Source organism: Hesperophylax consimilis, chromosome 1 (genome assembly GCF_061612785.1).
Source record: "Hesperophylax consimilis isolate HC1 chromosome 1, BYU_Hcon_1.0, whole genome shotgun sequence".
Classification (NCBI taxonomy): domain Eukaryota; kingdom Metazoa; phylum Arthropoda; class Insecta; order Trichoptera; family Limnephilidae; genus Hesperophylax; species Hesperophylax consimilis.
Genome location: NC_142836.1, coordinates 24383296 through 24488237, shown reverse-complemented (window position 1 = coordinate 24488237; position 104942 = coordinate 24383296). Strand labels below are relative to the sequence as shown.

The 104942-nt window shown below is 34.0% G+C and overlaps 1 protein-coding gene across 1 annotated transcript; it reads right to left on the bottom strand.

Annotated features, from left to right (window-relative positions):
• Nucleotides 1-4564: 4564 nt before the first annotated feature.
• On the bottom strand, nt 4565-87989 carry LOC149426501 (putative G protein-coupled receptor CG31760). Its single transcript, XM_089639908.1, has 17 exons — nt 87678-87989; nt 45254-45365; nt 43360-43558; nt 26651-26807; nt 24044-24235; nt 22116-22263; nt 15449-15560; nt 13651-13801; nt 12318-12471; nt 11387-11496; nt 10291-10435; nt 9887-9956; nt 9432-9570; nt 9244-9349; nt 8187-8339; nt 7755-7895; nt 4565-7415 (listed from the first exon to the last, which is right to left on the bottom strand). The coding sequence occupies exons 2-17, from the start codon at nt 45347-45349 to the stop codon at nt 7368-7370; spliced, it is 2121 nt and encodes a 706-aa protein (XP_089496034.1). The 5' UTR covers nt 45350-45365; nt 87678-87989; the 3' UTR covers nt 4565-7367.
• Nucleotides 87990-104942: the final 16953 nt, after the last annotated feature.

The following is a 104942-nucleotide window of genomic DNA, read 5'->3' as shown; positions in this document are numbered from 1 at the left end:
CACTTAAATTAACTTGTAAAATATCACTTTACAACTAACATTGAATTACGGAATAACATAAAATATTTTTCACAGAAATTACTCCACAATTTCATTTTTTGAAAGATGATGTAGGAATGAATGATTGGACATTAGCCATTGGAAATTAACGGAGGTTTAAGGAATGAGCTACTGTGCCAATAATAGCAAAATATAATGGTATTATTAACCTTTAATCAACCACATTTATAAAATGAATGTAAATAATTAATTTGAGATAAACTAATCCTAATTTTAAAAACTACCACAGTTTTGATTTGAATCAGTCCAATTGGTTTTGGTTTTTGGATTTGGAGCAATTTTTGTTTGGATATGACACTTGGGGTAATGTTAGGTATTGGTCAGGTTATGTTCATGCTTTTTGTATGTACAGTAGGAAGCCGATTATCTGGGTACCGGTTGTCCAGTTCACCAGAACAGGAATCAGCTTTGACTATGACTTATTAGCTGCCGATTAATGCAACACAGATACTTTCTTTGTTTTTAAAAATCATTTTTGAATCCTGTTAGTGGACACCAGAAATTCTGTACAAGAAATTCATCACTGGAAATGGGCTTTCCACAGTATATAAACAGTAAAATGAATATTTGTTAGATTATAATACTATGCTATATAATATTAGCGTGTAAATAATTTTACAGGTTTCTTGAGAGGTTAGGTATGTACTTAAGTATACTTCTGGCAAAATATACCTACATATTATGAATATAAAATATTATTATGCACGTAAAATATGTAAAGCCTTTATTTAATACGTCGTGTGGAAACAACACAAGCACATACCACACATCCACGCGGCAATAAAACATTATTTTTATTTACAACATGTGTGGGACTGACAATGGAGGCCTTACTAACTGAAGGAAATCACATAACGTTCAGGTAGATTCAAGTGGTATGTACAACGATGGAATCAGCACAACATATGGAATAGGCATGTTTTATTTCTGATAAAGCAAAGCACAATGTCACACAACCTCTAGAAATTTTAAATAGTGAAATTAAATTCAGAAGAATGATATAAGCTGCCAAACAATCTAAATGTATCTTACTACAGTGAAAATATATTCTTTCAGTGAAGTAATGTATACTTACAGTGAAAATATTTTAAAAACTACCAACATTGTCTTCATTTTTTCACCGCACATTTTTACTGGCAACTATCTTTATGTATGATCGCAAGATTCAACCCGAACTAAATGCAATCTAGACAGCGTCTTTTTAGATAAACCTATCTTATTTTTTAAAATATTTTTAATGTGCGACATCTATTGACTTTTCTGCAAGTCTAGAATCTAAAACCTCAAATTGTAATATTTAATTATTGAAGACAATATTAGCGATTTCTAAACGAAAATCTGAAACAGAAAAATCAGAAAAGGATTACCCCGGAAAGACAAGAAAATATTTTTATTTAGAATCAAAAAATTAACACAATACCTCATCAAGAGTGCTTTACTCGGGATGAAAATAATATGTTGAATTCAATCTGCAGATAATAATATGTTGAATTCAATCTGCAGAAAATAAGCATTCACCAATTAAATAGCAATGTTTGGTTTTCAGTTTTATTTCGATCCAATAGATGGAATTTGCGAGACTGGTGGACATTATTGATGGCACAGGGATTTAAAATTTTCACCTTGCCAGGAGTTTAACCCACCCAGCCCGAAAAGGGGTGTACAAAATTCCCATAGTCCACCTTATAAACGATATGTCGATAATTAATCTTACAATTTCATTAATATTTTTTGTAATCTTTTAAGAAAATACTAATGAAATTTTTGCCATTTTTTGTTTTCCGTCATTCAAAGCGCGTACTACTGAAAAATATTGTTTTTGATGAATATCAGTACAAATCGCGTTGCCTGCTAGTGTATCATATGAGTTTCGATACCATTCTTCTTGCCTTCTCTTTATGTTCTTGGGTTGTGTTATTTGTTTCAGTCTAACATGCTTGGAAAGCCATGTTTAAAGCCCGTACCACAGATGCGAAGGAGTGAGACAGTTGTACTGTTATGCGCACTTTCCGCCAGTTATATGCTCCATTTGTTGCTCGGAATTCCATTCTCTTGATACAGGCATTCGGTCGGTTTCTACCTTTTTGAAGAGCAAACATGTTTAGTTTAGTTCTTATTTAAAACAAAAGTTGCGTAGAGGTAAGTTCATTTTAAAAAATGAAGTTTATTTTATTTATTGTTTTTATGTTTAACTCCCTTTAAAAGTTTTTATTTTTAATAATAAATTTATGTAAGGTGAGTTGGGGTAAGAGCACTGTATAAAATGAATAGATGAAGTTTAAAGTAATCCCATACGTCACAGCATTATCCCATCGCATTCAAATTTTTACACAAGGAATATTAACTATTCCTTAATCAAATTGTTTTATCGCAAGAAGTTAATCTGCTGTTTTTATTAGATTTTTAAGTATTCAAAAGAAAAAGGTCTTGATAGATCCACTTACCCCGGAGGCGGGGTAAGTGGATCAAACCTCAATATTTTGATTTTCGGCTAAACGAATAAAAATGTTTAATTGCCAATCCAATCAAACGCACTAAGCACACAATTTCGCCATTTAAAAATATTGAATATAGTGGAATATACATCATAAATCAAACATTATTTGGCAGATTGGGGTAAGTGCAACATTTTATGACTAGTGATGGGGCAACGAAAACAAACTTTTTTTTTATGTATTTGTATTATTTTTCACAATATTTACTAACAATGTTATTATAATAACATATATTTACTACTAATAACTGAACTTAATATGTTTTTATAGGAACTAATATTTTGATTACTAGATTTTTAAAAATTACACAATATATGGAAATAAAAACGCCTTTGCGGAACCTTTTGTTTCCGACATTAAAATGATAAAAAATAAAAAAATAACATTTCTTTTACAGGTAAGAGTTTATCTCATACAAAATCCCTTATTGAATATTAAAACCATTAAAGGACATTTTGAAAACGAATTCTCCTCTTCTCCCAGTTAAGGTATTTGGCAAAACAGATATAGTATCTGCGTTATAAATATCGGATACGTCATCAACTTTCGGGAATGAAAATACGTTACGATTTTCTCTGCTTAAATGTGAAACCCTTCGTACATATTTGACTGTCTTCTTATATTCATCATTTTTTATAATATTTCCTATGTAATGTTTGAGGCTCTTCTTCGCTATAAATTTAGTAAGTATCCAATCACCAACTTTTGTCTCAACGTTTAAATTTGGTTGTACATCCAGTTCTTGCAAAATGCCATTAATGTCAATAGACAGAACATCATCTAAAGGTACGTTATTTTGATTGTCTTCCACGTCTTCTTTTAATAGATTTTGGAAATAGTCGCATTCATCTTCAGAACTAGACTTCCAATCAGATTCGCTGACAGATGTTTCGGACGCCAGGCTAGGCGGTTTTTTGTGATTTTTTTTTATTCATTTTTTTATTATTCACTTTAGACTTCTTGCTTGAACAAATTTTCTTCTTCGAATCATTTAGTTTATTTTTTAAACGCTCTACGACATCATCATATGTTATAACCTCCGCACCAGTTGCAACTTTCGTCTTTTTTACTTTAGCAGGTTCGTTTTTTTGTATAGATCTCAGCATAAGCTCTTCAAATGATTGTTTGACCTTTACAGAACACAGAAAATCTGAATTAGCTGTTTTAATTATTCGGTCTTCTAAAATTATAATCTTCTTCAAAGGGTTAAGGGAGTGATTTTTGGTAGTATAAGTAGAAGACTCAGAATACTGAATTGGGTCATTTCTAACATGTGATACAAATTGTTCTATAAAAGGTTTGACTTCTTTAGATGTGGAAGGTATGGCATAAAATTTTTCAATATTTTCTATTGATGATAGTGGATTTTCAGGTAATGTTTTTGTTGGTTGCGCATTCCAATTGTGACTTGGTTTATCTATTTTTATGTTTTCCTCATCAATACACATTTCAAAATCAGTAGTAGTTATTATTTCTATGTCTGATACTGTGTTTCGTTTTTTTTAAAGTAGTATGCACATCACTAGTAACATTTGCGTCCATACAAAAATATCAGGGGGAAGTGAATCTACAGTTTAGTAGCACTTACCCCAGCATGATAATTTATGGGGGAAGTGAATCTAGTCTCATAAATCACAATTCTTTAAGATATTCATAATGCAAATATATACACATCAAACCTCAATTCAATTATAGAGTACTCACCAATTTGTAACCTCCTAGCACAAGTTTTTGTTAAGTTATAGATAAATGAAGGCAGCGCTCACAACTCGCACGCAGACTAAAACCAACTGCCAAAATTTGAAGCTCTCTAACAACTCTCTGTGTTTATGAAGCAGCTCCATTTATATGTCAGAATGAGGATTTAGCTAATTATATTACATTCTCATATATGGCAACACTTGAATATTGTATTCAAAGAAGGTAGAAGGCCTGGATGAACTTCCCCCAAAAATTCACTTACCCCAACTCACCTTAATTAATAAAATTAGAATTCAAAAAAAAGTTTTTTTATAAAACATAAATATTCTGTACGCATTTTTACGCTTTAAACGTATTTTATATTTTTTGAGCGTAAATATTTTTAACGATTTAACACAAGGGTAGGCAGAAAGGATAGATACTTAATCTTGGCATACACTCTTTGCTTCACATACATTCATACAGCGACTTCTGCTTATTCCGACTCTTGACCGGACTAAAGTATATGATTAACTTGATCGTGCCATGTCTTCTTCGCTCGCCACTACTTCTACCATTCATATCCTCGGCAACCGTTTTTCACAAATTTGTCAATGTGATTCAAAAAAATATTTGCAAAGGTGAAATCGGTGTGAAGAAATTATCATAATTATGTTAAAAATGCCTTTTTTGCAAATTTATTGAAATATTTGTCAGTTTTAATGAGAAATAAAGAACAGTTTTATTTAAAAATATAATCACCGTTTAGAGAATGTTGTTCGGGCGACCAACGGGCCTCGGTCACATTTTGCGTCAGACCAGATGGTTGGGAACACACTACTCGAAACGAACTATGTATGTATTACGATTTATACGAATATGAGCAGGGGGATTGGAAAACTTTTGATGGTTAGCATGGGGAAGGTTAAGAAAATTATCCGCTTTGATAAAAAGTTTTAACTGGAGACTTGATCTTTTTCGTACTGATTGAAGGAAAGATGTCAATGAAAGCCTTCCTTGTGACCTGTGCAGGAAAATAATTACAGGCTAATAAATTGCGTAAACACAATGGATCAAATAATCTCAAACATACACAATTTGAACCGTATTGCCACCAGCACAAAGAGTGTGAATTCTATTGTTTTGCAAGGGTATTCTTGAGAGTGCATCGCTTTAATATGGATAGTACTCGTATGATAATCTAAGGTCCGGTTGTTTCAAATAATTTTAACATTTATCAAATTTCAAAAATAATTTTCTAGTTCTGTGGAAGTTCTATTCAAGTTCAGCTATGTGAAACGATTATAATAACAGAACTTGAAAATTAATTTTGAAATACAATGAATTGTTTCAAATCTGTGATACAACTGACCCTAAGACTGGGCGGCTTGCTTAAGCAATTATTGTGTGTTGGAATTACGTAGTGCAGTGGTGATTCGCTTAGAATTTGATTATTAGGATTGGGAACAGCGGCCGTAAGAGTTCTTTGTTACTGATTATATAATGAGTTTTTACGTGGTAATATTGGTTCCATGATATTTCATCAAAATGAAAATTCAACACACCTTTAAAAAGTGATATAGAGTCATTAAAAGTGATGAACCAATAACTAGGTTTAATAGTTACTCATGTAACCTATTTAACCTAGTTTTTGTTTCACCACTTTTCATGAATTTATATCACTTTTTGGAGGTGTGCTGAATTGGCATTTTGATGACATACACGGTCTCCGATAATATCAAAAAGTTTTTATTAATTTTTATCGGTTTTGTTTTTTATAAAAAATTAATTAGTTATATCTTCTGGAATTTTTGATTAGAGTTTTTAAGATATTAATAAAATGAACCACAATGCGGCAGTAGTACAATTTCACCAGGCATGAGGGGACTAACCCAAGCGGACCGTAGTATAATGTTGGAATGGTTTAGGTTAAGAACATTTAGTGAGGGTTATAGACATTGTGTAATGAAAATTAAACTTTTCAGCAGGGCTCTAAGCCAAATGGCGCCGAAAATTTTGGCACCCCTTGTCAAAATCAGTAGATGCTAAGGTTGGTAATCACTGTAATCAATAATATTTGGGTGTTTTCGTGTGGGAAGGGACCGAACAATGGGCTTGACTTAAGGAAAGGACAGTCAGACGGCCAAGCTTTTCGATATGGTGGTTTCAGTTACCACGGGTGAAAACAGTAGTCTTAACCGGTCGGTGGCTGAGTTGACACCGCATTTGGGCACCACCCAGGCGTAGTGTGTTCAATTCTTCGGCTGGCTAAGTCCTCCATCACAACACAAGCAACATTTTCCGCTTACTGTGGTGGTAGTAAGAGATTTTCAAATATTGTCAGGTTATCGTTTCCCGGGAATGTTTGTTTTTCTTTAAAAAAAAATATGCACTATGCACACAGTGGAATACGGAGAATAGAGTAAGCTTTAAATTAAGAATATAATCTACGGGTTAAAAATTGCATACTAATAATGAAATATTTCTACCGATGAAAGGAGATGTTCTATGTTCCGTACTACCGAATACCCTAGAATAATAATAATACGCCCAACTCTAAAAACAATTGGCATTGTTAACCCAACGCTGACTGTTAGAGGCGCTAGTATAGCATGTTGACATTTCTTCCGGACAATGGTGGCAAAAATTAATTGAATTTATACAGTACTTGGTAGCAGTGTTTTGCTCTTTCTTATTTGTATTTTGATCAATTTGATTTTCGATTTCTATAATTTATTGACGTAAAATAAAGAAAATATTTCACGTAAAATCCAAATGTAACAAAAGAAAACAAGCATACAAAAAACACGCCGCTGCGGGGTGCTAGTTTAGCATACTGCCATTGGAATAATAATAAAAATTAAGTAATTTATATGTAGCGCCGTTTTTGTGCAAAATCAACTCGAGGAATTTACGGGAAATTTCAGAAGTTTGAGGTATTGTCTCTATTCTAGGGTATTTGGTACATCCATGCTCCTAGTAGGAAGGAGCGTAAACTAAGGTTGGTTGATTGTTTGGTTGGTAGGTTGGTTAGACGTAGACTGGGGGCCTGGTGTCGGGGGCAGGGGCGAGGGCGGGGGTACGTGCGGCAGGGCCCGGCCAACGCCAGCCACTGGCGCACCAAGCCACCAGTCAGCCGGGTTTTACTGCGTCTTTGTCCAAGTCCTCGCACACCTGCAACTGATAAACAAACATGCGGTCACATTACATTTTGCCACGTTTTTTATGTTTCATAAAGGTAATTTTAATCGTCGATTTCATATCATGCCATGTCTTCCTCGAGCGTCCCCCTGATTTCTACTAGTGAGGAGTTTTTAAAACAAGCATAGACCAATTGGATTTCCAACCAGGTGTCATGGGTTCGTTCCTCTGCTGGAAGTCCTTCATCTGCACAAGCAACATTTTTCGCTTTTGATGGTGGAAGTAAAAAGAATTCAAATATTTAAAGGCTATTTTTATAACTAGGGAATGTCTGTGTTCCTACTACCTATACAGTTCAGTTGAGGGAGTAAGTATTACCTGTTGTGAGGGTGCAGGGAGCACAGGAGGAGCGGGCATGGTGAAGTGCCCCCCAGGCCGTGGACGCAGGTGTCGGTTGTGCAGCTCCATCTGAACTATCTTCATGAACTCTATCTGCGCTGCCAACTTCTGAACTTCTTCCTGCAAATTTATTAACTCTATAAATGGAACTCTGTTATAAATATTTATGACGCTATCCACATTTGTAAGTTTTTAATATGTTTTGTGGGAAAAACATTATTTTGGAGCTATTTAAAGGCTCCATTATTTGAGAAGCCAAATGAATGTGGTACAAAAGAGCGAAACTTTACTTGATAAAATGAAAGGTTAGGTTAGGTAATTTTTTTTCATCAATTTTCTTTAATGTTCCGTTTTGTCATGGAACCAACGAATGTATATTTATTTATTTTATATTTATAGTCAAATTCGTACCTTCAGTTCATCATTTTCCTGCGCCAGATCATGTGGCGTGGGCGGCAGGTGAGGATGTATGGAGCCGATGCCGTTTAAGGAGAAGGAAGCGGAAACTCCTCGCGCCGCCTGACTGTCCCACTGATCTCCAAACCCCCGACACACGCGCACCACCTGGCAACATTATAAGGAAGCATAAAAGTGCACACACTGAAATTTTTTCACGGTAGGCGCTTTGGGATAAAAGTTTTTATGGCGACATTTTATGAAAGAACTTAATCTACCTGTCATTATTTGGAGTAAAAAATGTAAAAGTATTCTTGGTGTCCAGTGAATTTTTTAATATTGCCGAGTAACCGCCTAACCCCTCATATTAACCCTAGTTGTCCAATTACTACTGATTTTATGTTTTTGTAAAAAAAAGAGGAGACCAAAATTTCATTTACATGTTTTTACTCCAAATAATGTCAGGAATCACTGGTTAAAATAAGTCAAGTATGTTCTCTCCGGCTTCTCCCCCTTAACATCCTTTATGTTACTCTCTGGCTTTGCACTAGTTGCAACACCCTTTTTTCTTATAGAAAAATTCAGAACAAACATCTTCTCTTACTTTTATATTGAAATGGATATTTGAAAGCCCCATAGAACATGATGGAAATGACCTTACTAGCGTAACATAGGTGCGTTTACCTAAAAATTCCAGATAAAAAAGCTGCCTAACTTCATGAAGTCTACCTCACATTTCTAGTGTTTTTATGCTTAGTTCATTTCTGAGTTACATAAAATAATATTTACTGCATAAGCATAATTTAAATGGCACAACATTACACTGATCATTCAATCAATATTGTGAACTATTAGTGTTATTAACTCAATAGTTAAGAATCCCTTTTTTTAAAACTAAACAATATATGTGATGACCTTGGATTGTAGGAAGATTGAAACACACTGTGATCATTTATTATCTTAAGAAGTGACTTCTATAGGAACTATTTAAAACAAATATTAAAACTATGTACTAGTGAAGCCATCTATGCTTTACTGCTCAAACTATCAAAAAATCAAAGTGATATTTTACCTTGGGTCCAAAGACGAGGGCCACAGTGACCGAAGTTGAGAATTGTGTGCGTACAAAGCCCAAGAAATATTTCATGTCTGGACCCACTTGAGGAAATAACAATAAACTGTAAAAAAAATACATTTATGAATACTTAATAAGAAATTGATATCTAGTTTCTAAAAAATTCTGAACGGAATTATACTCACTGGAATGTGACCATTAACAAATTGACTGCTGCAATGTTGTAAATGGCGTATGAAATTAGTCTTGCTTCATTATACAAGGACTCTGCGTGACGAACTCCGTAGCAGACTCGTACGCCCCAAAGCAGAAAGGTAATCTCACCTGTCGTACAAAAAACAACAAAATATGAGAAATTAGAAAAATCGTTAAATAATATAATCAATTTCTCTAGAATAAAAAAACCATAATGAAATTAATGAATTACTCCATTTACCTTGGTAGTAAAAGGGTTTGGGTGATCGATATAATAGTTTCGGTTCATGTCCTGGTTAAGCACCCAACAAATAAAGTGATTGAAATTTTTATTATTACTGTGCATTAAAATATAATTTTATTAAAATGATTCAAGAGTCAAGAGTGACTGTAATTGTTAACTGTTATTGTTCATAATAAAACAATATTAAAGTCAATGTATTACCAAGTGCTAAACTGTGATCCCACCAGTTGTAGGTGCATTGTTTAAACTTTAAACCTTCACTGTCGGATATCTGAAAAGTAAAATATTAATATTTTAATAACCCAATGTTTATAAGTCTTATTGTATAGGTATTTATTGGTTTTCAGTTAGGCATACTTTACTAAATGTGTTTTATGCTGCATAAATATACCTACGTACTACATAGTACCTACTGAAAATAGTTGGCTAATAAGTATAGAGCCATTTTTGTTAAATATCACATCATAGGCGCTATGTAACAAAAGGTTTTTGTTGTTGTTGTTTGAATGCTGTTATGGAAATTTCATGATACTGCTGGGTACATTTCTAAAATTATCTAATAATATTCCAACTATTACTTTAGGCATTTAAAAAAACAGGCATACGTCTTCTGCGTGTGGGGGGTCGGAGAGAGTCCATGTGCCGAGGAAAACTAGCATCACTAGCAGAACTGGAAGAAGCCACCGCAGCAGTTGTCTTTCTGTTAATTTAACTGCATGAGCTGACTTCACCCGATATGTCAGGGATACTCTGTAAATATATATTGGAAGCATTACAAATCTGATTTTATTTTATTTTTTATATATTTTTTTTAATACCTTTATTTTTCCCAATTTTTACATTAAGTACATAAAATATTATAAAAATCAATAAGAAAAATGGGAACCCACTAAGGCGCAGCCTGTGCATGGGTAATATAGTTAAATTCATTATTTTATTGTACCTAGAAAGAAATCAACTGTTGGCATATACCTATAACAAAAACAAGATTAAAATTTGTCTAAGCGGTTTGTATAAAAAGTGTTTACAATAGTGTACAGTGAAGTTATAAGTGTTTAGTGTAATATTAAGCGAATAGTTTGTGAGAAGCATAAAGTGATACAAATAAAATAAAAAGTTTCAACTACTGTATTGAAAAGCCATAATTTTAACTCTTAAATATTGAGGAAGTTTAGTTGTCACTTGAAGATTTTTCGGTAAAAGATTGAAAGTAGGAGGTCCAATGAAACTGCAGTGTGTTTGCATTCGTTTGGTATTCGTTTGGGGAGTATAAAATACATTATTATTTCTAATGTTGATTCTGTTTTCATTTATTTCGAATTTATTTTTGTTTTTAAAGATATACATATTTCATTTTTTGCAAAATAAATAGTTTACGGAGACAGAATAGTTTAGATTCTTTTTATAAGTCATCTGTTGAAAATGTTCTTTTCCGATTGTACAAAACTTTGATTTTTTTATTTCTAATTTTATTTTTAATTTTGAGTTATTTGTAAAGGTTTTATATGTGCATGAAGCGCACCACCCCATCCTATTATTCCATTTTTAATCACTGAAAAGCCACAACTTACCATTGGTTTAAAAGCAATGCATGCCGATGTAATCAATTATATACTTTGCGGAGCTAAAAAGGAATTTGATTAAAAAAATTAATAGGAACACTTAAAATTAACAAAAAAATAAGTAATATAATGTATCTACCGCCACGTCTTCATGAGCAGAGCTGTGTATGTGATGCAGAAACCAAGATGTCGGCACCACTTGGTGGCGATACAGCTGTAGATGTCGAGCACCGGGAAAATAGCAGCCATCTGAAAATATTGATTATAATGAATACAACTTAGGACCAATTAATTCACTGAACAGTGTTGAATCATATAAAGGCGATGCATTAAGTCGTGTAATATTTTAAATTGAGCCGCTGTCAATAACAACCCTTACGTAGATGGCGATAAGGTTTAAATTCCCGCTTAACACCATCCGCCTGTTTTGATTTATGCAAGAAAAAACATGGCCAAAAAGTGCCTTTTATTTTATTTTGTGGATGTTCAGGCATAAATATTTAATTTCTTTTCGATCATTTAATAAATAATTTAATTTGCCACATTATACAATAAAATCATAACCGAAAATGGGTTCGTAAGTAGGAGATTTTGAACTTTAAAGCAGTTTTCATAGGCCTTTACATTATATTTTTCTGGGCTTATAAAAAGACTTATCTAAAAAATACTCGATTATTTCAAAGGCCAAGATGTATTCTACTCGCAGTATTCAATCAAAGCATCTGAAACATTTCTAGGCGACCAAATTTTCAAACCAAAAACACATGATTTTGCATTACTACCTACGTATGGCATCGCCTTGGCGTTAAATGTATGCCTTGCTAGTGGAGTTGCCACAATCTGCGTATTTTTGGAGCTGTTTAGATTGTGGACTCTATGTTCCGCAGGCGCCAAATGTTCACCTGGCGTATTTCAAATATGCAATTTTCACAACTCTGGAGATACGTGAATTGCAGAATCAAATTTATACGAGTTAAGATTGAGGGTGATATAATTAGAATGACTAATTTATTTTTTTGACAATTGCAAGATGTAGCAGCGTAATATTTTTTTGAATGATTTTTGCTAACCTCCAGGTACATGATGGCGCAGCCGAGGAGAGTGATGGCGAGGAAGATGGGGCTGGCGCTGCGAAATACCCGGGCTCTGCGGTGACGGTGGAGGAAGCCCGCCAGCAGGATGGTCCCCCCGGCGCACCAGCTTGATATGCCGAGCAGGACACCCCTGTTGGGAAGACGAACATCTTATCAATCTCACTGAAACCACATAAGAATCCAGACTGCTCCCAACCGACTGGAGCCAGTGAGACTATCGCATCCTCAATTGGGATATGTTGTGAGGTTGAAGGTAGTGGGGAGGGGAAAAAGATGGAGAAGAAGACGGTGGGGAAGTACCTGGCTATTCAGATCTAGTCACCAAACATGGCCAAAGCCATTTCAGAGAGTATCTTCCTCGCTGTTAATTATCACTTGAACTAATAGCATCACGAGGTTGAAAAAAGAGGTAGAGGGAAAGGGAAGGGAATGGGGAATGTTGTAAAGTGCAGTCACTAAAAATAGCTATAGCCATTTCCAGTAAACTTTCTATTCTGAATGGTGTGTTCTCTCACTGACAGTATACACCACTTGTAAATCGGTGATTTAAAAAAAATATTTGACACACATGGAATTCAAAGGGCTTAAATTTTATTAAATGGACAAAAATCAAGAGAAATATTGAACGTGTTTCATAAAATTCCAGAAAAACTCAGGAAGTTATCGAAGTATGCTTAGTTACAGAATAATTTTCGGAAATCAGTGAAATAACTACACTCAGCCCAGACGAGTTTTCCTTTGCGAGATAAACGTCAAAATGGGCGCGCTAAGAAAACGGTACCGAGTTGAATCATTGCGAAGGTTGTTGAGTTTCAAAAAATATTGCACATTGTAGATTTTTGTTCGCCATCACACACACTTATTGTTAATCAGCGGAACGGCCTACTTTGCTGTCCACAGCAAAGTGGACAACATAAATAGAAAGTACATTGATCTTTTCAACAACAACAAAAACCTATAAATTGCTAAGCCTGTCTTTAATAAACTGTTAAAGGAACCTGACGATACCAGTTATCGAAAAAATGTAAAATGTGTATCTTCAGTATTTATCTAGCAGGAAAACTGTCATTTGATGTTATTGTTATTTTTCGACCGAGGACAATGTGAAATCGACACAGAAAACTTAAAAAAAATCGCCCAGGCACTAGAAATGTCTCAATGGCCAACTGTATTCAGTGCCCAGACTAATCAGTTTCTTTCAACCTCATTCAAACAATCTCCTCTCTTTTCCTCGGCATTTCACAACATTCCCAATTTGGGATACCAAAGCACCACTGGCTTTGTGTATTTGAGACGATAAAGAAATTACCTGAAGGGCCAGTTGTAGGAGGCCCTGCAGGGCTGGGGCCCCTTGCAGGTGGCACAGCCCTCGGCGCAGGGCAGGCAGCGCAAGGCGTCCCACCCACCGCCCCCCGCACCCAAACTCCCGTTCACCTCGGAGGAGCGCTCCTGCCATGCCACTAAAACACAACCACAAAAATATATTATGTTACCGTAAATAAAGTAAGTATACCTTTTACCCCTATAGTAGAGACTTATGGATCGGTTATAAGTAGGTAGCCTGTGGCAATGATAGTGGAAAGTAGTAGTAAATTAATCACCGTCCTGAGTGAAGTAAAACTTGATTATGCCCGTGTTCAAAAAGGGTTACAATTGCCACCACCTAACTACAAGGATGCGCGCAGCTTCGAGGGGGCTACTTAAATGAAAAAAATAGAATAAAATCTAATATAGTCAACTAAAATGCTACAGGTAACTTAATACAGGGTTTTCCAATAAGAGGTGTTATTTTGATATTCAATCGTAAAAGATCAATGGTTCCGTTGCTTGTGTGGCACGTAGCGCCGTCTTGTTGAAAGTAAACGTTGTCCAGATCAATACCATCCAATTTCGGCCATCAAAAAATCATTAATCATCTCTCGATAGCGCAATCCATTCTCCGTAACTGTTGCTCCAGCCTCATTTTCGAAAAAGTAAGGTCAAATGACTCCGCCGGACCATAAACCGCACCAATCAGTCACACGTTGAAGATAGAGAGGCTTTTCAACAATAATTCTTGGGTTTTCCGAGCCCCAGATGCGACAATTTTGCTTGTTGACGAAGCCACCGAGGTGAAAATGGGCCTCATCACTCAAGATGATTTGCATTTGATTCACTCAAGTGAATTTGAATAATGTCAATGCGTTGTTGAAGCGTGTATCGTTCCATTTTTATTAATGGCGTAGTTTCTACTTGTCAAATGTCAAAAATAACAGCTTTAAAAGTAACATCTACCGAAATAGCGGGCTATTCAACATAACACCTCTTATTGGAAAACTCTGTACTTAACGTGCAAAAATGCATTGTCCACACGTGGACAGTGACTTAACATTAACCTTAGTAACGGCTTAGTTGACAATTATCACTATCTTTGCTACTGATTACTATAACATAGCCAATCAATTTGGGAGGTGGGTTTGGGTACCGCTGCCCCGGGAACCATTTATTGGATAACCAACACCTCTGCCATAGTTCACCCCTAGTAACTCGCTATCTCTGATGCCTTAGCAGGGGTGCCCTGGTTCATGGGGTGAGTTTTTTCTCTGCCTTGGCGGCGGATACGTTTGCCCACCTACTGCGTGGCGGGCCAAATCGGGAGAGACTGGTTGAGGGAGACCTTTTGACCTCTCCAGCCAAACTCTCTCGACTCATCGCCTTGCAGCGCAGCATGAGGGATAGGTTCATACGTCCGTCACTCCTGGACTCATTGACCCCCAGATTCCTCCCCACCCCTCATACATTTTTCCTTCTCCGAACTTCATCTCCTTCCTTTCTATAAAAATACCCTCCACATAGCATCCCCAAAGATGACATAAGCTCTGAGGGATTTTTTTTTACTCAGAGCCTCCTGTGTGGGGCTAATGTAAAAAAAGCATTTGGACTATTATTTTGCAATCCCAATTAATTTCACGAAGACTGAACAGTGTGAACTGAAAAAACAAACTGAAGAGTGTGAACGTTGATAATAACATTCAGCAGTGTTTTGACTGTCATTTATAGTATAAACAATTTTTACAGGTATTGTTGTGAAATATCAAGCACTGAGGTGATTTGAATATATTTATTACCTTCAACAAGTGAGCCGTTAAATCCCAGGGGGTGTGTCGGAGAGTAGAAGCCTTCCCTGCAGCGGCAGACGTACGCCCCGCGGGACCAACGCTTCCCGGAGCGGGGGGAGCACTGGAAAATAAACATCTTTAGCGGGTGTTTTACACTGTTCCTGTAAATGATGAAAAACGGTGCCGTAACGTATCTAAGGTCCCGCCGCTGAATGCTAAGTTGTAACATCTCTTTCGGTTGTAGGTTAATAGAAACAAAGGGAGATGTGGCGTGGAAGCTTGCCGACTGTCAGCGACCTAAGATCAAATGCACGGACTAGCAAAGCGGCATGCAGTGGAGCCAATAGGCTCTGCCACGGCGCGGGCGGTACCATGCGCCGCTCCAGGTCGCCGCGCAGAAAAGTTTTATTTATTTATTTTTATTATCAATATAAAGTTTTTTTTAGAGGTGTTTTTCGATATCTGTCTCACTAGGATATACCTGTGTCGAGACAGAGCGAGTCTTTTGGACTTTACTGTTCTGCGCGTTGGCCTGGAATGGCGCGTGGTACCGCCGCTCCAAAGTGTACGTGTGGCAGAGCCTAGTGGAAGTTATGCGTTTGGTGTGTAGGTAGAAAAAAGGCTAGATGCGATTTGCAATAGTAGTCTCTGATTGAGGTCGTACGTACGTCATCGACGATCGTCCTCATCCTTCTCACCCGTCTTGTACGAAAACAAAGACAGAAGATACTAGAAAGATGACGCCACGTACAATCTCACGTACGGGTCTAGTGTAGCGATACTTGTGCTCGCGGATTCATAACTAATAATGGTTAATTTCCTTTGTTTCTACTATCCATGCTTTCGTTCATGTGTTGTGTGTGAGATTTTTGTGAAATTTAACAAGCTAATTTATTTGTATATAAGTACGTAATTATTGGCTTCTTACGCCGTGTAAATCGCTGATAACTCATGACTCATAACGTGACACTTCAGGTGAAAATCGTAACAAAGTATTTAAAAAACACGCGTTATGTGCAGAAAAGTGCAGGGCATGTTTAATTTTACTTTTACTACTTATTTTCGCACAATATCTGGAAGATGGGACCGGAACACTGGCAGCGGTGGATTGCCACTACTGCCACTATTCCGGTAAACGTTGAATTTTTGTAATGTACCTCAATAATTGGGGTCTTTGCGAGGTTGAAAGGAATATATTTATGAAGATACGAAAGAATGCGCAAATTATTTCGATCTATGCATTTATTGTCCACAGTCAAACTGATAAATGCTGTCGATATGACTGGCTACATCAGATTTATAAAAACCACCCCATCCCCCTTTCCCACCCCATAAAGCAGAATGTAATACCTCTTGATGAAATTTTGCACACTTGATGTTCAAAATTAAATGAAAATTACTATCTACATCTGATAAAACTCTACAGTGAATTAATCCCCGGGAAACTCCGGGGACTGCAGTTCGTATGAAATTAAATTTATTGGAATCCTTTATAAACATTGGTAATGTCAAAAAACTGTAACCGTAAAAAATTTAACATGATGAAATAATAATTGGTTAGGCTAAGTTAGGATACGTTAAGAGTATTGTTTTTAAATAACTTTTCTTCACTTTCTTCAATGTTTTGCTTCATAAAACTAAAAAAAAACCTCCGAATTCGTGTGCAAACAGTATTTATATGGAAAATTTAAGTGCCAAAAAAGTTTATTTGATAAAACAGTAATAAAATAATACTATTCTAGCGGATTCTAAACATTTTTATCGAAAGTTTTAAAACAACCTAAGATTGTGTGTTTGTTCTCATTGAAATGTCCATCCCACCGATGCCTGATGAATGCTGCCATCGGCGTAAAAAAAGAATGCTGGATAAGATGACGTCCCCATCACAAAAAAAGGCCTCGGGAATGATTTCTCCAGTGGTTGAAGATGAGGAATCTGACGGAGCATCGGACTATTCCGACGTGTCTGAAAATGATAGTGAAATCCCAGTGTCCTCAGTACAGATACTGAACGACACTGAAGCAAGTCTAAGAGCACTCCAAGATGTCCTTGCTGAAAAGCAGTCAAGAGTCTCAAAGGATCAACAACTGCGGATAAGCGCATATGTATCCGCTGTATTCAGATCAGTTTCACAGCTGTTATTGGAACGAGAGGGCTTCAAAGCTGATCTGGCAACAGTCAATGCCAAATTAATAGTGGCAAAGGGAGAGATCGCGATTGAAAAAGCAGAAAACCAACACAGGTTAGAAAAAATATTGCAGTTGGAGTCAGATCTAGGACCAGTGATGCGTAGAGTAGCCGATGCCACGGAAGCAAGCCTATCGTTTGCCGATATTGTGAAAAATGGCCCACAGAAGATGATACCATCAATCAACCGCTCAGGACTTAACGTTGGGACCCCCAAACCTGCTGTATGCATCTTCCCAAAGCTGGATTCTACAAAAGATAGCGACGATACGAAACAGCTACTAAAAGATACATTACGACCATCAGAACTTGGAATCCGTGTGACGGGTATTAGGAGAATCAGAAACAAAGGCGTTGTAATCCATACTGCAACACAAGAAGATCAGGATAAAATACTGAAAACCCCATGTCTAGCAAACTCGGACACTCTAAGCCCTCGATTACCAACAAAACGGCTTCCAAGGGTGATTTTCTTCAACGTTCCTCGTGACCTAACGGACGAGTGCTTCCTAAAAAATGCCTTAGCAGGAGCCCAGGACAAAGCAGGCCTAGATTTCGCAGTAAAAAGTTGCAAGCTAAGTCACCTTGCTGGCGCTCGAACTGGATCAACTTGCCACCGGGTCTTCGAGGTTCCTGCCCACATTCGTCACGTGCTGGTGGAGCAGGGGAAAGTCTTTGTGGACTGGAATGTGTGTCGTGTTCGTGACTTCATTGGACTTACAGTGTGCTCCAAGTGCCAAATGATCGGACATTCCTTCAAGTTTTGCAAGGACCAGCAAAGATGTGGACACTGCGCAGGCGAAGGTCACGCCCGGATAAACTGCCCAAAAGCCGCCGCCGAGCCTGTCTGCGCCACCTGTACAAGATTTGGGAAGCCCGCTGCACATCCGACTGGAGACAAGGACTCCTGCCCGGCCTACAAGGCTGCCCTTGCCAAGGACTTTGCAACTATTGATTATGGCGTCTAATTACATTGAAGAAGATGACGAGGTAGATTACGAAAATACTCATAATTTCTGTGATTGGCTAAAGTTTCATAGCAACTACAATATGGAAAATATTAATATTGTTTCAGTTGAATGTTAGATCGATTTATAAATACTGGGATACTTTGAATGTCTACTTAAATACTTGTTGGAAGCATATTCATGTGTTAATGTTATGTGAAACGGCTATAACACCGAATCTTGTCTGTCTGTATAATATTCCTGGATTTAATTGTTACAACTATTGCCGAACTAAAAAATCTGGAGGAGGTATATTGCTATATGTTCGAAATGAATTCACATTTCAACAGAAAACAATAGAAACAAATCATTTTGAATGTGTGCTTGGCTCTATGACACTTCCAAACAAGAGTATTTTAAACATCATAGCAATATACCGCCCCCCCAACTCTAGCCAACCACAATTTCTTAATGAAATATCTGCCATTCTGCATACTATAAGCCCCAAAGAAAATGTTTTACTTATAGGAGATATTAATCTAGACTTGTTAAATTGTCAAAACCCTATTATTATGGCATATGAAAATATAATGTCGGATAATTATTTAATCAAATGTATTTGTGACGTAACTAGAGAAGCAGTTTTAGCAGGAAAAGTTACTCGTACTTGTTTAGACCACATATTTGTCCGATTTAACAGTGGATGTAAACAAAGCGATTCTCTTTCCTCATGTGTATGTAATAATATTACTATAGCGGATCACTTTTTAACTGCAGTTAATATTAAATATAGTGCAAGGAAAGAAGCCCCAGAACACGGGGAAAGAATTTCGTTTTTATCGCAAAACAAAATCGACAAAAACATTCATAATTTTAAGTGGCACTCCTTGCTTGAGGAACAAGATTGCAATATACTATATAGTAAAATTAAAAACAACTTTAAGAATTTGTATGAACAGAGTAAAATCGTTATGAATTATAAACCCAAAAAAAGACCTCTGTCAATAAAACCTTGGATAACTTCTAATATCTTAGAAAACATTAAAAAAAAAGATTCATTGTACAGAAGGTGGAAGAATTTTTCCTAGCAATCAATTCTTTGAATTGGAATATAAAACTTTCAGAAATAAGGTGACAAAAGAAATTATTAAATGTAAGTCTACCTTTTTTAACAATAAATTCAAAAATTATTTTGGAAATACAAAAAAAACTTGGGATGAAATAAATAAATTATTAGGACGCAAGTCCAAAAGTAGTTGTGACGAAATAATCTCGAAATATATGTTAAATACGAATAATGAAGAAACCGTAGCAGATAAGTTTGTTGAATATTTTACAAATAGTGTTAGCTCTATGATACATAAATGTGATTATTTAGCATCGACCGTCAGGCCAAATGAAGTGCAACATAGTATGTACCTACCCAGAGCTACCTGCCAAGAAATCAATATTATTGTTAGCAAATTAAACAATTCAAAGTCACCAGGGATTGACAACATTCGAATGTTTGACATTAAGACACATATTAATATTTTAGGGCCTGTTATAACACACTTTATCAATTTAATTTTATCGCAAGCAGTAATACCAGATGAACTAAAAAGTAGCATCATTAGGCCAATTTACAAAGGGGGCAAACATACAGATATTCAAAATTATAGGCCAATAAGCATATTGCCAGCCCTAGAAAAAATACTTGAAAAATACATTTCCATAAAACTTAATAAATATCTAGAATCTTTCTCTTTGTTGGATCCCAACCAATATGGATTTCAAAAGAAAAAAAGTACGGAAATGCTGCTTCAGGAATTTTCAAATCACATAAATTATGAATTAAATCTAAAAAAACAAGTTTTGGTTTTATTCATAGATAACTCTAAGGCATTTGATACCATTGATACAAATAAACTATTAGAAACACTGGAGGCAATAGGAATTAGAGGAAAGCTGCTAGTTTTATTAAAAAACTGATCAACAAATAAGAGTAAAAATTCTTAAAAAATTTAGCAAAAGAAAATATATCTCAACAGGTGTTGCACAGGGGTCAATTCTAGGGCCAACCCTTTATATTATTTATGTCTCAATTATGAGAAAATTGTTTTCATTTGTTAAACATTTTGTATATGCAGACGATACGGCGCTCGTAATATCGCACGAAGATCTGGTTGCTGCAATGAACCTTATGCAACATGATTTTATTGCCCTACTGAAATGGTCGCATGATGCAGGCCTCTTTATAAACGCCAAAAAAACTAAAATTATGCACATCAGATCTCCACACGCCAGATGTAATGTAATTCCTTCATTATATACACACACATTTGACTGCATACATAAAAATGTTGCACAGCCCTGTTCATGTGAAACCATTGATTTTGTCAAAAGTTATGTATATTTGGGTGTTACTATTGACTGCTACATGAAATGGGATGTACAAATTGCTAATGTTTGTAAACGTCTACGAGCTATTGTGGGTAGGATTTATAAAATAAAATATTTCGTGCCTATAAGTACTTTAAAGTTAATCTACTTATCTCTGGCTGAATCCACTATACGTTATGGAATTACTTCTTGGGGACATTCTTGTAAAACTAATGTAAGCTATATACAAACATTACAAAACTCCATTATAAAATTGTTAATCCATAAATATGACAATCAACACAGAAGTAACATTAAATTAATATACAAGTCTCTGAATATTTTACCTGTCAGAGGATTATTGTTTTATAATATTGTAAGTCAACATGTTATATTGTCTGATTCATTGTATAGGGAAAGAGTTTGCCATAAACATAACACAAGATTCACTCAAAATGAAGGACTGGTAGTTCCGAAATGTACTAATAAATATGGTGAAAGAACTTTAAACTATATAGTACCCAAAATGTTTAACTTATTACCAATGACAATTAAAAATAATAACATGTATACTGCTAATGTTAAATATAATCTAAGGAAATGGTTAATGGATAATAATGATCTATACTGATACCCCTGAAATGGAATTCATATTCTTAGAAAATGGAAAAACAATTATTTTGTAATACCTGACTACCTACCTCTATTTATGAAACTATTGATGTACTTGTTGATAATACTAATTTGTTCATACATTTATTTTTACTTGCTTATTTTATAAGGCTTTTATGTTTTATGTTGATAATACTAATTTGTTCATACATTTATTTTTACTTGCTTATTATATAAGGCTTTTATGCTGCTATTTAAACTTTTCTGCAATGTAACCAATTTATGTAATTATGTACCGTTCAAATTGTATCTTATGAATGTATAAATGTTGTCTCTATGTCCCTGCTGACAAACTACATAAGTAGTTTAGCGGGTTTAAATGTGAATAAATAAAAAAAAAATAAAAAAATCATGGAACCCAAGAAATGAACATGCATCATTTGAAAAAGAAACATTTTTGATTTTAACGAATATCATCCCCTATACATTGTCAAAGTGAGTTTGAAATACAATTTGTACTGCTTATTGTACTAGTACGTAGATACTTAAAAAAAGTAAATATATTTTACCTTAGTGGTGAAATTTGAGCATTTGTGAGTACCCCGGAAGACGTCCAGTGGCTCGGGAGTCACCGGCCCCGGGGCGGGCGGGGGTGCGTCACACTGGTTCAGCTCCAGCCCAGACACGTCCAAATCCAGGGACACCAAGGAGCTTGCGCTGCACCAAAACATTGCCGATACAGATAATCTATTTCTCCAGAATGTCCCTCCGCAGATTACCATATATATTTACTAAAAACACCGCTACTATTAATTAGTATTTTTTCTATCTCCTGAACTACCGAATTTTTTTTTTCCGATCACGGCATTGCATGCCGAACGACGCGACGCGTGAGTGTACGTTTGTGAAAGTATTATTTGTAAGACGCATGTTAAATATATTTATGTATGTTTATAGTATATTTGCAGCATCTTCCACAGTGGAAGATACTCTCAGTATCGCCCTGGTGTAAAACCACTCTTTCAATTCATTCGTAATTCGCGTTATTTTTAAGAGGATAATTAATAATTTGACCAGATTTTCATTAAATCAACAGTATTTCATATCAGTAAGTTTTCTTCGTGTATGCTATGAAGTTATAATGATGAATTGAATCAATTTTAAACCATATTCCACTTATTTTATTTTTTGACTGTTACGGTTTCAGCTTATTATAGCTATATCCAGTCTAAAGATAGCTATAAGTTTAAAATTGTTTCGAAATAACATTCCTTGACTGATAGCATTAATAGTTAGTACATAAAAGAGATGTTGTAAGTTGTAATTACTAATAATCGCGGTGTAAATATATATTATCGTAAGATCAGAATAGTAAAAAAACTTTCCTATTAACATATTCGTATTATCCGGGCTAAAGGCCGGCCTAACTATACCAACGCTAAACCAGCGCGTAAACAATATAATTTCGGTTGTGACCTGACATTCTAAAATGCAAAAATAAATAATCTTATATTTTCAGTACGTGAAAATCTCGCGAAAGTCAAAATTCTTGACAAATCAGTTCCAATCTCGAAAATGACACTTAAAATAAATTTCTGTTCAAAATATTACATCACAGGTAGGTAACTTATATCTTGTCTGAATTCTTCACACATTCAGTTCCATTTCTGAGAACGTCGAAATTAATACTTTGACAACTCAAATATAAAGCGAATTTGTGTGTCGTTCTTTTTTCATATACATATAAACTTTATATGTATTTACTGTGAAAAACAGGGAATCCAATAACACTTCACAAATTTTACAAATAATAGCATACACACATGAATTAATTCCATACATTAATTACACCAATTTAGACGCAGCTATAAAATGTCTATTTTAGAATAAAGGTGGTTTAAGAGAGTAGTCATTCCCCCAAAAGCATGATCATAGTAAGTAGTTAATTGAATCAGAGTTACGTATAACGCACAGAAAACCAAAATCAGTATTTTGGTAGTGAATTTATGCCGCCGTTATTAGAATAGGTACTTGGTGGTGTAATAAATGGTCATCATAGTTGCCTTCCAAGCAGTTGATCAGGGTTCGTTTATCGGCCGTACAATAATAATCGGTACAATATTTATGCTATATTTTTGTTTGTATCCGTGACGCGCTACACTGAGAAAAAATGAGCATTGCTGATTTATTAAAATCCGGTTAAAAACGGGATTGCAGGCCGTTTCATGTTAAACTTGAACGATGACAATACAATGACAAAATGCGAAAATATTAGAATTTTAAAGAACACGTATTCCAGACATCGAGATAAACACATTCGTGTTTTACTTAAAGTTTATTAGAAAACCTGTCAATTCATTCATCAAGGCCTGCAATCCCATTTTAAACCGGATTAAGAAAAATTCGAAGAGATTCTTAATATATTAGCAATATTTTATATCAGTAAGTTTTCTTCGTGTAATAATAATCTAATAAGTAAAATGTTTTATGTTCAGACCTATCTGCCGTGGGGCCGGGCAGCAGCACGGTGTAAGAGAGGAGCCAGCGGGCCGCCCTGCAGCTGTAGTAGGGGGCGCTCCACCGGCTCAACTCCGCCCCCCCGCCATCCACCGCCCCCTCCTCCAGCGCCCCCATCCCCGCCCTCTCATCGTCTGCCTGACTGCGGTTCACTCCCTGAATTGACTGCCACCTGTATTCAATAATTAATTACTCAATATAAAAGAATAACGATTTACCTACTTACATCGTAACGTATCTATTTTATAATATACCTACGCATTCATAGATGGCTTTAATGTATAAAATTAATGAAAATACACATTTTGCAAAGTTATTCTTTTACATATTAAAGCGACAAAAAACTCCAACAACGGCGGTTTGCGCGAGGCTCACTTTTTAATAATTAAGACGAATTCGTACGATAATACATAATTTTTAGATCGATACCCGCGAATGTTAATTTTTTATATTTAAGATTAATAAAAACAGCACCTCACCATTAAGGTTACATTACATTATTACTACGTAGTAATGCAAAATAATTTTTTTATTTGAAAATTTGGTCGCCTAGAAATGTTTCATATGCTTTAATTAAATAATGAGAGTAGAATACATCTTGGCCTTTGAAAGAATCGAGTATTTTTTAGACCAGAAAAAAATAATGTGTAAGGCCTATGAAAACTGATTTAAAGTTCAAAATCTCCTACTTACGAACCCATTTTCGGTAATGGTTTTATTGTATAATGTGGAAAATTAAGTTATTTATAAAATGTTTGGAAAAAAATATTTATGCCTGAACATCCACAAAATAAAATAAAAGGCACTTTTTGGCCATGTTTTTTTCATGCATAAATCAAAACAGGCGGATGGTGTTAGGCGGGAATTTAAACCTTATCGCCATTTATATAAGGGGTGTTATTGATAACGGCTCGATTTAAAATATTACACGACGTAGTGCATCGCCTTAAAATATTTTATGTAAAACGGTTTTAAAATTTTATAAAACGTTTTTCAATTATAAAATTAACGGTAAGCATCAATGTTATTTTTCTAAACAATGATGAACTAAATCTAAGATTTTAGTAATACGTTCATCAGAAATAATTAAAACAAACCATACGGAAAAATCAATTTTCCAGTTTGATAGTTATCCAGAATAAGTTCCAGCATAACATCTTGCTAAGTATATCATAATATATTATCATTTAGTATCAAGATTTAAAAACAAAATAAGACGATTAAAAAAAACCACAACGCTTTATTTTCTGTTGTAAAATTATACAAATAACAGCGGCAAATGGGCCGTTCACAGCTTTTATCGCGGGTATGCACCCAATGCGAAAGCTACACTTCACTGAACCCGATACAATTTCAGCCACATCCAATAATTATATATTATGGTAACTTTGTAAATCTAATATTAATATCGATCATACAAACACGTATAAAATTACACTATGCTTAAAATGGAACCGTACGGTTCTGAACCGAGAATCTGGCCCTACCCAACGGACTTTCCAGTGATTCCCGAGCTTATTTGGAACTTATGTATATGTGTAGTTTACTGTTTGCTGATTTGATATTTTCAATTAAAAACAAAAATATATATTTTATATCACACGTTACCGTGAGGTTTTATCTAGAAAAATATTTTTTGTTTGTTTTTAATTGAAAAAAATGTCACCGGACAGCAAAATGGCATCTACAGGGTTTTCCAATAAGAGGTGTTATTTTGATATTTAAAAAAACTTTTCCCGTAAAATATCAATGGTTTCGTTGCTTGTGTGGCTCGTAGCGCCGTTTTGTTGAAAGTGAACGTTGTCCAGATCAATACCATCCAATTTTGGCCATAAAAAATGATTAATCATCTCTCGATAGCGCAATCCATTCACCGTAACTGTTGCTCCAGCCTCATTTTCGAAAAAGTAAAGTCCAATGACTCCGCCGGACCATAAACCGCACCAAACAGTCACACGTTGAAGATAGAGAGGCTTTTCAACAATAACTCTTGCTTTTCCGAGCCCCAGATGCGACAATTTTGCTTGTTGACGAAGTCACCGAGGTGGAAATGGGCCTCATCACTCAAGATGATTTGCATTTGATTCACTCAAGTGAATTTTAATAATTTCAAAGCGCTGTTGAAGCGTGTATCGTTTCATTTTTATTAATGGCGTAGTTTCTACTTGTCAAATGTCAAAAAATGACAGCTTCAAAAGTAACATCTACCGAAATAGCGGGCTATTAAAAATAACACCTCTTATTGGAAAATACGCACGCGTATTTGCATGCAATCTTGTGTCAGAAATTCAAAGCAATTGGCGAAGAACTTGACGGGTGTTAGGATTTTAAACAAACGAACACTAACATTTTTTATTTAGACTGTCAATAAATTTCATGTGGCACTTGTGCCGTTAATTCTGAATAAATAAATAAAATAATCTGAAATACTTACAACACAATCAACCTAGTATAATTATTTTTTACTTTGGATATTATTTAACTGTAGTAATAAAGCTTGAGAAATATTTCCAGTAATGGGATTCGAGAGTAATTTTTCCATCCATCATTAAACAATCATATAAATAAGTGAGATAATAGAACTTGCCACGGAGATAGAAGGTCCAGTTCTGGCTCGGGCTCGGGCGCGAAGGCGGCGCGCAGCACGCTCGTGTCGGTCCCATGACCCTCCAGCACGAGCGCGCGGGCGCCCAGCGCGCCGGGGGTCGTGCGCGCCAGCCCGCGCGCCACTGCATCCAGAATATCTAAACAATGGAAAAATTTTATCAGTTTTGAGAATTTTCTACATTATTTTTTTGTAATATGCAAAACATAATACATAATTAATGAAGACAATATTAGCGATTTCTAAACGAAAATCTGAAACAGAAAAATCAGAAAAGGATACGGTCACATCTAGGACACGAACCCAGGAACCTTGTCTTTCCGGGACACCGCTCTACCACTGAGCTAATGGGACCCTATCCCCCTCGGTCACTTTTAACTGTATCATACTTTGAATAAGAACTACCAACATTGTCTTCATTTTTTCACCGCACATTTTTATTGGCAACTATCTTTATTAAATATCCTGGGTTCGAGTCCTAGATGTGATCGTATCCTTTTCTGATTTTTCTGTTTCAGATTTTCGTTTAGAAATCGCTAATATTGTCTTCAATAATTAAATATTACAATTTGAGGTTTTACTCAATAAAGTTATTCCGAAAAATAAACACAATTAATGCTTTATAAAGTTGGGTTCAAGTACATTTAAGTTGCCATTATGTTTGTCTGGGCGATATACATATTTTTCTTATTGATACATATAAAAAAAGAAAAGTTAATAATGTTACGAATAACCTGACAATATTTTAAAATCTCCTACTGCCACCACAGTAAGCGGAAAGTGTTGCTTGTGTTGTGATGGAGGACTTAGCCAGCCGAGGAATTGAACACACTAATATCTACTGGGTGGGACCCACACGCGATATCAACTCAGCCACCGACCGGTCAACTACAATAATTTTTGAATAAAATATGAATTTGTAATGTTAGCCTCACTGTGTGCTTTACCCGTGCTGGGGCCGCCATTTATTAATCCTGGCTAGACATAATTTTACCTGTTCTAGGAAATTAAATATGTATTGTGTGATAGGTCTTATTTTAAAAAAATCACGGCATATTATAATTCGAAGTTTTCTATTCAAATATTATATTATAGGTAGGTGCACCTACTGTATCGGTTGTTGAATGCTTCACACAATCAGTTCGAATTTTAAAAATGAAACATAATTTCAAAGCAAATCTGAGTTCTAGAGTTCATTGAACCAGAGTTACAGACAGACACAAAATCGAAATTGTCATTTTTGATTATTAAAAAAATATCATTGTTCAGTTGGTTTTCAAAAATAATCTACTGTGTAGACAACAGAAGTTTAAATAATATGCTGTGTAGACATCCGAAGTATAAATAATCTACTATGTAGACAACCGAAGTATAGATAATATGCTGTGTCGACAACCGAAGTATAAATAATCTACTATGTAGACAACCGAAGTATAAATAATCTACTATGTAGACAACCGAAGTATAAATAATATGCTGTGTAGACAACCAAAGTATAAATAATTTACTATGTAGATAACCGAAGTATGGATAATATGCTATGTCGACAACCGAAGTACATATAAATAATCTGCTGTGTAGACAACCGAAGTATACATTAACGCACATTTTTTATGCTTGTTACCGGAATATCTAAAATAGCGAAGCCTCCGTCTGGTACGTTTGTATATAAATGTGAGCATTTTTTTTATTTCTTTACTCGTAAATGTAAGCATTTTTCACATTAAGATAAAAACATATATTCATAAACTTACATAGTATGTCAAGGTATTTAATCTGCGTCCTATGGAATTGATTTTTAAGATGGCGACCAGTTTTGGTAAAGGGCATTGGGTGAGATTTTGTAAAATTAAATACTGTATTAATAATACTAATACCTACTTATACTAATTTTCATCTGTAACTCCGGTTCAATGAACTCTAGAACTTTTGCTTTGAATTTAGTTTCATTTTCAAAATAACCTACAGTTTAATATTTTTTAAGTGCTGTTTTCAAAAGTTGAACTGATTTTTCGAGAATTCAGACTATCCCCATCGATTTACATAAGATGTTTAGATGATATAGGAAGCAAAAAAATAGTTCCCCTTTTTACCTCTAATTAGTCAAATTTGATATACTGTGTCACTTTCAAAACTGTTTGAACACATTCAGACGAGCGAGATAAAAAGGGAAAAAAAACATTTAAATTGTCGTTTTCAAAATTACACAGCTCATAATAGTGTCCTGACTCCTAACTCTTCCATGAGCTAAGGTTTTGATGTATTGTGGTCTCCGTGAAGGCTTAAATTTCCAATACAAAACTGTGTTTACGAAATTCAAATGGGATGGAGAACTACGATGTCAGGATAGCGTAAGTGAGACAGAGCGCTGAGTTACTGGACTTAATGGAACATTTGTTTTCATTTAAATTTGTGTGGAAGGCACTTCTAGTGTTATTCTTTATTCTATGGCACAATACACGAAGGACGTTCTACATAAAATGCAGAATCTTTGGTTGGTATAATGGATCCATATCTGTTTGGAAAGCGTTTTTGGAATAAATACGAATCGAAATATAACGAATTAGGTAATTTTCTTCTTAGCCTCCCCACTGATCCTTATGGCCTGTAACTTGTAACGCGGACCATGACAAGAGTCAGCGGTACAAGTTACAAGGCCACTGTTCCTATGGCCTTGTAATCGACCGTTCCGTGAGACCCTCGGAAAAGCGTTTTGTTTTAGTGCCGATACAACGCGCAGTGAACACATTACACTATTTTCTGTTGGCGTTTGCAGTTTTATACCTTTTCTGTCCCTTCTGTTCAGATGTTGCTCAGGTGGATGGTAAATCAATACAAGTAAGGATAGCAAAACAGTTGTTCTGGTACTTTACCTAGGTGCGTGCTCAATTTGGAATGTGATGAGCTAAGCCAAGGGTCTCTTTCATGTACAGTAACAAAAACACGAAAAGATTCTTTAAGAACTAATCTCGTAGCCCTATAAATCTTAAAAAAAATGGTTGTTATTTTGTCCCATATTACTGCAAGCAGTTGTAATAGATAGATGTGATAAATACGTATAACTTATAAATAAGGTAGTATTTAACTTGCGGTCTGTTGTTTGATGACCGCTGGGTGGACTGATTGATCGAGAGTACCTACCTAGTTGATTTTTTAGCTTCATTGCTATTTTTTCAATGTGTTTTCGCGGAGCCGTTTTTATTTATTAAATTTAAAATAGAACCCTTTTATGTGGTCTAATATAAAAATACATTTTTACATTTTAATTTGCACTTTGACTATTCCTCAAAATTTATTAAATTTAAAATAAATAATTTTTCTTTAAATGTTCTTAATCGATATACATTATAATTTCTCTGGGAACTAAACTATTTATTTGGACGCTAAACTGTACTGTAAACAATTCGGTATTTTAGTTTTGTCTAATCTTTTTAGTCTTTTCTTTATATCTTGTAAGATGTGTGTGTGGATGTCTTAATTGTAATTATAGTGATTTGTTTTTGGGGTATTATGCCGTGTTGCGATGTCTCCTTCTTTAGCCAACGTTTCGGAGAGTATTGCAGTGTCCGAAACGTTGGCTAAAGAAGGAGTTAGCGCAACGCGGCATAATACCCCAAAAAACAAATCGCTATAATACTTTTGGCCGTGAAAATCTCAAATTATACCTTTATTGTAATGTTGTTTGTCTCTAAAGTAAGTTGGTGGTAATTTGATAAACTTCGTACAAACAAATTAAAAAAGTTGTTGATAATTCTTTGTTTACCACTCATTATAGCTAATTCCTCAAATATTTTCTTAATTGATTTATATTTATTACACTTTCAAATATTATTACCTACCTGATTTGCCGTGTAGATAATCCGGCTCTGCGTCGATGGTGACAATTGATAACCCTTTGTGTGAACCATGCCCTGGTTTAAAAAGCAATTTGTCGGACCCTTATCATAAACATACCCCGACAGTCACAGCAACGACATTATTGATAGTTAGAAGGACCAATGGTGTATAATTTAGCGATTATAATTTATACATCAGTAAATACAGGTACTTAATCTCTTTGTGTACTTATCAAATTTCGTCAATTGTTTACATGAACGGGTGAGGGTGTATTTTGTGTGCGTAATAGATTCTATAAATAGCCTTGTTTATCGATGTTTCTATATCGAGGTTTCATACGCTGTATATTATAAAGGATACGCGATTCAGGTGAGTTCGTTTTCAGGCGGCTCGAAGTACGGCTGAGTGCTTCCTGTCAAAGCGTTTTCGCCATAAGCTAATGAGGCGAACCACCCTTAAATCTTCATCCCTTTATATCAAGCATCTACATTCAAATTACATCAGCCATTATCTATAACACTGTCGCTGATACGGGAGATTTTCCCAAATTTACAGCCTAAACCAACTCAAAATACCTTCATGAATAATGTTTTAATCTCAACGCGTTTTTGTACACTGAAATAAGATAACGAAATGCGAGGTTTTATTTGAACAATTAGGAGTAACATAATACTAAACCGGTTTTATAAATTATTGTCTTATAGGTATTTAGTTTTACCTCTTCTTTTCAACCTATACAATGCAGAAATAGGATAATGAAATGCGAAGTTTTATTTGAACAATTAGGAGTAACACAATACTAAACCGGTTTCATAAATTATTGTCTTATATTTAGTTTTACCTCTTCTGTTCAACCTATACAATGCAGAAATAGGATAATGAAATGCGAGGTTTTATTTGAACAATTAGGAGTAACATGTACTTAACCGGTTTTATAAATTATTGTCTTATATTTACTTTTACCTCTTCTGTTTAACCTATACAATGCAGAGCGTATTAGCCAGAAGTGATTAAGTGACATTTTTTTCATAACCGAGTTACAATGTACATATTTTGTCATTCTTTATTCATTATTAAATAAGCTATTATGTCGAATAACACGTTGTTTATAGCAAATTGAGCATCTTTATAGTCACGAAGTTCACACCAATAATTGTATAATAGTATAACAAAATAATAACAATAACAAAATCACCAACATATTTTAATGGTTTTTGAAAGTGGGATAGTGTGCGGAAATGCCTCAAAATAACTAAAAACATTTTGGTGACTTTTAGAGACAAAAAATATTACTACTACTACATGTTGTATGCAAAAAGTCACTAAGTGCAGTTTTTATTATTTTATACTATTAATATAAATAAAACAAAAAGTCAGTAAGAGCCCGGTTGGTGTTATTATTCTAGCTCGGATATAATTGATTAAAGGTAGCCGAAATTTTAAACTCGATTATCTCAAAATCAACATTTTGTTAATTAATGACTTCTGACAGTAAGCTGACGATTTCGACATGTGTTCAGACCATACATAGTTACAATATTACGGGCAATCGATTGAACAAATATAGAACACTATGAGTGAAAAATAGAGACGGTAAACTTAAGCAAAGAAGGAATAAAAATAATCAGATTACAAAGAGATCATTTTCCAGAGACGAAGACGAATCAATGAATTCTCAAGGACACGGGTACCTAGTTATTATGTAGGAGTAGAACGGTTCCTCTTGACGTCGCTACCAAGCTGAAGAGGAATAAACAAGAATGGAAGACGGATGATCAGCAGAGTTTTCATTTGGTGAACTGACGAGGTTAGCCTCCAATGAATTATGTGAAAATTGTATCTGCAAAAATAGAATTTATTCCAACTTCCATCGCCCTCTGTTGAACCCGACCACTTTGTCACCGATTTAAAGAAATTTCCCTATCCAGGTAACATGCAGCCATCGGTCGTCAATCCATGGAATTCTATACATCAGAATATTACGGGACATTGGCTTTTAGAGTTCGGTACAGTAAGCAGGGCGATTATGTAACGTACTGTAAAATGTAAAGTTTTACCTTTGCAATTAAGGCAGAACAATTATATGGTAAGGCTGTTAAAAAGCATTAGGGAAAGTACAGAATGTCTATACATGATATGAACTCTAGGGTACATGAGAAACTTATTGTGTAACTACCATCTCCAACCCAATGTTAAAGTGTACTTACTACTCCCTGGTCCTCTTTGTAAAATAGTACATTCCATGTTATAGTTAGCTAAACGAACCTTTATCGTATATAACTCATACAGACTGACACTTTTCGTGACCTTTTTGCTGAACATATCTAACATGGAAGCTGGGAGTGAGGGAGTTGGAAATACGATGATAAATTTGAACCCAGATTAAGTCGTCCAGTTGAGAACTAACCCTTCCGTTTAAAACTAATTAAGTGCGGTGAAAAGCGGTCCTGAGACCTACACTTAACTCTGAACAAATGTTCCGTGGAGAGGTCACCAGGTGAAAAGGCCGCATAGAAGCAGCTTAAAAGTGTTAGCAAAGCGGTGGCGCAAATATTATTTTAATTAAATGAAAATAGGTTTCTCCGAAAAGGCAAATTTTCGAGATTTATTGAGTTTATGCAATTTATGCACGCTATGGAGAATTTTACAATTTTTTTTTTAAGAAAAATTTAAAGAAAATATATCATATCAGAGGAAATACTATGAACAGATATTATTTACTATAATCCAACATACTATAATATAAAGGTCCCAGAGGGGTCCAGAAAACGGAAGCATGAAAGTGGTAAAATCGAGAAATGGAAAATTGTAGGCGAATGAGAAATAAATAAAAGAGAGATGGACAAAATATTTTGAGGAAGTCTTCGAAAGCGACCCGAGTGACAGAGATTCCAGCTGGTAGTCAAATATGAATCATGACGGTGTGAATGTTACCAAAATCAGCATGGATGAGATATGTAAGGCTGTCAGTTTCGACGATAAAGCTGCTGAATACTTTGAAGGCGATAGCCGTATAGTTCTCATATGGTCGTGCAAACATTTTAACAAATGTTTAAATAAGGGTTACACGCCATTAGATTGGAGAAGGGCTGTGATCATGCCTCTATACAAAGGTAAAGGGTCACGTATGGAACGTGGGAATCATAGGGCTATTTAAGTTCAGTTAAGTTCAGTTGACAAGATGTATTGTAGTATTTGGATTGAAAGGGTAAGAATGGAGACAAAAGATTAAATATGGGATGTGCAACGTGCTTTTATGAGTGGAAGGGGGTGCATGGACCAGATCTTCTCATTGCGCATGCTCCCTGAGAAGTTTCTGGAAAAAAACCAGAAACTTTTCTGTGGCTTTGTAGATCTACAAAAAGCATACGTCCGAGTCGACAGGAAAAAGCTATGGAAGGTGTTGTCCAAGTATGGAGTGAATACGAATCTAAAACAGGCAAACGCATCTCTCTACTAGGGAAGGGTTGCTTGTATTACGGTGAACGGTGGTTTTACGGGGTGGTTTGATAGAACAAAAGATGTTAGTCAATTTATACATTGATGTATGCAAGAATTGAAAGAGGTGATTTTGAGTAATCTGAAAGTATGTTGCCTGTTGTATGATGATGATGCGGTGCTGATTGCTAACAATATGGAAGCATTGAAGAATTTTCGGGATTTGAGATTTTGAACAAACGAACATTTACATTTGTATTTATGTGTGGATTTAGAAGATGTCGAAGAGAGACTAGACTCCCCGGCGCGGACTTTTACAGAGTATTTTGATATCAGATGCAGACAGTAGTTTTTATTTTTATTTTGAACGTCAAGTGTGCAAAATTTCATCAAGAAGTATCAAAATCCTACTTAAAGGGGTAAAAAAAGGGTGTTGTTTTTTCGATATATCATGTAGAATTTCCTCCAGCTTTGAAGATCAAGTGGTCAAAATCAATCTCCAAATAAAACAGTAGTTTTGTTTTTAAAAAATGCACAAACCTACACCGGAACTCCTTTCTTTGTGTAATACTAGCGCAGATCCGTGAAAAATCAAGGGATATTATAAATATCGGATTTGCGAAGCTAAAAGTTTTAAAAATTGCCTCAGTGCCTTTCAAATGAAGAAATTTACCCATCGAATGTTAGTTAACTTGAAAAATTACGACATTTATCCACCCGCTAAACATTTAAACATAAGAAATACAGATTTAGAATTAAGAGTTATAAATAAATACAATAATTTTAATAAATACTTTATCACTTGCTGATGTGATTTATATTCCTACCTATCAATTCCCATTTTGAAAAATAAAACTTCACTGAACTTGAATACAATTTCAAAACACGCACCCATGAACCGAAAACCGAAATTAGTATGCTTAATTATTTATGAGTTAAATTACGGCTGTTAAAAATTGATAGTAAGAACCTATTGCGTAATAATTTTTTTTTAGTACTTATTTAAGTATTTAGATAGAAAAAAATATATAATAGCGTTCATAATATTATGTTAAATTTTATTTTTTATCTTCCAAAAGGCTATTTTATACTTAAGAGAGATAAGGATCTAAAGTCAGTTTTTATTTCAAGTTTAAAAATGGTTATTTTTGTTCCCAATACTTGATCTTCATTGTTGTTATTATTTAAATTTAAATTTGCGAATCTTTTGCGCGGTTTTTTTTCGATTACTGTATAATAATTACTAGCCATTTAATAAATTAAGATTCGAAATTTTAAAATTGGAAATTCATATGTCATACGGCATATATTCTGGTCTATTATAATGTGTAATTTCTATCACCTAAGAAATTCTAAAAATATAGAACTATAGGATTCATATGTCTTATACTGATTTATAAATGTGGAAATTCTAACCATACAATTGTAAATGTTCTTCAAAATGCCCTGAAAAGAATCTCAGACATGTGATATCCCGAAAGAAACCATTCATCTGTTCTGAATGCATTTACTAATGTTATCCAAATGACCCTGGTAATAAATTACATCTTTGCGATTCTTTCAAGGATAAAGAAACCCTCCTGTCACTTCGAATGCAATCAACAATGTTCTCAAAATTTGTTTTGACACCATCGCCATTCCATTGTAAGAATATCATGTAGTAAATAAACAATTTGGCTGTCCTGAAACGGGTATCCTTCCCAGTTGGACAGACAATGGTTCATTTTGTTTTGTATAGTTTGTAATTTATATATACATATAAAATAAATAAATAAATAAAAAAAATTAAGTTCTATTTCTGATTACCGTTTCTCCGCTTACGATAAAATAAATCACCATGTAATATGTTCAATAAAGTAATAGGTGGATTAATAAGGGATGGTGGGACAAGTTTAGTAGTAAACACGTGCCACGTCCCTGCGAGGTTCAAATTGCTTTTACCTAGTCTACGCGTTCATAACAACATTATGTAACTTCGTCAAAATCAATATCTTGATGCTAAAGCTTGGGTGCAAGTGCACACTGCACGTGCTGTAAGCACATTGCATGTTGCACATAAGACCGAGAAGTAGACTGTATTAGGATGGGCCGCAATGTACGGAGAATTCAAAAATCAACTTTATCCCTTGATACGACAACTCACGAGTGGTAAAAAGTCATAGTTTTCGAGATATTGGCACTTTTATGAATTCAGTGAAAATCAAAACGTGATACGACAACTGACGATGGACCGGAATTTAGTAAAACGTCATTAGTTTTCGAGATATTGACACTTTTATGAATTCAGTGAAAATCGACACGCAACTCTGAATATTTAATTATTGATCACAAAATTAACACGACAATTTATCTTTGAAAAATAAAATAATTTTACCCGATTCTTGAGTAATTTGTTTTTTATTGGCTAACTTCGACTCCTCATCCAGAAAAAACTTAACGCGCTAACTTGGCAAGTTATTAAAAAATGCTCATTTAGTACAGTTTTTAAACTAGACTAAAATTTCACTTCAGAAAAAAAGGTGTTACTATTTTACACAAAGAGCTCCAAAAATGCTGCAGAAACGTAGGGAAGAACCATGACAGATGGTTTTCATGGACAGATGAAAGCAAATAAAAATACGGCTTCATGAATGTGCACAATCTTCATTTTATTTATCCCTCGATGGCAAAAACTTTGAAAACTGATCGAAGGTGTTAATTTACATAAAATTCATAAAATTGCCACTATCTCGAAAACGAACGACTTTTTGGTCCGTTATGAGTTGGCCTATTAGCCCTACAAAGGATATCGTTGTATCGTTGACTTTTGGGATATCTTGTTTATAATATATTTTTTTAAATATGAGTTGAGTGTAGCCTCATTTTATATTAAAATACATATTCAGAAGATTTTAGCTAAGGATTTAGAGGTAACCGCAAATGAATTAAGGCGATGCACTAAGTCGTGTAATATTTTAAATCGAGCCGCTGTCAATAACAACCCTTACGTAGATGGCGATAAGGTTTAAATTCCCGCTTAACACCATCAGCCTGTTTTGATTTATGCAAGAAAAAACATGGCCAAAAAGTGCCTTTTATTTTATTTTGTGAATGTTCAGGCATAAATATTTAATTTATTTTCGATCATTTTATAAATAACTTAATTTTCCACATTATACAATAAAATCATAACCGAAAATGGGTTCGTAAGTAGGAGATTTTGAACTTTAAAGCAGTTTTCATATGCCTTTACATTATTTTTTTCTGGGCTTTAAAAAGACTTATATAAAAAATACTCGATTATTTCAAAGGCCAAGATGTATTCTACTCGCAGTATTTAATTAAAGCATCTGAAACATTTCTAGGCGACCAAATTTCCAAACCAAATACTACGTATGGCATTGCCTTAAATGCAAAGGTTAAAAAATAATACATAATATTTGGTATTTTTACGGAATATCAAAGATCACCATTTAGAAATAGTTTAATCCGTGTTGAGTGCCAAGATCTCAATAGCCAGATACTTTCCAAACGTTCCTACATTTTCCACTCCAGTCTCACGATCATATTGGCTTCGGATATAATATGTGATTCTAATAGCTTGAGTGGTATTCAGACAAAAGAAACTTACTTTTGATTCAATATTAAATTACGAAAAGTTAAATCGTTAAAAACATTTTAGTAATATAATATTCTTAATTCAGAATTTGGGTGAGTTAGTTACAATCTCTAATAGAGTTCAGTTTGAAATCTCTAATAGCCATTGGCGGTAGGCCAAGTCATACTTGAAAATTTATAATTACTAATGTATTTAACGTATGTGCTGATAGTGGAGGATGTTATAATATGAGCTAAAACTATAGTTTTGTTCGTAAATAATTGATTATTGAACCTGCATGGAGAAATATGTATTGTTAAAAAATTCCATGCCAATTTCCCGATAACATATTAGTGAATCGGAGCACGTGTTCTTTTCCTAATAAATATCTTGACGGAATGCGACACTTTCAATATCAGTCAATGTCAATATCAGTATTTGTATTAACACGTGTTCCGCCGCCCTCATAAAAACTCGATGTTATCTGATACTTTGTTAGGAACTCTATAAATTCATTCGTTAAATTGAAGAGATTTTTAATAAATTAACAATATTTTATGTTTTAAAATTAAACAATAACTTTGTAAACATCACTTAAGTAACCTCTAAGTGATGTTTACAAAGTTATCGTTTAATTTTAAATTATAATGTCACATCACAAAGTAACCGCTTCATATGAAGAAATATTTTATGTCATTATATTTTCTCCGTGTGGGGTCGTCCTGTCGTCAAACAAAACAAACATTATGACTTTGACATATTTGACCTATGTTACGCCCAAATGGATAAGGGTTTTCCAACTCCACCGGGACTTTGAAGTCCCCCTCCTTATAAAACATATCTTAAGTCTCGCGGAAACATTTTATGCGGGAATTTCCACCTGAAAACGCGTCTATAAATTGCCTAACCAGGTACGATGAAAACGTACGTACTAAACATAAGAAACCCAACCAGATCCTTCGTAAAGATTAATCTCCCCATATTGCATCCATGTTCCCTTGCAATAATCATTAAAAACAAACCTAAAATACATATTTTTCCAACAACTATTAATATAAATTCATTGCGAAAGAGAAAAGGGGGCCTTTTTGTCCCGGAGCTCTGTATGCCAATATATCAAAAGTTAAAAGATCTATGGTACAGAGCCAAAAGCAGAATGGAATATTATACAAATTCTGAAAAAAATGTAACGGTCCACCCTAACGGGCATGCAATGTGACTGGTACTTGAGGCTAAATTTGCATCTTCCTTATCCCCTTCGCGGCGCGAAGGTTCGCTAATTATTCCGTTACCAGTAAGTGGACCAACTTCCCTAATAATGAGTTTCCAACAAAATCTTCCACTACATCCAACATAACAAGTTGCAAATGATGCAATGTAGGGGCGTCGTTACTGTAGATATTGGGGTAACTAGAGAAATTCATGAACTTAGTTTTCATTTTGACGACTGACTTTTAATCTGAATAATGAAATAACATTTGGAGTTATTACAGTTGCAATAGTTACATAGTTGCAATCAAAACATTTAACGGGCGCATTTACATTACACCGTCAAAATTGAAATAAACTAGAGTATTAACTCGTGAACTCATTAAAAATATAAACTCTTCTCATGGAAGTTATCAAATTATTTATAGCGAAACTGGAAACACAACATCAACTCGTGAATACTGGAATCATAGCCACTTTATAAAGTATTTTCATTTTCATGAATGCTGAAGTCTCGAGAAAGTCAGTTGCTAATTGCTCGCCTAGATTTACGTCCGTCAAATTACTCCATAATAAACAGCCCACAGTTAGTTAACTATGTCAGGTTAGGTGCTCAGGAGGTCTAGCACGGAGATCGGTACCTACAGTCATTTGTCAAAACGATATTGACTGAATTCGTGATCTATGGTCAGTTGGCAATATTAGCGAGCACAGTCAACGACGCGAGACAAAAAAGCCGCTAAAACTGACGCGGCCCCCCCTAGCTGTCAATTAAACGGAATGGTGGGGTAAATGTTTAATTTCACAAATTAAATTATTATCTAATAAGCTCATTAATTAATATAATTAATAAATTGAAAGAATTCGTATACGCAGCGAGCTCGTTCGGGCAAATTACCCTACGGGCGTATTATGACCGTTCGGGCTTTGAAACAAAATTTGTTTACCTAACAAGTTTATTCGAAAGACCTTATTAACTCATTTATTTTCTTTTTAGTGTCAAAAAGTACATGCGGACTGCCAATGTATGTTAAAGTTTTGGGTAAAATTCGGTTTATGGGAGTCACTCGAATAACCGAAATTGAACTTGATTTAGACTAATTTAGGGCTAGGGAATCCGAATCTGTAGAATTAGGTGGGGGTCGGCACTATTAACTGAGTTATAGGGTTTTGAAATTTCGTACGCGATACATAGAAACCATGGTTTATTTATCAATTATGACATAAGAAAATCAAATTAGTGACGATTTATTAGTCTCACATTTCAGAAGTGCCAACCAAAAAATAAAAAGTGTTGCCATATTATAATAATATTTTTTTACAAAATAGGTTAGGTTTTTAGTTTGGGTTAGAGTAGGCAGAAGAACATGGGAAAAAGGTATTAGAATTAAATCACAAACCAGTCTATACAAACCTAGCGTGGCCCACAAACTATTTGAAAACTGGGATGTAACTCTAAAGGGGACGCGAGCAGGCGTTATTAAAGGGGCAATTTTTTGTAACAGTAAATAACATGGAAAAAAGGTATTAGAATTAAATATTATTATAATATGGCAACACTTTTTATTTTTTGGTTGGCACTTCTGCCAATATTAGCGAGATAATTCTTACAGATTCGGATTCCCCAGCCCTAAATTAGTCTAAATCAAGTTCAATTTCGGTTATTCGAGTGACTCCCATAAACCGAATTTTTTCCAAAGTTTTTATTTAAATTCTTCATTGTCAATTTATTGGAATTTTTTACTTTTACGTAGCCGCTTGACCATAAATAAACCACCCACTGTCTGACGTTAGTTTTTGCCAGCTACCAGTATTGCCAGTGTATCAATAGTTCGACGATGCTTGCAAAATCGCTACAAAATCGTCGGTAAATTCACTAATCGATCCGATATTGTAAAGTTATCAGAGATGTGCAAAATGGGTACCCAAAACCATTTGAAATACAAAATGGAAATGGGTCAAAACTTTTCCATTTGAAAATGCAAAATGGTTTTTAGAAAAGCATTTCAAATGCAAAATGCAAAATACCTATTTTAAAAATGCATTGAAAATGCGAAATGGTTTCTCAGGTCAAACAATCAAAATAATTATAGATTTTTTTAAACAATTTTGTCATTTAATAATGGACATCAATGTAGAACAAACATATTACATGATGGTAAATCCAAAAACACCACGACTACAGATTATGAAACCACAAAAAATTTGCGCTGGACTAATGTTGACAACGTAAAAACATAGAAACTGCTATCTAACATTTAATATTACAGCGTCATGGCCCCATGTTCAGTATTTGAATCAGTATTTTTTGTAATGGTATCACTCAATTGCCAGGGCTTCTACCAGGGAGCAACTTGACAAATGTAAATTATCTCTCATAGCGAGGTTGAGGACCGACTGATATTTGGGGCTTATGAAAAAAAGATGATTGGAGATAGTAGGAAGAATGTTGCAAAAAAGCATTTAAAATGGAAAATGCATTGAGAAAAGCATTTTGCATTTCCATTTGAAATGGATTTATTTGAAATAAAGCACATCTCTGAAAGTTATTGAGATATATTGGCAACACTAGAATAATTTGGGTAAAAATATTAATAAATCAGGAATTTTGAATGAAAATACTAACCCAGTGGTTCTTAACCTGGGTTCGATCGAACCCCAGGGGTTCGGTGAGTCAGTCTCGGGGGTTCGGTGGAGATCAAGACCCCCGACTTATATGATTCGTGGTGACATGCCCCGCTTGTCCATCATTGGCTAAAGGTGATCGCGCAGCGGTAGAGCTTGCGATTACCGGTCAAGATAGCCGCCCGAAAATGACCATAGTCATTATATACGGACCATAGACATTTACTCCTAATTTTTCAAATTAGGAGGGGTTCGGTGAATGTGCATATGTAACTGGTGGGGTTCGGTACCCCCAAAAAGGTTAAGAACCACTGTACTAACCTAAATATGCATTGGCAGTCCGTATTTACTTCTTGGCATTAAACAGGGAGTTAATTAGTTAATGAGGTCTTTATTCACAACTGAGTTAATTGGTCAATGAGTTCTCGTTTCAAACAAATTTCATTTCTCCAAGTTCGAACGGATTTAATTGAGCTGCGAACTTTGTTAATCTGCCCCCGTTCATTAATAAACCAGTAATTTTACATAAAGAACGACGCTATTAAAATTTGCGTATCAACAGTGACCCAAATTTAACTGACAGCCGAGAAGATTTGGCGGGCGGTTTTGTCGGAATTTCTTATCAATCGTTGACCGTGCTAGGGAATGTTGCTAACTGACCATAGATCCCGAATTTAGTCAATATCGTATTGACATAGTGCTTTATCGATCGCCGTACTAGACCTCCTGACAAGATAAGCCATCTGAAATCATTACTAAAAACTATTGATTGACCGGAATCATTGTATGTATGATTGTTCATTGATTACAATATAGAGTAATTAGTGAACAATCAATGAATCTTTGAAAGTTCTCCGCTACCTGCCACACCAAAAATTGAATGTAATAAATGACGTTGTATTTTATAAACTTTAGTCTCATATAGCACTCAGTAAAATAACAGTGTAAATAAAACATCTGGAGATCCCCGACATTGATTAATTTAACCCGGGAATAACAAACAAAAAAAACATGGCGTCTTCGGGTATTTTTTTAGCCACATGAACATATAACATTGAAGAGCCAGAAATACTTCGGAGTTTAATACTTCGCAAAGAAAAAGATGCGAGAGCCGAGCCACGAATTACAGAAAAGGAACGAAGCAACTGCAAGCCGCGTTTCTCGCCAACTTGGTTTAGCTCGGCAGTTCACCCTTAGTTATAAGCATTGATATGACGTATGGCTAAATGTGCATCTTCGTCGTGGCGCCCCCTATGTGAAGTTTCGCTAATTATTCCGTTACTTGTGGGTGGTGGTGTGATCCAATTTCGCTGGAGCGGGGTTTAACGTAAAACCGCCCGTTACAGTTTCCCCGGATTATAATTATTACGGTTTGCGCAATTCTGTAAGAACACTTGCAAAATCACATTTTAAAAAATCGCGTTGCAATTAAAGACGCATTTTATAATGATTTCCCCCAAAAGATCAAATAAGACTTAATTGACTGAGCATAACGAAGTTCTGTTTTAATTCAATCGTTTGGCATTTCACCTGTCCTTAAATTTTTGTGTTTTTCGTTGCCGTTTTGAATAATTTGTTTCATTCACTTTATTATTCAAAGCATTATTTTGACTATGTGGCTGACTTTGACTATGCTTCAGTAAAGATTCTGTTTTCAAATGTGAAATTGTAGTATTTATTTGGATTTTATTTTTAGAATTTTTTCAACTTTATAGTACTTACCTGCCCGAAGAATGTTTGAAAAAAGAATTGTCATGGAGATAGTTCTTTAGACAAATTGCATAATTCTTTATTTGAAATAAAAATGTTTCATAAAATATTACATGGTTTATAATTAATTAGGTGTAGGTAATCTTATGTTTTCTGAGGATAATTAGCAATATACCTTTTTGAACGCGAGGTTTACTTTCACGGAACTACTAGTATAAAATTAATGAGTAATTTTGTTGATGCGAATAAAAAAAATTGTGACATAAAATGATCAAAAAACTGGGTAGAAACTTGCCTTGTGGAGGTGCGGGTCCCAGCGGCGCAAGGACGGCGGCGGCCAGACGTGCCTGGCTACGCGCGCCACTGTACCTGCGCGCGTCCAGGCGCACTGGCAGCGACAGCCAGGCACGCGTGATGCACAGAGTGCCACGCGCGTTGCTGCTCACGGCGTGCACTGCGCGCAGGGCTGCTTCCACGCCGCTGCCGTCGGTCTGCTGGGAAATACGACTTTTTTATTCAACAGGTTAATACGCAGACTTCTTTTAACATTCACTTCCCCGTCACATTTTCTCCTTAAACTCCTTTCTTTGTTCATCTCTTGTACATGCCCAAACCATCCAAGCGTCCCTATCTTAATCTTATTCATTACAACTTAATTTAACATGGTCACACCTGGTTTTACCACACTCCTCGCGTATGTCATTTCTACGGCATTCAGTCTACTTGCATCCATACTTCAGCGTTGGTATCAGCACTCTCTTGTGGACTGCTAGCTTAGCTTCTAATATTTATTGTGTTGTACCTTTGGATTTTGCACAGAGATTTTTGATGTATTTTACTTACCCACATTTTTGGCAGAAGACTGTCAAATTTTCCGGGGTTTAAAGTAGTACGTGCGAATTAGGGCGAGGTAAATGAGAGATAAGGGTCGATTTAGGGTTAATGAAGGGGATAAACACGAAGTCGACCAGACGATATATTTAATTAAAACATTATAAGTTTCTTCCAGACGGGCCACACAACGCACTTGAGCCGCACCCAACTAGAAAGTAAATTAATAACTACTTAAACATTGATGGCCCGAAACACTGTCATAGACGCAATTGATTTCATACAATTTGTTTTGCCCTTTTGATGGCTTTATATGTGTTAATTGAAAGCTGCTCACGTGCGTTCTGGAAGCAACTTTGCCCTATTTATGAGGTACCTAGCAAATAAAACTATCTTTTTTCCAAAATGTGGGCCTATTGTTCATTAAACTTCGTTCCAGTTCTTAAATTTCGGAATAAAAAATTGTACACAGAACATCCTAGAATGCAGTGTTAGAAAATACATTAATCATATAATGGTATGTTACTGTCATAAACTTGATGATATTCTCAGAACCAGGAATCAGGATTTTCAGGCTTTCAGTATTTTCGGAAGTCGCAAAACAATCTAGATCTTCAGGAAATAATTGATTTTTTTGAAGATCACCGAATCCTTTAGGACCATCAGGATTTTCAGGACTTTCAGGGCTTTCATAAACTTGCCGAAGTCAGAAAGATTGTTTTTTAATAAATGCTGTATACCGGAGCTGCCTAACATCTTACGGGGAACTTTAAACAAATAAAAATTAATTATTAATAATTTATTAGGAGTGCCTAAAATATTTTTTTATGTCATTACGTTGCATCAGTTGTGGTATCTAAGTCGGCTTATAAACAGGACGAAATTTGTGCGAGCCGAACCGTGAATTACGGGAAAGTAATGAAGCAATTTTATCCTGTTAATACGCAGCATTATGATATTGTAAAGAAATGCGAAAGGGATGCAGAGTGAAGCATTTAAAAAACTGAAACTAAATGATAGAACTACTAAGTACACTTCAAACGACAAAAATATGATGTTTATTCCTCATATCTTACCATTAAATTTCAACAATAAGACCCAAAACATTTTGAGTGAACATTTACAAAAAAGTGATACAAAGTAACCACGGTTTACGGTGAGTTATACAAATATATTGTCAGATGGGTTTCAGGAATGACAAGAAGAACATACTCCGACTGTTTGACTCCGATTGTGGTTAAATACCCATAATCATAACACGGAATGTGGGGTCCGCTTATATTTTTGTTTTATTGTCTGTACGATTTTTATAAACATGTTTTTTTTGTACATTAGGTATTCTATATTTTGTAACTCACGTCATATTGCAGGTCTTCAATAGCAGATAGGAGAGATGGGAGGGCCAGAATTAGAAAGTGCATGAAGAGAAGAGGCGAGAGACGTCTCCTGGTCATGCCGCCCCATGTGCTCCTAAAAACAATAAGGACAGATAACTACTGTGAATAGTTATAATAAAAAACAATAATAACAAATAGCTACTGTGAATAGTCATAATCAAAAACAATAAGGACAGATAACTACTGTGAATAGTCATAATCAAAAACAACAAGGACAAATAACTACTGTGAATAGTCATAGTCAAAAACAATAAGGACAAATAACTGCTGTGAATAATCATAATCATCATATGGGCATTTTAATGCACTAAAACTTGACGAAAAATGCAAAGGTTTAGAAAAAAAGCAAGAACAATGCAAGAAATATGCTGAATGCGCAAAATAAATTTAGATCTATCTTATTTTTTATGTTAAACATCTTTTGGCGTGCCTTGGGAAAACCGACTCTTGCTTAGCAAGCGTGGCAAGACGGGACGACGCTCTTGCACAGAACGACGTTTAATTCAACCAGTCTCGTGACTGGACGGCTCTTTCCGCACGGCCGCCAAAACTCTATTTGCTTCTATTCTCACTAAAATTGGCAGTGGATCTATTATATAGATGATAAATTTTAAAATTGTAATATATTCGTTTATATATATTTTATTAATAATTAAAAAATTGTTTCATCATCAAAATTATAGCGACTTCTTTACTTTCATTTATAATTCCTTCGTAAAAAATCAATTTCAATGTTTCACATCTGCCAGGCGACCCGTGACGGCTGTTTAAAAAAAATTGAATCTCAGGATTAATAAATTATGTTACGAAATTCTGAGCTTTAGCGAAGATGATTTCAATAAAAAGAAACATTTGTCGTATCTTCAAATGTAGTTTATTGATATAAAAACTCAGTAACCATAAAAAACAACATTAAAACTTTCAATTAAAATTATTCGTTACTTATTATTATAAAAACAAATAAACGTGTTTTTCGAAGTTTTCCAAGGGAAAATTATGTATTTTTGTCAGTAAACACGCGTTTGAAAATCTAAAAACTTTATGTGATAGAGCGGCGGAGGGAGAACCGGTTAGATTCAGTGGTTCTTAACTTGGGTTCGATCGAACCCCAGGGGTTCGGTGAGTCAGTCTCGGGGGTTCGGTGGAGGTCAAGACCCCCGACCTATATGATTCGTGGTGACACGCCCCGCTTGTCCATCATTGGCTGCAGGTGATCAAGCAGCGGTAGAGCTTGCGATTACAGCAGAGCCAGGTTCAACAGCAACTCTTCAGAACAACATTTTGGTGTCAACAAATGGAAACATACCGTGTTATTGCTAAGAAAGATTCTTATACCGTTTGTTACCACATATATTTACGAGCAATCCTTTTCGAAGATGCTGGATATAAAAACGAAGAAGAGGAATAGACTTTGTTGTGAAAATGACATGAGAGTGGCACTTGCCGGGGTAAAGGCGCGAATTTCTGAATTGGTTTCTGAAAGGCAACAGCAGAAGTCACACTGATTTAAAATAAATAATAATTTATATGTTTCATGATTTGATTTAACCATTAAAATGTAATGTTTTGATCTTTGTTTTTTTTTCATTTTGTAAACCTATATATAAATATATAGCATGTTTTGAATTTGTAAAAATCTAGTTTTATTTTTCAAATTAGGAGGGGTTCGGTGAATGCGCATATGTAACTGGTGGGGTTCGGTACCTCCAAAAAGGTCAAGAACCACTGGGTTAGATCAACAATCACACTTTTAATTTCATCGTAATTGTTAGCATAAAATGTAGCTACGTTAAGCCATGTTCCTCATCAAGTTATGAAGATAACTGAAGATACAAGGATGGTCCTTTACTCCGTAGTTCATTCGCACAGCGCGGGTGTAAAATGTGTGCGCAAAATTTTAAGATTGGACTTACGGAATTCAATAATAAATTCAATTACAGAATTCAATTGTGTGAAAGCACTATTAAATAATTAAGAAAATTGTCTTTTTTCAATTGAATACCTATTTGTTGACGCTTTTAGAAATAATTTTTTTATGCATTTAACAAGGTCATGCCGTTTTTTGGCAGAAAATGTAAAGTTGCACTCATAATTTAAATGTATGCATAACTCCCATCTCTCGCCAAAAGTTAAAACCTTTAAAAAAAATTAAAATCGGGGACGTAGATAGAAAATAAATTTTCAACTTATATTTAAGTAGAAAACATCCACTTTGTGATCGTAGAAAATAAAAGAAAACAAACTTTGTAAAACCACTTTAGTAAATTTTGATTTACTTTTTATCAGTTTATTGGTAATATCTAATGTCAACTAATTTCAGAAGTTTCCCCTGCAGGTAAGCCTAAAACAAAACTTTTTTCGATGTTATTATACCACCGTGAAGGAAGCTTTTATTTAAGAGAAACTTGTAGGCATCGTAACGTTGTGTTTTCATTCAATTTATTCATTTTTCTTTAATATTATACCGCACAAAAATAACAGTTCCAACTGCTAGGAGTCAGTGAATCTATGGTATCCCCAGTATCAATAAGTTGAAAGACTGGAGGAATAGCGGTTTTTCATTATATTTCCTCGAAAAAATTACGATGGTGGGTATTTTAATTTTATTTTTATGTTAACGAATAAATTTTCTGAAACTATTTACATGTTATACGTGTCATTTTCGATTTGCCGCCAAAATCATATTTTATTCGTGAATTCGGCGGAGCACGGAGATGTGTTCAATACATTTAACCGAATGGACATCGTGAATTTTGACAACATAATGAAATTAACACTTTTTATGATTGAAAATACCCTTTTGAGGATTATCTTGATGTGATTTGAATATTATTTTTTATGTAACCAGCGTGGATTTAGTCACGGGTCAAACATGACTCATGTCAAGTAATTTAAATTGGACTTAGTCATGGGTCAAACATGACTATATTTCATGTAATTTAAATTGGATAGTTTTTCGGATGATTTCGAAGGCTTGAATCGTTAATATTGTTTAATATATGTAATAATCTTTTATCTTTTATTATATATATTTATATGTTTCTATGTATGTAAAAAAAATATTTTACACTTTATGGGTTTTTTACGGTCTTTCAGAGCAAAGTTTTTTGAATATATTTTTTTAACTAATATCTGGTTTGTCCACCTGGGTACTCCAGGAAAGCAATGTATAGAAAATATGTAATCACTATTGTAGTAAGAGATTACAAAATTGTAGTTTAGAACTTATATTGCGGATGCCTTGGCAAAACAAGGAGCGTCCAACCCTGTTGTTACCCTCGTAAACCACATTCCCCTACCTGACATTTTTTCCATCATCAAAGATGGATCCCGCAATGTTTGGTCGGAGTATTGGCACATTGCTAGTCAATGCAAGGGAGCCTGCTATGCCTCAATACAAAGGACTATTCCATCAAAACCGTGGTTTCAGCAATTCCCTCATTTTGCCAAAAAATAAATTTCTTCACTCATTCGAATGAGGATCGGACATTGTTCCGTTCCTTCCCATCTTTTTAAAATTCACGTCCTTGACTCCCCAGATTGTACATTCTGTGGTCTAGAAGTGGGAACTTTAGATAACATATTTTTTGGTTGTCCCTCTCTAAACAAATATCATCTCTTCTATCAAGCCTTATCTAAAATTTCCTCCCCTCCATTCAACATCTTATCTCTTCTAAGTCTGAACTCGACTCCAATTTTCATTATAATTTTGAAATTTGCCTATTTAAATAAAATTAATAATTAAATTCACCTTTAATTTCTCAACATTTTTAAATAATGGCCAAGAACACCCTTGAAGGGTGAAAACCAGAAATAATGGAAAAAAAAATATTTAAGTTTTTTCTCTTTACCTCTGTTTGGAGCGATATTTTTTATAATTTATTTATTTTTATTTTTGGCGACTTCAGAGACCTGTGTCGTGAATGTGGATTATTAGTATATTTGTCTACCTACTAACTTTTATTAATTACACATTTATCGATACTTCGTCTCTTTCAAATTTTTTTTTTCATTTGTACTGTACACTGTGAAAATGATAATAAAAATGTACCCAAGAAATATTTTAAGTTGAATGTAGTTCTTGGTTCAAGATGGTCCCGGAAATAAACACATTATACAAAATATGTGTTTACCAAAATTTGTTACTAAAAAGTAATGAAATGAATAATTTAACTAAAAATGCATCTTTCTTGGTCTTTTCAAACTTTATACTACCTACCTAATTTTACAAATCTTGTATGTCTCTTCATGCATAAATTAAATTTATATCATTCGACAGTCCTTTACTTTTCCTTAAATATCTCAGGTTCATTTCCAGAATTCGTTTTTTTTTTATTTGTTACGTTTACCTACGTTTTCTCTACATACAATATTTATTTAAGTTAACCATTAAAATTATTTTAATATACTATGTTTTAACTATTTTACTGTACATACACAAAATAAATTTATAAAATTAAACTTAATTTTTATATAAAACCATCTGATCTTATCACGGGTACTCCAGTAACCCCAGTAAGGATACATTTTCCAACTGTTGAAAACCTTTGAAGAAATAAATAAATATTGGAAACGAAACATGAAATAATATTTTAACACAGTAAATTTTAAATTTTTCAAGTTTTTTTTTGCCTAGGTACTTACATACCTAAAGATTATTTCGATGCACCTAGGTACCTACATACCTTAAGATTATTTCGATGATTTAATTCAATGGAATCGTTTGTGAATGTGCGGTTTTAGGTATTTATCGTAATCATTAATTATGAATAAAAATATTTAACAAACCGAAACAAACAGATCAACTTTAAATCGTCCACACATTTCAAACGGTAATCATAGTTTGTGAAAATACCCAATTGGGGGAGAGGACGGAAAGGGAGAATGGTTGGTAATAGGATTTGTAAATCCTGCACCTTTTTTACAATCCCTGGGCGTGCCGGATGGAATTTAGAAATCCCGCGGGATATCATGGTTTTTGCAGGATTTTTTTAGAGGGGTTTTAAATAATATGTATAAATTTCATAATTTTTTTTTGTATTATTCTTATCAATTATCTATGATACCGGTAAAAACATACTGAAAAGATTGAAAAGGATAAAGAGTTTAAAAATATTAGAGGAACCTTGAACACAAGAATGAGTCAACGAACCCGTTCTCAACGAAAATGTCAAACGTGGTTCCTCACCACAGTGCTACTGAGTATTATAGCTTGGAAATGTCAAAAGTGGTTCCGTACCAGGGTGATACTGAGTATTATAGCTTGGAAATATCAAACGTGGTTGCTCACCAGGTTGCTACAGAGTCTTATTGCTTGGAAATGTCAAACGTGGTTCCTCACCAGGGTGATACTGAGTCTTATAGCTTGTAAATGTCAAACGTGGTTCCTTATCAGGGTGCTACTGAGTCTTATAGCTTGGAAATGTCAAACGTAGTTCCTCGCCAGGGTGCTTCTGAGTATTATAGCTTGGAAAAGTTAAACGTGGTTCCTCACCAGGGTGCTACTGAGTATTATAGCTTCGAAATGTCAAACGTGGTTCCGTACCAGGGTGATGATGAGTATTATAGCTTGGAAATATCAAACGTGGTTGCTCACCAGGTTGCTACAGAGTCTTATTGCTTGGAAATGTCAAACGTGGTTCCTCACCAGGGTGATACTGAGTCTTATAGCTTGTAAATGTCAAACGTGGTTCCTTATCAGGGTGCTACTGAGTCTTATAGCTTGGAAATGTCAAACGTAGTTCCTCACCAGGGTGCTTCTGAGTATTATAGCTTGGAAAAGTTAAACGTGGTTCCTCACCAGGGTGCTACTGAGTATTATAGCTTCGAAATGTCAAACGTAGTTCCTTACCAGGGTGCTACTGAGTCTTTTAGCTAGGAAATGATCAATTTTACTTTATTTGTTAGGCATTCAACATAACATTATTTAATAATAATAATATCACGTAACGGAAAAGTTTACGCCGTTCAGAAATGTTCCAGACTCTTTTCCGCAACTTTTCCCCCCATCTTCAAGATCGCCCAACCTTACAAGGCACCGACTCCCTTCTCCCTTCTCCCCGGGGGGACTGCGCGGTGTCTGCGAGCACGTTTTTCTAACTGGTCTTGAAGTTACGCAATGTACATTTCAATTAACATTAGGTTTTGAGAGACTAAACTAGTCAACATTTGAATCACTCGTACAGAAGGGCACTTTACAAACAATTTATTGTTTGAATGTATTGTTTCATTTTTTGTTATCGATTTTGTCTCATATTGTCGTAATGTTGCAAACAGAATAGAATTCTGTTATATTTTTAGGTCGACGCGGCGGCCAGCATTTTTTTTTGCCTTTCTGTAATGGGAAACATTTTCATGTTGTGTAAACGTTGTGTGTTTTGTAAAGAGAATAAATTTTCGAAACAACAAAGCATTTTTTCGTAATCAAATTGTTTGTTTTTCGTTTTCAACTATTCTCATACTGTGGTATATAATTTCACGGTTTACTACAGAACATGGAGTACTTATTTGAAGTTCAATAACTTCAGATGTGACATGTTAGATGGGGCAAATATATTTTTTTCAATAATCCCTTTAATTATTAGAATTATGGCGACCACATTGCCGAACCTTTACCAATCTTCAAAAACTTCTATGTCATTATTTTTACGCCTCTAATTTAGACCGGAGACAATAACTATAAATAATTGGCAATGTGATTACGTCATTGAAAATGTGGATTGAAGTGTGGTTGAGGAAACTTCATTCGACCTGTCAATACTTTCACCCCAGTTGCTTTGTGGACGTCTGCGGAAACATAACCGAAAATGTGTGAATACAGTGATAATTTTTAGACATTTCTTTCCATAACTCTGGACAAACGCGATATGAGTAAAATATATTTCGTTCCTCGATGATACTGAATTCCAAAGGAGTGTGTAGATATAGCAGATAAATGAAGCATCGTCAATCGCACGGCGAAACGACCATTCTGCTGCGTCTTTTGTCACTCAATCAAAGTTTATGTCAATGGGAAGTGTGAATTTTGTAAATCGCTTCATTTGCCCCAGTAAACTAACTAACTATTATGCCGTTTCCTCGCAGGGGTAGGCTGAGATGACAGACCGCCACCCAACTCTGACTAGGCATTCACTTCTTGCTTCATTTATATTCGTACATTGTCTCATCCATACTTTATTGCGTATTCAAATAAAATAATTGCATTTTTTTTTATCCTTGTCATTTTTTAAAAACTTCTTTGTTAATATTTGTAAATATCTTTTTGTTTGCAGATATTGTATTATGTATCTAATATACAGGGTGTCCGGAAACTCGTAGTACAAGCGGGAAACTGGTGAATCTACATCACATTTGGAGTCGATTTTGTAGTTTTTTTTTTTTGATTTGAGCTTTCGTTATCGAGTAAATCGAGTTAGAAGTTGATTTTTTTTTTAATCAAATTCTTATAAATTATTACTGAAGATCAAAGTACCCAACTAATTAAAACTGTTTGAAAGTAAAACAAATGAAGAAACTCGGATTTGAAGCATTATTTTGAAATCACCCTTCATTTAATCCGGTGTAATCATAAAATATTTCTGCTCTGCAGGGTTAAAACATCTGTTGTTCAACCCTAAACACCAGAAAAAACTTTAACCCTAAAATAGCCGAAAAATATTTTTTTTTGTTTTTTTTTTTTTTTGTGAAAATGCTCAAATCAAAAAACTTAATGTTTATTTGGGTTCCCCATGTGGTGTAGATTCTCCAGTTTCCCGCTTGTACTACGAGTTTCCGGACACCGTGTATAACACGAGGGGTACCCAAAAGAAACCGAACTCATGTTGCGGAGGTTGCGGGGCGCTTAGTTTTTGTAGTACCGGGTTCTGCCGGTATAACCGTGTACAACCTTTCCCCAGACAGTATGCCAAGCACAAGCACTGTGCTGGGGAAGACGTCCTTTCGGCTGGTGACTTTGTCGTGTTTTTTTGTCGTTTGAGATGGCTGATTTTCATGAACAAAGTTCAAATTGACCCAAACTTTTTATCCAAGGTCGTCACAGGGGACGAATCACGGTGCTATGCATAAAAAATCAACAGGTATCTATCAATTCATTCGATCGTTGTGATCATTTAAAAAAAGGTAGCTGCCAAAAATATTTGTAAAATTAGTTACATGATTAAATTGTTGATTCTGAATTTGAAATATGAGATCCACAAATATGATGTTCAATGAATAGGTCCCAATGGTCGTGTGGGTAAGACGCTGTTCCGGTAAGACAGGAGATCCTGTCTTACTGGAGATGGGTATAACCTTAGCAACATTAATAGAAATAAACTTGTTCCTGAATATATATTACTATTTATATAAACAATGAAATATTACAATATTTGAAATCTGGAAGTTAAAATGCAAGTTAATACATTCATAAAATACGCAAAACACCATTAAATCATATAATTATTTTTAAGCAAAAGATTTCTAAAACATTGGTCTGTGTTATACCATTATTTGCGAAATGGTAGGCCTTTTAACAGATGCCAATGAATTAATTGGCCGCGGCGTCCGCCACCCTGCTTTTAAAAAGGCCCATTTTGCCCCTAAATAATGAAGTAAATGTCTGTAAATTGGCCATCTCCTTCCACGTGCTTCTTGTTTGTGGCTGGTTTATAAAACAAACTTTATTTAATTAGAAAGTTAAAAAATATCATCTGAAATGGATGGCAGTCGCTTGGAATAGAAATAAGATAAATAACAGAAGACCCGGAGTGATTCCATTGGGAATAATAATCCATGGTCGGTGTGTGAAATTTTCGAACATTTGTGATATTTTAAACAATCAGCATAAATTAGTTTTTAAGTCCCTCCCTGTACGCAGGGGAAAGATAAAAAAACACATTTTATGGCGTAACCTACATCAGTTTTGACTTATGGGAGCAATTACGAAACAAAATTAGTTAAAAATATACAAGACGGACTTTACACGGTTTTTGTTGTTGTTGTTTATCTTTAAATCAGTGTTCTTAGTTTTGAAGTAAATACAGAGAGACAGATTATAGATTCTGTTATAGAACAGAAATAATAATAAGTGTTCTTAGTTTTGACGTAAATACCGAGAGACGGAATATATAACAGAAATAATATTAAGTGTTCTTAGTTTTGAAGTAAATACCGGGAGACAGAATCTATAACAGAAATAATAATAATAATTCTTAGTTTTGAAGTAAATACCGATAGACAGAATCTATAACAGAAATAATAATAAGTGTTCTTAGTTTTGAAGTAAATACCGGAAGACAGAATCTATAACAGAAATAATAATAATAATAAGTGTTCTTAGTTTTGAAGTAAATACCGGGAGACAGAATATATAACAGAAATAATAATAAGTGTTCTTAGTTTTGAAGTAAATACCGAGAGACAGAATATATAACAGAAATATCAATAAGTGTTCTTAGTTTTGAAGTAAATACCGGGAGACAGAATATATAACAAAAATAATAATGTGTTCTTAGTTTTGAAGTAAATACCGGGAGACAGAATCTATACCAGAAATAATAATAAGTGTTCTTAGTTTTGAAGTAAATACCGAGAGACGGAATATATAACAGAAATATTAATAAGTGTTCTTAGTTTTGAAGTAAATACCGGAAGACAGAATCTATACCAGAAATAATAATAAGCGTTCTTAGTTTTGAAGTAAATACGGGGAGACAGAATCTATAACAAAAATAATAATGTGTTCTTAGTTTTGAAGTAAATACCGATAGACCGAATCTATAACAGAAAAAATAAATAAATGTTTTATGTCTTACTTTTTTTTGTAACAAATAGGGATAGTGAAATCCTCACTGAGATTTCCCGTGCTTTTACATATTATTAAAATTTAGCAGTATGAATATTATAAAGTAATTGTAAATATTATATTATGCGGTGTTTTTTCTGAAATAATTACAAATATATATAATTGTGTTTTTTAGTGCAGTTGAGTGGTTTCGGTTTCAGTCTGTTTTGGTGTCAGTATGTTTTCTATTTCTATTTCTATTTGCATCCAGCTTTTTATTTGAGATTTACATATTAAAATATAATTGTGAATTTTGAATTTTGAATGAGAGAGAGATTTTGTTGCAGAGTTTAGTAACATTGAAGCTTTTTTGACCAAATGTTGTATTTTTTGTTTGTTGGATACGTTTTTCACCATGAGTTCTAATGTTTCTAATACACGTACAATGGTTGATACCACCGAAGGGATTGGCTTGTGGAAGTGTGTGTTATTGAAAAACTAGTCGTAGAAACGACCCGTTCGCATGTGAAAAAAATTGTCTAGAGTATTCAAAAAAATGTTTAAGGGATTAATAACGCTAATTTCTCGGAGCATCTTCTATTGAAATACCGGTAGAACAAAGACTGCTGACGCCTGTCCTCTAAATATTACAATCCGTTTCTTAAGATGGTTTTGACATCACACTTCTTTGGTTAATCTGTTTATTATTTGCTACCTATATACTATATAGCTATATAATCACTCTTTCGTGCTAATGTAAACTGGGAACACATGTTTTAACCTCCGCTAATATGACAATAAATAACTGAAAGCCGACCTCGGACGTTCAGATTTTATCGCAATCCCTTTCTTTTTAAAGCAAAAAATGGTTTTATCGAATTGTGTAAACATAATATTTAACATGATATTAAGCAAACATGATAAAATGTCGACGGGAACATTGTTTTGTTTTGTTTCACGGTTAACTAAAACACAAATAAGTTCAGAAAAGCATCACTGTCACTGAAACACCGATGATACGGTCGTTCCGGAATGTTCCTTGGAATCACAATATTATAATGTGTACACAGATGTACCTAGATATTGTGTTCCTTGAAAACACAATATAACGTGTACTGTATGAACCTCGATATTGTGTTGCTTTCTAGAGTTGGGTTGTGGGCTTTCCTTCGCTTTACAACTTAATGCAGCGCTGCGTGTAGTTGCGAGCTTTTGTGCTGCAAGTTTTATGCTTTATCTTGTCTGAATAAAGAGTTCCTTTGTGATGATAATTTTGCTCAGCCTTTACCTGAGGTTGCAACTGTTACAAATATCATATAAACATACATAGGTATGATCTATAAGGTTAAATATTCGGCAGAGTGGAAAGATTTAGGTGAACATTAACCTAAAAAGCATTCAGATATATGTGTTTTTAATGCTATTGAACACCAATGTACGTCTATAATGAGAGGCTGGTTGAGACAGATCCTTTGAACTCTCCAGCCACATTCTCGAGTCATCGCCTTTCACCGCAATGGTAGGGATGCATTTATACGTCCGTCACTCCTGGACACACTGACCCCCCCAGAATTCTACCCACCCCATCCACCCAGCATTCTCAAAGATGACAAAGACCCTGAGCAAAATGAAGACTAGCTCAGACACTATTAAAGCATGTCGCCAATTTCACAATATCGGTTTCAGCGCGTCAAACGAATAACTCCTTCCGCGGGATGCAGCCCGTTGGCACTGGTATTTCTAGCACGGTTGCCAAAACCCTATATAATACAATATTTAATAGATCTGATATTTGAAAGCACGGAGAGCATATATGATTCTGACAAAAGCTGTAACTAAACCTTTAAAACATCTGCATCACAAACCATATTCATCTTTTTAAATGCAAGTTCCGCCAGGAAAATTTCTTGTTTCAATTTAAGTTAGGGTTTATTAAGTTTATTATTTTTCTCAGGGCTTCCTGCGTGGATAACAAAATGTTCAGGGGTCTCTTATCAGATTAAAAGAGATTGAGTTATATTTAGAACTCTTAAGAGATTCGTTTTTCAGTAAAAATCTGAATTATGTCATATTTGAAAACATTGATTGCTTACGTCGAAAGTTAAGGCGATGCACTACGTCGTGTAATATTTGAAATTGAACTGCTATCAATAACAACCCTTACGTAGATGGCGATAAGGTTTAAATTCCCGCTTAACACCATCCGCCTGTTTTGATTTATGCAAGAAAAAAACACGGCCAAAAAGTTCCCTTTATTTTATTTTCTGGATGTTCAGACATAAATATTTTTTTTTTCAATCATTTTATAAATAACTGAATTTGCCACATTATACAATAAAATCATTACGGAAAATGGGTTAGTAAGTAGGAGATTTTGAACTTTAAAGCAGTTTTCATAGGCCTTTACATTATTTTTTTATGGGCTTATAAAAAGAATAATCTAAAAAATACTCGATTATTTCAAAGGAAGAGATGTATTCTACTCGCAGTATTTAATTAAAGCATCTGAAACATTTCTAGGCGACCAAATTTTCAAACCAAAAACACATGATTTTGCATTACTACGTATGGCATCGCCTTAACAATAAAGTATGCTCAACATTCAGAAAAAAAGACTAAATAAAAGTGAAATTTACCAAAATCAATTGACTAATTTTACCAAACATCAGTCAAAGATGAAATTCTTCTCTTAATAGGTAGATTTTATTACAATACAAACGTTTGTGATAAAGTACGAAGCTAAAATGATTAAATAACAAAGGTGCAAGGCTGTTCGATTTACATCCGAAGTAATAAACGTCAGCAGCTGTTGTAGAAATTGGCTGATGTATTTTCTTATTCACCGGGAAATGACGCTCATCTAATTATCTGTAAAATATTCCCAAGGGGACTCGGGCCAATCGGCAGCGGAAATGATAAGGTATTGTGGGGGCAGGGGGCGGGGGGTGGCGACAACAGCTGGTGGGGAGGAAGTGGGTGATGGGGTGCTCTTGTAATCTGCTTTGCCTGGCCTGGGTGCTAAAGTTCATTGAAGTTGTGTCGTTATTTTCACTCTATAGTATCGCTTACTTTCATAAAGAATAAAGCATTACAGTATTTATGCAAGGTATCGCAGTTTTTTTCCTTATGGAATTATAACCTTTACTATACTATGGCTAAACAATAGAATTAATCAGTTGTTACAAAATTAACTTTGATAAAGTGTAAAAAATCTTTGAAACAACAATCCCTAATAAAACAAAGATTTTTATTAAAAAATAACATCTTAGACATTACAGCAAGCGAAGCATTTCTTTAATCTGTTTTCTTTATCCATCTTCGTTTGAGTTTAGCTTTACGTAACAACGCGTAACGAGTTACGGAAGCATATTTCTGCCAGATTGTATAAAAGAGGCGTCGGAATGAATTCCTTTGTTATTTTTTAGGCCGCAAACGTACAGTCTGACAAAATATCGAAGACAAAAATGGAGGACTCTGCAATCGTTTAAATGGCAACATCAATACGGTTTAAAAGGAAAATTATTCATCTTATATAAACACCATTGTTCGAGAGAATATTTTTCACTGGAGATTATTTATTCATATTCCAAAGAATGTTCATTTTTTAACTTGTTATTTTTTACATTTAGTGGATAAGTCAATGATAAATGTACATATATTTTCAAAGAAGCCATTTTTCCAATGTTTTATCCAAATAATATCTATGTGGAAGAACGCATTTAGGCATTAAGAAATTAAAACTTAACTGCTAAATGAAAAAAACACACCACTTTTTCATTGAATTAATAACTGACAGCCAATAAGATTTAGCTTATTTCTAGCTTCATCAGGGCTATTATACGAACTATTTAATTTAATAAATAATATCACACCCCAAAGTATTTGATTCTTTCGAAAATACTAAATTGATTTGAAATGTAATTTTTCCTGTCCATGTCCATCTGACAGTTTCGGAGGTTAAACATAACCTCACATTTGAATAAACTTTTAGTCCGATATGATTTGAGATATTCATGGACAAAATAATTATCACAGTGTTACTGTTACAGTTTCAATGTCTATCATAAGGGCATATGCCGGACAGGTTAAGATGACGAAGGAACAGACGCAGGGTACCTGCCCTGATGATGAACACTGTTTCGCTGACTGAAACAATGCCTAAAGTAGGAGGTGGCGCAATATGGCATAATAATAAAAAATGAACTCTTTGTCAACCAAAGATTTTTTATTACTCTGTTTTTCCAAAGTAATTGTTTCAGTTTATGAAATTTCAAGTAATTTTTTGACAGACTGTGTGGAAAAAGGCTGTAGATTATTTTACTTGGGGGGCTGCAACATAACAGAGGGAACAATGAAGCTTAGATTTTCCTTCAGATATACCGTGAATCAGCTGTGAACATTTTACAATAACAAAGCTTTCAAAACGGAAGTTTCAAGGTATTCTTTGAGCGGTGTTTCGGGAGGAAAATGTTAATACTTTGATGGCTTCGTTATTTTTTCGTTTTGAAGGCCTTATATTCTCATATAAAAAATATATATTTCCTAAAAATTCGTGTATTTATTTCATTAAAACTATATACCTCAGTTATACATTTTTGGCAAATAGTTTGCCTAATTTAATTCACTATTTGACTTGTTAAATTATTGGTATCTATTACCTTACTAAATATTTGTATGTTATGGGAACAGATAAGGAAATAAATTGAATTAAAGAAAGGCAAGTTAAAATGTTGCAGTATTCGTATTAAAAGAAAGAAAATGGTAGCACAAACCTCAGCGCACTTAACACGTGTGGATTGTGGAACAGCACGTGTTGTTTGTCCGAGGTTGTCTTGCGTTCTTTTACTGAGAAAGCACTATCCATTATCCGTAACGCAAGCGTGTGTTTCCTCTCTAATATAATTTCTTTCTTCTTTGTTTATTACGCTTTGCCATTAACTCACAAGCCAAAACCGGGTGCTTTTAGCAGCGGAAAATTTCGAAACAAAGTTAATATCTTCAAAAAGAAAATGTGTAGTGGAGAAATATCATGCCAAGTCTAACGATTGGAGAGACATCTGCAAATATTATATTATATGTAAATATTCACGGAAAGTACAACCATAGTACAACTAACCAATTTTTTGGACCTGTTTAGAAAACCGTTTGATTAAAAATAATGATTTTTCAATTAGTATTAGTGTTAGAAATTAAGATCCGCATACTTCGGTGCCTAACTAATCGGACGGAGAAAGTTTTGTCAAAAATATTTAAGACTTTTTGTATAACTAACTTACTAACAATTTTACTACCGATGGAGTTAAAGATATCTACTTAATTTAATCTCGCCCTGGTGAAGGACAACCAATCAGATTCAAAACGTTCTTTGAAATGGCTTTGGACGTATTTTATAACCAAAGCTTCTTTTTACCCGTATTCTTCTCTCGGCTATTTTCTTCAGTCGTACAATATACCCCAATTGAGAATACAACAGTCTCACTGGATTCAGACAGAGAAAGCAGTTAAGATTCTTGCACGCGGTATAAAAATAAATATTTAAAAAATCGTTTTTTAGTTCAACTGGCCCGACGATGTCGGATGAGAAAATTGGTAAATTTACACCAGAGCTGTTTAAAATAGTCATAAAATGTTATTCCAATAAAATATGTGAGGTTTTATGAAAAATATCAAAATGACGCAATTATTTCTTACTTTAAAAAATAATAAATATGTAGACACGAAACTTTTATCATGGAGAGACGTTTATTTGAAAGCTCCAATGTATAGTTCGGAATTTACAAAATCGAAAGCTTCAATGTATAGTTCGGAATTTACAAAATCGAAAGCTCCAATGTATAGTTCGCAATTTACAACGCAATTTACAAAATCGAAAGCTCCAATGTATATTGGCAATTGTTAGCAAAATCGACATTGTTCGCTGGGACCATAGAATAAAGAATAACACTAGAATTGCCATTATTTTTTTAATGATAAAATAATGTTTATAAGAAAAGGTTTTTTATGCATAGCACAAAGGATAAGAAATTATTAAAAGCAATAATTAGTCATACAAATTGAAAATATTAACAAGCCAAATAATTCATTATATACTAAATAAACAAAATTAATATTTTATCTTATTAAAAAATATAATAAGCAGTAATTTTTGATTGAAGTACGATTACATATTGAATTATTTGGCGTGTTGAAATAAGCCGACGTAGCTCAGTGGCCCAGAGCACCTGACCGGACATCAGAAGATGCGGGTTCAATTCCCGTCTGCAGCATTTATTTTTACTCGGGAGATATTTTCAATTTGTTTGGATATTTCAGACGCCTAATAATAACTAGAAATAATATAATAACCATTAACTAATAAATAATAATAATGTAAAAACTAGAATTGCCTTCCACACGAATGTTCCATTTAGCCCATATAGCCCAGCGCTCCGTCTCTGTTACACTCGCCTGACATCGTGGATCTCCATCTCATTCGAATTTAGTAAACACAGTTTTGTGTCAGAAATTTAATATTTGAATCACGAAACACGCTCACAAGGTATTTCCTGTGATGTTCTTTATTCCAAAGCTAGGACAGTCGATCTATTAGATTACGATTTTCCTGTCTAAATGTATGATTTATTATATTTAATCATGATTTTACTTTTAGCGAACAATTTTTCCATCAATGTTTCTCTCTCTCTCCTCCACATTCTTCGTCCAATAAATTGTGCGAGCGATCTAACACAATGATCCTTCATTTTGGAGAACACAAGAATACGAGTAAATGTCATACCTATCTAAAAAAACTATAGATAATAAATTAAGTCCGAGGAAACCATTAACCGAAGTATTCCTGGAAATAGATCTAACTTTTCATGTTTCAAAATGTGTGGTGGTCAGTAGCGGTGAGTCGTTCATGAATGAGCCGCACGATTGAACTAGCTCTTTTTGATGAGTCGTATTCGTACGACTCTCGGTAAATCGTACCACGGCTCAGTTAAATATTGACTCTTTTTACAGGAAAACTAAACAAAATTATCCAAGTATTAAATGACGTTACACACTCAGAGACGTGAACGGCGACATCTGGACGTGGACATACGTACCTATATCTACTAACTGCATAGCGTATTATTGTTCTCGTGGTATGAGGCGTTATTACGCGATCATTATTCTTGACGATTCCTATTATACGACCATTCGTACGCTTACGCTGGGGAGCTGGAGAGCTGGTAGCCATTTCGGGGATCCGTATCGGGGGAGCCATATCAAGGAGCCGTAACAGGCGAGTCGTATCGGTCGAGTCGTGTCGGGCGAGCACAGTATGATCATTGCTCATACGCTCTGATCTAATTGAGCCGTCATTCAATTGAGTCGACCCATTGAACCGTAAGAAAATATTGAGCTAGTACCGTGACTCCCACTCTTAATAAAATGAGTCATGATTCATCACTCGTGGCCAGTGTTATCAGTTAGTCTAACTTCTAATACTATGTACGTTCCTGCCAAGGCACGAGTATTAACTTGGTAAAACTCGATCTTGAGAGCGAGATAATCTTATTTCTTGCCGTCGGCCTTTTAAAGTTCAAGTTAAGAAGTTGAAATGAAAGCGTGTGCTTGAATGATGGACAAACAAAACCAATCTTGTTCTCGACTTGGAGCATCTCTTTTCCGGACAAGATGGAGTGCCTATTGTAGTATGCTCGTATAACTGTAACGACTGTATAACTGGCTAATTAATATAACATGCCTCGAAAATAGAATATTGTAAGCATGGAAAGGTTCTAAGTATTTTTTTGCCAAAAGTAAAATTCTCTAATTACCAACTACCTAATAACCTGACAATATTTGAATTCTTCCTACTGGGAAAATATGCTTGTGAAATGTCAAAGGACATCGCTAGCAGATGATTAAGCTTGCGCTGTTTTCGACCACTTGGTGAGTGGTAACATTACCTTACCAAACCTAGCCTAACTGAACCCATCCGATAATATTAAAAATCTCACCGTCATGAGTTTGTATATTGTTCTCAAAAAAATTACAGGTTTTTTGTGTTGTTGTTGCAGTAGAACCGTAGAATAAAGAAGAACAGAAAAAATGCCATGTAAACTATCATCATCACTTTTGGCTCTACAACCCCTCCACTCATCTCGGTCCCGCGCCAGCTCTCTCCAGTTTCGAAGCTCCAAGGCAGACAAATCTTTGAGGACGTTGTCGCTCCATCTTAACCTTGGCCTTCCCAGGCTCCTTCTCCCTATCGGTCTTGAGCTCAGCAGGGACTTTGGTTCTTGATGCTCGGTCATTCTCTCCACATGACCTAGCCACCGAAGTCTTCCCAGTTTTATGAACTTTGTGACGTTTAGCTCCTTAAACAGAGTATAGAGCTCATTGTTATAACGTCTGCGCCAAAATCCATTTTCTAGAACCGGTCCGAAGATGCGCCTCAAAATTTTCCTTTCAAAAACATCCAGTGCTCGCTCATTCTTCTTAGTTAGAACCCACGTCTTAGCTGCGTACGTAAGCACTGGTCTAATTAGTGTTTTGTACACTAATACCTTGGTGGTTCTGGAAAGCAGTCTGAATTTTATTTGTTTTTGTAGGCGGAAATAGCAGCGGTTTGCATTCACGATGCGCTTCTGGATCTCCTCTGCAGTGTTGTTATTGTTTGTTATCAGGGAGCACAGGTATGTGAATCTTGGTACCGTTTCAAAAATTTGGCTTCCACATACGAGAGATGGGGTTTGTTGGGTACATCCTACGGCCATGTATTTGGTCTTCTGCTGGTTTACTACAAGACCCATATTTTTGGTAGAACTTTCAAGATTTATGAAGGAAATTTTAAAATTTTAATTTTAAACTTTCAAGATTTATCCATGTAAACTATAAGCTTTGTAAATCGTGTTTACGAAATTCAAACGGGATTGAGAACTACGATCTCAGGTGATTGTAAGTGAGACGAGCGCTGGGCTATTTGGCTAAATGGAACATTTGTTTCCAGTCTAATTTGTATGGATTGTTTTCTTCTGTATTCTATGAGCGAAACTATGGCATTCCCTTTGGGAAATGTAAACGAGCTGAAAGTACTGTTGGGAGGGGGGGGGGGAGGTATAATAAAAGAATAATAATTTTATGACTAAAATACATGTATTTTCAAACTAGTTGCATCATCTTTTGGGCTGGCTAGTGACCAATTTCAAAGATATTTTTAATTGGTTTGACTGAGGATAGAACCTTCATCCCCAGGTACTGGAGTCAAAACTTAGCGCAAACATCGGGTAGCGGGTAGGATCGGGAAGGTTCGTCATTTATTTGGTATATGGTAACTGCTGTAATGTAATCCAATTTCATAGAAACACGTATATGTCCGCGTGTATGTGCGTGATTGCAAAAGTTGCCATCAACAACGAGTCTATTTGCCAAGTTTATGTTCGATAGGGTGTCGGGAAGTGGATTAATTTCCACTTCTAAGATTTGCACTCGATCATTCATTCACGATAACGAAAGTGAAATGAAACGACGAGGTTTAAAATAGACATCAACAAACATATTACATGATGGTAAATCCAAAAACACCACGACTACAGATTATGAAACCATAAAAAATTTGCGCGGGACTAATGTTGCCAACGTAAAAACATAGAAACTGCTATCTAACATTTAATATTACAACGTCATGGCCCCAAGTTCAGTATTTGAATCAGTATTTTTTGTAATCACTCAATTTTTGGTATCACTCAATTGCCAGGGCTCCTACCAGGGAGCAACTTGACAAATGTAAATTATCTCTCATAGCGAGGTTGAGTACCGACTGATATTTGGGGCTTATGAAAAAAAGATGAGTAGAGATAGTAGGAAGAATGTTGCAAAAAAGCACTTAAAATGGAAAATGCATTGAGAAAAGCATTTGAAATGCAAAATGCAAAATAGTTTTTAGAAAAGCATTTAAAATGCAAAATGGAAAATACCCATTTTGCATTTCCATTTGAAATGGATTTATTTGAAATAAAGCACATCTCTGATTACTACTTATGGCATCGCCTTAAATATCGATGTAACAACAACTACTGTAAAAGTTATTTTATTCTATTGATAAATACCGACTCCAAGGTCTTCTCTCTACATCTCTACTACGGGCCACATACTATGCGATGATTCACTCCATAAATCAACTATATTCACTCCCATCTGAGTTATTTAGTTAGTATCTGGGGCACCATTACTAAAAAACAAATATCAGAAATACAAGTGATTCAAAATCGAGCAATAAGGAATATCTACCGTCTACCGTGGGATACACATATCAAAGATATATATTTAAAGACAAACATACTTCCTTTTACGGTTCTACCTAAATACAATATCACTTGTACAATATTACAAATCATACATAGATCCTCACACACTAACATCAAACCAGCATTTAATTCAGACATACACCAGCACAAAACACTGTCCCAAAATCTAATACACCTAGCATCGTCTACCCACACAACAAAATTTGGTATTAACTCATTACAATATATTGCATATAGACAATACAATGCATTACCTAATGAAATAAAGCAATCAGTAACTAACAAAAAAATATTAGTTAAAACGCTTAAAGATTATTTCCTGAAAATGTTTACCAGTGAATTTTCGCTCGCTTTCATATGTTGGTTTACTATGTTTCATGTGTATAGATGTCTCTCAGTATTTCTAAAATCTCTATTCTTAACAATGTATTTTTCCTTTTTTATTTATTTTTCTTTTCCTTTTCAATATGTTGTATTTTTTTAAAAGTGTAATATCCTTGTAAAATGTATTTTATGTGTCTGTACTTCCCGTAATGAGTTTTATCTCAACTCATTGGGAATAATGTGTTACTTACCATGTTTTTTGTAATACATTATAAATAAATAAAAATAAAAAAAAATAAAAAAAATAATAACATGATTCATCTGTAAGTTCACAGCGGTAACGCTGACTGATAATGACTGACGTAAACAGTTTCCAAGGGCGAACTGAATCAATAATTATTGCAGTCATTGGGTTTTAAATATTAATAAATACCAAAGAAATATGTTGATCTTTATAACCTGCTAATATGTATGCAAATGTATTCAATGATGATCTCAGTATTTAGAAGTGATTTTGAATAATTAATGAAGTGGTAGGTATGTACTTTTTTAATACCGCACGACATTTCATGTTTTTTTTTACTAAATTATCTAAAATATGAAACAAACGATATATGGTGTCTTGTCTTATTATTCACTAATAGTAGTTCTGTGAACGGTAGACTTCGATTCCAAAAAGTTCCCCGCAGGGGTAGGCAGAGAGGACGGACCGTCAAACAACTCGACCTTGGCACACACTCCTTGCCTCATTCACATTCATACATCGTCTAATACGTAATCTTCTATTATTCTGACTCTTGATATGGCCATACTCAAGTATCTGATTTACTTGGTCGTGCCATGTCTTCCTCGGGCGTCCCCGACTTCTGCTACCATTCAAAATTGCATCGTATACTCTCCTTACACTCCTTTCTTCGCTCATTTGCTCTATATGCCCAAACCATCTAAGCGTCCCTTTCTTGATCTTACTCATTACGCAATTTCGAAGTGAGATTTTTTCCACTTTTCAAATAGCATTCTGCAATAGAAAAGGCATCGGGAACATATTACGAATTTGTGTAACGTCTTCTTCGTAACATCGATGACGCCGTTTACGTTTCATCACTTCATATTTTCATCATTTTTCTGTAGGGAGGGTTTTTCAGTAATAATATTAGGCCCAGTTGTAAGATCTCCCTCTTTCTCATAAACGACACGTGTAACAAAACGAGGGGTTACAACGGACCTCTCAGCGACAGGACTATATATACTGACCCACTTTAGACTCGTAGAAAGTATAAATTATAATTATAAATATAATTAATCGATTCTAATTTCGGTTGTCTGTTATGTGAAATATTTCTGCGTAATGAACTCAAATTTGCTTGGAAATTTTCAAAATTGAAACATTGTGTGAATTTAGATAAGCGAACAGTATGTATCTACCTACCTGCAATCAGAGAATTATTTTACTAATAATAATTACATATTTGAATGTGTATTATTTGTTTAAATTTTTGACAGATGATTTTTCAAGTATACTTCTGTAAATTTCTGACGTCTCTCTAATTTGAAAATTGGAAATATGTGTTTTTGAAAGGAATGTGATTGTGAGGCAAGTACATTATAAATACTTTGCTTCACTAATTTTACATTTATAATATCCTGTGATATTTCACGGTTTTGCGCTAGTATAAACAATAATTATTTATTGATAACCATTGATGTACCTAGTATCTCTACATATGAATGTACTTCGTAGATATTACTTATTGATAACCGTTGATGTATCAAATATCTCTACATATGCATATACTTCGTATATTTTACTTATTGATAATCAATCATTGATGTATCACGTATCTTTAGTATGAATAATAATTACTTATTGATAACCCTTGACGTACCAAGTATCTCTACATATGAATATACTTCGTAGATATTACTTATTAATAAACATTGATGTATCACTTATCTCTGCATATGAATATACTTCGTAGATATTATTTATTGATAACCATTGATGTATCACGTATCTCTAGTATGAACAATAATTACTTATTGATAACCATTGATGTACCAAGTATCTCTACATATGAATATACTTCGTAGATATTACTTATTGATAAACATTGATGTATCACTTATCTCTGCATATTAATATACATCGTAGATATTATTTATTGATAACCATTGATGTATCACGTATCTCTAGTATGAACAATAATTACTTATTGATAACCATTGATGTACCAAATATCTCTACACATGAATATACTTCGTAGATATTACTTATTGATAAACATTGATGTATCACGTGTCTCTACATATGAATATACTTCGTAGATATTATCTATTGATAACCATAGATGTAACTCCTTTCGTTTTATATTATTATTGGTAACCGATACTAAAGCAGAGTGAATAATAGGTTTGGTTAGATTGAGTTCGATTGGGTTAGGTTAGATGTGTTATTTTTCTTCACCTTTCTTCAATTTACCTTTTAATTATAATTAGACATTACAGTTCGCAAATACATAAAATAAAATAAAACCGATCAATTTCCTTCGTAAATTTGAACATTCCACCAACTCGACGACGTTAAATCAGTCTGTATGAAAACATAAATAATTGATTCCGGTAAAATAAGTTAGTAGTCAAGGTCTGAAGGCTTCAAGTTCTTGGGATTTATTGTCCCTTTTACGAAATACTAAAAACCAAGCAATCTCATTTTACCGACAGAAATAATACCCCATTTACGATAATACAACGTACAATGGTCGTGACAAGTCCACGGGAAAACTTTTATTCGTTAAGGGTCAAATGTTAAATTATATTTGATTACTAGTTACAGCCAGAAATGTAAAACCTTATTAGAGATTAAAAAGTATTTTATATTTAGTGTTACATTATAATTCTATTCACACAATCCACTGATTTAGGTAGGACACCTATAACATATTTTTTCACCAAATCAAATTTCACAGCTTGGCAATAATATGAAAAAATTTAAAAAAGTTGAATCAATAACTTTGGCAACACCGAGAAACACCGATTTTGGAACCAATTATAATAATTTGAATGTAAGGTTATGTTTGACACACGAAGAAAAACGGCATTACTCAAGTTTCGTATACTTCAATTTATTTATTTATTTAATTGAAAGTAGGTAGGTACTGACGACTTCCTTCCGCTTAGTTTTAATTTAATTTTGATTTGAACATCTAATAGCGGTTTTATAAAGTTACCGTTTTAATTTTCAACCGTCTTGGTGTTGCCATATAAAGCAATTTAAACTATTAAAGCGTTGTCAGTTTTCTACTTTTATTTGTCACGTTAGATTTAGATTGAAGGTTACTTACTTTAGCGCATTATCATAGATTTAGATTGTAGGTTACTTACTTTAGCGCATTATCATAGATTTAGATTGTAGGTTACTTACTTTAGCGCATTATCATAGATTTAGATTGAAGGTTACTTACTTTAGCGCAGTATCATAGATTTAGATTGTAGGTTACTTACTTTAGCGCAGTATCATAGATTTAGATTGTAGGTTACTTACTTTAGCGCAGTATCACAGATTTAGATTGTAGGTTACTTACTTGCATCTTAAAAATAATCACAAGTCAGATGCATATGTTGAACATTATGCATACACGTCTTACAGACATTTGCCATAAGTACTTTTCGAATGGGAACGATTAATACAATTATTAAATTTTGCCCATTTAAATAAAAAAAAATAATGTACTCGTATATATGAATTCCACTTCTCTCGGTATATTATTTGAAATGGTAGCCTAGAACATCCTTGTAGGGTGAAAATCTAAGTAAATAATAATTTTAAAAAATACTAATTTCGATTGTGTGTCTGTCCTGCGTAACTCTGGTTCAATGAACTCTATAACTCGAATTTTCTTTGAATTTAAGTGCCATTTTTAAGTGTCAGATTTAGACGGCCTCCGTGGTTGAGAGGTAAGGCTCTCGACTATCAAGCCGAAGGTTGCGGGTTCAAATCCCGGCGTGCGTAAGTAAATTTTATTTGATTAATTTGTGTTATTTCACAATTAATTAATTAAAAATAATACATGGTATGTTTGTGGCACGTTGCGGAGTGGAAGATACTGTCAGTATTGCCCTGCTGTAAGACCACCATTAAGAATTGAAACTATGCTTGAAATGGCTTTAGCCATGTATAGTGACCAGCTATGAATATCCATGTACTATCCCACCTTCAACTTGCCCATCAACTTCCTCTTTCTACTATCTTCAGCCTCACAACATACCCCAATTGGGGATGCCATAGTCTCACTGGCTTCAGAGGGTTGGGAGCAGTTGGGGCTCTTGTGCTGTATTCACATAAAAATAAAACTGCGTACGGTTACGTAAGTTATTTCCTCCTTATCTCTCCTCTTATTATCCTCTGAGTGAGAGCAAGCTACACCCAGGGATTTAATCTGCTGTGAGCCACAGCGCCCTTGAGGTGATTTTGCATAAAAACGGCGCTATACAAGTCATCCAATTATTATTATTATTATTATTAAGCCTTGCGATTCCTGCCAGGTTTTAAGGGTGAAAGTTTCCCAGGCCACTAGGCCGCCTGGGATGGAATGCGGTCACACGCATCACTTCACACGAAACCAGTATTGTACATATTTTTAGTTTCCATAATTCAAACGGTATAAATTAGAAACCATATTTAGAAAAGAAAATGATTTTAATGCCACTGAATGCCGGGTTCCATCTACGAGAATCCATGGTCAATTTATAGAACCAAAGTTGAAGTCGATTCAACTTTGGATTTCTATTCCGTAGAAAAGCCTGTTATCACTGATCTGTTTCAGAGATTCTATGAAATATATAATAGAAAAGATCAGGTGGGATCACGCCTTAACGAACAAAACATAATATATATCCTTACTGTCAAAACTATTTTAGTTCGGAATTATGAATATACATGTGATGCAGACAATAATAATAAGTTATAATATTAAGTCAAGTAATGTAGACATGGATTTTCTATATTTGCACAATGGATATAATACATTTTCACATGTAGCAATCACATCTATCTTCATAGAAATGGAATAGGTCTACGTCTGAATAATTTAGAAGCTTTAGAAATAAATAAATCCTTAAAAGTTAGATTTATCAAATAGCCCCATTAAAAATGCTCCCTACACCCATGTTTATCCCCTCCCACTTACCAACCCCCCCTGAAAACCTGGTGAAGGTTCAGGTCGAATCGAAACCGGCTGGTTTATACATATATTAATATATACACTCAATAAGGGGGTATAATTATAATATAAGTACAGTGTTCGTCGATGATAAACTGCAATACAGGTGTCAATACATTATGGCCGAGTCAAGGCCAGCCCTGAGCGAAATGGCGCGAGAAAAATTTTGACGCCCCTTTGTTAAAACCGTCTATACGCCTAGGTAGGCGAACACTGTAATCGATAATATTCCGAAGATTTGTATATTTATTTTGATCCGTTTTGTGAAAAATAATCTCAAGGGCGATGTGTTCGGACTGTTGGTGTTAGATATTTTCAGCGCCTTGGCGCCTTGACAATTTGGCGCCCGGAGCGGACTGTTACAATTGCGCCCGCATACTGCCGGCTCTGGCCCAGTCAACATGTATTTATAAGTAGAAAGTGCCTATTCTAATGGCCAGTTATTTCGGAAAAACTGAACAATTGTTCAGATTCCCTATTTCGAATGTAATAGAATCTTCACGTCAATTGTATTCAAATAGAAATTGGGTTGTTTCAACTTCAAAAAAGCTTCCGTTATATTTGAATAATCCGTTTCAGTGTTAATTAATTTACAAATTATCCATGGAATGCCTCTTTGCCCGCCCGTCATCTGTAAGATTTCTTTGCTTGTACAAATAAAACATAAATGTTTAAAAGTGAGTATAGTTTTTATTCTAATTCAGTTAATTACGTATTTAGTAAAGTTAATATGGTATCATACAAACGTATTACTTCGTGGTTATAATAATATGTTTATTTTAAGATTTTTAGCCTGGAGATGCATAACCTAAAAGCAGGCGAGCTGTATTGCTTTGCATTGAAATTGAATCGAATTTCTCAGAACGCTATAAAATGTGTATGAGATATCTAGGTATCTGAATATCAAACATTTAAAAGATGTTTATGTAGATAAAACGTGCGAGGTTGGTTACATATTGATACATACTTTATTTATCTAATGCTTTATTGAATTTCCCTAACATTATTAATAATGAACGCCATATGAATAACTTTACTGAGAGAAATGAGCACAATATAGAAAACGTGATAAAATATAACACCATGCCATCAGTTTCTGATTATTATCTGATATAATTCTTAAGTTTGTCTGTTTTATTTATCATGTACCAATGGATGTAGTACAATATATATACTACAGGGTTTTCCAATAAGAGGTGTTATTTTGAATAGCCCGTTATTTCGGTAGATGTTACTTTTGAAGCTGTCATTTTTAATTTATTTATTTATTTCACGCCTATTAAGGCTTTTACATACATATATATATAAAATATTTACGAAATTATACATGAAAATAGTGCAGGAAACGACTATTTAAAACAATTGCAGAAAAATAAATATAAAGTCAAAATATCACTGAACTTGATCTACACAGCATGCAGGCACAAAACATAAAAAATACAAAATATTTTTTTTTATATAGTGAACCACCCATACCGAATTTATTGAGTTTATTCAGCAATAACTCATGATTGAATTTATCGAACGCCTTGCTAAAATCGGTATAAATAGAGTCAACTTGACATTTACTAGACATAGAATCAGATATATAGTTTTGATAGGTTAACAAGTTAGTAAGGGTAGATTTTCCAGGAGAGAAACCATGTTGTTTAGGAGGAATGACGTGGTTTAATCGGAAAATAACTTTTTTAACAAGATTTTTTTCAAAAACAGTATTTTATCTGGTCCACCACTTTTGCTTTGATCTAGTAATTTTAGTTCAGTGAATATATTATTATATTCTATGTAGATAAAAGATAAATTAAGATTATGATCAGTAGTAAAATTTGATACTGTACTAGCAGAAACTGGTGTCTCACATTCATAAACGCTTTTAAAAAAATCAACAAAAAGGTCAGCGATACTTTGAGTGTCTTTGGCCTTTTTACCTGAATATTCCAAGTTGGCGGGTATACTAAAATTGTTATTTTTCATTGATTTTGCATAGTTCCAAAAATACTTTACATTATGATTTATTGAAGTTTCAACATTATTAATAAAAGAATTGTAGCACATTTTTGTTAAGATTTTACAATCGTTTCAAACTTTTTTAAATTCAATATAATTTGATAAAGACCTGTCTTCTTTATATATCTTATGTAAAACTTTTTTAAGGGCAGTTAATTGAACAAGTTCTTTATTGAACCATTTTATATACATAATAAAATAAAAGAAGTGATAAGAAAGTGATAAGTGATACGAAGTGATGTGAAGTTTGTGGTAAGTGTGTGTTTATGTATATAAAATAAATAAAAAATTAATTTATATACATAAAAAATAACACATCTTATTGGAAAACCCTATATTATTGATATTTGTTTCTTTTTAGCGTCATCACAGTCAGAGATATAAAAAATACATATTTACTGGAGGAATGCAACATATTTTATGATATTATGACAAGCCTGTGTTTTGGATGATGGCGTTCATACAGGAATAGCAATTTCACCTACATTGAAATGAAACATTGTCATCAACTCTCCAATTAAACATACAAGGGAAATGAACAAACAGTTTTCCTCAGAGAGATCCGTAGTATTATTAACTGTTAATTTGATATACGTGGTATATTATTTTGATACTCACTCTCAACGTATTATGGCAGTTTAGGTGCTGCACATTGCACCTTCTACCCACATACAACTGTATATATAACATATTGTACATATGTTACTTATAACTTACAATGAAGAAGTTTACTCCTATAAATAAATGAGCATTTCAAATTATATAACATGGTTTCACTTTATTTCTTATTTAAATAAAGTTGTAACATTTAAAAAATATGCTTTTTACTGTAAAATATGATATATTTTCCATTTATTTATTGATAGATTAGAATAACTTTTTTATAAAGTATGATTTGGTTATGTGAGCCTGACTGGGTGTTGGAACCGTGCTGAGGCCCCCATTTCATTATTAATATTATGTATTTGTAAATTTTATACAGCCATAACTAGTAAGTAATATATCTTTGAGATTGCTTCACAACACATATTTTGTATATATTTATTGTTTTTGTGTTTAATTCGTAGAACTCCATTTAATTTTTTTATAAATTTAACTTAGATTAAATTTGATAATATTATTATTAAGTTCTGCAAGTGTTTTAGTTTTTTATTATTGTGACAGCTGTTTCGGCTTACAAGGCCATTTTCAAACTGTGGTTAGTCCACATTGAGACGACGTTTTTATACTATTTCAAATGTAAATTTTGAAGGTGCATACATTGATTTATTACTGGTTATACCGATGACATGATCTATTGTTGGTTAAACCAATCTATGTTTTCCCCTCAGTAAATGGTAATGGGTTCTTAATTATTTACTAATGACTTTATTGCTATGAATTATTTGGGTGCATTATACTGCTTGGGTTTTGTGAAAATACTAAGAAGTGGTGAGTAAATTATTTTCCGTACTTTATTAATTAGTGTTAAATTTGGGTCATTCGTTCGTTTATTGATTTCTAATTGTTCAAGTAAATTTAATCTAATGCCCTTTTTTTCTATATGCAATGGTTTAGGACCCTTGTTGTTAAGTGGGGTATGATTATTCACCAAGAGATGTTCTGCGAATTTTGAGGATATGTTTTTATTATTATAACATCGTATATGTTCTTGGAATCTAGTTGAGAATGCCCTCCCCGTTTGTCCGATGTAAGTGGCGTTACAATCGGCGTGGTCACATTTTAATTCATATATGCCACTGTTATTGAGTATAGGGATTTTACTTTTAGAGTTTTTAAGGCTTGTTCCTAAATTATTGTTTGTTCGAAAAGCTATATTTAAACCACATTTTTTAATTTCTTTTGCAATTTCGAAACAGCTGTCACAATAATAAAAAACTAAAACACTTGCAGAACTTAATAATAATATTATCAAATTTAATCTAAGTTAAATTTATAAAAAAAAAAAAAAAAAAAAAAAAAAAAAAAAAAAAAAAAAAAAAAAAAAAAAAAAAAAAAAAAAAAAAAAAAAAAACATATTTTGTACCTGCTCCCAAACTGCAACATTTATGCGTGAGGGTTTAACTAGTCTGTTCGAAGTCCAGACATGGCCGACCTTAGCGGTACGATTGTCCCTCATGCAGATATCAGCTTAGTATGATGGTGCCAGTCCGTTCGGTGCCCTCTCAGTCTCTTCATATACAGGATTTTCCAATAAGAGGTGTTATTTTGAATAGCCCGTTATTTCGGTAGATGTTACTTTTAAAGCTGTCATTTTTGACATTTGACAAGTAGAAACTACGCCATTAATAAAAATAAAACAATACATGCTTTAACAACGCATTGAAGTTATTAAAATTCACTTGAGTGAATCAAATGCAAATTATCTTGAGTGATGAGGCCCATATCCACCTCGGTGGCTTCGTCAGCAAGCAAAATTGTCGCATCTGGGGTTCGGAAAATCCAAGAGTTATTGTTGAAAAGCTTTTTTATCCTCAACGTGTGACTGTTTGGTGCGGTTTATGGTCCGGCGGAGTCATTGGATATTACTTTTTCGAAAATGAGGCTGGAGCAACAGTTACGGTGAACGGATTGCGCTATCGAGAGATGATTAATGATTTTTTATGGCCGGAATTGGATGGTATTGATTTGGACAACGTTTACTTTCAACAAGACGGCGCTACGTGCCACACAAGCAACGGAGCTATTGATATTTTACGATTGAATATCAAAATAACACCTCTTATTGGAAAACCCTGTATATATATGGCCAAGGAGGGATACAGGATATAAAATTTTAAAAAAGAAACGGTTAAACAAGGTAGATATGACACAACATAGAAAAGAAAATAGACAGAACGCCAAAGTAGCAAGGGATTAGGGTTTATTGAGTAAATTTTGAGGATTTATATAGGGAAATATACAAACATAATATGTGGGACTACTAGACAGATTTAACTGATTTTTGTACTTTTCGCGATGAACGGGCAATACGCCCATAATTTGTCCAATTTGGATCATTCGATTCTGGTTTTTATATATACTGTCTGAATCAGCATTTTACAAGAGCTTTCATTTCCACACGAAACATAAAAATAGTATCCACTCAAAACCATCTTACAATTTTGCTTAGAAGACCCGCCTGTTCCACTGGGGAGATCCATTTCATTTAACGGCCATTCAAAATACGCATCAAATTGATCGGCAATAGAAGTAAAGGTGCCATCGTAACATCATGGTGGAGAAAGAAGTGCGATAGATCTTACAAAGGATCGACCTTCACTTCTCTAATGTTCCCTAAACCATACCCAGCGGACCCATAACACATAATGTTATGATCCTTGTAGATTTAGTATTGCCAGTTTATGACGAGTAAAATTATAGTAACGGTTTAATAGTAGAACATAAATAAAATTTGAAGTGCCTACCTTCGAATAAAGATAAATGTTATTGATTGAGTCGGTACCTACCTACCCACAACTGAATTGTTTGAATAATTGTTGTGACTGGCGGTCAAAATGGGCTATATATTTATTTCTTTAATTCACGCCCTAGAGAGCTTTTACTTATGTTTTTACAAGTTGTTTGTGTTTATTGTAAATATGTAAATATAAAATAATAAACGTTATAAATTGTTTTTAGAATATCCCGAAGATTTATGGTACCACCCAGAAAAACATTCTGTACTAGGAACATAACGTTATTTACTGGGAACAGTTATAACATAACGAAGTGATACTTGAAATCCACGCAATCTGAGAGTTTTCTAGGCTTGGAATAGCTACGTAATTTAAATTCCTAATATGCAATACAGAGAAGAGTAAAATTAATTACATTTAACTTGGAATACTTTAAACAAGGAAAAGGGTAAATGTCGTTCAGTTAGTAACGCTGATCATATACGATGTAATTAAACTTAGTAGTATCGGTTGTCGGTCGGTAGGTTATTTGTTGTAATCATGTTTAATATGTAGAAATCCATTTTAATTGTATGTTTTCTCTTATATAGTAATTATTATTCAATTTATAATTGACGGCCTCCGTGGCCGAGGGGAAAAGGCTCTAGACTAGCAATTCGCACGTCGCGGGTTTAAATCCCTTGAATAAATTTTATTGGATTAATCTGTATTATTTCACAATTTATTAATTACAAATAATAAATGATATGCTTGCGGCACGTTTCAGAGTGGAATATACTCTCAGTATCGCCCTGGGGTAAGACCACCATTAAGAATTGATACGTTGCTTGAATTGGCTTTTGCCGTGTTTAGTGATGAGATCTGAATAGCTGGGTACTCCCCCACCTTCATCTTCCCCATCTCCTTTCTCTCCCCACTACTTTCAGCCTCACAACATACCCTAATTGGAGATGCCATAGTCTCACTGGCTCTAGATGTTGAGAGCAGATGGAACCGTTTTTTTGCGAACTGCGGTTTTCACAAATTAAAAAAGAGGGTAAATTTTTGAACAAGTTTTGATGTGTAATTATTATTGCCTTCTGAGGGCAGTTTGATAGTGCCTTCAGAAGGCAAAACAGCTTTCACGCACATTAATAATTACACAACAGAACTTGTTAATAATTAACTGTTTTTTTATTAATTTATTTAACGAATAAGATAAAAACATGAAATTAAAATTTGATAGCCTATACCTATTATTATAGGGTATATTGTGTAAGGGTGTAACTTTTAGTAAATCTTGATATAAGTAGGTAAAGTATTACTTAATCATCACGTATAATTGCTGTACCATCCCATGCAAATGGCGTTTCTCCGGACCCAGAAAACAGCCTTGTCGATGCTAAAGTCTGAGCACGTCGTAAAATCCGTTTCAATCAGGGTCGATCGCTCAGGACCACTGAACACAAAATCGATAGAAGAAGATGAAACAGTCTGCCAGAACGAGCACACTTATAAAAAAATAGATCATATATATTATTAAATTTTATCGGAATTCTTTTTTGAGCAGATAATCAATTTCATTTGCCCGTGGGCCTATGAATCAAAACACAGAACAAGAAGTAATCCCTATGTGATACACACGGTGTTAAGGTCCCTAACTTACTTGACTCTCTTTAACCATTCCTGAGTTTATTTAGAGGAAAAAATGTAGATGACATCTTGGTCGCCGGTGAATTAAAAACACGTAGATATTGGACAATTAGGATCGGGGTGGGGGTTAGGCGGTTGCTCAGCTGAGTGACCAGTTCAGTTCGCATTTTCTACTGCAAGTAATGCCAGGAATCACTGGTAAAGTAAGTCAGATAGTACGTAACATCAGAAGAAAGAAGAAATGTTTTCAATATAAGAACGATTTTTTTACCAAAAGTAAGGAAATATTGTGCTCACTTCAAGCACATGGACACGCCCACAACGCACTTCTATTGGTATATCTCTTCAGTGGGTCGAAAAGGTCTTATGTAAATTGGCGTTGTCAATGTTTTTGGTATGGATCACACTCCTAGTGATTCAGTGCTCAGGCCTAACATCAACGGGGTGGGGTAGGCACTGCCTGGCTCTTACGAAAATCACCTCAAGTCAGACCAGGACACCAAATCAAATGGGTCTTTTAACTTCTACAAGATCCTCCTATTTGGTATGTTTTAAATTTATTAAAAATTCGTATATATCAAAACTCGTAAAAGTTGGAATAAGTGGAAATGGTTCTCATACTAAATTAAAAATATAAGTCAAGCTGTTGGCCTAAAAGGTTACATGACACAGGTTCCCGCGGGGGTACCTCAAGGTTCCCATTTAGGGCCCCTGTTCTTTACTTTGTATTTAAATGACATCAAACCAGTCATCAGTCATTAGTACTTACTGTTTCTGTAAAACCGCTCTACTACAAAGGATTGCATTTCGTAGCCCTGAACGCAATACCAGATCGAATACCTCATTGCAACATTTTGAATTGAATATGAACGAAACTCATGCTCGGATGTATCTGCAAATTTTACAATGGCCTAGAAGATATTATACCCTTAAAATGTAAAAATAATATTAACCTTACAACGTACTAAAATCAAAAGCATTATTTCTTTATCGCTCATTAATTTATATTCATTTTTTGCTTTTAAGAACTGTGTTATATTATAAATTTTAAATTTAATTTAATATAAAAAAAATCGTAAGTGGAACTCAACTGGTTAAATGTAAAATTACTATTATAACCATATATATCTGTATGTTTCCTGAATAATATAAAAAAATATAAAAACAAAAACCATAAAAAGATATTTATGGAAGGATCTTACAGAAGTTAAGAGGCCGAATTGATTAAGTGTCCTGGCCTGGCTTGGGGTGAATTTGGTCCCAGGCCTCCTTCCCCGACTAGTAACAATTGAAAACTAAAATATTTGAGAATCCGCTTGAATGCATCGATGAATACGCTCCTACTGGAGCGATTCGAAGCTAAGCATTTCCATTTTCCGGCATTTAATTTTGAAGGGTCACGCACAATTTCCGCTATTCTATGTTGCTGATAGTTTGTATTTTTATTTTGCTTGGTATATGTTTTATGAGATCTAATAGTTTGAAGTAATTTTCATGTACAGCCTACCTACTTGAAACCCAATGATAATTTTGTTGGAAATGAATGGCTTTTTCAGATGTTTATTAGTATGGATGTAAAATGTCCATCTCAATTTATTTAGAGAAAATAATCAAATTAAGAAGAAATATTTAAAATTGACTGGCCTAAAACAGGATCTATTCCTAGTTGGCTAGTCAAATTTTCCGCATATGTTTTATGTAAAATATATTGTTATTAATTGCGTGCGTTCTATCAATAATAGGTTAACCATATCTGAATTGTATAAAATAAAGTTGCTTCGTGTTCTTGTAAACCACGCAATGGATCTTTGATCAGGTTTTCATTATAATTTAGAGAATTTCTTCCGGAAGGTTTACATATACAGTAAATGCATATTGTACTTGAAAATTAGAGAAAAATCAATGTTTTGTAATAATTCGTAAAAATATATTTTTAAAAGTACCTATTTACAAATTTCTGAGGAAATTTTGGTTTTAAATACAAGAGAATTAGAAACATCCTTCTTTTGACGCGAGGTCTAACTCTGCTGTTGTAAATAAAGACATTGGATTTTTAGTTACCGCGGCAAATGTTAGTTTTAATTAACTGTTTTGCAGGCTAAGTGGTCAATGCTATTGTTGAAGTATCCGCTATAACTACTTATATAATTAGGTAAGTATAACAATAAATATTTTCCTGGACAGTTTGTACCACTATCACAAAAAACTTGTAAAATGTATATAAGTACAAATGAATGCAAGTGCATACAAAACAATACTTATTACCGATAAACGATTGATACGAAATCCTACACGAGGTTTTCAATCCCGCAACCTGCTTGAGGGATTTTCAGGTGTGGGATTGCGGGATTAAAAAAATACTAAATTTATACAAAAACCATGTTGTGCTGACAGTCCCACCAACAAATAAGGAATCAGAGAGAGCATTATCCGTTGCTGGGCTTTTGTGCACAAATTTTCGTTAGCGTATGGGTGACAGGACTCTTATATTTTTATCAAAATCTTCAATGCTTTTAACGTTATGTTTTCAATGTATTTTTAATAGTATTACTAGTACCAAAGATGATCAAGGAAATTCTGTCAGCGACAGTTAGGTTTTATATTTTCAAAATCTTCTTAAAATGCATATTATGTTAACTTTTCATTATGTTTTTATAATATTACTAGAACCAAAGATGATTGTTGCGAAAAGTCCTTTTAAATAACTTTCTATGTCACCTTTTTATTGTATTTTATAATATAATGGTATCAAAAATAATTTCTACCAAATAATTAAAACTAATTATTAATGTGAATAAACTAAAAATCAACCTTTCAAAACCGGAGTAAAACGCCTCAACCATTATTTAAGTTACTCTCCGCTGTCATCCTCTCAGTGGATAATCTCGTTTGAGGAAAATTGTTCACGGCTCTGTTGTACTGCTTATCCTGAGAGAACTGAAGGGAGGAGCTGCGGGATTTCTTTCTTCAAAGATTTCCTGACTTTTCACGAAAGCTCTACAGCACCAGTATTTATTAGTTTTCAGAATTTCGTTTATCTTTGTTACGACTTTCTTTTCCACATATAACGCGAGGGTGGAGCTCCCATAAGGCCTGCGCTGTCTTCAGATTTATTAAGGTGACATTTGGTACCAGGCCATCCTATATACACTGGGTATACAGAATATACGGGGTGTCCGGGGGGTAAAGTGCGCTAATTTCTGAGGTAGGGTGATTCAAAATGATTTTAGAAGTAAGTAGTAACTTAGTTTTTAGGTAAAAAAGATTGGTTGTTTGTATAGGAAAATAAATATTTTTTTATTTTTTTATTTATTGATTTAATTTTAGTAATTTGTACATTTAAGTTTACAAATGACTAATTAATTTGTTACATATAAATATACTATTTTTTTCTTATCATTACTTTTCTCTCATTTTCTTCTATGGAAAAATCCTAAAATGATAACTGGACCTAGCAGTCAACATTATTAATAGGTAATACGTTTCTACGCAGCTAATATTTAACTGAATTTAATGCAATTCGGGTTTTAAAATTTATATATTTTATATCTTAAGGCGATGCCATACGTAGTAATGCGAAATCATGTGTTTTGGTTTGAAAATTTGGTCGCCTAGAAATGTTTCAGATGCTTTAATTAAATACTGCGAGTAGAATACATCTTGGCCTTTGAAACAATCGAGTATTTTTTAGATAAATCTTTTTATAAGCCCAGAAAAAAATAGTGTAAAGGCCTATGAAAACTGCTTTAAAGTTCAAAATCTCCTACTTACGAACCCATTTTCGGTTATGATTTTATTGTGTAATGTGAAAAATTAAGTTATTTATAAAATGATCGAAAAAAAAATTTATATTTATGCCTGAAAATCCACAAAATAAAATAAAAGGCACTTTTTGGCCATGTTTTTTTTCTGGCATAAATCTAAACAGGCGGATGGTGTTAAGCGGGAATTTAAACCTTATCGCATCTACGTAAGGGTTGTTATTGATAGCGGCTCAATTTAAAATATTACACGACGTAGTGCATCGCCTTAAGGTTTATACTACTCTTCCATTAGAAACATTTGCTCGCGGATGGAAGAGGAATGAGAAATTAAGAAATTTAATAATATACACGGTGTCCGGGGGTAAAGTGCACAAACTTCGGGGGAGTGATTCTACAAGATGGTAAAAGTAAAAAAGAAATTTAATTTATTTAAAAATTCCAATGTTCATTTTTCCTTTCAAAAATATTTTTCTATTGAAGAGTATTTGTTAAACTTATCAGCGTACAAAAAGCATCTTTAAATTTTTTTCTCATTGAATTATTCGAAACTAAATTTTCCCTGAAATAATAATATTTATAAGTAGGTACACAAATACCTAACCTACTTAATTACAAGCTATATATTCATTGTAATATTAAAAAAATCATAAATGAAATGATACAATGTGACCAAAGAAACGACACTATCTCAATAACAATATTTTTTCAAACCTACTTGCAGATAGGTTACCATAACATTCGAAATTCCGAATAAACACTACAATTTGACTTTTTTTTTAGAATTAATACAACGGCCACCATCTTGAAATGGAAAAGGAATGTAGAAACAAATTTAAAGACAGACAAAAATGCAAAACGATTATGTTAAAACAGAACTTCGCTAGGCTCACTCGAAATATATATTTTTGTCGCAAGATGGATTCGAAAGCCAACTAATCAGGTGATTGCTTAACCACTGCTCAATCATGGTTACATTTAGACCCGCAGTGATACAAAAATACATACGGTGTTAATTAACCACATGTCTCATCATTACATTACCGTCCAATCCTTCAGAAGGCGAAACAGCTCTCACGACTTAAAAAGAACATTCTTTTCTCTTCTTAGGGATTCCAAATATTTCGATATTTACTCTGATATAAATATGTATTCAATTTATTTTGTAACTTGATAGGCTTTTATTTGATAACAATATTATAATAGCTCTCGTTATTTTCATTGGATTGATTACCCTTCGTTCGACATTCTTAAACTTTCCAATAAAATCATTATTCATATTTTTTTTGTTCATAAACTCGGCAGATTGGATCTGTTATAAAATTTCTTTCTTGAGTGATGCAACAATTCGCTAAATTTCGTAATCATTTCAATCGATCAATTTCTTTACCTTCATTTTCACTAAAAGGAAGGGAAGAAATGGACGGAAATTATTATTGGCAAGAGGCACACAAATTTTTAGGTCACGCAATTAGAGTTGACTCAAACAACAAAAACTTACATGGAGAAAACTTACTGATATAAAATATTGCTGATTTACGGATGGGTTGTTTCAGAGAATTGTAACAATTCATCAAATTACGAAGTTGATTTTCAAGTTCTGTGAAGATGCTATCCTTTTGATATATTTTTTGTGACAATTTAAGTGAACATACATATGAATCGTTCTATGTTGAATCTGGAAACTGTTTTTATTTCATTAAATAATTATGCAATCCTTTTGTTATTTAACTTTTTTTCCGGTATGGCTAATGACCGATTAAAATTAATCTGAAAAATAAATTGCTCAGTTTTATGTCAGTTATAAACTTTCATTAAGCTTTTGTTACTTCTTGTATAAATTTGCCGAATATAAGATTTAATATTCCTCAAAGTGTCCTTTTTTAGATTTATATAAAAATATGATTTGCCCTACTTGGCCCCTTTTCTTAAATTATCTTTATTGATTTTAATTAATTTTTTTAATATGTACGTTCATATATATCTAAGTGTAGGCAGATTCAACGTCATTTATTAAAAAAAAACTTTGTTTTGCTGCAGATATCAGGGGTGAGTGAGTTCAACTACAATTCGATGACAATATAGGTAGGTACCTATACACCACGTCTTATCATTTTTTTTTACTGTGCATATAATAAAAATAAGTTTGTTTTCTAAATAATATCTTCGTACGAATTTTGCATACAACTAGTAACAAACCTATGTTGTGTTGTGTTAGATGGCTTGATAACTGTATAAATTATTCCAAATTCAACTTTCAACATTTTTACTATCTTAAGTGCTTCTCTTCAACTTCAAGTCAAGCTATTAAGGTTTTTTTTATAATACAATTTTTGCACAAAATATTGCATCCCTTAAAGAACGTTTATAGCTTGACTTGAAGTTGATTCAACTCAAGCTATGAATGTTTTTTTAAATACATACTGTTTTCATAAAATATTGCATCTCTTCAAGTCAAACTGTATTTTTTTATATAATATAATTTTACTACACAAAATATTTGCATCTCTTCAACTAGTTAAGTTATATTTTTTTTTTCACAAAATATTGCATCTCTTGAAGAACATTTATAGCTTGACTTGAAATTGATTCAAGTCAAGCTATAAATGTTTTTTTGAATATATTTTTTTAACAAAGTATTGCATCTCTTCAACTTAAGTCAAGTTATAAGTCAAGCTATAAATGTTTTTTTTTAATGTAAAATAATTTTTCATTTCACCAAATACAATGAATTTTTAAAAACTTTTTGATTTTAATACTTATTATTTATATTCCAAAAATTCACCTACATATTTCAATGAGTTTTAATGGTATTGAATTTTGAGATGATTTGTGCCATTTATCACCGTAGACCCAGACGAGATATAAAATGACCGATCTTCTTCCTTTTCCGATTACATATCCTCCAATCTTACAAACTTTATCCAAAATTGAAAATGCCCTTGTGAAAAACAACCGTTAAAAAATTAATCATTAAGTTAATATTTACTTTTTAGTGGAACAGATATGAAGATTCACATACTTTTCAGCCTTTTTTTCCCATCTCCTATACCGTCCACTTATTTTAGCCTAAATTTTACAAAATCGGGAATGCTAGAATCCTAGTGATAGACGAGCAGTTGCATCTCTTTTGTGGTATCACATATGAAAAAACTTGTTTCCTTTGTTAAGGATATATTGTTTTTTCTTATGAAAGGTCTGGCAAGTGCTATATAAGACCCCTATTCCAAGCAGATAACAATTCCATATCTTATCTGAACTCATGACCTAGAATGTACCTACGGCCGCGCTACAGAATTCCAAGAAAGTTAGCTCAACTCAAATGGAACTTCTCCACCTGCTCCGTTCCCACGTTTAAATCTAGGTATTCCTTTACATTAAATTAATGATACAATGATTTAACTATAATTAAAGGCCCAGCAGACTAACGACAAAGTTCTTTCAAAAGTATGAAATAATTTAAGAACTAAACAAAAAAAAAATACCCTAACCTAACCAATCAAAAATATGTTTTGCTGTTTATTTATATACTTTAACTTATAATTTATATTCGCTAAATTACGTAAAAACTAAAAAATTTACAGCGAACATCATCCAGTCAGCTCTATAAACATTATGATGTACGTACTTACAATTTATGTTATGAGATACCTATGCAGCGAATATAAATCAGAAAATAAAAAGGATTCAGACGTAAGTATTAATGTTAGGTTAGCTAGGGAAGATGTATTTTCAATTTAATAAGATTTATGGTAAGTCTTGTGCTGTGGTTCAAAAAGGTTCAAACCGCAACCTAGATCTTTCGTTTTCCGAACGTCTACTCTTTCCACTGAGCTATGTTGACAGCAGGATTGCTAATGCACATGTTCTAAAATACCCACAATAAATATTCAAATTCACCCCAAAATCCCCACAATTTCCTTTCCCTTGAAAATGAATAGAAATTCTATCGAAATTAGCATTGATTTTGTATTATCTAGTCATTTTAGGATTTTAGTTGAAAATTATAGTCGAAAGAAATGAAATTTTATTACATTCTTACAATTGTTTTAAATATTATTTTTACATTAATTTGACATTTTATATGGTTGGATAGTCAAGAAATGCCCAGAATCCCTGCATTTTCCGCACACAAAAAGTTCTCCCCTCAAAATTCCCAACTCCAGAAAAATCTTGAACAAATCATAAAAATGCTTTAAAATATTGGGTGCATTATTGCGTTCAATATATATTCAACATTGTAAGGAGAAAAACGAGTATTGCAGATTTATTAAAATTCGATTAAAAACGGGATTGTAGGCCGCTTCCTGTTAAATTTTTAGTACATTCGTAATATATAGAAAGACGTGTTCACGCATTTACATTTACAATGACAAAATGCGAAAATATCATAATTTTTATGAACACCTGTTCCAACATCGCGATAACATATTCGTGTTTTACTGAAAATTTACTAGCAATTTGGGGAATTTCCCACGAATAAGCAATCCTGGTTGATAGTAACACAGCCTTACGTGTTTCTCCAATACAAATGGCGTTTTAGAAATTATTATACGGTGGAGATTAATCACCAAATTCCGCTGGAAATGTGAAGAATTTTCTCTCCGCTTTGTAGCAGACAAATCAACTTGTCTATTTGTATTTATTCTAACAGGATGGGAATTAAAAAAAAAAATAATTTTTAAATTTTCAGCAATTGTATGTAATAGGTATTTTGACAATTTCACAATAACTTTAACCACAAATTTTTAATGTCGACTTCATAATTATAGTGACAATAGCTCTGAATGTTGTCGCCGAAGTCCTAGTAGATTTAAGCAATACATTTAACCTCTAGTTTGAATAATACATTTTAAGATCATTATTATTCTTTCAATATTAAAAAATACTGAAATTATTACATGTAATGTTTAATGCATTATGCTTTCAAAATATTATATAATGTAATATCTTTTTTTTTAAATTGACTAACCTAACCTTCTTCTTTCAAGAATTAAGAAAGTTATTCCCACAATATTATGTTTTATCTCGACCGTATGGCATTTCATCAGTCAGTAAATTAGTTGTAGGTTCCGTTTCCGATTTAGAAAATTGACTGCATCCACTATATTATTCACTATACAATTTGTGTGATTCTGATTTCTAAATAAAACAGTTAAATAAAATATTAAATGGCTTCTAAATAAGTAGGTAGGTATTTAAGTACCTACTTATTACTATCAGTAAATCTTGAGATTTCAAAGGTAATTATGGTTTATTAAATAAAAGAAATTTGGAAAAATATTTTTAATATGCGAGCTTTACTGTTTCACGGTAATTATGTAAGTCATTATTGTGTGAGTAATAAAAAAACTTTTATTTTGGAAAGAATAATAATATTTTGGTTAGGTAGTCTTTTGGATGAAGTATTATGAAAATTCTTTTTCAATATTAATGCGTATCTGCCGACCTGTACACCTATCGGGCAGTATAGCTACCTACAGAGATCAAAAATATGCATATAAGAATTTTCGGTGATTCATAGAATTGTGGAAAAAAATGTAAAAAATAAAAACAACACATATGATACCTACCTATTTAAAACCTAATACATATCGATTTGAATGTCGAAGTTCACATAATGACTAACAGGTAACAGGTAATAACAAAAAAGCCTTTGTAAGACACATCGTTAAGATAATGATATATGAATGAAGGATTTAACATAATTTTAGAAATTAAAGTTTATTGCGTTTGGGGTATTGAGAGAAAGTTAAAGTCGCCTGTTGATCGCTTCGCTTTCTCATTTCTGTTTTCTATTTTCCCGTCGGAATGTGACGGAGGAAGATAATATGACATTAAAATATGTTTTATTTTGCGTGACAACCAATTTAACAAATGTAGCAAATAATAGATTATTGGATAATTGGTAAGTTTAGGCGATATTTTCTAGGAATATAAAACAATTGGGGATTAGGTACTAGGCATTCATTGAAAAGAGAACAAAGCAATTAAAGTGAAATATTACCTTATTTAGCGTTATGTGATTGTTTTCAGCAACCTGAAGATTCGGAGGTTTTCCCGCTCGCTCCATTCATCTTCTCGATAATTTCAGGTCAGAGGAACAGTCGGCGACCTTGAACAATGGAATCGGAAACAATCGCAACCTTGGGTCGGCCAAACAACGCAACGCCTCGACAACATGAATCAATGTATCCGCGGGTCTCCTGAAAAGAGTTGAACGACGTCGTAAGTCAAGCCGATAAGCGAAACGGGCTCGGGGCGAGTTGTGATAAGTATTGGCGCGGATATGCGGCCGGCGCGCACCCCCTAACCCGGCTTACATAAGGCGGACTGGGGCTGGAGTTCTCCTGCTCCGGAGGCTGCCCGGGCGGAGAGGGAGACAGGTCACAGCGGCCTCTCCGTCACTCCCACCCCCCACCCCACAACCCCGACAACCTCCGGAGCTAAAGGCGGACAATCGAAGCGACCCGCGACGATACGATTTTTCAGGCGTGATTTTCAGCTCTCGAACCAATTTTTAACGTGTGTGAAAAGCAACCCTAATACGCAGCGGTTTTTCCATCGTATTATCTTTTAGATGGATTAAACCATTTTAGGGGTTGACTATTTCTGTATTTTATTATGTCAACGAGGTTTTTATACAGTCAGCTAAAACATGCATGAAAATTATATTGGTAGGTCTCGGTTCTGAGGTTTATCGCGTGTTGGTGTTGTTTTAGGGAAATTGGAGGATTTCCTCTTGTTAACGGTGAAAACACGTTATTTAACACGTTTAGGGCGACGCCGGTACCTGGAAACATTGGGTTACTTTGCTCACTACATGTAAATAATTACTGACTGAGCGTAGAGAAGGATTTTAATTCTACAGTTGTGTATTTCGTCTGTATGTAAATTGGTTTGTACATTTCGTGTCCGTTTCACGATGGTAACCATTTTAATGGTTTAGTAAAGTAGACTATTTAATATATGCGTTACAAAGTATGTCTATTATTTAGGTTTTTATGAACTCTGTTTTTCACCCACTAAAAACTAATAACTAAATACGGTTATAAGTTTTTAGTGGGTGAAAAACTAATAGTGATTTATTTTTGGGGTATTATGCCGTGTCGCGCTACCTCCTTCTTTAGCCAGCGTTCAGCATACAGGGTCAATCATCAGGGCAGATGTGTTGAGGTGAAGATGGACACTGTTATGGTGTCCGAAACGTTGGATAAAGATGGATACTCCAAAAATAATTCACTATAATATTTTTGGCTGTAAAAATCTCAAATCATATTTAAAACCGTATCTATTCGTTGAAATTTTCGTTGTATAAAAATCGTTGTAGGACATGTGGAAAATTCGATGTAGGACATGTGGGAAATGAGTTACAGGATAAGTGGAAAATTCGGTATAGGACATATATAAAAATATTTTCCACGGTAAAAGTATAACATACACGTAGGTACACACAGTTAATGATTTTAACAATACTTCGTGCTTGAATTCGTTGTAGGACATGTTTAAAATATCCGTCGACACGTGGAAAATGCGTTGAAGGACATGTGAAAAATATCTGTTGACTCGTGGAACATGAATTGTATAACATGTGGAAAATGCGTTGTAAGATATGTGGAAAATTCATTGTAAGCATGTGAAAAATGCGATGTAAGACATTTGGAAAATATCCGTTGATATGTGGAAAATGCGTTGTAGGACATTTGGAAAATTCATTGTAGAACATATGGAAAATTCGTTGTAAGACATTTATAAAAATATTTGGCATAATAAAAGTATGTATAATATATATAATATACATATATAATATATATTATATACATATATAATATATATAATATACAAATATAATATATATAATATATAATATACATATATAATCATACATGTGGAAAAAAATGTTATACGTAGGTATCTACACGTCGTAAAAGATTAAATGATACATCGTGTTTGAATTCTCTGTAGGAAATTAATCTAGTGAGTCTTCGCAGGGGCATAACAATTGGAAGGTTAGAAGAATTAAAAGCCGCGTTGGCGGCCTCGCGTGAAATGTATTATAAGATATTAGGGGTTCGAAAACTGTGGTTGAGGTGCTCAAATTTAGACTCCTGAATTTTTTTATCTCTATCTACCCATATTAAAAAATATATACTATAACTTTATGTCTTTTTCAATAAATACGATTTGCCATTTGCACTATTGAAAAACGACTATCATCAGAATACCGATGCGCATGCGCAATACGAGTAGCTTTGCGTATACTTACAAGATAATACATTCCTAATATTTCATAAACTACAATAGTCTTCAATTTTTTTACATTACTCCGCAATGGCGTAATCTTAGTGATGGGACTTATCATTATTATCGAGGACCTTGGCCTATACCAACATAGAGCTTTCTTTACAGCAAGCAAATGTCACAAATCGATTATTTCACAGGAGTATGGTTCTATTAAGGTTTTCACATTCCGAAGGCAATAAATCGTGAAAATTTATTGTGCGCGCTTCGAGAGATTTTTTTGAAAGTTTATGTTTTAACGAAGTATTTAATAAAAATAACGCGTTAAATTTAATCATTTACTTTCGAAAGGGTTTTATTGCAATTTTAGAGGAAAATAAAATGGATTTGTGGAAAATGAGATTTGAATACGAAGAATTTGAAGAATTAACCAACTCCAATGACAATTTTTTTTACTATTATATCGACCAGTGGCTGAATTGGCATCGCTTCTGGATCCCACCCAGACGTTGCGAGTTCAATTCCTCGGCTGGCTTCAAGTCCTTCATTCTGACACAAACAAAATTTTCCGCAAATATGAATGGCAAAGTCAAAGCCGCTCGTGTATGGCACCATCAAGTGAACCAAGTCAATAATCAGATTAATAAAAGGGCATGTATGAGACGATGTATGAATGCGAATGAATCAAGGAGTGTGTGACGAGATGTTTGACAGTCCGTCCTCTCCGTCTACCCCTGCGGGAAACGGCGTGAAGGTTAATTAGTTAGCTAGTTAGGAATCTATGTCTTTATTTAAAAAATCGTATAGACTAACAAACATCGATTATTTATTATTTGACCGGAAACTACCGAATCCGGTCAGCGCTCACTGCTACTGTCATGATAATAGTGGAACACGGTTAGACGTGATTATTCACGGTGTCGGCGATAGTAATTAATGAACACACCGCAATGTGATGTTTCCACAAAATAATCAACTGCCTTCCTTATATTGAAATGACCTATTAATAATTCTGTATTCTTTCCACTGCCCCTAGTGCAAAAGGCAATGGAACTCCTACCTGTGGCCTGCAGACTAAATAAGCACACAGCCAACGAAGCCAAATAGCCCCGCGCCGAGTCTACTCATCGTTTGTGGAGAAATTCAGGTGACTCAGCTTGGCTCGGCGGCTTCCGCTTGGTATTTGGCGAGTCCAAAATCCACCGACCGAGCCAAGGGACCGTGGCTGTTCGGACGTATTTGGCAAATGTCTTTCTAACAAGTTCTGAATATTATAGAAAAATGTTTACATTTATTCACGACACCCGTCATGCAAGGAGGAATCCAGTAGTTCAACCTACTACTAAGACATACCATGCTCAAAATAATACTCTTATATAGGGCCAAAAATTTTTGACCTGAAATGAAAAACCTCATACCCGATACATGGAAATGAAAAAGTGGACGCATTCTGCGTAAATCGGTTAAGGCGATGCCATACGTAGTAATGCAAAACCATGTGTTTTTGGTTTGAAAATTTGGTCGCCTAGAAATGTTTCAGATGCTTTTATTAAATACTGCGAGTAGAATACATCTTGGCCTTTGAAATGATAGAGTATTTTTTATATAAGTCGTTTTATAAGCCCAGAAAAAAATAATGGAAAGGCCTATGAAAACTGCTTTAAAGTTCAAAATCTCCTACTTACGAACCCATTTTCGGCTATGATTTTATTGTTTAATGTGGCAAATTAAATTATTTATAAAATGATCGAAAAAAAAAAATTTATGCCTGAACATCTACAAAATAAAATAAAAGGCACTTTTTGGCCATGTTTTTTTTTCATGCATAAATCAAAACAGGCGGATGGTGTTAAGCGGGAATTTAAACCTTATCGCCATCTACGTAAGGGTTGTTACTGATAGCGGCTCAATTTAAAATATTACACGACGTAGTGCATCGCCTTAACAATTGGCTTCTGGACTTAGGGAGAGTCGAGAGCGAACATATGGTAACTTACAGGTAAACAACAAATATTCAAATATTAAATAATTGTATGAATTATTATATATTATTTTCTAACTCAAATAATATGTACTATTTAAAATAATAATTCTTACACATCATAGAAACAATGAAAAAAATTTAGATGCTTACCTAACTTATCTCTTATATTGTAAACATGAAAGTAATTTCCACAAAGTTATGAATTTAATGTAAGGTAAAAAGTATTTTCTTCAACAATTGAATTTATTGTTATGTATTTGTGTTACATTACCTACTTCATACGAACTAAACTTATCAATTTGATTGCCCTGAAAGGGGGAACCTTCCCAGTTAGACAGTCAAATATTCACTATTTTATAATTGTATTTTTTAGTATCTAATAAATAAATAAAAAAAATAAAATATTATTTCTCACCGTATATTAAATAAATCTTAAAAATAAATTAAAAATATTTAATTTATGTATATTATTTTTTAATTCTCAATTTTAAATAAACTTTTTTAAAATCATTGGTGACGTCGATAGTGATGCCATTTCTATAATACTCTGAAGTTCTCTAACCAAATGAAATATAATTACAAGCACGATAACAAAATATTTGACATTTTAAAGATTTTAATTTTTGCGGAATAGCGTCACTGGACATAAATCAAACGTCTTTTTCTCCTCGGCTCGATTGTGTGTGGCCCGCTAAATTTGCACCGTGTGGAAATGGATTCAGCCAAATGGTTTGAGGCTAAATGGCTCTGCTGTGTGTGCACAGCTTTAGGGTTACGCAAAGCTAAATGCTAAATCACTATTTTGATTAATCTTTATAACGAATTGGTGTACATTATGAATACCAAAAAATATGCTTTAGATAAATTGAAGGTTTTCATATCGTTTCGTTTGAGTAGAATACAAATAAAAAATAAATTACTCACAAAAAAATATTTTTTCAATAGAAATGTATGAGCGCATAAAGGAAACAACTTTAAAAATAAATACAGCATTATAGCTAAGATTATCTGCGACAGTTTCACTTGATTAACTATTTTGCTTTCTTATAAAATTATTTACAAAATAAATAAAAAAATAAAATTTTTGTGCTTGAAATCGAACGTTTCTAGACTTTTGTCAAGCGATTTTAATGCCTATTACCTACAATATAAGGTATACCAAGAATATACTCATTTTTGGCTTGTAGCTTCCTCTTAAAGAAGGGAATGGAGGGAAAGTTCTTGGATGGAAAAAAGCGTGAGGGGTGAATAGGAATCTGGGGTCTAGTGAAAAATCACGGGAAAATATATTTAATAATTTATAATTCTATATTATAGTGTACCTACTTTATCAGTTATCTGAATTATTATTCACACAAGCAGTTCCATTATTGAAAATGACACTTAAAATCAATGCAAATGTGATTTCATTAAACCTGATTAATTTGACGAAGGAATATTTCATATTTCACACACAACAACCGAAATAAGTTTGTTTGATGATTATATATTTTTAATATTTCTACGACAATGAAAAGAACTGGCTCTTTAGTTTAGAAATATTATAGGGCAGTACAAAATTAGGTAAATATTCGGAATCGCTGGACAAGGATTATATGAAATATTTTTAAATAAAACATTCTGATTTACCTTAATTACTATAAAAGGAATCTGACTGCATTTGGGATATTTTTAATTTTAGCATTTTAATATTTAATTACGTAAATCGAAAATTCACTTTCGTTGTATGGGATGACAGCTGGAATGATTTCTGTTGATGACATTTTTCTCTGGTTGGTATTTCTGATACGAGTAGCTAGAATTTGAATCATTTCAGAATGCAAATTCTAGTTAGGTACTGTTTTGGCCAAACTCGAAAAATAAAATATTTTTATGTTACTTAAAAAACTAAAATTATTTATATTTAGGTATTATTATAATTATTGTTTTATTTAACCTAAACTATAGTAACCTAACCTATAATAATCAAACCTAAACTAAACTAACCTATATCCTAACCTAACCCATAATAAATCCAACCTAACCTAACCTATAATAATCCAACTGTTTCTGCTATCGTGGTACGAGAACACGCCGTCAGATGGAATGCAGGAAAACACTTCTTCTTCTTGACATATAAATTTATTAATTCACAATATAATTGCAGAGGATCTTATTTTCCTCTGCTAAAACTTAAACTGAAAGAAATAAAGGTCTAGTTTCCTCTATTCTTCAGTTTTCCCTAGGTTTACATAAACCTAGTAATTATCTCACGGCTGACTGCCTAGGTACGCATGTACCTACCAGTTATAGCAACACTCTAATACTGTCTCCTGCGTAGGTACGTCTGTACCTACCAGTTATATGAATACTCTAATACTGTCCTTTTTCTGGGAGGTATCTGTATTTAAACTAAATTCTGAAGGACATTTTACCAAAATAAAGATGTTCCACCCGCTCGTTGGCAAACAACATTCTTAACATAAAATAAAATGCACTAAACTATTCTTAATGATACAAACGTGACTTAAACAATAGAAATATTTTAAAGGAATTATTTTGAGGGAGATGAAACTTTATTTGGGGTTTTTATTACTATGGGACAGGGGTGGGAAAGGTATTGGCAAATATTTTTAGGCATAATGGTTTAACTAGGGTCATCATAAAATCGAAGGCGAACAGCTCTATTTGAAAACTGCCGCCGCTTGCAGTAAAATGTCACCAATTCTTAAATCATAAATGATACAAACAAGGCAATATGTTTATAAAAATACCAGGCCAAAGAATTGTTTTATTGTAGGGTCGAATCTGCAAATGTGGGAAGCTACATTAACTTTGAAAATACGAACTATGGGAACGGGCCTCCTGAAGGCTAAATTTTATTGAGCAATATGTAATTGTCGCATTCTGGAAGATACATACCTCCTCCCGTGAAGATTCTTCACAAAATAGGCAAAGAATGCGACTGTTATCTTTGTTAGGTACCTACTGCTTGTCTACGAAAATTATCAGTTAAATTTATTAAAATATCTGAAATACAAATATTTATGCTGCTTTTAAAACTAGAAATTCCGTGGAATATGTAAATCTTATGACTAAAAATTGTGTAGTAGGTAATGTCTTAAACTAGAAATTCCGTAAAAAATGTATATCTTATGACTAAAAATTGTGTAGTAGGTAATGTCTTAAAACTAGAAATCCCGTAAAAAATGTATATCTTACTGACTGACTAAATGGTTGTAGTAGGTAATTTCGCATTCACCTCCACCCTTAAACCCGCCTTGAGCATGTATGTATGTAATATTTTGTATTAATTTCTTCGCACTTTCTACTGAATTTACACTATCTAAATAGTCGTTCATGTAATGTTTTGTTTTTATTGCTTCGAAGGCCTGGGGATACTGAGATAAAAATTGATCCGCGTTTTTATTTTTTACGAATTGCGCCGAACAAGGTGATGATTTTGCGCCAAAAATTATAAGAAGGGAAGAAACCGCGTCACGCGCCTCTCCTTTTAACGCTTTTTGTAATGTATATAAATTTTTGCTGTCAGATACTTTTAAGAAGTCTGTGGTATGATGGAATATTAATTTGAACGCAATCCATTCAATTGGTTTTCCGTTAAATGTAGGAAGATCATTAACTTTGGGCCTGGTATTATATAAAGATATTGCCTTACCAATTGATTCCGCGAGACGTTCTTCAGTTATAGCAGGTGTTGGTCCCTGGAATCGGCCCTGCGACTCTGGCCACTGTTGCCCGTCGCGTTGCTCTGCTAAGTTGAATGGCTGCTCTGATGTAGGAAGCTCCCAGCAGCTACTGCTTGGCTGCTGATGCTGCGTCGACTGCAGCTGAAGAGATTGCCCTACCAAGGGCTGCTGATGCGATGTTCCTCTGGGTGGGAGTAGCTCGTACCGCCCGCCCTGCTGCTGCTGCTCCAACCGCTGTCCCAAGTGCAGCGGAAGAGTCTGCTCTGCCCAAGGCTCCAATTGCGATGGGAGAGTCTGCCCTGCCAAGGGCTGCTGCTCTGAGGATCCTTTTGGTGGGAGTAATGCGTACCGCCCACCCTTGTGCTGCTCCAACCGCTGTTCCAATTGCAGCGGATGAGCCTGCTCTACCCAAGGCTCCCTTTGCGACAGGAGAGTCTGCCCTGCCAAGGGCTGTTGCTGTGCAGTTCTTGTGGGCGGTTGTAGTGATAACCGCCCATCATGGAGCAGTTCCTGTTGCTGCTCCATTTGAACTCGAAGAGGCTGTTCATCGTGATCTCCAAGTTCTGATGATGAACTGTGATGTGACTGGTCCACCCAGTCATTGACTCTATCCTTGAGAGTCCGTTGCGAAGTCCTTGATGCAGCTTCTAAAACGAGCGCCGCATGTTGCTCCTCTGCTTCCAAGACTGACATTGCTGCAGCCATCTTTACTTCGGAAGCCTTTGCTTCCGCGGCCATCTTTGCTTCAGCCATCTCCGTAAGTAGGCGGGCCTTTTGTCTCGTGATGTGCACCTTGGTTGCTGAAGCTTTTATTTGAGCCTCCATCCAGCTCCTGCTGGTTCCCGCCTTGCTGCCGCAGACAGATGACGTCTTTGAGTGTTGTCCCGCTTCCATGATGCTGCTGTTCCCGATGCGGCTCGAAGGACCATATGTTTCTGCTATCGTGGTACGAGAACACGCCGTCAGATGGAATGCAGGAAAACACTTCTTCTTCTTGACATATAAATTTATTAATTCACAATATAATTGCAGAGGATCTTATTTTCCTCTGCTAAAACTTAAACTGAAAGAAATAAAGGTCTAGTTTCCTCTATTCTTCAGTTTTCCCTAGGTTTACATAAACCTAGTAATTATCTCACGGCTGACTGCCTAGGTACGCATGTACCTACCAGTTATAGCAACACTCTAATACTGTCTCCTGCGTAGGTACGTCTGTACCTACCAGTTATATGAATACTCTAATACTGTCCTTTTTCTGGGAGGTATCTGTATTTAAACTAAATTCTGAAGGACATTTTACCAAAATAAAGATGTTCCACCCGCTCGTTGGCAAACAACATTCTTAACATAAAATAAAATGCACTAAACTATTCTTAATGATACAAACGTGACTTAAACAATAGAAATATTTTAAAGGAATTATTTTGAGGGAGATGAAACTTTATTTGGGGTTTTTATTACTATGGGACAGGGGTGGGAAAGGTATTGGCAAATATTTTTAGGCATAATGGTTTAACTAGGGTCATCATAAAATCGAAGGCGAACAGCTCTATTTGAAAACTGCCGCCGCTTGCAGTAAAATGTCACCAATTCTTAAATCATAAATGATACAAACAAGGCAATATGTTTATAAAAATACCAGGCCAAAGAATTGTTTTATTGTAGGGTCGAATCTGCAAATGTGGGAAGCTACATTAACTTTGAAAATACGAACTATGGGAACGGGCCTCCTGAAGGCTAAATTTTATTGAGCAATATGTAATTGTCGCATTCTGGAAGATACACCAACCTTACCTAACCTAACCTATATCCTAATAATAATCGAACCTAACCTATAATAATCGAACCTAACCTACAATTATCCAACCTAACCTAACCTAAATCCTAATAATAAACCAACCTAACCTATAATAATCCAACCTAACCTAACCTATAATAATCCAACCTAACCTAACCTATAATAATCCAACCTAAACTAACCTAACCTATGTCCTAATAATAATCCAACCTAACCTAACCTATAATAATCCAACCTAACCTATAATAATCCAACCTAACGTAACCTAACCTATAATAATCCAACCCTACCTAACCTATAATAATCCAACCTAACCTAACCTATAATAATCCAACCTAACTTAACCTATAAATGTTGGGGAACCTTTAATAACGCCTGCTCGCGTCCCCTTTAGAGTTATATCCCAGTTTTCAAGTAGTTTGTGGGCTACGCTAGGTTTGTATAGACTGGTTTGTGATTTAATTCTACCTAATCCAACCTAACCTAACCTAACCTATATCCTAATAATAATCCAACTTAACCTATAATAATCGAACCTAACCTACAATAATCCAACATAACCTAACCTAACCTATAATAATCCAACCTAACCTATATCCCAATAATAATCATACCTAACCTATAATAATCCAAGCTAACCTATAATATCCAATCTATCCTAACCTAAATCCTAATAATAAACCAACCTAACCTATAATAACATCACCTTTTTTAATTTTTCTATTTTATAAAACATACCTAAATATCTTTATTTTATTTTTCGAGTTTGGCTAAAATAGTACCTACCTAGTATTTGCACATGGTAAAAAATATAGCCACTCGTATCAGGAATACAAACAAAAGAAAATTTTATCAACAGAAACCATTCCAGCTATCATCCCATACAACGAGAGTGAATTTTTAATTTACGTAATTAAAAATTAAAATGCTAAAATGTTGAGTAGATAAGGTCCTTTGCTACGAATCCCGAGTGAAAGGACCTTATCTACTCAAAAACGGAGGTCGTCGAGTAGATAAGGTCCTTTGTTACGAATCCCGAGTGAAAGGACCTTATCTACTCAACAACGGATGTCGTCAAGTTGACTTCAATCCAAATTACACGCTTCAATGACCCCGTGAAAACTTTCGGCCAAATCATTTAAAAACTTAATATTCCTGATTGGCCTTATCAAAATTGCCAGGTCTGGTGAAAAGTCGCACAGAGTTGACCCAATATACACAATAATAATTGCATGTCCAGGTCAGGGTTCAAACTATATAACGGATATATGAAAATACGAAAAAATTGTAAACCTTTTTTATTTGAATACCTACTGCTCAATAATCTAAACTGCTCCCAATCCTCTGGAGCCAGTATATGGCACCCCCAATTGGGGAATATTGTGGAAAAAAAACCTTCTACATTCCCATTACATTATTAAATGATGAATCGTAGGATATTAATTTTGGGTAATTATTCGGAATCGCTGGACAAGGATTATATGAAATATTTTTAAATAAAACCTTCTGATTTAACTTAATTACTATAAAAGGAATCTGACTGCATTTGGGATATTTTTAATTTTAGCATTTTAATTTTTAATTACGTAAATTAAAAATTCACTCTCGTTGTATGGGATGATAGCTGGAATGGTTTCTGTTGATAAAATTTTCTTTTGTTTGTATTCCTGATACGAGTGGCTATATTTTTTACCATGTGCAAATACTAGGTAGGTACTATTTTAGCCAAACTCGAAAAATAAAATAAAGAAATTTAGGTATGTTTTATAAAATAGAAAAATTAAAAAAGGTGATGTTATTATAGGTTAGGTTGGTTTATTATTAGGATTTAGGTTAGGATAGATTGGATATTATAGGTTAGGTTGGATTATTATAGGTTAGGTATGATTATTATTGGGATATAGGTTAGGTTGGATTATTATAGGTTAGGTTAGGTTATGTTGGATTATTGTAGGTTAGGTTCGATTATTATAGGTTAAGTTGGATTATTATTAGGATATAGGTTAGGTTAGGTTAGGTTGGATTAGGTAGAATTAAATCACAAACCAGTCTATACAAACGTAGCGTAGCCCACAAACTACTTGAAAACTGGGATATAACTCTAAAGGGGACGCGAGCAGGCGTTATTAAAGGTTCCCCAACATTTATAGGTTAAGTTAGGTTGGATTATTATAGGTTAGGTTAGGTTGGATTATTATAGGTTAGATAGGGTTGGATTATTATAGGTTAGGTTACGTTAGGTTGGATTATTATAGGTTAGGTTGGATTATTATAGGTTAGGTTAGGTTGGATTATTATAGGTAAGGTTGGATTATTATTAGGACATAGGTTAGGTTAGTTTAGGTTGGATTATTATAGGTTAGGTTAGGTTGGATTATTATAGGTTAGGTTGGTTTATTATTAGGATTTAGGTTAGGTTAGGTTGGATAATTGTAGGTTAGGTTCGATTATTATAGGTTAGGTTCGATTATTATTAGGATATAGGTTAGGTTAGGTAAGGTTGGATTATTATAGGTTAGGTTAGGTTGGATTTATTATGGGTTAGGTTAGGATATAGGTTAGTTTAGTTTAGGTTTGATTATTATAGGTTAGGTATGATTATTATTGGGATATAGGTTAGGTTGGATTATTATAGGTTAGGTTAGGTTATGTTGGATTATTGTAGGTTAGGTTCGATTATTATAGGTTAGGTTGGATTATTATTAGGATATAGGTTAGGTTAGGTTAGGTTGGATTAGGTAGAATTAAATCACAAACCAGTCTATACAAACCTAGCGTAGCCCACAAACTACTTGAAAACTGGGATATAACTCTAAAGGGGACGCGAGCAGGCGTTATTAAAGGTTCCCCAACATTTATAGGTTAAGTTAGGTTGGATTATTATAGGTTAGGTTAGGTTGGATTATTATAGGTTAGGTAGGGTTGGATTATTATAGGTTAGGTTACGTTAGGTTGGATTATTATAGGTTAGGTTGGATTATTATAGGTTAGGTTAGGTTGGATTATTATAGGTTAGGTTAGGTTGGATTATTATAGGTTAGGTTGGATTATTATTAGGACATAGGTTAGGTTAGTTTAGGTTGGATTATTATAGGTTAGGTTAGGTTGGATTATTATAGGTTAGGTTAGGTTGGATTATTATAGGTTAGGTTGGTTTATTATTAGGATTTAGGTTAGGTTAGGTTGGATAATTGTAGGTTAGGTTCGATTATTATAGGTTAGGTTCGATTATTATTAGGATATAGGTTAGGTTAGGTAAGGTTGGATTATTATAGGTTAGGTTAGGTTGGATTTATTATGGGTTAGGTTAGGATATAGGTTAGTTTAGTTTAGGTTTGATTATTATAGGTTAGGTTACTATAGTTTAGGTTAAATAAAACAATAATTATAATAATACCTAAATATAAATAATTTTAGTTTTTTAAGTAACATAAAAATATTTTATTTTTCGAGTTTGGCCAAAACAGTACCTAACTAGAATTTGCATTCTGAAATGATTCAAATTCTAGCTACTCGTATCAGAAATACCAACCAGAGAAAAATGTCATCAACAGAAATCATTCCAGCTGTCATCCCATACAACGAAAGTGAATTTTCGATTTACGTAATTAAATATTAAAATGCTAAAATTAAAAATATCCCAAATGCAGTCAGATTCCTTTTATAGTAATTAAGGTAAATCAGAATGTTTTATTAAAAAATATTTCATATAATCCTTGTCCAGCGATTCCGAATATAAACCCTGACCTGTACATGCAATTATTATTGTGTATATTGGGTCAACTCTGTGCGACTTTTCACCAGACCTGGCAATTTTGATAAGGCCAATCAGGAATATTAAGTTTTTAAATGATTTGGCCGAAAGTTTTCACGGGGTCATTGAAGCGTGTAATTTGGATTGAAGTCAACTTGACGACATCCGTTGTTGAGTAGATAAGGTCCTTTGCTACGAATCAAAATTGCCAGGTCTGGTGAAAAGTCGCACAGAGTTGACCCAATATACACAATAATAATTGCATGTACAGGTCAGGGTTTATATTCGGAATCGCTGGACAAGGATTATATGAAATATTTTTAAATAAAACATTCTGATTTACCTTAATTACTATAAAAGGAATCTGACTGCATTTGGGATATTTTTAATTTTAGCATTTTAATATTTAATTACGTAAATCGAAAATTCACTTTCGTTGTATGGGATGACAGCTGGAATGATTTCTGTTGATGACATTTTTCTCTGGTTGGTATTTCTGATACGAGTAGCTAGAATTTGAATCATTTCAGAATGCAAATTCTAGTTAGGTACTGCTTTGGCCAAACTCGAAAAATAAAATATTTTAATGTTACTTAAAAAACTAAAATTATTTATATTTAGGTATTATTATAATTATTGTTTTATTTAACCTAAACTATAGTAACCTAACCTATAAAAATCAAACCTAAACTAAACTAACCTATATCCTAACCTAACCCATAATAAATCCAACCTAACCTAACCTATAATAATCCAACCTTACCTAACCTAACCTATATCCTAATAATAATCGAACCTAACCTATAATAATCGAACCTAACCTACAATTATCCAACCTAACCTAACCTAAATCCTAATAATAAACCAACCTAACCTATAATAATCCAACCTAACCTAACCTATAATAATCCAACCTAACCTAACCTATAATAATCCAACCTAAACTAACCTAACCTATGTCCTAATAATAATCCAACCTAACCTATAATAATCCAACCTAACCTAACCTATAATAATCCAACCTAACCTATAATAATCCAACCTAACGTAACCTAACCTATAATAATCCAACCCTACCTAACCTATAATAATCCAACCTAACCTAACCTATAATAATCCAACCTAACTTAACCTATAAATGTTGGGGAACCTTTAATAACGCCTGCTCGCGTCCCCTTTAGAGTTATATCCCAGTTTTCAAGTAGTTTGTGGGCTACGCTAGGTTTGTATAGACTGGTTTGTGATTTAATTCTACCTAATCCAACCTAACCTAACCTAACCTATATCCTAATAATAATCCAACCTAACCTATAATAATCGAACCTAACCTACAATAATCCAACATAACCTAACCTAACCTATAATAATCGAACCTAACCTATAATAATCGAACCTAACCTACAATTATCCAACCTAACCTAACCTAAATCCTAATAATAAACCAACCTAACCTATAATAATCCAACCTAAACTAACCTAACCTATGTCCTAATAATAATCCAACCTAACCTAACCTATAATAATCCAACCTAACCTATAATAATCCAACCTAACGTAACCTAACCTATAATAATCCAACCCTACCTAACCTATAATAATCCAACCTAACCTAACCTATAATAATCCAACCTAACTTAACCTATAAATGTTGGGGAACCTTTAATAACGCCTGCTCGCGTCCCCTTTAGAGTTATATCCCAGTTTTCAAGTAGTTTGTGGGCTACGCTAGGTTTGTATAGACTGGTTTGTGATTTAATTCTACCTAATCCAACCTAACCTAACCTAACCTATATCCTAATAATAATCCAACCTAACCTATAATAATCGAACCTAACCTACAATAATCAAACATAACCTAACCTAACCTATAATAATCCAACCTAACCTATATCCCAATAATAATCATACCTAACCTATAATAATCAAACCTAAACTAAACTAACCTATATCCTAACCTTACCCATAATAAATCCAACCTAACCTAACCTATAATAATCCAACCTTACCTAACCTAACCTATATCCTAATAATAATCGAACCTAACCTATAATAATCGAACCTAACCTACAATTATCCAACCTAACCTAACCTAAATCCTAATAATAAACCAACCTAACCTATAATAATCCGACCTAACCTATAATAATCCAACCTAACCTAACCTATAATAATCCAACCTAACCTAACCTATAATAATCCAACCTAAACTAACCTAACCTATGTCCTAATAATAATCCAACCTAACCTATAATAATCCAACCTAACCTAACCTATAATAATCCAACCTAACCTATAATAATCGAACCTAACGTAACCTAACCTATAATAATCCAACCCTACCTAACCTATAATAATCCAACCTAACCTAACCTATAATAATCCAACCTAACTTAACCTATAAATGTTGGGGAACCTTTAATAACGCCTGCTCGCGTCCCCTTTAGAGTTATATCCCAGTTTTCAAGTAGTTTGTGGGCTACGCTAGGTTTGTATAGACTGGTTTGTGATTTAATTCTACCTAATCCAACCTAACCTAACCTAACCTATATCCTAATAATAATCCAACCTAACCTATAATAATCGAACCTAACCTACAATAATCCAACATAACCTAACCTAACCTATAATAATCCAACCTAACCTATATCCCAATAATAATCATACCTAACCTATAATAATCAAACCTAAACTAAACTAACCTATATCCTAACCTAACCCATAATAAATCCAACCTAACCTAACCTATAATAATCCAACCTTACCTAACCTAACCTATATCCTAATAATAATCGAACCTAACCTATAATAATCGAACCTAACCTACAATTATCCAACCTAACCTATGGTTTATTATTAGGATTTAGGTTAGGATAGATAGGATATTATAGGTTAGGTTGGATTATTATAGGTTAGGTATGATTATTATTGGGATATAGGTTTGGTTGGATTATTATAGGTTAGGTTAGGTTATGTTGGATTATTGTAGGTTAGGTTCGATTATTATAGGTTAAGTTGGATTATTATTAGGATATAGGTTAGGTTAGGTTAGGTTGGATTAGGTAGAATTAAATCACAAACCAGTCTATACAAACGTAGCGTAGCCCACAAACTACTTGAAAACTGGGATATAACTCTAAAGGGGACGCGAGCAGGCGTTATTAAAGGTTCCCCAACATTTATAGGTTAAGTTAGGTTGGATTATTATAGGTTAGGTTAGGTTGGATTATTATAGGTTAGGTAGGGTTGGATTATTATAGGTTAGGTTAGGTTGGATTATTATAGGTTAGGTTGGATTATTATAGGTTAGGTTGGTTTATTATTAGGATTTAGGTTAGGTTAGGTTGGATAATTGTAGGTTAGGTTCGATTATTATAGGTTAGGTTCGATTATTATTAGGATATAGGTTAGGTTAGGTAAGGTTGGATTATTATAGGTTAGGTTAGGTTGGATTTATTATGGGTTAGGTTAGGATATAGGTTAGTTTAGTTTAGGTTTGATTATTATAGGTTAGGTATGATTATTATTGGGATATAGGTTAGGTTGGATTATTATAGGTTAGGTTAGGTTATGTTGGATTATTGTAGGTTAGGTTCGATTATTATAGGTTAGGTTGGATTATTATTAGGATATAGGTTAGGTTAGGTTAGGTTGGATTAGGTAGAATTAAATCACAAACCAGTCTATACAAACCTAGCGTAGCCCACAAACTACTTGAAAACTGGGATATAACTCTAAAGGGGACGCGAGCAGGCGTTATTAAAGGTTCCCCAACATTTATAGGTTAAGTTAGGTTGGATTATTATAGG

What these genes read in the sequence shown, in the direction of transcription:
- LOC149426501 (XM_089639908.1), bottom strand. Translation starts at nt 45,349, where the DNA reads ATGACCAGGAGACGTCTCTCGCCTCTTCTCTTCATGCACTTTCTAATT. An exon ending in CTGGACCTTCTATCTCCGTG is followed by an intron (nt 24,236 to 26,650) that starts GCAAGTTCTATT and finishes TATTGAATACAG; the next exon opens with GTGGCAGTCAATTCAGGGAG. An exon ending in CTGCTCATGAAGACGTGGCG is followed by an intron (nt 10,436 to 11,386) that starts GTAGATACATTA and finishes ATATATTTACAG; the next exon opens with AGTATCCCTGACATATCGGG.